Here is a 144,179-nt window from a genome sequence, read left to right as displayed (position 1 = left end):
CTGCCCTGTGTATTATCTGACTCTAGCATCTAATCGTGAGCCCTCTATTTGATTGCTAGCCCTGTGCATTACCTTACTCTAGCATCTAATTGTGAGCCCCGCATTTGATTGTTGGCCCTGCCCTGTTTATTACCTGACTCTAGCATCTAATTGTGAGCCCTCTTTTGCTGCTAGCCATGTGCATTACCTGACTCTAGCATCTAATTGTGCGCCCCACTATTGATTGCCAGCCTTTGTGTAGCACCCGACTCATGCATCTAGCTGTGAACCTTGCATTTGATTGTTAGCACTGTGCATTACCAGACTTATGCATATCACTGTTACACTGGTACACTGACCATCTGCTAGCCTCCCCTCACACAAATTATGTATATGCCAGCTACCGATACGGTCCTACTAAGCACTATCCGCCACCTACTCACTACCATAGACCTCAATATGCCTCTCACTCTGCCCCTCTTAGTGCCTGTGACATCCCCCAACAATACCACTAATCTAAACAACCTGATCACCAGACGTTGCAACCTCTCCCAAATAAACCTCAAACTTCGCGCCAGACTCCCCAAAATCCTTACACCCCCCTCCTAATAAGTCATCTAGATTTCTAAGATGCCCTCAGCCTAATATAAAAACTTAATTGCATAAAACCACTAATACTCAGCACCCACTCCAGCTCAATAGCCAACTTACTCGAGGCCCCACCACCCATGCTAGGCACCATCATAATACTCTGGCACCACTCACTGAGACCACACTGTCTGGCATAAGAGGAGCCCTAATAAATGCCCGGTCCATGGCGGCACATGCCACAGAAATAGCCGACTTAATCGCAACTGAAAAAATTGACTTCATCGCTATCTCCACCCAGCAGGCGACCCAGCAATTATGTTAGCAATTCCGGAGGACTACACCCTCCTAGGAATAGACTGCACTACCTCCTGAGGTGGTGGCTTAGCCATAATTGCTAAAACTAGCTTAGCATTGAGACTCGCTACTCCATCCAATGTAGATTCATGTGAATCCTTGACCGCCAAACATACCATATCTAACACCCAAACAATATCTATCCACCATATCTACAGATCCCCAGGCCACCTAGGCTCCTTTGAAGAGGAACTCACTAGCATCTTATCGGACAACCTAAAAAATGCCTCACCAAGCCTCCTCTTAGGAGACTTTAATCTTGGCCACAAAGACCCTTCAGATCCCAATGCCACACAGATTAACGATTCCATCGAGGAACTAGGATTTACCCAAAAGGTAACAGGCGCCACACATACTAAAGGCAGAACCCTTGACTGGATAGCGGAGCACAACTGCCAAACTTCCGTCACTGCCATAACACCATTGCCCTGGTCCGTTAACCATCTGATCTCCTTCTCCCTAGAAGTCACAGCTCCCCACCATGCCATCAACTTAGCCCCAGCCATTCCCACTAGGAACAAAAAGAACATCACAGCCAATAAACTTATCCCTCTTATCCTCCCTACCTTGAATTCCCTTCCTGCCTCCACAGATCCATCTACCTTGGTTGACGAGTACAACAAAGTAATGTTATCTGCCCTAGACACCATAGCACCACTGAAAATTAGAAAGAGCAAACAGAAAAAAACATGTCAACACATGGTTTTCGCCCCACCTAAAATCCATCAAACTTGAGAAACAGAAATGCGAACAAATTTGGAGACAAGACCCGTCTGATGCTAATAAAAACAACCTCAGAAAACTAGCCTCCATGTACAAAATAGAAATAATCCTTGCTAAACAAGTATCTTACAACCTGCACATTACCCCAGCCAACTCCAATACTAGAGAATTGTTTACAATTCTTAAAGAGATAGAAACACCCATCCAAGCCCCTGACACATGCCTTAAGGACAAAAACTGGTGCACCAGTAGTCAGAGCGCCCTAGTTAATAAAATAATGACCCTGCAGGAATAAATCACCAATAAAAAAGATTCTTTCATCCACACTTCCAATCCCTACAATATCACTGCTCCTCTGCCCCCGAACACCCCACCTCCTGCCCCTTCTGAACTGCCCACACCCCTCTTCAATTTCAAGAAAGTATCTGTTCTAGAAGTCGAAAAAGTCATCCTAGCTCTCAAACCATCTAATTGCCACGGTGACCCCTCCCCAGCTCAAATTATAAAGGATGCGGCACGGGACCTCTCCCCATTCATAACTAAGCTTATAAATGCTTCATTCTCTACTGGCACCATTCCCAACAACCTGAAAGAGTCTTGGGTCCTCCCACTCCTAAAAAAACAAACTCTTGACCCATCAATTCCCACTAACTATCGCCCCATTACCACAGTACCGTTCCTGTTGAAGATCCTAGATAAGGTGGCGTACCTCCAAATCCAGCAATATTTGGAATGCAACCACCTTCTAGGAGTACGTCAGTCAGGTTTTAGACCTCAACACGGAACGGAAACCATGCTGATTGACCTTAAAGCACAAATACACACCCTGAGAGACAATGGCAACACAGCACTTCTACTGCTACTTGACCTCTCAGCAGCGTTTGACCTGGTTGACCAGAAGACTCTCTGCAAACACCTGGACTCTGCTACCCACTTCTCACAAGAAGCCATATGTTGGATCCAATCCTTCTTAGAGAATAGTACCATGTGGGTCGTCACACCCTCAGCAGTTGCAGACCCTATATCTATTACCTGCGGTGTGCCCCAGCCTGTACAACATCTTTACGAAGCCCCTTTTTGATCATCTAGACGCTCTGGGCATCACCTACACTAACTATGCAGATGATACACAGATCCTCATCCCATTGACGGGGGATTATGACAAGGATTTGGCCTTCATGAATAGAGTGTACCTCATCATGCAGGCATGGATGGCATCTCATGGACTATGCCTGAATGATGAGAAACAGAACTCCTTATTGTCGGCAAATCTTAACAAATTGGGCCATCTCTACTCTAATTTCACGATAGACAACAATAAAAATAACAGTAGCCAAAGAAGTTAAATCTCTTGGTTTCTACCTAGACTCTACTCTCACTTTCAAAAAACAAATAAATTCCATGGCCTCGGCTACCGCTTACACTTGTAAGCTAATCAAAGCAGCTAAGCCATTCCTCACGCCTAATAATTGCATTACTCTAGGAAGAGCTCTGGTCTTATCTAAATTGGATTTTTGCAATGCCCTTTACGTAGGGAGCAATAAATAAATTACCAATAAGATCCAGATCCTACAAAATAATGTTCTGAGAGCAGCTCTTAACATTTCGAAGAAAGCCCACATATATCACTTCAGAAGATCCAATAACTGGCTTTCCATAAAAGACAAAATCTTCCTTAAATCAGCCTCCTTGACTCATAAATGCCTACAGAATGCTGTCGCACTGTACCTTACCACTAGATTCTTGAGACAATCCACTAACCGCCCTTCTAGAACAGCTACTGCCAACTTACTTCAAGTGCCTAGATTTAAACATACAAAGACAGGCGGCAGTAGCTTCCCGGTCAAAGCTGCCCAAAATTGGGATTCACTCCCTCCCCCTTTAAGGGAAGACATGCCCTACCTACACTTTAGATCCAACCTTATCCACTGGATCAAGGAACATGATATCTGACTCCTCACTACTCTATGATCATACTGCTGTCCGCTTTTACTGGTTAGTAACTGCTGTCGTAACTGCTGTCTGATGTTTCCCTCCACTACATGTTCTTCTGTATGGTAACCTCAGCACTGCTTTTAATGTATTGTAATGTAACGCACAGCACTGTAACCTAAGCTGAACAATCCTCTTTTGCTTTCTGCGCCCTAATACCATTGGGTCTGGCGCACATTATAAATAAATAATCAAACAAACAAACAAACATGGGTGTGTTATGCTGCGGTGGTTGTGGCCAGGGCCTAGAGTCTTGGGTGCATGGCAGACTCTAGGCCCTGGCCACAACCACCACAGCATAACACAACCATAGAATCAAACATTTTGACTGTGGTAAGTGAGCTGCTTATAGGGGATATTAATTACAATCAATGGTCTACTAACAACCCAAAACCAACATCATACTAAAGTAAAATAGCTAGTAGTGTGCCCAGCATTTAGTATGTCTGCGGACAGTCACGGTGACCTCGGACATCGCAAACACATCAAGGGCACCTGCCACCTAAACAAATACAGCATTTGACCCATCTCTTACTCCCCCACCCTCCCCTAGCACTCCTACACACCAACACACTCCCCGAAATTGTATTTCTCCCCTGTTCGACGCCACGCTGTACACGGATGTCCATGGATCCAAGATGGCGGTTCATCAAAACAATGTGACGCACCTCCCGCTTCATCCCAGCCAATCAGCGAACACGTTGCAAGTCCGCGGACATGACGTGAATCGATTAGCCAATCAGTGTCCTGTCCGCGGAGAGAACAGTGAAATGTGCCCGCGCAGCGGACATAGATATCACTCATTTCTTGAGACCTACTTTTTGGTTGTTTTAAAAAAAAAAACTGGTCGGATTTCCACCAAATGTACAAAAGCATGCTTTTGAGACCAAGCCACTGCTCCTACTGCAAATTTGGTGAAAATCCATCCAGCGGTTTGAGCTGTAGGCGTGAGCAAAGTTTTTTCCCCATTCACTCTATGGGAAAAAAACATTTTGGGACTCCCCCTATAACGTTGCCCCCCTGGACCAAACCTCACTAAACTTTGCAAAACATTTCAGAGTGTACTATATACTTTTGTTGCAACGTTTGGTTGAGGATTCGTCCAGGGAGAGCGAAGTTATAAGCCACCCAAAAAGTGCTCTTCCGATGGGATTGGCAACTTAACCATAACTATATGGCCACTACCGTAGGCCATGTAATATTCAAGGAAAAAAACTTTAGTTGCAGGCACATTAAGGTGAGAACTTAATGCAACAAAACCCCTGAAATTCAGCTAAATCCACCTTAACCTTGCACCCCGTGTGCTCATCCCGTGTGCTCATTGTGGGAGTGCACAGAGAATGTGTGAGAGTGCTGTTTGGCTAAGGACCCATTGCTGCTGAACCTACTGTTGGACCCTCCAAGTCTGCAGTCTTATCTGAATATTGCTTTGCTGACCTGTGGTAGGCTATTTACTGACTATCCCTCATTATTAGAAGATCACGAAGAAGAAATATATCTGAAATAAGCCATTAGCTTATTTCAGCGGAACGCTAAGCCCCACTCCCTCACCGAGAATTACTGAAATACCACTGCACCAGCGCATCACGCATACGCATTGTGGGAGTACACGGAGAGTGCTGTTTGGCTGTTCTGCTGAGCAACAAGCAGCGACATCTGAATTTGTAAAAAAGACTCTTAAAATCAACTCTTAGTAAGTGTCTTGCTAGGGCCATATACTCTGTGCTAAAACACAATGGGCCTCATTACGGGTCGAGCAGTCCGGAATTAACAGTGTCCTGCAGGCGGGAGGTGATCTTCTCGACAGGTCTGACCTGGCGGGTTGAACACCTCCCGTCTGCAGGCAGACGTGGAAACACCAGCACCATCACGAGATGGTGCCGGTGTTTCCACTTCCGCATTCCCATTGAGTCCTATGGGACTCAATGGGAATGGGGATTAACACCATTCCGCCTCCGTGACTCCCAAGACACCGGGGCTGTAATGCCCTGGTAATTCCGGGAGTCACGGAGGCGGAATGGTAATACGAGTCCGGCGGTAACCAGGCAGTGTTACTGCCGCGGTTACCGCCGGACTCATAATGAGGCCCAATGTCCATGTATAACTTAAGAACAGCCATGCCTCAACATGCAGATAATTAACAGAGCCACCCACACTGACAAAACAACGGCCAGACCCAGGGCCAAAAAATAGCAACAGAACCAAAAAATCAGTGTTCCAAATCATTAACAGCTGATATCGGACAGTTTTGGTAGCCTGGTATGCATGGGGCAACTGTTACCGTGCCCACACAGGTAATTAATACTATTAAGTATGGATATTCCTTACAATCTCCTTTGCACAGAGTAGAAATTGGTCCCTTTTCCAGCACAAACGATGCACAGCAATTAACTGATGCTGAGCTCTAGGCATTTCCTACACAAATTAGTTCTTCTAACCAAAATATACACAAGGTCACAACTGAAATTTAATAAAATGATATGGCAACAGCAATACTGGCAATTACAGAGGTGGTAGTACATGCAACTGATAACACGCAACTACCAATTTTGTATTCGCAAATTGTTAAAAATATGGCAAAAGAAATAATACTGCCTCAAATGCGGTCCCTCACAAGCAGGACCTTTTCGTCATGTACCAACCCTACTGAATTGATCATAGGTACTATCTCAAAATGTCCAAATGCAGAGCATACAGTATGTGAAATTCAATTAGAGGAAGCTGCAAATAATCTCTTATTGAACATATTGTACTCATCCATTTTATATCCTGATTCATGTAATTTGACTTTTAATTCTTCTGCTACATCCCCCATGTCTTTGTAAAACCTACCCCGAAACCCTTGTTTGGACTGAAGCAAGCACCCATACCCCTGTATGAGACCACCTTGACTGCAACTAACATTTTTGAAATACTGAAAAAAAAAGGACTTGCAGACCACTCCATTAAATCTTTTATCATCAAAGGTCGACTGGATAGCTTCAGAACTGCAATACGCTCATCAGCTCTTTTTAAAAGATTGCCAAATTCTGACTCTAGATGCTCCTCTGTGTCAGAATACTTGTGTGGTCATTCAGCCCACCTTGGCTATCGGGTAGGTTCCCAGACAATAGGGCAGTCAGAAAGTGTGGATCAGGCTAATACCATTATACAACTTGATCCAACACCCTCCCCAAGTGCTGTAAATATCACTGAAGCACAAAATGTGCAGGAACCATTGTTTGACGTATTTGAAATACTAAAAGAGAAAGAAAAAATCAACCAAACTGGTAACATAAAAAAAAGATAAGAATCAACCCCTAGAAACTAGATTGGTAACAAGTAAATCCCAAAAATGTATAGAGTATTTCACCACTCCTACATGTCCTACAATATCAATTTTATGATCTAAAACCAGTCAAAACCTTGCCAAAGATCAGACCAAACCCAAAAGCCAGACCCAGAGAGAAAACTCTCTCCTTAGATCATCTGAACCTCTAACACCTGATATAATTGTACCTGACAACGCAGAAGACTAGGAGGTAATTCATTTATCAACCTATTCCATTTCCTCCCTACTGCAAGGAATGGCAATGCAAGAATCCTTTCACTCCACGGCTCCTTCAGACATGAATAAAGATATGAATTGGAAAACCAAAGATGAGAGCTCTAATTTCCTTACCATGGAGCAAAAAAGAACTCAAGCTTGCAAGCTTTTGCGCATGCCTGATAATACATCCTCCAAAATGGAATGTTTTAAATACTGTTCCATTACTAATCAAGACACGCAATTTAGTCCTCAAATCAGGGAGCCCTTGTACTCTTCTCAAAAAGAAGGTTACACAACACCCTCATTAGCTGCCAATAGAGACGTCCCTGATACTAAAATGTCTGCACTCAAACAATCAGACATGTTAATCTTAACTATGGAAGATAGGCAACAAGGGTATCCCTTCCCTAATAGGATGACAATAGTAAATGGGTTTAAATCAATATCCAATTTAATATGGATACAATTGCAAGCTATACAATATATCCAATTCACTAACAATACAAAGATGGATTCAGTGAAATTGACCATACCATCACAGATTTAAAAAAACTAATATGGAGCACAAAAGATAAATTAAAACATCATGGGTTTAACTTAGAAGTAAAAATAACAACAAACTCATAAAGATCGAGGGATACAATCAACTCTAGACTTGCCCTGTGGGAGTCTTTGCAATCAAATACATTTGAACCCTTACTTATTAATTGAAAGTGACTAGGGTTTTAAAGTATATGTTAAAGATGCACAACAGAACTCTAAAGAGACAACGTGGCCATGGCTGAAAAAAGACATCAGTAACAGCAATCTTGTAAAAAATGATTAATGCCAGGCAACATTGATGCCGCATAATCTCAGGACGCCTGTATGGAATACAGGAGGCTTCAAACACCTGATGGGAAATAATGAAAATCACTCATTAGCCGTCTATGATATTATTGCCCTTCAAAAAACTTGGTTAACCAGCGACCCCATATGGCGAGCTGTGAAATATGCTGGGTACCTGCCATTAAACATGCAAAAGGGAGACTTTCTGCTGGACTCCTAACAGCAGTAAATTTGGACTTGAGTAGTAGGCTACTACCATGGGCATCTCCCCGCCCATGTATTCAATTGACAAAACTCTCCTTGTCAAATCCTCTGAATCTTCTCAACCCCTGATACAGCCACCCTGAACTTCTATTGGAATTCAATTGCAATTACTTATGATTAAATATTTTACTTGTTGATCAAAATATTGGACCTGATTGTCAATGAATTGGTTATTCAAATGATATTAATTGTTGGAGATGTAAACATTAGATGCATTAGTCCCAATGATGTTTTGCTTTGGATGAATCTAATGATTGAGAGGGGATTCAAGATGCTAAATGGAACAATTGAAGGCGATGTTCCCCCTTGCTCAACGTGGCACATAGATTCTTTGTCTGCCATACTGGACTAGGTGTTAATTTCCACATGCTTCATTAACAATGTCCAATGTTTTGATGTTACCCCAAAAATAGATAGTGACCATAGTATCTTTGGAGCCACCTGAATACAAATAGACCTTATCTAACGTGAGTGTTATTGGCCTTCTAATGAACTCTTAGAATGGGGAAATAGGGTCAAATGGACGACATCTAAACTAGACACACTTGATGCCTTAGATACTGACACAGGTCTACTCTATATGGAAACGTTGCATCTCTTAGTTAAACAGCTGAAATAGGATTTTGTCCAACATTCACACATAAATGACCCCATAGTTCAAACTATGAAGGCCAGGATGAAAAGAGAACTAAAAAACATTAAGTTACATACTCCTACAGAGAGACGAACACAAGCATCTAAAATCTGCACCTCTTATAGAAATGTCCTCAAGCAACACAAAGCACTCAAACTTCAAGTAGCTGGTGAACACATGTTAGCAGCCCTGGCTTCTAAATCTAATGCCCAGATGTGGGACTTAAAGATGGTACCAACACCACCACATTGTCCCTCTTACTCAATGCAATAAATGAACAAGTGTGCATTACTCACTTTTTGACTCTATTTGCCCAGCCAAAACTTCCTACCAACAAGCCCATACTTTGCAGAAATGATCTGTGTCTGTTAGTATTTGATCATATTGACATCCTCATGCACATCAACAGACTAAGCTCATCTAGGTCCCAGGGCCAGATTGATTATCCAATGCCGCTCTAAAAGCCCATCCTGAACAGTGGGCCTCCATTTTGGACATAATATTTCAAATGTGTGTACTTACTGGTTTGATTCCTGTATCATGGAAACACTCCAACATCATTCCAATATACAAATAGGGCAACCAGAAGGAACCTACAAACTATCGTCCGATTGCTCTACTTAATATTCCGGGGAACATTTTTGCACGCCTGGTCCTGAGATAGCTGACCTAACGGCTGAAAGTGACAGCCCAGATGGACATCCACCAATCAGGTTTTCTGGCAGGCTTGGGTACAACTGTCAATCTATGTATTCTATCAGCCATGAAAAAGCAAGTATTACCAACTAACCAACCGATATGTTAGCTTTCATAAACTTTAAACAAGCCTTTGATTCCATCCCAAGAGATTTACTATGGCACAAAGTAATGAAAGCGGGGTGGCCCTCATTCATTCTTAATCTACTTTATCAATTCTATTCCAACACCTCTATTAAAATAAAGTTAAATCAAGAGGGACAATTATCCCAGCCTATCCCCACACATTGAGGCCTGAAACAGGGGTGCATCTTAGCCTCAACACTATTCGACTTCTATATTTGACAAAAAGCACACATCTGGAAACCATTAGATCATTTTTTGCCTAAAGTTGGACAATTACTGGTGTCCTGGCTTCTCTATGTGAATGACCATGTCCTATTAAATCAGACACCTATAGGACTTCAATGAAAGCTAAGTGCACTAGAAAATCATGCATTGGGAAATTCTCTAACGATTGATATAAAAAAAATCAAACATTTCACAATGTACTCTTCAAGTGAACAATTGGTATGCAAACACTGGATATAATTCACAAATTTAAATATCTAGGGCAAAACATTAATGAAAGCACACAAGACACACCATACAAAAGTGAAAATAAATATAAAATGGAAACTATGACTTCTCAAGCCAAGTTAGTACAACGGAAGTATGGTCAATTCTCTTGCGTACCTGTCATAAACTTTTATAAACAAAAAGTCATACCAGTTGTCATATATTGGGCACAAACCAAATTACCAGAGAATCACCCAAAATGGTACTATATATAGGGCCTGTATTGGAAAAAGATCTTATTCTTGCAAAAATGTTTTCCCATTCAAATTATTCGTTATGAAATAAGTATTTCTCAGTACTATTGTTGCCTGACATTCCTTAACTTTGTTCAGAAACTGCATAATGAACAAAACATTCGCATTAAGTCTAGTACCAGCACTTGCATCTGTCTTAGAAGGAAAACATGACAAATCACTAGAAAATTGGAAAGTATTCCGTTTAAAAATCATGAATAAAGCTGACATTGAAGAACAATTACTGATAGGTAATCCTGATCGTGCTAAGAGAAAATTATGGCACTTTGATTACGGAGCAACTTGGGCAAGTGCAATCAGTAAAAAATATTTACTAATGGAAATTTTATAATAAAGCCTCTTCATCAAATTCTGAAATACCTTCGAAAATTTCCAGATCAGAAATGCTGTGCCTATCTGATGAGACTGTGCTTCAACCTATGGCCCACTAAAGCACTCCTAGCTTCTCACTCTAAAAACCTGAAGCAAGTTTAATCTTGTAGATTCTGTGGCATCCTGAACCAAATTGAAACATTAGAACACTTACTTGCAGAATGCACCAGTCTACTACCATTGAGAAGGGAACATTTTTATAAAGTATTTCATGAATTTGTATTACTAACCCCCCCACCAAATGTGGTCCATAATTTTTAATGCAAACCAAATCTTGTTAAACCTAGCCACAATAAACTACCTCTTGCGGTTGAAGATTCAGTTGTAACCTCACCCCATTAGGTAAATTCGAGGATTGTGAGAGTTAGGTCATGGCAATGTCTTAATTAATAATTGCAAATAATGCATGTTTACTTACCTTGCACATCTAAATATGAATTGACATCTACAAACTAGAGTTATTACTGTTTATATAGTGTTATATGATATCGCTGGTGAGAATGCGTATAATGACATGATGCTGTGGGTTTATCCTTGTTTGTCGATTAACTAAATCGTTTAGCAATATGTGTAAAAAAAATCACTACACCAATTCATTTTTTAACTGTGCTATGAAGTTATCTTCTTAAATTATTTTAACCTGTGTTGTTGTAAAATCATATCATATTTTTTGTAACATTTTTAACGAAGGAAGAATTTGAATTTAAATACTGATAAAAAGATTTCACGTTTGATACAAATGTTCACGTTTGGAATGGATTGTAATTAAAAGTGTGTGTTTTTTTCTGTATCTGAAAGGTTGTTATTTACAACCAAAACCCATCAAACAAAAAAAAGAAAAAGGCATGCCTAGTATCCCATCACCGTTTTAAAATATACAGTGGAGAACATTGAAAGCTGTAGTCAGTGGCCATGGCTAAAGGCTGGTGCCCATTATTATGTCAGAATATACAGTCGGCAAGCCAAAGGTTAGTATTGTGTTTAAGACCATGGCTAGTGGCTGGTTAGTGTATATGATATAAAGTGGGCACAAACGAAGACCATAGCTAGTTGCTGGTTAGTGTTGTGCAATACACAGTGGGCATGGATCAAGGCCATCACTTACTGCATTTTATAATTTTAAAATATACAGTGGACATGGCCAAAAGGTGTACAAACCGCTCAAGGTCAAAGGCCATGACTAGTGGCGCATAAATTCGAATATATAGTGGGCACAGAAAAAGATTGTGGCCACTAGCCATTATTGTGCTAAAGTCCATGGCTAGTGCCTGATGTTACGCTCACCTGGTATCCACGGGGATATCACCCAGCCGGGTTGGTCGCTGGTATCCTTCTCAGTGGTTCCTAGATGTGGCCTGCGGGGAACGTTCTGCCTGAAAATACAGGAGGGCTGTGTTCAAGACTGGCCGACCGAGGTAAGTATCCTCCCACCACCCCATATGACTTCAACCCCTCTGGGCCCTCTCCTCACCTTGTTGTAAAATTAGTCATGCTCGCCATCCTGCCTTCTTGGCAGGGGCGAATTGTCTTTTGTGGGCGTGTGCGGTCCAGTTACTTCACTGACGCCGGCCCGTTTGATGTCTTTCAGGTAGGTCTTATTACTGTTTTTTCGTATTGTGTTGTTATTCCTGCATGCCTTTCTTGGTTTAATAATGTCTCTTTTCTCCCTTAGATATGTGGAGCTTCAGCGTGGCGTATTGGCTGAGTTGGGCCTCGCCGGTAAATGATGGCACGTAATGAGCGCTATGATCCGGTTAGTAAGCGATATGCCCAGCGCTGTGATGTCTTGCCTTTACTAACCTGTTTTTCTTCTTTTCTTGTAGGTCGCAGTGTTCAGTGATGCCAGCCGAGAGGCGACCAGCCAGGTAAGCCTTTTGAGCAGTTTGTAGATTTGTAATGTCTCTAATGCCTTCTTTAATGTTGTCGTTTCCTTCTTCTTCCAGGACTTTCGGTCCGGCAGGCGTGCGGATCCAAAGGAAGCTGTTCACAGGAGCTGCGAGCGGATAATTATGGAGATTGCAGGTAAGATGCTGCTGCTAACGATGTTCCTTTTGTCTCCTTGCAGGTTCTGTTTCTCCGAGGCTCGTGGGTATAGCTGGACACGGTGAGCCTCACGTTGCAGACTGCAAAGTAACGTGAAGCGTGTTGTCTAGTTCGGGTGTGGTTTAAATAGCCTCAACAAAGTAGTCCAGGTAAAATAGTCCCTAGCCCACCACACCCAAAACATTATACAGCATAGCTTAGTTCCTAGGAGCCAAGCTATGTGGATGCCTCCATTTTGGCTGAAAGCCTCAAATAAAGTAGTTTCCTGAACACATGTCTTTTACGGTTTATGAGCCTGGTGACATAGGCGCCAGGACTGGCCCAAGAGGGCTTTGGAAGTGGATGCCAGGCCTTATTAGAGACCTGAGTCCTGATCCCACCTGGCCAATGGGCTTGCCAGTGGGGATCTGGGATGAGGGGCGTGACACCTGATCAGTGGATATAATATACAGTGGACATGGTTGAAAACTGTATCCACTGGTAATGGCCAAAATCTATGGTTGGTAGCCTGTTAGTGTTTTAAAATATTCAGTGCAAATGGGCGAGGTTGTGATTACTGTCCATGACTGAAGGCCATGACTAGTGCCCATTCATGTGTTAAAATATATTTGACCATTCACACTGATCATGGCTGAAGGTGATGCTTAATGCCAGTTACTGTTGAAATGTAATTAGTGATGTCATCAGTGATGTGATCTGTGATGTCATCATTGTGGTCATTGGTTGTCTAACAGGGGGGTGAAGTTAAGGTGGCTTTAGCTGAATTTCAGGGGTTATATTGCATTACGTTCTCACCTTAACGTAGCTGCAACTAAAGTGTTTTCTTGAATTTCAAAGTTTTTTTACAATTAATTGCTTACCTAACTTCCATGCAACTCAAGTTTTTTCCTTGAATTTTAAGGGTGTTGTTATTCCATAGATTTTGTTAACTCTTCCAGAGCACTAGCATGGTCTTTGGCCCTGGTCACTGTCCATATTAAAAAGCTACCAGACCACTGGCCATGGCTAGTGGCATGGCCACTCAATATTTTAAAACACTTGCAACCCATCACTCAAAGATGTTCATCAATCAGAAAATCATTTTCACCTGTTTTGACAGTGGTATTGTTATATATAAAATATTGCATACTGCAAGATGGCCGCCGGGATAGGGAGACGCACATAGATCGCTCTCCGCCCGGGCCGCCACTGAATTGACAATAAAGCAGCTCAGAACCGTGGAAAAACCACGAAAACCTACCCGATACGTGCTCGGCAGCACTCGGCACCGGAAACCGACCTCGCATCGGAGGGAATTGCCAGACGCGACACACGGAGGCAGAGCGGAGCGGCCGCCCCTCCCCCTCCGGAGCAGCTCCTGCGGAAGAGGGGTACCACCGGGGAGACACAGGCGGCTGCAGCGCCACCCAGTCCACGGCACAGCACCCGGTCAGAGCACACGAGGGAGAGCGAAGGTGCCCACACCCTCGGAGCCCATACGCCCCCCCCCGCCCCCAAGGAGGAAACGAGCAGTAGCGAGGGCGCAACCCGGCAAAACACCGAGCGGTCCTCCCTGAAGAAGAAAAGGCCCGGCACCGGAACACCACGAAACTCGACTTCGGCCGCCAGGAGGCGCACAAGGTGAGCGCCCCCCCCATAACGCTAATAGACTCGGGGGGCAATTCGCCTAACATCATATAACCCCAACTCCAGAGCGGAGAGGAGAGGGGGAGGGCAGGAGGGGGAAACAAGGACAATCAAGCCTCGGCTACAGACGAAGCCCTATCGAGGGCACCCGCCACACGCAGGAAGACCCTCAACCCCACCGACAACCCCACACAGCAGGGGGTAAGCCAGGGAGGAATACAGCAGGACTCTCCTCCCGGGCCCCCCCCCCCAAAAGCACACCGTCCGCCCCCATACCCACGGGAGAAGAGGATTCCCCAAGGAAGGCATGTCGAAAACAAAGGGGAGGGGGAGTACGGTACTCCCAAATTCGCAGTCCTCTAAACAAGATGCGAACCTAGTCCAAATGTGGTCGGCGGAATCCCAGATCCATACCACGGGGAGACCCCGGGAAGACTCCCCAAAGGACCGCAACCACACCAACGCAACCCCATCGCTTCCATCAAGGGAAGACATGCACTCGTGGTTCTCGGAGATATACAGGAGAGGGTCATGACCACGGGCCAGGACCAGTTCAACTCAATGAGAAATGAAATGTGAAATGAAACAGGTGGTCCAAGAAGTGAAGAGAGACATTGACCAACTGGAAGAGAGAACAGACACGGTGGAGAAAATCATCCAAAACCTAGAAGAGGAGACAACCCAAAACAGTGAGACCCAGGAACACTTAGCACGCCTTACCCACAACCTAGAGATCCAGTGCGAGGACTTAGAAAACCGTTCACACAGATCTAATATCCAGATCAAGAACATCACGGAGGCAGTACTCGACAAGGACCTCAAGAATGCAGTCCAGGAAGTCTTCAGAGACATTCTGGAGGCACAGGAAACAGAAACCATAGGGATAGACAGAATCCATAGAGTGGGCCCAAGAAGAACAGGGGCGCCCGGAGAAAGACCTAGAGATGTCCTAGCAGCCCTATCATCATACCCACAAAAAGAACTTATTCTAAGGAAGGCGCGACAAATGGACCACATTAGGATGAACGGGACGGACATCCAACTGTACCAAGATCTGGCCTCGATCACACTACAAAAAAGAAGAGATATGGCACCGCTAATCAAGGTTCTGGTTTCAAAGGAAATAAGATACAAATTGACATTCCCATTCGGCCTACTGTTCAGCTGGGAAGGCAAACAACGAAGAGTGACAACATGCGATGAAGGCCTGCAAATTATGGACATACAATCAGAGGAACCGGCGGAAGCGCACGACAGAACTAGAGGCGGTCTCCAAAAAAGGCCGAGAGGATGGGAAGAGATACGGAAAAGGAAGAAATAAAATGGGTAATCATACAACCCAACATCAGCCCACGGAAAACACTAATTGGCGGCCCGGAAAGGGCCCCCTTGGGATAGAAACTCAGGAAGGCCTCAGGCCATGCGGGGTTTAGGACCCCCCGCGAACCCGTTACCGAGCACCTCGAGGGCCGGGAGCGATAGGCGCAACGCCCTAGCAACCATAGGTACCCGGGCCCTCCTCGGGAAGTTATACGTTCAAAAGTTGGAAGTTGGGGGGACTGAGAGGGAGGGGGGGAGGGAAAAATACCGGAAGATGCAAAGTTCTCACACCTTTAGGAAATGGGAATCTCCCAACCTGAGAGTACGAAATGGGGAAACTTAGAATCCTAACATACAACATACGAGGCCTGAACTCCCCGATAAAGAGAAAGAAAGTGGAGTCCTTGCTGAGGAGAGAAAAGGCGAACGTCCTCCTGCTTCAAGAAACACACATCAAAGCACAGGACAAGCAGAGAATACGCCTCAGGGGATATCGGATATGGGCACAATCGAATGCCACGGACAAAAAAGCAGGAGTCCTCATAGCAATCAAAGAAGGAGCAAAGGTCACCCTAACGGACAGGCACACGGATAAAGAAGGGAGACTTGCAATGGTCAACGTCCACCTGGACGGGTCCCATCTAACTCTGGCCACAATCTATGCACCAAACACGGGACAAGACGGATTCATTCGAGAGGCTCTGGAGAAGCTAGAGGGCTTCGCAAAGGGAGAGGTGATATTGGGAGGTGACCTAAATCTCGCTTGGCAGCCACAAATAGACAGGAGCTCAGCGGGCCCCTCTATACAGGGCGCTCCCTCCAAACGACTTAAACAAAAAATGGAACAACTCGCACTCTGCGACGTTTGGAGACAGCAAAAGGGCCAGCAGAGAGGATACACATACTTCTCACACGTTTACAACACGATGTCGAGAATAGACTATTTTTGGGTGTCGGTGGGCCTAATGGGGAAAATCCAAGATATAGAAATGGGGTCAATATCCCTGTCTGACCACGCCCCCTCTGGCTAGAGATAACAACCCCAGAAAAAGGAGGAGGGCTGTGGCGCTGGAGGCTCCCACAGGATATCCTCCATGACCCAGTAATGGGAGAATCGATGAGGAACATGATAACGGAATACTTTACACAAACGACACAGGAGAGGTCCCACTAAGCACGGTCTGGGAGGCATTCAAAGCAGTGACCAGAGGTAACTTTATAGCCATGAAAGCCTCTAAAGAAAACCAAAGACACCGCTGGGAAAAAGAACTCGAAAAGAAAATAACGAACATACAGGAAGAAATTATATCCCACCCAACTAGAGCCTTAAAAAAGGCCCTAAAACACACACAGGGGCAATTGGAAATGCTTCGCACAAAAGGAGCCGAAAGATCCCTCCAATTTCTAAAACAACAGCTATATATAAAAGCCAATAAGGCGGACAGACTCTTAGCAAGAGAGCTCCGAGAAAAACAAAAGTCAACAAACATAATGAGTATTGAGTATGCAGGACAAGCAGGGAAAACTACATACACAAACCTTAAACATAGGGAGAATCTTCCAGGACTTTTACCAAAATCTCTACACCACAGAACACCCGAACGAAACAGACCAAGACGCTTACTTGCAAACCCTCCCTTTAAAAAGAATCCCTGAGGAAGACAGAATAGCATTAGAGAACCCGATATCGGAGGAGGAAGTAAAAAAGGCAATTGCGGCGCTCCCGACAGAGAAGGCACCAGGCCCAGACAGCTTTACCGCCCCCTTCTATAAAAAATACGCAGATATAATTATCCCCGTCCTCACGAGACTTCTAAACACCTTTACAGAACGGGGCAATGTAACCCAATCAATGAATGAAGCAAAGGTCCTGGTGTTCCATAAAAAAGGGAAAGACCCATCCCTCCCCAGTTCATACCGTCCCATAGCACTGATTAATATTGATGCAAAAATATACACTAAAATTCTGGCGAACAGACTATCACCACTTCTCCCGTCTCTAATAAACCCAGACCAATCAGGATTTATCCCAGGGAGACTCACGCATGACAACCTGAGAAGAATTATACACCTGGTCGAGAAGACCGAGATCACCCAAACACAAGCAGCCCTGCTCTCATTAGATGCCGAAAAGGCTTTCGATCGAGTGGAGTGGTCAATACTATTTAAAACATTAAAACATATGGGCTTTGGAGACCACTACATAAAAATGGTAAAAGCCAACTACACCTCCCCGTCAATCAGGATAGCCATTAACGGGGCGATCACGGACAAAATAGAAATAACACGTGGCACCAAACAAGGATGCCCCCTGTCCCCTCTCCTATATGCCATTTTCCTGGAACCACTTCTAACTAGAATAAGGGAGACGGAAGCCATAACGGGAATAGAAATGGGAGGCTCCCAACACAAAGTAATAGCATACGCAGATGACATGCTACTAGCCCTTACGAACCCGGGAACAGCACTTCCCCAAGCCATTAGAGAGCTGGAATCCTTCGGGGCGGTATCGGGCCTCAAAATTAACAAGAACAAATCAGAGCTCTTACTTTTAGCCGGAGGGAGGCCGGAAATGGAAAGAATAGCGATCTCGCAAAACCTGAAAATAGCTGATGAAGGAATAAAATATCTAGGGATCACCTTAACACGCAAGATAGCAACATTATATAACGAGAACTACCCCCCTACTGATGCGGGTAAAGAGAGACCTGGAGCGCTGGAACCCCCTAATGGTCTCATGGTGGGGCAGAATTCAAGCAGTAAAAATGGTCATCCTCCCCAGAATGCTATACCACTTTCAGGCTCTCCCAATCAGAGTCCCTAAATCGTTCTTTAGAGCACTGACCAAAGCTATATCGTCCTATATATGGAACAAAAAACCCCCGAGGATTGCCAGAGCGACCCTTTCTGCCCCAACAAAAGAGGGGGGAATGGCCCTACCACATTTTCGCAAATACTACATGGCTGCGCAACTGTGGGTCCTGAGAGAATGGTTGGGGGACAATCAACAAACAATATGGGTGTCACAGGATAGAGCGGTAGCCAGGTCCCCATTGGAGGAAACCCTATGGAAAGCAAAACAACATAGGCACCCAAACCTCCGCATAAGCGAAATCATGAAAACCACCCTTGAGGCCTGGGATGAGCAGACACGGAAGGGCATCATCACTACAGTGGAGGGGCCGTTCACACCCATCTGTCGAAACCCGCAGTTCCCACCGGGAATGGAACAGGGAGCCTTCGAGAAATGGGAGGCAGCAGGCTACACAAAGATAGGCGAAATGTTCCAAGACGAAGAAATAAGGACCTTCAAAGAATGTAGAGACATTTTAAAACTAACGGAAGCAGACAAATACAAATATGGACAGCTAAGGCACTGGCTCACAACCTCAGACATCAAAACAGCAGCCACAAGGGATCTCAAGCCTTTCGAGAAGTTTCTAATCACCAACTCAGGAACTAGGAAATTAGTCTCCTCGCTCTACACATTTATCAACTCCACAGGGGAGGAACTCAAATGGGCGTATATGGTCAAGTGGACGAAAACATTGGGGGAGGAAATCCACAAACGCCAGTGGGAAGACCTATGGAACACCATACCGAAAATGACCCGATCAGTCCAAAAAAGAGAAATGTGGTTAAAAATAGTAACCCAATGGCACTACACTCCGGAAAGACTGCACGCCATGTACCCACAAACATCGAACACGTGTTGGAGAGGCTGCCAGGAGGTGGGCACTTGGAAACACATCTGGTGGGACTGCCGGGAAATCAAAGCCTTCTGGTCGGAACTAAAGGTGGAAATTAGGAAAATATTTCCAGAGGCTGAATTCCTGGGCGAAAAAGTTTGGCTATGCGGTATCAAAGACCAGGCAGCTAAGAAATTCAGGAAATCACAATGGAGGGGTTTCATGGGCCTACTAATACCCGCATGGGCGACAATTGCCCAAAACTGGAAAAAACAAGAGCCCCCACATATGTTCACATGGCTCCAGAAAGTATGGACACAACTGCCCATGGAAAAGCTAACACACAAATTACAAGGAACGAAAGAGACCTTTGCAAAGGAATGGGGAGAGATACTCGAATATCTGCAATCAGATTACATGGAGCAATGGTGCCCCCATAATATAAGAATTTCGGACATATTGAGAACATAGACTTGCACAGAAATGAAGAACTAACGAGAACCTTCCGGGGTGGGAGGAGGGTGGGAGTTAGGGGAAGTTGGGGAACAGTCAGGGGTTTACATTGTTGTAACTGAAAATGTTAAATAAATCTTTAAAAAAAAAAATATTGCATACTTTGAGAACTGACAATGGTTTTAGGCAATACACAGTAAGATACAAAAATAAATCCTGAGGATCTGTCACTTTGGTTAAACATTGTGCTACAAGCCCATTGATGTATGACCATCTCTTTGTGACTCTTGTGCTACACTGTACAACCCCAATTAATCACATTTAAGCAGCACTGAAAAGTAAAACAACGATCAACTGCAAGAACAGCAACCATGAATATACGCACAGATAAGAAAAAAGAGGTAGGAACTGGGAAGGGATAAACACTAGAATTCATACATATAACAAAAGGTAAACAAAATAAACCATCCCAATCTTTTGCAACCTTTAATTTGATTAAGCACCTCGTCCAGTCTCATTACGACAATATAGAGGAACCCAATACAAAGGCTAATTTACATCAAAATGTACAAACCCACCTGCGCACAGGTGTCTGCTGTAGAAAACCACACCTGCATCACTTTCTTCCACTTCTATTGCTTTCTCTGTTCCAGCCACTTCCACCCACCTTCCTCCCATCCTACCTATCTACCCAATCTGCACAACTGCAGTAATCTTTTTGAAATATGACAACTACATTATGGTGTGAATTTGAAGCCTACATAGTTACACAAGACCTATTTTACACCACCAAAACAATTGCTGCCACTACAAATATATATATATATATATATTCAATACATTCAGTGGCAATTTTTGTATGCCCTTATTTTACACAAACAAAAGAAAATCATGAAAAGAGTAGGCACAATAAACCCATACTTATTATTTGTGTACTGAAATTGCATTGCTGAACCCATAGTGTGTCTGCATTGTGGGGCAATCTGCACCAGAAAAAACATTCCTTTTTTACATAATAAAAGTTTGCACAACTAACACCATCCCTATATTCTTTAGGAGTGTATATTTAAAAATAAAACCAATCTAACATATTTTTCATGAAATTTAACACTAGGTTTCACAAAACAACAAACAAATGAAGACAATGTATTTTCTCTTATAGTTAACCACACACTAACACACTCGAGCAAGAAAAATCACACACATTTTCAGTTCAGACCACTCCAAGAAACAAATCCTTTTAAAGCACGCACATTTTCAGATCACCCCAAAAAGCACTTTAATAGACACCCTAACTACTTATCAAAGCATTGAAAATAAAATCACATTTCTAATGCCCTGTGAGCATTCTTTTATTTTGAGGGCAGGAGGTATACTTGTATACTTAATGATTCTATATCATGCAGCTCACTGAAATACATTTACTTTCCTAAGAAACAACTTCCAACAATTGTTCCCACCCATGTTCTACATATACAGCAGGACCATGTCTTTATTAACAAATACATTAAAATACCAAAAAAAATCACAAAGTCCCATTATCAACATATTATCAAATACAACTTTCAACAAACCAATAACAAACAACTGATTAATGCCAGTCATATTTTGTCACAGGTAACATGAACTCCACAGTGTGAGTTCTACAGTGAAAATGAGAAAAGTAGACAAAATGGTGGGTTTCATACTCTCCAAAATCAAAGCAGAAAAAGAGGACTATATTGTAAGAAAATTAATAAAATGTCTGACACATATTCACTGCAACCTATCACAAAGAAGTACACATTTACAACATTAACACTAGCCAATTAGAAACACTGAAATACATGCAAAAGCCTGCCCAGCATATATAGAGCCACAGCTATTCACTGTATGTACAAATCGTTCTTGTAGCCGCGGATGCACGTACGTTTTCTACAAACTGAAAACCAAACTAAGCCAATCTTCAAACGTTAAAATAAGACAATGGAACACCTAAGCACACAAAATAACACACGCAGACACAATTCGGATCTGTATAATCTACATAAAAATATGATTATTGCACAGAAATAGTATGGTCCAATACACATGGCTATAACAGTAACCGCGTCTATCAGAATAACCTATGAAAAGGCAAAAAAGCATTGATGCGCCCACGTACATGTTTGTTATAGCCATGGTTATAGAGAAGCCACGCCAAATCGCCTGTTATTACCTGAAGCTCAGACTCGTCCACCAACACTTGACGTTCCATTTGCTGGTATATAGCCGCGGCTGCACAGGGTACTACTTTTGGACATGGGTAGCAATGCCGTGCAATGGGTGGGTGCTAGGTATCTGTGGGTATTATAGTTAAAAAAATAAATATCTGAATATGGAATATAAATGACAAAAGAGACAGTAGTGATACAATGGTTTGTTAAAGGTCTCAATACAATAAATGACTGCTCATGAATTTATTTAAAGTAGATGATGATTAATATAGTTTCAGCAGTCATGAAGGACCACAACCAATTATGGATTTCAAACAACAACATACAGTTCTACATACCCAATTTCTATAGACATGATTGAGTAAACCTAACCGCTGAAGGAAATGCAGTGTTTCTTCATAACATCAAAACAGTATTCCAAATTTGCTAATATACTACACTCAGTGTACCCCAAAACAATCCTTTTAAGGATTACTTATGATATATAAATACACAAATACAATAAGATAATACCCCAAAACATATTTTAAATATAACCATGGTTAGATTTCATTGACTTTTTTATAACCGCTGTTACGCATTTGGGTTTTATAATACAATAGAAGTTAAAATATCAATAAAGTAAAAGACTACTCATGTAGTCATTTAAGGTAGATGAAGATAAAGAAATCAGAGTATAATACATGACAGAAAACTAAATGGGGATGCATTTAATAGGTACAATTACACAAGATATAATAGAATGGGTGACAATACACAGGCTAAAATACAGTTTATGTGGCATCTAAAAATAGAGTAGGGTGGCTCCTTTTTGTACTGATTTATTAAAACAATTTTCTTCAGTTTTTCAGCACAGTCTTACATTTCAGAAAGTCTAAAAACACACGGCCAAATACATACCATGTCACGCAGTGATTTTTCACACCCGACGTCACTATACCTATAAAAATAATGTTTAAAAAGTAATGCAACATAGGCACACCAAAATATATAGTCGCAGGCACAGATGTGCTCTTACTCACAGCCATCTGCCGTCTGGTCTAGCCTCGGATATAGCTGCGAATATTGGGAAAACGGCAGAAAAAAGTTATGCTTTCCTGCACCCCCTGGCCCTCACCAAGTGACCCCCTCCTCTCTGCCAGCTGCCCCCACTCACCAGATGGCCTCCTCACCTCCCCTGCCCACTATTTTTCCCCAAAATACATACTGTTTCTGTGATGCAGTTTGCTGTGAGATGTTGGCTATTTGAGGCTATAACCGCAGCTACAGAAAGCTTTGTGTTGCAAACTCATTTTCTGGACTCCTATAACTCCCAAATGTCACTTTGTGTCCTGCAGCAACCTCTCCACCCCTACACTAAAGTCATTTGCAATTATTTGACCTGAAAATAGCTTTTTTAATTACTTTTGTTTTCCTGTTATCCTCGGCTATAACCATGGTTATCTCTTGATATAGTTATCTATTTTTGAGAAGGGACACCCCCTTCTCTGTCAAATATTTAAATGCCTACGCCATGGAATAAACCCAAATCACACATGAATCGCGAGTCAACACTTCCTGTCCAAGTTATTTTGGACCTGCTCCAAATCCATCCATCGGTTTGGGCTGAGCGCTTTCACAAGAATTGACCTTGTTTGTCTAAGGGAAAATGAAAGGGATGTAGGCCGCATTTTTGGAGAAAAAAAATGATTATCTTCTCAATAACTTTTTCTATTTTTTAACAAATCTTTATGAAACTTTGCAGTCTGGGGCAGCCCATGAGTCCTTAATTACTTTCAGAACTTCAGTCAAATCCGTTACTCAAAACAAAAGTTATAAACAATAGAATTTTGAGGGATTCCTATGGGAGTCCGACTCACCTAAACTTTAGGGCGGCTATTGCTGCCATATAATATATATATATATTCGCCAGTTATGGTAAGCTAAATAACCATAACTCGTGACACCACCATGCACCGCTAAAACTAACATCCAGGACATCAAAGATGGCATGACAAATGCCATTCATGACATCACTGATGACATGTTAATGTTAATGTTAAAGGATATTTGTTCTGCGCACTATCACCACCAGAGAGGTCCCCTGGTGCTCTGGCGGCTCTGAAATAAAGGGAAAGAGCGGGGCAAGTTAGCGGGAATAAGCTGGACAAGTGCAAGAGAGCAGTGATTTGCTGTTGGCGGCCTCAGCCCGATGGGTCCGTTGGCTGGGCTTGGGTGCTTTCCATTCGGTAGCCGTCGTGTACTGTTGTGCGAGTCTATGTGTGTTTTGTTTTGTTGTTGCACTGTAGTGAAGTGTGTGCGGTTTGTTGTGCTATAGAGTTGTGGTTGTGTTTGTTTAGAGTTTGAAAGGTGTATGCAGAAGGGTGAGATTGTTAGTCAGTTGGTTATTGATTCATGATTGTACGCTTGGTCCAGGCTCAGTAAATCGCATGCCAATCATTGACTCACATTTCTATCTAGATGTTGTGCAGACTAAACTTAAGAATTCCATCTGAGTGTGGCATATGCTAACATTTCCAGTTCTATCTAGATGTGGCACAGGCTAAATTTAAGAATTCCATCTAAGTGTGGTGCAGGCTAAACTTAAGAATTCCATCTAAGTGTGGCACTGACAAATCTAGGCCTGCTGATTTCCTTAACTGACAGTAAGAATTTTAAAATTGAAAAGGTGCTTTATATCTAGACATTAACCTTGTCCTATGTTGTTAATATACTTTCCTTAGGGTTTCGCCTCAGCTCATGGTGCACATACATGGGGAAATAAGCACATTTAATTTGCATACATCATAATAAACTATAATGGTATCCCCATTTTCTAGTGATACTCTTTATCTCCTTCTTAATGGAGTTTCACTGTATGTGCCTCAAATTCCAATGCAGTGTGTCATTTTGTATGTATTCTTTGCACTAACACAAGTGTGTGGTAAGTCTTGTATTGTTATCTATTCATGTCAAGTTTAACAGTAGAAAATAATTTGGATAGCTTTGCAATAATTATTTTACTGACCAATATAACCAGATAAAAAATATTGTCCTTCGGTATTGCATGCTGCATCCATTTCCTATGTGAATGTATTATTAGGTTGTTTTATTAACAAGAACACACCAATATAACATTTTCTTTAAATGATTACATTTTTTAATACATTAAATAGTTCATAAGCGTGTCCACCGAAAATCTGTAATATGTTGTTACGAACACCTTACACACACAACTTTCTACCAACTTTTCATCAAGATTAATTTGATATGTGTTGTCATCAGTGATGTCAACAATTACTTTTGTCATGTCATCTTTGATGTCCTAGGTTTTCGTTTTAGCAGTGCACGGTGGTGGCGCGAGTTATGGTTGCTTAGCTTACCATAACTGGGGAATTTCAATGGTTTTTCAGTTTTACTTCTAACCATATTGTCCCTTTACCAATGTTTTTTCCAGTGCACCTTTAATCTACTACATGTTCCCTATATTGTAATCACCCCAATGTGGCAGCTGTAAAGTCTGCAGACAGTACGAATGTCCGTGGACAGAAGGTAGCATTTACAAAAACCCAGAAGCACAGAGGAGAACAGAAAATGTTCTACCCCTCAACCAACAAACACATATACATAAAGCAACGTTACTTATATTTACTGCACCCAAATACAACTTTTTGTAGAAATGATTACTTGAAAATCTACACATTATTTTGTATTTATAACACACACTATAATGGACTGCATCAAGCATAAACCATAAGTCTACACCTCATATTATCACTTCAATACAACTGTTCATAGAGACTGACATAAACCAAGCGTTTATTCTAAAACAATCACTCTTCAAACAGTAAGTACACTGCATTTATTTCATTATTATTGTATTTATTATGTAAACATGTATTTTAAACAAAAAGCACTATTTTTTCATTTTGACAGAAATGGAAAACAAACTTGAATGGTTAGAGGAGAACTAACCAAAACAAGAAATGAGTGACGATAACATCTCTTATGGTATAAAAACAATGTTTTAATGAAAACAAATAATGTAATTTGTACAGCCATCACTATAATAATGAAAATAAACATACAGTACAAAGTTTTCATGAGGAAACCTTGCTCCAGTTTACTTATACACAATCCCAGGAATCACAAAAAGAAGCCCAATCCCCAACTGTACACCATCAAATCATGAACGTGTCTACAAAATTGGATTAACTAAGTAATGATTTAAAGAACTTTTACAATATGAGAACAATTATGTCATTATAAATGTTCCCTATCACTGTCCTTCTTGCACCTGTCCCACTTGTCCCCAGCAATCATGCTATCAAATTCTGAAAATTTAAATCAAAGACGCTTTAATGAAACCTCACTCCCTTCCCGCCCTGATCAATATTGTACAGAAATTCCTAATTCTCCCATTTATGTTTCCCATTCTGATACCCCATCCCTTTCATAAATAAATGTATGTTTTATACTATAAATATGTTTTAAATCATTGTGTGATATTACACGGTCTGCGGTAGCAGGCGTGTAGTTATGGTTAATTTGCTAAACTCAAAGGAAGAGCACTTTTTTGGTGGCTTATAATTTCCTTCCCCCTGGACCAATTCTCACCAAACTTTGCAAAACAAGTATATGGCCGGCTCTGAATTTTTTCGCCAAGTTGTGTGAGGTGTCGTGCCGGGGGGGTAAAGTTATAGGGGGATCCCAACATTTTTTTCCCCCATAGACTGAATGGGAAAAAAACGCTGTGCACGGCTACAGCCTGAATGGCTGGATGGATTTTTACCAAATTTGCGGCAGGAGTGGGGCTTGGGCTAGAAATGCTTTTGTGTGTTTGGGGGAAAACCGACCAGTACTTTTGTTGCAAATCACTGAAATGTATGTCCCAAAGAATTAGCGATATCTGGGTCCGATGCGCTGACCCATTTACTGTGATACCAGTGAAAATTGGACGCAGCCAGTGGTTGGCTGGAGGGAAGTGTGCTGTGCGTCAAACATTTTCGGGAAACGCTGCCATGATATTGCTGTGGTGTGTGTGGCAAGGCTGTAAGGCATTGTGAGCATGGCTGGGAGTGTTGTAAGTATTGGTGTGCACACTCATAGTAGTCTGATGATGCTCCGCTTCGGGGTCCCATTTACCTGTTCGCTGAGCAGTGAAAAGGTTGAGTGCACTGCAGTGTGCGGTCATGGGATGTGTGTTAAAAGTGTTCAATGATGGCGGCATGTTTTATGGGAGGACAATGCGGCAGCAAAAGGAATGGAGAAACATGATGGACATTATTTGGTGGTTGGAAAAAGGGATGGAAAAGGGGCAGCAGTGAGAAATGGTTCATGTGATATACTCATTTGAAGAAGACGCTGCCTTGCCAGCGGTATTAGTTCATACTCTGCCAATGTGTGGTTACGTGAACAGACAACACTGTTGCATGGTCATTGTAGGCAACATTCGTGATGACATGGCAGCTGCAGAGTAAATGTGTTTCTGTGATGAGTGGTGACAGGCACATTTGCAGAAGGGCAATGCATTGCAGGACACTTGCATATGTAAACATAGTGTGTAGTATGGTGTGCTGTGTGAGGTAAGTCTGTAGCCCTTTCGATGCAGGGCTGCAGCCCTAGCACTGAAAAGGGTGTCCACTGGTTGGCAGTAGGTGCTACATTGTGACTTTGTGTATGTGTGCTTTGGCTGCAGTGCACAATATGTTGGTAGCATGGGTGTGGTGATTGGTAGAGCAGTCTACAGTTGTCGGTGTATGGGTGGCCATGCAGCAGTGACGAGTTGTGTAATGGCTGCAGTAACGGAATGGTGTACATATGCAAGAGGTCACAGTGCACCTGATTCTTATATGTGCTTGCCTAGTGGGTAATGCCGAGATTAGTAAGTGTTGCAGTGCACTACAAATAATTGATTGTAAGTATGTAGTACAGTGTTGGGAGCAGGTGAAAGTAGTGAAAATTGTATTCTTTGGTTGGGATGCGTATAGTGCTTAGTAATAGGAAGTGGATAGTGGTGTCAAACGCAGTGATCTGTGTCTGCATTACAGTAAGTGGAACATGTGTTCCTGCCTCCCTGCTTTATGGTGTGGTGGATGGGTGGAAGTGGTGGTGCGTATGTTGCATTTCTGTTGTCTTCTATATGACTATATGTTCGACTGCATGGCTCTGTTGCATTGTGGTGGGTGTGGCCTGCATGTGAACCACCAGAACATAATGCAGTGATGCAGGTGTTACTCTGCATGTTGGTGGGTATTACACAATGGTTGCGGAGGACATTGTGCAATTGGTAGAACAGCAGAGGTGAGTTGGTATGCGTACATTAGCGTATGGTGTTAATGATGAGCCTTGTTGCACAATAGGGGGAAAATGTGACCATTTGTGTTTCCTTTGGTTAGGCCCCTTTCAAGAATGTTTTTCTTCTCCTGTGTAACTATCCTGTGGAGTCCCTCAGGGGTCAGAATTGTCTCCTCCTCTTTTCAACCTGTACGTCCGACTCTTGGCTGACCTTATTAGGGAATTTGGAGTCTTGTTTTACTCTTATACCGATGATACTCAGTTGTTATTTTTGCTGGACTCCTCCCAAGCAGCGCCCCCTAAGAAACTGTGAGACTGCTTGGAGAAAGTAGGCAGCTCGATGTAGGCCAACTGTTTGAAACTGAACAGAAGCAAAACTGATGTTTTGGTGGTCAGTCCTTACGGAAGGGATCATCGCTGGAATTCACAGTATTGGCATGAGTCACTTGGCCCTTGTCCAGTCCCTTGCAACTCAGTTAAAAGTCTGGGAATTAAACTTCTTTCAAATGGATCATGAGAGGCCCAGATCTCTGCTATTTGTAATACTGGTTTGGAAGTTTGAAGAAGATTCTTCCTTTGCCTCCCCCAGCAAACCGCACAACATTGGTGATATTCTCTCAGACTCGTCAGGCTTGGTGACAATATCAGAACCCCTCTCACTAACCCACTCCTGACGTGAATCATCTGTTAGGAGCTCTTCAGACTCGTCGGATGAAATCTCTTTCCTCCTCTCTCTCCAGGCTTTACTGGTTCCTGTCTTTTCTTTCCTCTTGTCGCATTTGAAAAGATAGGGTTGGGATCCCCCCGGAGGCCACTTTGCCTATTTGGCAGTTTGCCTGGCAGCGGGGGCTCCTGGGAGCCCACCCCAGACCACGGAAAAGGAGATGCAGAAAAACCCTGGAGAAGTTGGTCGAGCGGGAATAGGCTGTGCGCACTCAGCGGTAGAATATCCGAGTCACGTGTGGGGTATCCAGTAGCCAGATGCACTACAAGATCCAGCATGCACCTGGACTTCATGTTTGAATGATTCCAGCAGGGAAAGTCTCCAAGTACAAGATCAAGCAGGTTAAGCAGAGCACGCAGACACTGTGCTAGTATGGAATGACATGAAACAGTAGACGGCTCCGCTGGAGTCGTGAGAAAACAAGAAACAGTGCACGGCTCCGCTGGAGTCGCGAAAGGACAGGAAACAGTGCACAGCTCCGCTGGAGTCGCGGACCTCGGGAAAGCAAGAACTCTGCGCAGAAGCGGAAGGTAGGTAAACCTGAATGCCATGACAAACACGGAGAGGTCAGAAAAGGGAAAGCAACTAAAGAGGAAAGCAATAGGGAAAGCTAACCTGTTCAGCAGCACAGCGTCAGTAACATGTAAGAGGGTTGCAATGTGCTGAACAACGGGTCAGGTGAACCTAAGTAGTCATCAGCGGACATCATGAGGAAAGCTAGACCGCTAAGCTCCGTTCCTCTTGGAAGCGTGATGGAACAGTTAGAAGTGCCTCCATTGGTTCGATACCTTCCATTTGCGAACCAAGCGGGGCATGACACATCCACCATAATGGGCTCCAGGGCTATTGCAATGGTATCTATCTCGATCAGACCAAAGTACCAGATTCAACAGATGCAAGTACTTCAAAATTAAACAGCGGGATTGGCATTTAGTGTCCCTCGTCTGACTCCTTCACTAGCTCTCCTGCACCATGCACTGGTTGCCGGTGGCAGCCCAAATAGAATTTAAGATTCTTTGTATCATCCATCGAGCAGTGCACAATGTTGGTCCCCAATACTTAAAAGCTAAAGTAGAAAGATATTGCCCAGCAAGAAACCTGCGCTCTGAATCTCATTTGCTTCTCAAGATTGGGCTATATAAACCACACCCTGACTGAAGAACACGCTTCTGCAACCCGCAGCGTGACGCTCACCGAGTCTAGCTCCTGGTCTTCAGCATCTTCCTGTAATCCTGCAAGAACAAGAACAAGATTATTCTGTTTTACCTGAGAAAACACCACGCAGCACTCAGCATCTCAACTGGGCTGCAATCTGTGGAAACCGAGAGAAGAAGAAACATCACTCACCAGCGAGTACTAGTTTAAAGACTTCCGGCGAACCGCTACCACAGCTGCTGCTCGAACATTGCAACCTGCAATAACGAGAAAGGGAAACAATATTAGAATGCGTCCTTCCAAAACATCGAATTCCATCAGTCTTAACTAAATTCCATTGAGCTATGCCACGCTCCCATCCAGAGCACTACAGCAACATCTGCAAAGGAAAAGAGACATATTCAGGTTCGCTTTCAATATTAAATAACCGCACAGTGCTGTACTTACCTTGACAGATTCCGGGGGCCTGTTTTTCATCGTGCTCTCCTCCACTCGCAGCACCACAGCGGCCTGTGAGGAGAAGAAGAAGAAAACACAGGTTAGCGTTAGAAGACAATAAAGACGCTGAGCTTCGAGCTTTCTCTTACCTAGAAAATGTGCCTCTCGATCCGGCATGCCAGCATCAAGACCTTCGCACCTGAAAAGAAGGAAATAAAGACATTAACGAATTCCCACTATAAAACAGAACAAAGACTTACAATTAACAAATCTACCTGCCAACCAGCAGATTCGGGGTCACAGCAGGCCTGGGCCCAAGGAAGGTGAACTGCACCAGTGAAGCAACTCGGGCAGCTCACCAACAAACATCAAGCGCCCCTGCACAAGAAACGCAGGATGGATAGCTCACCCTACAAATGACTAAGGTGAGAAAAGAACCCAGTGGGAAGGGAATCGGTCAGAGGGAGATGGGAGACTCACCCATTAGAGACAGTTATCACAAATCCTCCCTTCTGTAATTGCAGATTCATTATTCAGCACTGGGCAACTACGCATCCAGGGTTCCAGATCTCAGAGCCTTCCAGATGCCCCCGGGGATATCAGGTGAGCATAACATAATGTACTTTTTTTCAAAGTTTCATGAGTATTTATCCAGGGGACGAAGGGGGCAAGTTATAAGCTGCCAAAAAGTTATTTTTCTATGGTTTGAGCAATTTAACCATAACTACATGACTGCTACTGTAGGCCGTGTAATGCATTACACGATCTGCTGTAGTGACTCTGAAGTAATGGTTTAGTTGCTCTTCCTAAAAGAAGAGCATTTATTGGGCATCTTATAACTTTGGCACTGTTCGATGAATCCTCGCAATCATTTGCAAAAAAGTATGCAGTCAACTGTGAAAAATTTTGTGAAGTTTTGTGCAGTTTTGTCAAGGTGGGCAAAGTTATAGGGAGGTCCCAGAATCTTTGAAATCTGAATAGACATGGATGGAAACACACTTTTCTCATGGATACAGCCCAAACCACCGGACAGATTTGCACCAAACTTACAAAAGGAGCAGCGGCCTGGTCTCAAAAGTGTGCTTTTGCAAATTTGGTGTTTTTCCATCAAGTACATTTTTTTTTAAAATGTCCAAAAAGTAGGTCTACAATAATTAATGATATCTCCATCGGGACCACAGATTCACTTACCGGGATGGTGACTGGGGTCGCCGCTAGACCAATCAGGGAGCTCTGTAACATTCATGGACATCATTCGTGGACACTGAGCTGTCAATTAAAAACACAAGGTGCATCAAAACGTTTGAAACTGATGCAATGTTGGATTGACAAACTGCACCCATTGTCCACAAGCATTGCCTTAAAAATATATTAAAAAACACAACATCACACTTGTCAAACAAATTAAACCATCTCTGGGGACGTGGGGGGTGATGAGGATAAGATGGTTTATGTCAAAATAAAGCTAAAAATCAGATGTTTGGGGACATTGCTGTGATGTTCACAGACGTTGCAAATGTTTGAGGATATTCATGCATCTGTGGGCATTACAGGGCTGGTGAAGAGCAATTTTTTGATGGCTTATAACTTTGGCGCCAATCAACGAAAGTAAACACATTTTGCAATAAATGCATAGACCCAACCTTGAATGTTGTTCCAAAGTTTGGTGTTGTTTCATATGGAGGGGCCACAATTAGAGAGAGGTCCCTGCATTTTGGATGACTTATAACTTTGGTGCCATTTGATGAATACACACAAATGTTTGAAAAAAAGATTATTGACTCTACCTTGAAAGTTAGAAGTGGCAAAATTGTCACAACATTTTCAAAATCAGGATAGACTTGAATGGGAAGAGAAAATCTGCTTGCGGGTACAGCCCAACGTGCTGTCCTGTGTTTTATCTTATTTTTTTATGTGAAAATCTAGTTTTCATAAATAGTGATTTAACTTTGGTGCCTGGGTAGTGGTCCTGGCCCCCCCACAAGGACACATGCCTACTCTGATTTGCTTATTGGGGCTTGGGACCCATACCCCGTTGATTGTGAATACTGGCAATGGATGAAAGCCGTGAACACTGGTTATTTGTCACATTTTGGGGGTATAGTGGACACCGGACCAGGATGCAGGCTAGGTGCAAAATATAACAAATGTAGATTGGTTTGACCAGGATCATCGCTGAGCCTCATGCCCTTTGCCATTCAGCCATGACCTGCAGCCCCAACATGCCCTGCTGGAAATGATGCACATCAGTATGCGCTGCAAAAAGTATGCTTCTTAAAGGAGATTTAAAATCCTTTCATAAATGTTAATTATTAGTAACTAATATACAGTGTTGAACCATCACTGGTTAAGTTGCACTTATAAAACCTATGAAATTCATTGATAAAATCTTTGTTAATTGATGTTATGGTTGCAAGGTAAAATAAAAAAATAAAAAGAAATGTGGCACTTATGGTAAGCTATGCATCATAGCTCGTGCTGCCGCCATGCATTGCTAAGACTAACAACCAGGACATAACAGATGACATCACAAATGGCAGCATCAATGACATCACTGATGGCATCACATATGTGATCACTCATCAGTAAAAATCCTGACAGAAAGTCCCTGCAAGGGGTTCTCATTAAGAGTGTCGCAAACAGCATATAAAGGGTGATCAGGAGGTCTCTCATTAAATACTCCATGTATCATAAAACATATTGAAACAGAAATGTCCCACTGAAGTTTCGTTGTTAATACAGCAATGTTATAATACATACACATAGGCAATGTTTGCAGAATGGGCCACAGAAATAGAGCATTCTTGATCTGATATGTTTGGCCAGTAGTATCATAAATCCAAGTGGCACCATATCAGGAGATGGCATCGTTGAAAATAAATCATTCCTCAAAGGAAGCCACATATACATTTGCTATACTCGTACCTTTCACCTGTTTGTAAAGAACCCCCTTAAAATTGGAAACATTCTCTGGGCATCTGTAGTAATTGTATGTATGAATGGACTACGGCTATCTGTAGTTTTATAACCGCGAATATCGGAAGAAAGGCCACCATAAATGCTATCTTGGCCCCCCAGGCTCTCACCAAGTGCCCTCCTCATATGTGCCAGCTCCACCACTACCCAGATGGCCTCCTCACCTACCCTGCCCTCTTCCATTACCCCCACAACACACGCTGTTTCTGTGATGTTCTTTGCTTTGAGATATCGTCTATTCGCTGATATAGCCGAGGTTACACAAAAGTGTAGTGTTGCAAACTCAGTTGCTAGACCCCTCCAACTCCCAAAGGCACTTGTTGCCATCTATCCACCCCCTTACCTCTAGTCTGATTGCAGTTGCATGTTTGTTTACCTTTTTTTCTGTTTTTCATTTTCAGATATCCTCAGCTATAGCCGTGGCTTTCTCTTGCATTGAGAGAAAAACAAGAAAGTCACTGTTTCATTTGTAAAAACACCCAGTTTTGGCCATTTAGCCACGATATACCTATTTATTTTGGAGAAGGGGAACCCCCTTCTCTATCAAATATTTAAAAAACGACTGCACAGAAGAACCCCAAAACACAAAAAGGCTTCCAGTAAAAGCTTTGTGCCCATGTAGTTTCAGATCTGGTCCAAATACGTAGAGTGGTTTGGGCTGAGCGGTCCGTCATAAAATTTACTTTTTGTCTATGAGAATATGAATGGGAAGCAGGCCACAACCTTGTTTGTTTTCCTTTGTTTTCATAATAACGTTTTACATTTTTAACAAATCTATAACCAAACTTTGCAGTCTGGGGTGGGGGGTTTGTGCGGTGCATCCCTTACTGACTTCAACATTTCAGCCAAATCCCTCTCCACTGCCCAAATCAAAATATATTAGCGATAGATGTTTTCGAGGTACCTTTTGGAGTCCGACTCACCTTAACTATAGGGCAGCGACTGCCACTGTATAATATATACATGCATATATATTGTACAGGCTCTGCAGTAATTACCCTCTTGTTATGGTTAAGTTGCTCTTCCCATAGGAAGAGAAGTTTTGGGGTGGCTTATATTTTTGGTGCTGTTTGATGAATCCTCATGAACCTTTGCAAAAAAAGAAAAGTGTACAGTCAGCTCTGAATTACTTTGCGAAGTTTGGTGCTGTTACATCAAGGGTGGGAAAGATATAGGGGGACCATATCTTTTGATATCTGCATCGACATTAATGCACATTTTATTTCTTGTGGCTAAAGCCCAAACCGCTGGACGTATTTACACCAAACTTCCACTAAGAGCAGTTGCCTGGCCCTGAAAGTGTTCTTTTTCAAATTTGATGTTAATCCGTTGAGTAGATTTGTTTTTAATAGCCAAGATGTAGTTAAAAACAATTTGACATATTGCTGTCCGGTCTGCTGACTCACTTCCTGATTCCATGTCAGCATATGCCTCTGGACCAATCAGAGAGCTGTGTAACATTTGCAGACATGATACGCATCCGATGATTGATCTATTGAACAATGTAAGGAACATCAACACCTTAGAAAGGGATGCCATGTTGGATTTGCGAACTGCGTCCGTATTCTGCACACATCGCAGTATGAAAAATCTCTGGAAAATATATGCGTGGTTATTTTAAGGATGAAAAAATGCCTGGAGAGGGTGGGGCGAAAAGAAAGGGGACAATGTATGTGAATTTGTGTGCACACATGCCTGTGGGGTTGTCATCGAGTTTGCAGTCATTTTTCCTGTCCCCGACCAATATGGACATCACAATGTTTTCCCAGACATCCATTGAGAATGGTTATGTTATGTTATGTGTTACAACAATGCTTACTTTGGGTTTCTATACTTATGTAATGAAACTAGTCAGCGTGAGTCATAGCATGTATATTTCTGGTAAATTTGAGTTTGTGGAGGGTGAGGGAAAGAAGAAAAGGAAAGCCATGGCCACAACATTTTTTTTTTACTTTGTGTTGAATATGTGCAATAATGTGGCTATTGGCCATAGTCAGTTGTCACTGAGTATGGATATATTATTAGTAGTAATAACAATACATATTTTCGTGGTCATGGTCAGTGGCCAGACTCTGTGGGCCTGCCAAAGGCTATGCCCTGAACAATCTGGCCAGTGGCCATAGCCACAACAATATGTTTCTTTGGGTTACATGTGTGAAACATTGTGGCTACTGACCATGGTCGCAGTAGTATATTTACTTGGTTTGAATGCTTGCAACAATGGGTTCAATGCCCGGAAGAATGAAGCTACTGGTTATGGGCATAATAGTATGTTTACTTTGGCTTAAATGCTTGTAACAATGTGGCTACGGGCTATGAGCAGAATAGTATGTTTACTTTGGGTTAAATGCCTGCAACAATGTGGGTAGTGGTGTTGGGTAGGCCGCTTAGTTGGACATGGTAAAAAGGTCATTTTGTTCTGGGCATGGGTGCATGGGGTGTATATTTATAATAGTAATAACAATACACATTTCTGTGGCCATGGAGAGTGGCTAGATTGTTTGGGCCATGGTATAAACAATGTGGCCATAGGCTATGACCAAAATAGTATGTTTACGTGGGTTGAATAGGTGAAACAGTGTAGCTACTGGCTATGGCTGAAATAGTGTGCTCAGTTGGACATGGTAGCAAGGGGACATCAGTGTTTTTCTTTCTGTAAAGAAAAGAAAATATAGTTAGTTGTAGAACATGGTATGGAAGATATACATACTTAAGGTAGTATACATAGATTTAAATTTTTGACCCTCATATGTACCATGTTTTTTTACAACATTTGTGTGTTTTTGTATTAACATATTGGGCCTGATTCACAGAGTGTTAGTAATCATTGGGTCAATGAAAAAGAATCCAAGGTGGATTGAAAACCCCCATTTGTACATTTACTTTTAATATCATGTACATTGTGTTGACATTTTCTCAATTTTATTAGACTGTAATGTATTTGCATTTATAAAGTGCACCACAGCCCTTGGGCATCGCAGCGCTCTTACAGAAGGCTTACTTGGTTACATAAGTGCTTGCAAAAACATACATGTTGCCTAACCCCATGTTGCAGGTCGGCCTACTTAGTTACAAAGAGATTTCAAAAACAAATAGGTTGCCTAACCCCATGTTGCAGTGCAGGCAGCAGCATACAAATGCAGGAAGTCAGTTTAGGTGGCACAAACATGTTGCCCAACCCCATGTTGCGGGGCAGCAGCAGCATACAAATGCACAGTCAGTTTAGTTGGCACAAACATTTTGCCTCACCCCATGTTTCAGGGTGGCAGCAGCATACAAATGCAGAAAGTCACTTTAGGTGGCACAAACATGTTGACTCACCCCCTGTTGTAGGGCGCAGCAGCATACCAATGCAGAAAGTCAATTTAGGTGGGTGTGGCTTGGAGGAGAGGGGAGGGGTAGGGCAACGAGAGGGAGGGGATGGGGGCACACACGACAACATCGGCGACCATGGGGGGAATGGCGGGGCACTCACAACAACACAGTGCACCATGGGGGGGTGGGGGCATTCACATCAACACAGGTGACCATGGGGGGTGGAAAGCACGCACAACAACACTGGTGACCATGGGGGCATGGGGGGCACTCTCATCGACACAGGCAACCATGGGGGGTTGGAGGGCACACACAACTACACAGGCAACCATGGGGTGCTCGGGGGCACTCACAACAACACAGACTACCATGGGGGTGGGGGGCACTCACAACAACACAGGCGACCATGGGGGATAGTAGGCACTCACATCAACTCAGGCGGCCATGGGGTATCTGTCATTGGCAGGGGCCTTAGGATGGGCCTTGGAGGGAGGGCCGGCCAAGACTGCCGGCTATCCCATAGGCCAGTAAGAACATAGCCCCAGCCAATCAGGCCCAAAACATAGACACAAAGGCCCAATCACTCAGCAGCCCTCTTGGAATGGCAAAAGGAATCAACATTGGGCATTGCAGCAACACAAGAAGCCCAGAAAAAAGTCAAGACAAGCATCCTTCCCAAAAGGCAACGGACTCTGTTGCTTCAACACATAATTAAGTCATTAAATTTAGAATTTCTGTGATTTTCTCATGAAAGTCACGCACAATCGTAATATTTCATTTCTGTAAGCCCCATGGCTTGCCTTGCTTCCAATGTTGTGGGAAGTCAGGAATCCCGATGGAAGTGGGATAGAGGCAGGGGGCATCTGCTCTTTGCTGCTTCAGATGGAAGTGGAAGCACAGCACCTCGAGGGTAGAGGTAGGGGCCAGGAGAGACACATTTTATATGTGTAGAAAGTAGTAGAGTGGTAGTATGGGTTTGGAACAAGTTACTTACCTGTAACTGTTGTTCTCCAGCATGGGTCTGGCATGGATTCACATGCTCATGAATATTCCCCGTCGTCAGGCTGGGAATCCTCGGTAAAGAAAAAACCAGTATCAGTTTCGTTTCTGATCTGTCTTTCGTAGTAGTAACCAATCACTGGTCTCTTCGTCATACTGACCACAGCCAATGACTGCCCTCTACCTAAGCCCCGCCTCTGGCAGCCATCTTCAGATTTGGAAGCACGTGAAGTGGCAGTATGACCAAGTGAAGAGCCGCAGAGGGGTAGGCGGGAGGGTTCGCATGTGAATCCATGCCAGACCCATGCTGGAGAACAACAGTTACAGGTAAGTAACTTGTTCCTTCTCCAGCATGGGGTCTGGCATGGATTCACATGCTCATGAATAAAGAATACATAGCAGTACACACATGCACAACCACAGGAGGTGGCAAAGGCTCAACATTAAGCATTACATCAAACTCAACATTAAGCAATCTTACCTCCTCACCAGGCTCACCTCAGGCGAACAGGTTGCGCAGCACTGCTTGGCCGACCCTGGACTCCTCCCTGGAATCCCGATCGACGCAGTAGAATTTCGTGAAGGTGTGCGTCGACCTCCACGTAGCAGCCCTGCATATGTCCAGCAGGGGCACACCAGATAGGAACGCCATGGTAGCTGCGATCGCTCTGGTGGAATGGGCTCTCGGACGGCCAGGCAGCGGTCGGTTTGCCAACCGGTGACAGTACATGATACAGCCGGAGAGCCATCTGGAAATGGAAGCCTTCGAGAGAGCCTTCCCCTGATTGACAGGTCCAAAGTTCACAAAGAGTTGTGACGTCTTCCGAAAACACTTCGTGCGGTCCACGTAGAACTTCAGCGCTCTAGCCACATCAAGCGAGTGCAAAGACCTCTCAGCCGGCGACGAAGGCGACGGGAAAAACACAGGCAACACCAACGGTTCGTTGAGGTGGAAGTCCGACGGCACCTTGGGCATGAAGGAGGGGTGCGTCCTGAGCACCACCCTCGTGTCGTGAAAAGTCAAGTATGGTGGCTTGCAGGATAGGGCCTGGATCTCTCCCACTCGTCGTGCGGAGGTGATGGCCACAAGAAACGCTGTTTTCCACGACAGGAACTTCAACGGGGCCGAGTGCAGAGGCTCGAACGGAGGTCCCATGAGCTTGGTCAGCACCACATTGAGCTCCCACGCCGGGGCCGGAGCCTTCACCGGCGGGAACGATCTGAACAGTCCTTTCATGAACTCTTTCACCAGACGATGAGACCACAAGGACGTCCGCCCCGTGGTTCTGGTGTATCGGGAGATCGCAGCAAGATGAATCTTGATGGACGCGTGTGCCAGTCCAGCCTTGGCCAGCGTCAATAGGTACGGCAGTACTTGGGGAGCCGTAATCCTTAGAGGGTTAATCTTCTGTGCGTGGCACCAGACAGAGGACCTCTTCCATTTGTGTCCGTAGCATTTAAGAGTCGAGGACGCCCTGGCCTTTGCAAGAACCTCTCTGCAGTCGACCGGTATGTCGTATCCTCCAAACTCTAGCGCTGCAGGAGCCAGGCCTGCAAGTTCAGCGACTTCGGGTCGTGGTGGAGGATGGCGCCTCCTTCCCTGGAGAGCAGATCCGCGTCCACTGCAGCTTGATTGACGGGGACGCTGACAAGTCCAGAAGGTCCGGGAACCATATCTGCCTCGGCCACACAGGTGCGACGAGGATCATCCTGCACCGTGACCTCTTGAGCTGGTTGATGAGCCGGATCAGCAGTGGCAGTGGAGGGAACGCGTATAGGAACAGGCCTTCCCAGGGGAACGAGAAAGCATCGCCCATGCTCCTCGGCTGGGGAAACCTGCTGGCGAACCTCCGGCACTTGGAGTTCGTCGCCGTCACGAACAGGTCGATCTGGGGTGTGCCCCACCGTCGGAAGAGGCGATCCACTAGATCCTGCCGTAGTTCCCACTCGTGGCACGAGCGCAGCTCCCTGCTGAGTGAGTCGGCGATGGTGTTTTTTATCCCTGCCAGATGAAACGGCACCAGAAACATCCTTTGGGCGACGGCCCAATGCCACAGGTCCTGCTCCTCCTTGGACAGTGCTGGGGACCTGGTTCCGCCCTGTTTCCTGATGTAAAACATGGTGGTGGTGTTGTCGGTGAAGATCCTCACCACCTTGCCCTTGAGGGACGGAAGGAAGGACCTGAGGGCCCAAAACACTGCACGGAGCTCCAGGACGTTGATATGGAGGGACTTCTCTGTCGGGAGCCAAAGGCCTCTCGCATGCAGATTTTCGGTGTGCGCTCCCCACCCTTCCAGGGAGGCTTCTGTGGTCACTGTCTCCTGGTGGCCTGGGGTCTGGAAGTCCATGCCCGTCGTCAGATGCGCGCGGGTGCCCCACCACCGGATCGCTCGTCGGAAACTCTCGTCGAGTGTGATCCTCTCCTCAAAGCTGCCCGTCGTTTGGATCCAGCGCGCGTCCAGGAACTCCTGCAACGGGCGCATCCGGAGCCTGCACATGGGAATGAGGTAGATGCAAGAAGACATCATTCCGAGGAGGGACTTGATGGATCTCACCTTGGCCGCATCGGCAACCAACATCTGCTGTACCTTGCCCAGGATGTCCCTGGTCCTTTCCTCGACGGGGAGGCCAGAAGGGACACTGTGTCGAGCTTCACTCCCAGAAACAGTGCGTCTTGCGCGGGTACCAGGTGGGACTTGGCGTAGTTCACGGATAATCCCAGGTCCGTGAGAAGTTGGACGGTCCTTGCCGTGTGCTCCACGGCGAGCTCCCTCGTCTTGGCTCGGATGAGCCAGTCGTCCAGGTAGGGGTAGACGTGGATCCCCTCTCGGCGCAGCTGCACCGCCACTCGTGTAAGGCACTTGGTGAATACCCTGGGTGCCGACCGTAGACCGAAGGGAAGGGCTCTGAACTGATAGTGACGCCCTTGGACCACGAACCTGAGAAATTTTCGGTGCCCCTTTAGGATGGGAATATGGAAGTAGGCATCCTCCAAATCCAACGACGACAGGAAGTCGCCCTCCTCCAGCTGACCCAGGACGTGCTGGAGGGTGACCATCCGGAACTTCTGTGCCTTGATGAACTTGTTCAGCCGTCGTAGGTCTAGGATGGGGCGCCATCCTCCCGACTTCTTCTTCACGAGGAAGTATCTTGAGTAAACTCCGGAGCCCCGAAGCCTCTTTGGGACGAGTTCGATGGCGCCCTTCCTGAGCATCGCCTTTACCTCCCAGAGAAGCTGAGGGATGTGAAGCTCTTTCCTGGCCACAGGGGGGACGCGCGGGCACCTTCTTTGAAACTCGAGCGCGTGGCCCTGGGCTAGGGCGTCCAGCACCCAAGGGTCGGTGGAGATGGACTCCCACACGCTGACGAAGCTCGCCAGCCGGCCTCCCACCGGGGTGCTTCGGTGGGGGCCCGACCCCACGGCCGGTTCAATCCTGCTTAGACGAGGCTTTGCCGCCTTGACCTCCTTGGCGACGACGGCGGGGTCCGCCTGTCTTGCCTCGTCCCCTGTAAGCTTCCTGAGACGACGAACGGGTCGCTTGACGGTAGGTGGAAAATCCGCCGCCGGAACCTTTGGAGGCGCCCTTGCCTCCGCCGCTCCGAAAGGGCGGCCACCGTTGCTGGAGAACCCCGAGAGCCGGGGCCGTCTCCGTGTCCACTTTAATGGCTTGAAGGGAATTGTCCACTTTTTTCCCAAACAGGTTGTTCCCATCGAACGGCATGTCCAGGACTCTGGTCTGTACGACTTGACGGAAGTCAGTAGCCTTGAGCCATCCACGCCGCCTAAGGCACACGCCGTTGCCCAGCTGGCGAAATCCAGTGTCGGCGATGTCCGTCGCAATCGTGATGGCGTGGTCCGACGCCACCTCACCTTCCTGCAAGATCTCCAGGGCATCCGCAGTCCAGCAGGGGAGCCAGTTTGTACCACAGCTCCCTGTCGTAGCGTGCTACGATAGCCAAGGCGTTGGCCGCCTTAATCGTCGTCGCTGCAGACGAGATGACCCTGCGCCCCATCGTGTCCAATTTCTTTCCCTCGCCATCCGGCGGGGAAGTCGACGTGGAGGCCGCACCCCCCCCCGCTTTCTTCCTGGCTGCCGCGGAGACGACAGAGTCCGGGGTAGGCTGTGCCGGAGGCACAAGGGGGCTGCGTCCGGGACCCGGTACTTCTTCTCGTTCTTGGGTTTTTGAGGAGGGCGAGGCCCTCATCCCAAATATCGTCCAGTAGAGGTACCGCGGGGACCGTCATCCTCATGGCCTCGCGCCGCTGATAAAGGAAACCTTCCTTCTTCTTCTCCTCTGGGCAGAGCTGGAAGAGCTCGGATGCTCTGGCGATCATGGAGTGAAAAGATCCAATCTCGTCGGGCGGGGAAGCCCGGGTGGGAGGAGACGACGGCAGATCCTCGTCGTGCACCTCGTCGTCCGTACCCGTTGCGGCCGTGTCAGTCCCCGTATCATCCCCTCGAGTCGTGGACGGGGAGGAGGGCTGAACGGGGCGCGATGGCTGAAAAGGAGGTGGAGGGTGAATCCTTCTTTTCTTAGGAGGGGGGCTGCCCGAAGGGCCTGGTTCCGGGTCCCCCGACGGGAGTGGTTCCTCCACTGGTAACGGCAGTCTCGTCCTTATCTCTGAGCATAAGGACTGTATAGCCAACAAAATGGCCGCCGAGTTGTCTTGCGGCACTGGCAGAGGGGAATCCGACGGGCGGTCAGGGGCCCCGTCGGTACCCTTGACGATGTCGTCGTCTCCTGCGTCGGGATCCCTCCCGACGGGCTGGTCTTCTTCCACGCCAACGCCGTGGCTTAAGACCTCGATCAGTTCTTCCTCAGAGGTATAGGCCGAATCCACGACGACCTCCTGCCCCCCCCTTTTTCTTCTCCGTTGGAGGTTTCACGGGGGTCCTGTCGATGGGCATAAAAGAGGACTCCCTCCGCGGTGGCAGGGAGACTCTGAGTCCCGAGGTCGCCACCACTGGTGCAGCCTCCACAGGCTGAGCCAGGGCCGCCGCGACTGTCTCAATAGAGGCCTTGGCCGGATGGATTAAGGCTTTCACCACCCTAGGTGCGCTCACCGCCTTCTCCTTGAGGGGGGGGACACTGCCTTGCTCCCCCTCCGCCTTCGAGCTCGACCGGGGCCTCTCCAGGAGCTTCGCCGGGTGCTCGGCCTTCCTCTTACCCGACCCAGAGCGTTGGCTCGTGGTTGATGGTGCCAGGGAGGGTGCGCCCTGCCTGGCGCCCGTAGAGCCCGACCGTTCGGCGCTCCCGGTGCCAGCTGACTCGCGGTGCTTGGCCTTATGTTGGGCCCCCGTCGCCGGGGCGTCCTCAAAGGTCTTAGAAGACCGCTCGGATTTCTTCATCTTCTTCTCACCGGACGGGCTCTTCCCTTCCAGCCAGTTGGCGAGACGTTGATGGCGGTCCTTCATGGTCCGCTCCGACATGTTGCCGCAAAACGCACAGTCCTTCTCCACGTGCGTCTTGTCCTCATGTAGGCAGTAAAGACAAAAGGAGTGTTTGTCTTCCTTAAAGACATTCTGCAGCTGGCATCCAGGGCAGACACTGAACAGCTTTCCGGGCGTCGAGCTTCCCTTCTCCTGGGCCATGACCGAGATGGGCCTGAGAAACTTCTGGAGTCCTCCAAAAGTGTAGCTCGACGAATCTTCACCCTTGAGGGGTGTAGACGAATCCGACATGGGTCCCCGTTGATCGGATGGAGAGTCGGTGGAGCTTGAGGCTCTTTTGACCGTAAAAAACAAGTTTTTGAGAAAAAACGTGAAAAATAGCACTAACGCTCGAGAGCAATAGCACGAGGATCCCAACACATGAACGTGCGGTAAAAATCTTAAGATGGCTGCCAGAGGCGGGGCTTAGGTAGAGGGCAGTCATTGGCTGTGGTCAGTATGACGCAGGGACCAGTGATTGGTTACTACTACGAAAGACAGATCAGAAACGAAACTGATACTGGTTTTTTCTTTACAGAGGATTCCCAGCCTGACGACGGGGAATATTCATGAGCATGTGAATCCATGCCAGACCCCATGCTGGAGAAATTAAGTAATTACAAAGGTGAAGGTGTGTTTTAAGTGTATTGTAATTAAGGAATATTTGTTTTGTGTGTTTGGTTATGTTTGAAGTACTTAGATACCCATTGGTGTATTCTAACACTATAGTATTGTAAAAGTGAAGTTGAAGCGAAATGTAATGACTACATTTGGTTTCAAGGAATATTAAATAGGCATTTGTTAGATTTTCCGTTAACCTATGTTTTTGAGTAATGGAAGTGTTGTTACATTCCAACCAACCACTTCTTTTTTGACATATGCAGTATAGTGGCCTGAACATGTTGTGGCACCAGTGTGGTATATTATGTCTACTGTTGCAAATATTTTCTTGCTAAAATATACTTGGTCGTGTGTCAAGTTAGTGAGTTTACAGTTATTTCGAGTGTCATTTACATTGTATCTTAATAGAATAAATATTACATATTGTACATATGAATCCATTTTTATGTTTGAAAGATTGTCTGAAATGGCATTGACTTACAATTCAAAAACAAAGAGGTGATGTCTGGAAGGTTTAGAATGAACCTTAGCCTCTGACATTGCTCGTGGCATCCCTCCAGACCATTGTTCTTCGCCTGCCAAGCCACTACAGAATGGGTAACACCATATGCAAATCATGGTTGGTCCCACCACAAAAGTGGCAGCTCATCCCGAACTGCGAGGTCACATCCCTTTTGGGTGAGACCACAAGCATCCCTAGCCATGTTTCGCCCTTTTTTGGCCTCATCAGTGAGGAGTAGCTTGGGCTTCTAGGCCCAGCAGGCACAGGACCCACGTCTGGGCATACCTATCCCACTCGGGGTGACAAAGCAAAAACGATTACAATTTAGTATAGATAGATGCACATATAGTTCATTAGGGCCATGCTCTTTTGAAACATGATCGCAGAGACTGCATGTATGTTTCCAAGTTTATGACATATATAAGATTTAATTTATATGGACGTGCTATGTCTCTAGTGCATCTAGTAAGTACATAAGGAAATATTATGAACCCTCCTCTGTGTGCATGGTGAATTTAACAATTCCTGCACAATAGCCCAATTCCTGCATTATCCCTGAGACACTCAAGTGTCAGGGATTTTATTGCCATTTCTGTGTAGTATGAGCATTTGCAAACACAGCTGTTCTGGACTATTTAAGTACATATGGTCCACCATTGGTGGCAACTGGAATATAATATTGCTTGCTACATTTGCACAGCAATTTATTTATTTGTGTTGCTGAATTTAGAAGGACCAGAGAATTTTGACTCTCTTTGGTTTGAAGATTGTCTTTTTACAGGGATTATGGGGAGCTGTTCTAATGTTTCTGTTTCACTAGATCTTTTTTGAGGTACAAGGTACATATCCAGATGTGGTGTGTACAGTGCACACAGGTTGTTGTATTCTAGGACGCAAGGAATGTCAATGTTGACTTTGTTTGCAATAGACCAGTGAGTGCACGAAGACGTGAAAGTGCTGCGTAACTCATAACATCTTTGAAGAATGTGCTGTCAAGTGCATAGCTGGGGGTTGGATCTGGTGACTTGTGAATGGTAACAGCATATGCAAGAGACAGAGAGAAATGTACACAGAGAATTGTTCTCTGTGTACATTCATAGTTTTAACAAGAAGGAAAGGTGCTGTGGTGCATGGGACTTTTTTTGTTTTTTCAAGTTTGTCAAAACTGATGATGGCAAAATGGATATTGTTTTCATTTGAATATGCTTTACAGCCAAACACTTTTCCAATTGGTCCAATTACTAAACCTTGTTCTAAGTCAAGGTTGAATTTTAGTATCACTAGTTTTTCCAATCCAGCTTTGATATAGATTTTTCTAGATGATTTAGTCATACTGTTGCTTTTTAATAAGTTTCTTGTTAAAACTATGAATGTACACAGAGAACAATTCTCTGTGTACATTTCTCTCTGTCTCTTGCATATGCTGTTACCATTCACAAGTCACCAGATCCAACCCCCAGCTATGCACTTGACAGCACATTCTTCAAAGATGTCATGCTATTATATTTTGGGGCCAATTCATAGAATCTGGTGCAGATATAGTGCACGCGGCTGGCGCAGAGAGGGAGCGTGCGCCAGCCGCGTGCGCCAAGCAGCATTCAGGTGCACCGCGTATTCACGGATTTCCCAAGCCATTTGCAGCCGTGGCGCAGCGAACATGCAGCAGTGCCAGTTACACCCCCAAGAACGCCCCTTGAGCCAGAAAAAGACATAAAAATCCCAAATACGGCGCAAAGGGCTGCACTAACCCTGGACCAGCTTACAGGCCCCCCTACACTGTAATAGCGTGAAAAACTATGCATACCCCACTCGTGGCAGCCAAACCACGTGAAACGATCCCTGCGCACCCCCTTGAATACGCGTAACCCGCTTGCTGCAGCCAAAACGTGTGAAAATCTCCCCGTGCACCGTCTTCAATATGCGTACCCGGCTCGCGGCAGCCAAAATGCGTGATAATCTACTCGCGCACCCCCTTGAATATGCGTACCCCGCTTGTGCCTTCAAAGTCGCATGAAAAAGGCCTACCGTAACCCTGCGAATACACTAACCATGCATGGGCGTCCAAATCGCATTAAAATCTCCTCGCGCACCCCTGTAATATGCGTACCCCGTCTGCGCCAGGCAAATCGCGTGCAAAAAGTCCCCCCTGTGGTGTGGGCTGCCTGCGGGGCATGGTCACGGGTGATGGGCTGCCTGCGGGGCATGGGCAGGGGTGTTGTGTGGTCACCTGTGGTGTGGGCTGTCTGCGGGGCATGGTCATGAGTGTAGGGGGTCCCCTGTGGTGTGGGCTGCCTGCAGGGCAAGGTCAGGGGTGATGGGCTGCCTACGGGGCATGGTCAGGGGTGATGGGTTGTCTATGGGAAATGGTCAGGGGTGATGGGGTGTCCCCTGTGGTGTGGGCTGCCTGTGGGGCATGGTCAGGGGTGATGGGTTGCCTATGAAGAAAGGTCAGGGGTGATGGGGTGTCCCCTGTGGTGTGGGCTGCCTGTGGGGCATGGTCAGGGGTGATGGGCTGCCTGTGGGGCATGGTCAGGGGTGGTGGGTGCTCCCCTGTGGTGTGTGCTGCCTGCGGGGCATGGTCAGGGGTGTTGGGTGGTCCCCTGTGATGTGGGCTGCCTGCAGGGACTGGTCAGGTGTTTTGGGTGGTCCCCTGTGGTGTGGGATGACTGCGGGGCATGACCACCCCTGACCACCCCTGACCATGCCCCGCAGGCAGCCCTCATGGCACCATGTACCTGCGAGCCCCAACTCATGTCTCTCACCAGTGATGGGCACCTGCCAGCAGGCCCCAACTCATGTCCCCCCACCAGTGACGGGCACCTGCCAGCAGGCCCCCGACTCATGTACCCCCACCAGTGACGGGCACCTTCCAGCAGGCCCCGACTCATGTCCACCCAACCAACATTGTCACAACATACATGCATGTAGCAAATGTCCACCCAAATCCCACCCCACGCTGCCCCCCACAGTGTAATTCCACACTCATACAGTGCCCCCACTTCCCAGTACAGGCACCATGGCATGTCATTAACAGAAGCAAACAGGCATGCACCCAAAGACATGCCCAACATGGCCACACACCAGCGACACATGACCGAGGCAATGACGACTGATAAATGCACCAATCTAATGAGAGCAGACAACACAAATATGTGAACTGATGAAAATGTATTAAACAATTAAATCAACCAAACGAAAAGCAACCATGCCAAGGAAGAGTAAATGAATGTGAACATAACTGAAATGCAAAATCCATAAAAAGTGAGATCCCAAAAAAAGCTAATACTCAAAGTGGTCCATGTCCAGAAACAGAAATTCTGAATGCAACGGGTAAATAAAAGAAAACCATTCCATCATGGGTATGAAAAGCATAAAAGAAAAAAATCCACAGTTCTAGTACTATTGATAATGAATGCGTGGTCCCTCCAGGGAGCATGCACATCATCACGAATTGTGCGTGTGCGCAACGCGATACCGATTAGAACGGACTCAACCCTGTCATGGATCGCCATGTCTGAAGGTAGAGGAGTGTCAGTTGATGTGGACCTCCACCCTACCTGCATATGGGCCTGGGGCGGGAAATCACTGCTAGTGCATGGTGATGCAGTCTCAGTATCAGGGACATGATTAGGCACAGGCCCCTCCCCAGCTACCTGTGCTGCCTCCTGCCTCTGCCCCTGGACTGCACCACTTGCACCAGTGGAATGACCCCCACCAGGCCCCATGTGTGGTTCTAATACGGCCTCCTCCTCCTCCTCACCCACCACCACTGTGGATGGCTCCACACCTTCTTGTGCTCTGGACAGCTCCTGGTGGAGGCATCCCCGCCGCTCTGCTCCACAGTGCCATCTCTGCCCTCTTCCTCAGTCCCTGTTGTAGATAGGGAGAGATTGAACACAAGCATCACGTACTTAACAATAGTCTGCTAGACAGAAAGCACTTGCACATGAGTGGCACTGTCAAACATCACTTCCATCATCACCCTCCACAACACACGGGTCAGTGCAAGCAACACACATGCAGAAACAGGCATGGCACGTGCAACAGACATTTGCATCCATGTCCAAGGCACCATTGGAACATCTGATGGGGTGCTGAACGTGACATGCATCATGGGACATGATAATCACATGCACAAACACCACCGGACGGTCATGCATCTCGCCATGTATACCTCCCATCACAGTGGATTCATGGAGTACTCGGCAGCATTAGTGAATTCACGCATCGTGATGATCATGTGTCATGCATCCATGGTGTTTCCCAGTCTCACACACACACACTACTCAGACACACGCAGGTGTACACCATGCATGACCATGACGGTGACATCAGCATCCCTGTCTCACACCCAAAACATGGCCAAGTCCAGAGACAGACATGCAAACATGTCTGCATCGTCACATGCTGGTGCACATCATGCATTGCAGCACAGACGCCCTTGACGTGGAATAGGATTCAGTTGACTCACATGCAGCACTGTCATGGCCCTGCACATAGACATACAAACATGGGGCATGGTAGACATGAGGCCAAGGTGCACACTCCTGCCACACCTCAACATGCAGTACACTGGACAAGTACACATGGACACTTACCACTCAACTCCAGATGGGTCTGCAACTTGAGGACCTGGTAGTGAAGCGCTGGGTGTGAGCGCTCCAGGACCCGCATCTGGATGTTGGTCAACTGGTCTCGGCACCCCACTTCTCCATGAGCTGCAACGAGGCACCGGGCCTTGCTGTGGGTCCTGGACCTGAAGTCCTCCCAGTGTTTCAGGACGTGCTTGTAGTCGCAGGATGCCACCCCATCAGCGTTGATGGCATCCACTATGTCCAACCAGATCCTCCTCCGGTCTTCTTTGCCGAGGTGCGATGTTGTTGAGAAGAGGGCATCATAATGACGCAGGACTTGCTCCACCAGGATGGCAACTTAATTTGCAGTGAAGCTGACAGCCCTCTGCCTGTTTGCCGGGGGGTTGCCACTGACCTCGGATGGTGCTTGGTCCGTCATGGCAAACCCTGAAGCAGGTGTGGGTGGGCAACTGGGCCCTGGGGCTGGATTGTGGAGCAATGGTAGACCAGTCAGGAGTCTTCTGGGTCAGCAGAGGTGGTCTCAGGAACAGGATCCCTGGCAATGGCTTCTGTGCAGGCACCAAAGAGCAGGGCATGTTGGCAGCAGGCAGGCTGACAGCAGCAGATGGCTTATAGGATGCTGATCAGGGCTCTGGGGGGCAGGTAAATGGCCTTCTGGGCAGGAGTATGGTCTTACATGAAAATACAGCACGTGGACCGTGTAAACCGAGGAAAGGCCCTTAGCGCGTAATCGCATAAGTGACGTGACGCGTGCAGGTGTTGCCTTCGCCAGAGGTTAAAGGTCTGCACGGGTAAGCAGTTCGCTGTATGTGCTTTTCATGGAGACGGACCGCGTGTGTTTCTTATTCTTGTGGGTTCACACGTGATTACCTCACAGCGCTTAATGTTCGTACTTCTTGTTTTGGTGGGGGAGTGCGCGCGTGTTTTTCTTTTCCACGCAAGGCAGACAGTGAGTTGCGCATGCTTATTTTTTCCACTGTGGTTGCCCCTATGTGTCACGCACCCATTTTCGAGGTCAGAGTAGCCTGTGTGTTCCACGCGTACGTGTTTTTTGTGTCCCTGGGTGCCACAGCATACAGCGGGAGGTTTATCCCACGCTCGTGAACTACCGGGTGTTGCTTGCACATTTATTATCATTTTTTGGGGCGCTTGAGCATTGCGTGACCTGTCTTTTATCACCAGGGGTCACAGACAGCCTTTCAGGAGCACAAGGGTGTGTCTAACATCAAATACCCTGCCCCTTTCACCCCAATTGCCCAGGACAATTGTTGTGTGCACCTCCCATTGGCAACGTACGTTCTGTGCCATGGTTGGGAGGACACCAAAAGGGAAGGGCGGCTAAGCTGTGCGACCTCCCCAAGGCTGGGCATGGTGGGGCATGTGGCCTGGGTGGCCAGGGAGTCCAGGGAGGCCAAGGTGGATGCGGAGGGCACCATGGCCAGGGTGTACCACCGGGGCAAGATGTCCACCAACTTGCTGGGACAGCCATGCCACCACCCCAGCATCTCAGGGAGATGCTGCTGCTGCAGTCATCCCCAGCGCACATCTGACCCCACAGGCATTGTCATCTGCTGGAACGGGACACCAGGTGATGGAAGCTGCAGATATAACTGTGGCAACCAACACCCAGGCTCAGGGTTAGCCAGCGCAGGCTGCCTTGCCACAGGACTCCCAGACGTGTGTCCAAGGTTGCTGTGACCAAGGCACATGTTCCTGGGGCAGTTTTGACATCTGCTGCCCCAAGCAGCCAGGTGGTTGGAGCTGCATGGACACTACTCCAGGCCTTCTGTCCTCATGCCAATTCCAACTCCCATTGGCCAGTCCGCCATCGCCACTGCCCCAAGTTGCCAGAGCAACATTTGCATCTCAGGGTCTGCACAACCGGCTAAGAGGAGGAAGTGTGCTTCTGCCCATGAGGCTGGAACCCCAGACACGGCATCTGCGTCCAGCACAGCAAGGAAGAGGCCTTTCAATAAAGAGGAGCTGGACTTCCTTGTGGACTACATGTCGGCACACGACCGCGATATGCTGGGGGGCGCAGGGTGCCATACTATGCCTGTCTAGCATCAGGTCCACTGGCAGTTCATTGGGGATGGTGTGAATGCATTGGGATATGAGAGGCGCACAGCTCAGGATTGCCACAAGCGTTGGACTGACCTCCGTCTCATGGTATTTGCTCATCCATGTCATGCTCACTCAGGGTCACTTCATCAATATGCACCATGTTTATGGTGCCCTTGTCTGTGTCAGGCACGGGCCTCCCTCTGTTACAGCCACCCTGCTTCCAGATGACTGGTGTTGTGGCTTCTGCGTTCATAGATGTACTTGTGATGGTTCCTCATGTGTCCTGCTTTCTGTCCCCCTCTCATCTGCTGTAGTCTCAGTTGTCTCAGATGATGCAATTGACACCTGCATACACTGTCTGCAACTTCACAGTACTGTGGTCAGCCATTCAGAGCCATGCACTGGCTCTCTGCCATTCCCCATGATGTCAGCACTTGCCCTTACAGTGCTGTCATGTCATCAAGATTGACATCACTACATTTCTGGTTCTGTTGATAATTGAGGACGGACACATGTGCTGCACTGCACCCACGCACTTCTGAGCCATGTTTCACCCTTCAACATGCATATTCACTTGTGTGTTGTCATAGTGACCCGCTTGTATGTATCCATTTGCCTCCCTTCACTGTATTTCAAGGCACTTGCGTTGTTGCATCCTGTGACATGTGTGCTTTTATTGATATTAATGTTGCATGTGTCATGGACACTTCTATTTGACTTAGTGCTGTGGCTATTTGGAAATTGTGCCATGGCTATGCTACCTGCCATCTCTTAGTTGACATCTGTAAATGTTGGCAAAGGTATATGCCTACCAGAAGGTTGTGTGTGATGCAGTTGATATGCAACATGCAGTACATTTGTGGGTTTTGAATTTGATACGCGCCCATGTCTGGTTTCAGGGTCCCCTTCCATTTCATTGCCACTGCATGCATGCCAGAGTTTGTGTTGTGTGTGGCATGGCTGCCTCACCTGTTGTCCCTCAATATAGTGTTGTATATGTTTGTGGTATGTGCTGCTGACATGTGTACTAATGTTTATTTACATTTTTTTCAGGTGATGATGCACCAGAAGCAGTGGAGGAGATGGCAGGCAGGGTGGATGGTTCAGGTCACCAACCCATCACCAGTGGTGGTCGTGGGGTGGTAGGCCACGAACATCCCTTGGTGCTCCAGGCCACCCTGTCCAGGCCTGCCTCTGGGTATGGCTCTGGGAGCTCTCTGACTCTGATGTTGAATCGGATGCTCATGAATCCATGCCATCGACGATGGGTGATTCTGCTATGGATTCTGTTCTGTCCGCCACACCTGCAGTGGGGGTAGACCCCTCAAGGGGCCAGTCAGTGTTGGTATGTTGTGCTGTGGTGGTTACGGGTGCAGAGTCACACTCCACGCCAGTTGGTACTCCTCATGGGGCAGCAGATCGATGGAGGAATGCTGTCCTGCAGCCGCAGGCTCTGCCGGCACAGCAAGGTCCATGTCTCCTTGGGCCCCGCAGGTGTGGTGCCCAGCAACGCGTTGGCTGTGCGCCACCTGGGAACACTGGGTGGGAGCAATCCATGTATGCTATTGCACCGCAACAGGGGGGAGCAATTGAGATGTTGGCTGAAGGCATGGAACGTGTCGACAGTATCACACAAAACATGGACAGGTATATAGTCATTATTATTCATATTTTATCAAGAACTATTATTGTGTTCCCTAAATCTCACCCTAACCAGACAGACACCCTGGCCCGCCATGATGTTCCCACCCTTGGTTGCGATGGTGTGCCGCCTATCTAAAAGGATTGGAAAGGAGTTTCACTGACCCTAACACTACAATGAGGAAGTTACTCTCAATAAAAACAGCTCACTCTGGGAACCCGTACCAAGAGAGAGTAGAGTGGGGGAATATTCAGAAAGCTGCTACCTTGCTAGAGAGTTTATTCACCCTCCGCGAAGTGTGATAAACCTACCCGTAAAAGACAGATTCTTAAATAAAAAATGCGTTCAAAACACCAATTATCTTTCGTGTTTTTCATGTGCGTCTATTGCTTTTTCTTTAGCACATCCGCGTCCACGGTATGAATTATTGCATGATTTCACAAGGGAATTTCAAAAGACACAGTACATGTAGTAAAACCCAATCATGTGTCACATGGACACTTGGCATTCATGATTTGTTCACTTTTGCATGTATCTCGTATACATTAGCGATATCTGCATGTTCTTGGGTGAACCAGTTTCGATGATATATCTATCGGGATCATCTTCTTCAGGACCGATTTCTTTGTGTGAAGCATCAATCATCCACCCATCAAATGTAACAGGTCACTTAGCCCAACCTAGGGGATAGAATCAACATATCACCTTTTCATTGGTTGGGATGCCTGGTGTCTCCACAGAGGGTGGGCTGTAAGCAAAGAAAGAGCATTTTCTCTCAATTCTCACCCATCTGTTCACATTTTAGAGGCAACATTCAAGGGCTATATTAGGCCTACAATTATTGCTCCATGTATGCCTATAGCACATGGGCTTCTTATTTAGGTGTTGTATTGAATTACTGATGGTATCCTGCACAATCAGGATTCGTTTATCCCATATTTTTAATACTTGATTATTTATGCATGAGATTGGTGCCATTTTAGTGGAGCTGCTGCCCCATCATAATGCATGGTACTGATTTCAAACAAGCGCTGTTTCAATGTTCGATTCTCGACATATTTTGTGGACGGTAACATTATCTTGTGAGTGTACTCGCCTCACACGATAGACATTTCTTCATTGCATGAGTCATTGTAGTTATTTTAAACGCATTCCTGGGTCCTATCGACTTTCGTGTAAACGCAACGAAAGCTTACCTTTGGCCGCATCTGCGCCTGGGCTTTCTGTGCTGCAGTGCTGCATGAGGAATCTCGCGTGGAAGGCCTATTGGGGGGTTCCCATGGTGATCGGTGTTAGGCAGAATCCTGTGCAGGGGCCTTAGGGACCACTACACACAATTAAGACTACATGTGGGGATACAAGTTTTACCTTTGGTACAAGCCTGTACTACTGTGCCATAGTGGTAGCAGTGGCAGAGCAGCCAGGCCTATCTCAAGAGTATATGAACAGTAGCAAAGGGACCACAATTACTGTGACTCAAGCAAACACTGACTCAAGGTTTCAGGTAGAAAAATATAAGTACATTTATTTTTAAACCATTCGTTATAAACACAACACTTCTATTAAACTTCAATTAAAACCACACGTTAAATATACTATAACTAACCAATTCACTTTGTACAGTAAGTCTCAAGGTAAGTACCCTGTGTTGGCATGAACCGGTGCTAGGCACAAAAACACGTTACCGCGGATACGATTGCAATCACTTTTTGACAGTTCGGTCTAATAAACAAACGCGTATCCGTGACATGAAATGCTACCGGGGCAAAAACACATTTAGCACCTGAGATACCCAGAGGGAGTTGGAGGCAAAAATCACAGGCATATTTTGGTTACGCAGGCAGAATCAAGAAACACTCAGAGACAGGAGTTCAAAAGTCAAAGGGCCGGAGCCAGGGTCGAAAGACACCGGGGCCAGTTGCCGAAGATCACACGGTCTGGCAGTTCACGATTCAACAGAGCCAAAAGTACTTCGATATTGTCAATGTTCGGAAGCAAAAGTTATAAGAAGGAGGGAAGACAAGGTCAAGCCTTGGATATGAAGAAAAAGGGATTCACCCAGTTTCCTCAACAGAACACTGTACCTTGTTCCAATGGTGCAGCTGGTGCCCTGGCAGTTGTTCCTGTTGATTTCCCGCAGACCCATGATTCCTGGAGCTTCGTCGAGAAGGAAGGACGTCTGAAGGGGGTCTGCACCACACAAGGATGAGGCCGGCAGCAGCGACACGGAATAAAAGGTGTGCTCCTTAAAAACAGGAGGGGCTCTTCAGGTGGCTATCCGGACCACTACAGCAGTGTGCAGAGATTTTGACCACGGAAGAGGATCCTCTGGCTGTAGAAGATGAGCTGGTTATCCCCACCAAGATCCAGGGAAGAAGACTCCGGACTGGATCTTCTCTGAGTCGTTGAAGGGCAGATAGCTCAGGACTGCAGCAGGGCTTCACCGGGACGGGGTAGTTGCAGCAGCCATTGTTCTCTCCGCTTCTCTTCAGTTCCTTGTAGTTCCAGTGGCGAAGCTCTGACTTCTAGCCCAAGAGACCTGCCTTTTATGCGAAAAAAAACCCATTCACGCAGCCTGGCTGTCAATCACCCAGCAGGGGGTTGTCCAGCCCGGACAACAAGCCTGGCCAATCATGACAAAGTGCAACTTGGGTTTCCTAGGATACCCTGTGCAGGGGGTGACTACACCTCTCCCTCACATTCAGCTCACCTAGACACCCAGGCGCCTTGAGGAGGGCTTCTGGGCAGAATCCCGCCAAAAGACAGTGAACAAAGAAGGCAAAACTAGTTTGCCGCGCAAAGTAAAATGCAAGAAGGACTTTAACAAAAAGAAATTGCGAATAAACCCAACCGGAGCCAAAAGAAAGATGATTTGGTCAAGCGGGTTAATGTTCGAGGCTAATATAATAGCCAAAAACAGTACCATGTTTATCTAATATAATTGTGGTAGAAAAGTTAGGGTAGATACCACTGGCACCAGCCACGTCTAAATGTTAAAAGAGAGAAACAATGCTCTAGGAGGTACAAATAAAAAGGGATACGAGTTAACCCTTCCCAGTACTCCATGGAAGATGGGGTGTACTGGATCTGTGGTAGATTGACTAGTTAATGGTAACTTTACCCTTTTCTGGGGGACAGTAGTCGCCTCAGAAATGGATTTGAGGGAAGTCTCAAAGACAACCCTGTGCCACGGCACTGAAGGTGCTGTGTGACACACACTAAGAAGGGGGCTACTGAAGTGGTGTACTTCAGAGTCCACAATCACAAAAACAGATGGAAACACATAGCAAAACACAGGTAAGAGTGGGGGAAAAACTCTCACTCTTACCAGGTGGAAAACAATAAACTCCAGAAGTCCAGCAAAGCTGCTTGGGGACTCACTAGGGGAGGGAAATTAGCCATAAATGAGAATTCTCCCTAGCACTTGTCCCCCCCAGACTAAGGGACAGGAGGATTTAATCCACTCCTGGATGGACCCCATACCTCTAGTTGGTTAAAACATCCTAGAGAGACCATCAGCATTTTGGTGGTGACTTCCTGCTCTGTGCTCAATGGAAAAATCAAATCCTTGCAGGCAGATTGACCATCTGAGTAACTTTGGGTTTTCCCCTTTCATTTGCATCAGCCATTCCAAGGGTTGGTGGTCAGTCTGAATAGTGAAGGTAGATCCATACAAGTATGGTCTAAACCTTTTCAGTGCTCACACAATAGCAAAGCATTCTCTTTCTATTGTTGCCCACCTTGTCTCAGGATCCTTTAACTTCCTGTTGATGAAACAACTGGGGTGTTCCCTACCTTTCTCATCCAGTTGACTAAGGACTGCACCTATACCTACATTAGAAGCATCAGTTTGTACAATGAAGGGTTGGTGATAGTCAGGAGCTCTTAGGACTGGAGCTTGACCAAGGGCTTTCTTTAGGCCTTCAAAGGCTTGATTGCACTCCTCATTCCACCTGACCTTTTTAGGAAATTTGGGAGAGGAGATGACATTCAAGGGAGAAGCTATGGTCCCATAGTTCGCTATGAAGTTCCTATAATACCCAGTGAGACCTAGGAAGCCTCTCACTTGGGTTTGAGTAGTAGGGGTGGCCCAGTTTTGTACAGCTTGTACTTTGCTAGGCAGTGGCCTTATTAAACCTCCTCCGACCTCATGTCCAAGGTAGACCACTGAACTCTGACCAATTTCACATTTGCTTGCCTTTATGGTCAGATGGACCTGTTCAAGAGCCTGCAATACATAACCTAGGTGTTCAACTGGTCTTTCCATGTAGGGCTGAACACTGCAATGTCATCCGAGTATGCCATGCAGAAGACCTCCATCCCATTCAGAACTTGATTGACCATCCTCTGAAATATAGCAGGTGTATTCTTTAATCCAAAAGGCATTACCTTGAATTGGTAGAGGCCAGCTGGGGTGGAGAATGCAGTTTTCTCCTTGGCATGGTCTGTCAGGGCTATTTTTCTATAGCCTGAAGTTAGGTTAAATGTGCTGAGGTACTTGGCTGCACCAAGTTTGTCCACCAGCTCATCTGTCCTAGGCAAAGGATGGGCATCAGTCGTGGTGACTGCATTTAGAGCTCTATAGTCCACACAGAATCTCAACTCCTTGGATCCTGCCTTTGGTACAAGCACAACTGGGCTAGACCATGGGCTAGTAGAGGGTTCTATTACCCCGAGTTCAAGCATCTTGTTGACCTCATTCCTTATGTGGGATCTGACATTGTCTGACATTCTGTACCCCCTGCTTTTGACAGGCAAACAGTCACCAGTGTGTATGTCATGCTGGCCCCAAGGGGTCAAGCCGGGTGAAAGTGAGAACAGGGAGGCAAACTGATTTAACAGTAACTTGCACTCAACCTGCTGGTCAGATGTGAGACTGGAAGAGAGATTAACTCCTTCCACTTGCTCATCTAAAGGTAAGCCTCTGAGGAGGTCAGGTAGAGGTTCACTCTCCTCCTCCCGCTGAGCTGAAGCTAGAAGCAAAGCTCCTATGTCAGGTCTGGAGACATAAGCCTTTAAACAGTTGGTGTGAAAGACTCTGGGAGCCTCCTTAGGATTGCCAAAGTCCTCCAGATAGTTCACCTCTCGAAGTTTACCCACAACGTTGAAGGGTCCTATCCATTTGTCCTGCAAGGCCCTCTGCCTTGTGGGGACCATAAAAAGAATGAGCTGGTCTTGAGTAAACTCAACCATGTTAGCCTTCTGGTCATGCCAATATTTGACCAGCGCTTGACCAGCCTTCAAGTTATCATTTGCCTCTGCCATCATGTGTGACATTCTCCTCCGAGACCTATCACATAGTCAGTCACTCTGTCTGGCTTGGGGGAAGGAGCACTCTCCAACCCCTCCTTAATCAGGGCCAATGGACTTCTGACTGGGTAGCCATAAAGACGTTCGAAGGGACTAAATCCTACTCCCTCCTGAGGGACTTCTATATATGCAAAGAGAAGGCATTGCAGTAGAAGGTCCCACTTTCTTCTAAGGGGTTCTTCTAAAGCACCTGTCATGCTCTTCATAGTTCTGTTAAACCTCTCTACCATCCCATTGCTTTTGGGGTGGTAGGCAGTTGAGAACTTGTAGGTAACTCCACACAGGTTTTCCACATGGTTTGCATGTAGTGGGACATAAAATCTGATCCCCTGTCAGATATCACCTCCTTAGGAAAACCTACTCTGGTAAAAATACCAAGTAGGGCCTTAGCTACAGCCGGAGCCATAACAGCCTCATAGGTATAGCTTCAGGAAATCTAGTTGCATAGTCCACTACATCCAGGATAAACCTGTTGCCTGAAGTTGTGGGAGGGTCAAGAGGACCAACAATGTCAATCCCAACCTTCTCAAAAGGAATTCCCACCACTGTGAGAGGCACTAAGGGTGCCACATTCTTGGATCCACTCTTGCCAGAGGTTTGGCAAGTGTGGCAGCTTCTGCATAACGTGTCTACTTCTGTACCCATCCTAGGCCTGCAGAAGTGCAGGGATAGCCTTTCTTTGGTCTTCTTAAAACTTAAGTGACCAGCCAAAGGTACCTCATGGGCTAACTGCAGAAACTTGAGTCGGTTCACTGGAGGTACTACTAGTCTTCTGCAGTCTCCAGGGGTTGACTCAGTTGGTTCACTGTAGAAGAGGCCATCTTCCCAGTGCAACCTATACTTCCCAGGCTCAGTTCCATTGTGCTGAGAAGTTGCCTATTGGCGAAGACCTTCCAAGGTAGGACACTCTCTTTGTCCCTTACTGAAATCTTCTCTGTTGGGTCCACCTTCTGCCATTAAAGACTGCAGCTCAGGATGGTCAACAGGGTCAAGATCTCCTACCAAGGTAAGATCCTCTTCCAGATTTGATTCCTCAGTATCTAGTTTGACCATACAGGGTTGAACCTCACACTCAGCCTCAGCTGGTGTGGGAGTCACAGGTGTGACTTTGGACAGTCTCGGAGATGTCCTTCTGGGCACAGGAGTGCTTGCTGGTTTCTTGCTGGCAGACTTAGGTTTCCCCTTTGTCTTTTCTTGTCCTGCAATGGCAGTAAGTAAGTCCTGTGGACTTGGGGTGATAGCTTCCTCTATCACGTCCCCAGGAGAGCTTCTTAAGGTTCTCTCCCTTTCAGACCTTGTGAGCTCCTGCTTCCTTCTGCTGGTGGGTCTGTGGGTGCTAGACACAACTCCAAGATTTTTAAGGTCATTACCCAACAGGACCCTCCCTGGTACGTTATTTTGCACACTTACAGGTATTCAGACAGTCATGTCATTACACTGGATGAGAGCTGGCAACTGGGGAACCATTTGCACAGGGCCTCCAGCTAACTTGGTTGAGCGTTTGGCTGCCTTAGCAACATCCTCCACTTTGAAAAAACATTCATCAACCACAGTTATGCTGGCTCCAGTGTCTCTGATGGCAGGGGTCTCCTGGCCATTCACAAGAACACTATCTTTCTAATACTCTTTAGTATTATCTGGGATTGAGTTATAGACATCTAAGTTCTGTTGTTCCCAAAGACCCAAGGACACTGAAGAAACACTAGCTGAGACTATCATGGGCTCATCAGCTAGTAGCTGAAAGTTTCCACTAGGTACTTCATCCACCTGGAAGAAGGCTAAGGAGACATTGTTGATCCCTGAAGGTTTACCCTTACACTTGGGATCTCCTTTCACATAGCCAGGCAACCCACAAACAAAGCATTTTCCAAATGTTCTCTGGAATGGGGGTTTGCCCTGCCCTACATCTGGTGTGGAACTACGTGGTACACTAGCCTGATTCGGTTTATCTTGTGGCTTACCCTGGTTATGTTTGGGGCCCTCTTTTGGATTGGAATTATTGGAATTCTCTGTGTCGTCTTTCTTTGGCTGCTTCCCCTCATCCTTCTTCTGAGTAACCCCAGAATCCTTGTGAGTAGACCTGTTGGCAACCCACAAGTCAGCAGCCTTAGCTAGTTTCTTAGGATCTATCTCCTTTGAATCAGCCAAGTGCTGTCTAAGCTCAGGAGAGCAGACATCAAAAATAGACTCCAACATTACAAGATTCCTCAAACCTTCATAAGTGTTCACTTTGTAACCCTTAACCCAACCATCTATGTTTTTCAAACATTCACACACCCAGGTAGCCCAAGGGGTACCATCATGCTTTTTGAGGGTTCCAAACCTCTTAAGATACTGGGAAGGTGTCTTCCCAACCCTAGCTATTAATGCTAGTTTCACACGCTCATAATCCTGCTTATCCTCCTCCCCCAACTCCATTATAGCATCACTTGCAACAGGGGGTAGCCTAGAGAAAAGCCAAGGAATCAACTGATTCCCTGAGATACCTTGAATCCCATGATTGTACTCAAACATTGCTAACCAATCCAAAATATCAAGTTTAGTCTCATACATGCCAATAATTTCCTTTGGCATACGAGGTCTCTTAGGGCTTGAAGACCTAGAGGACTCTGGGAGAGAAGCATTTTCTAGAGACAGTTTCTTCATTTCTAGTTCATGGTTCAGCTCTATTTCTCTGAGCCTTAACTCTTGATGTTTCATGGCAGTTTATGCATCAATACATTTCACTTCTTATTCAAGTCTCATTTTCTCAAGTGCAATAAATTCAGGAGTAAGTGTAGGACATGTGGGGTCCCTGTGGACAGAGGTTGTGCATTCTGAGCAGGCAAGGGGGTTGCAGGGTTTCCTAGCAAGGACTCATCTACTTCTTCACAAATAACACTCTCAGAATCAGAAACATCAAAATCCACATTTGCTGGAGTGGTAGGTCTTTCTGACCCACTCTCCAGATTTTTTCCCATTAACTTTGCAACCAGTTCAGATTTCTTTCCTTTACAAGAGAAATTCTTATCCATACACATGGTTCTCAGAACCTCAGCAGTATAGTGTAAAAGACGCCCTTCAGTGTAGTTTTCCATATTTGACATGATTTCTTAGTTAAATAAAATTAGTGGTGTTAGCCTTGTGATTAGTTGAACCCAAGCAATAGCAGCACTCTAAGTGTAATCACTCTAATTCCAAATCCTCACCGCTGTACACTAGTGTTAGGCAGAATCCTGTGCAGTGCCCTTGGGGACCACTACACACAATTAAGACTACATTGGTGATACAAGTTTTACCTTTGGTACAAGCCTGTACTACTATGTCATAGTGGTAGCAGTGGCAGAGCAGCCAGGCCTATCTCAAGAGTATATGAGCAGTAGCATAGATTACACAAAGGGACCACAATTACTGTGACTCAAGCAAACACTGGCTCAAGGTTTCAGGTAGAAAAATATAAGTACATTTATTTTTAAACCATTCGTTATAAACACAAAACTTCTATTAAACTTCAATAAAAACCACACGTTAAATATACTACAACTAACCAATTCACTTTGTACAGTAAGTCTAAAGGTAAGTACCCTGTGCTGGCATGAACCGGTGTTAGGCACAAAAACACGTTACCCCGGATACGATTGCGATCACTTTTTGACAGTTCGATCTACTAAACAAACACGTATCCGTGACATGAAATGCTGCTGGGGTAAAAACACACTTAGCACCTGAGCTACCCAGAGGGAGTTGGAGGCAAAAATCACAGGCAATATTTTGGTTAGGCAGGCAGAATCAAGAAACACTCAGAGACAGGAGTTCAAAAGTCAAAGGGCCGGAGCCAGGGTCGAAAGACACCGGGGTCAGTTGCAAAAGATCACACGGTCTAGCAGGTCACGATTCAACGGAGCCAAAAGTACATCGATATTGTCAATGTTCGGATGCAAAAGTTATAAGAAGGATGGAAGACAAGGTGAAGCCTTGGAAATGAAGAAAAAGGGATTCACCCAGTTTCCTCAACAGAACATAGTACCTTGTTCCAATGGTGCAGCTGGTGCCCTGGCAGTTGTTCCTGTTGGTTTCCCACAGACCCACGATTCCTGGAGATTCATCGAGAAGGGAGGACGTCTAATGGGGGTCTGCACCACACAGGGATGAGGCCAGCAGCAGCGACACGGAATAAAAGGTGTGCTCCTTAAAAACAGGAGAGGCTCTTCAGGTGGCTATCCGGACCTCTACAGCAGTATGCAGCGATTTCAACCACGGAAGTGGATCCTCTGGCTGTAGAAGATGAGCTGGTTATCCCCACCAACCTCAAGGGAAGAAGACTCTGGACTGGATCTTCTCTGAGTAATTGAAGGGCAGATAGCTCAGGACTGCAGCAGGGCTTCACTGGGACGGGATAGTTGCAGCAGCCATCGTTCTCTCCGCTTCTCTTCGGTTCCTTGTAGTTCCAGTGGTGACACTCTGACTTCTAGACCAAGAGACCGGCTTTTATGCGAAAAACCCCCATTCACGCAGCACGGCTGTTAATCACCCAGCAGGGGGGTTGTCCAGCACGGACAACTACCCTGGCCAATCATGACAAAGTGCGACTTGGATTTCCTAGGATACCCTGTGCAGGGGATGACTAAACCCCTCACTCACATTCAGCCCACCTAGACACCCAGGCACCTTGAGGAGGGCTTCTGGGCAGAAGCCCGCCAAAAGACAGTGAACAAAGAAGACAAACCTAGTTTGCCATGCAAAGTAAAACACAAGAAGGACTTTAACAAAAAGAAATGGCGAATAAACCCAACCGGAGCCAAAAGAAAGATGATTTGGTCAAGCGGGTTTATGTTCGAGGCTAGTATAATAGCCAAGAACAGTACCACGTTTATCTAATGTAATCGCGGTAGAAAAGTTAGGGTAGATACCACTGCCACCAGCCAAGTCTAAATGTTAAAAGAGCAAAACAATGCTCTAGGAGGTACAGATAAAAAGGGATACGAGTTAACCCTTCCCAGTACTCCATGGAAGATGGCGTGTACTGGATCTGTGGTAGATTGACTAAGTAAAGTTAATGGTAACTTTACCCTTCTCTGGAGGACAGTAGTCGCCTCAGAAATGAAGTCGAGGGAAGTCTCAAAGACAACCCTGTGCCACAGCACTGAAGGTGCTGTGTGACACACACTAAGAAGGGGGCTACTGAAGTGGTGTACTTCAGAGTCCACAATCACAAAAACAGATGGAAACAAATAGCAAAACACAGTTAACAGGGGGGGAAAAGCTTTCTTATCAGGTGGAAAAAAATAAACTCGAGAAGTCCAGCAAAGCTGCTGGGGGACTCACTAGGTGAGGGAAATTAGCCATAAATGAGAATTCTCCCTAACAAATGGCACTCCCCATTTATACACGTACTTTCAATGAAAAGAAAGAAAGGACTTCTTCTTTTTGAGGGCTCTACTGCGGCCATCTTTCATGTTTTAATCGTGGATCTTAAAGAGCCGTACTCATTTGGTTGTGACCACGGGCGTATTCCGATGTGTTCCTTCAGAAAGATTATTTTGATGTTATGTTATGTTATGTTACTTTGCATTTATATAGCGACTTATGTATCATTGGTATGATCTCATGGCGCTGGTAGGTTTAACACCCTCTGGACCGTATTTCAAGTCAGTAGAGAGAGAGAGAGAGAGAGAGAGAGTGATAAGGTGCGTGGGTGACCGGATATGTATGCAGCTGGAGTGGCACTTGCATGATGGCTGCTTTTTAGCGGTAGGTGTTGTGGTTGGGAGATCAGGAATATGTGTTCATTCTGGTGGGTTGATACCCAGGCTGCGTTAGGCCTGAGGAGACGCATAGGCTAGAGGGTGTGCTGAGCCAGCTGTGTTTAATTAGGATGATGAGGAGTATGTGACGGGTGTTAGTATGAGAACAGCTCTACCGAATGTGTCATAGTATCGCTGTGTTCTAGTTGAGTGGTGGTGTATAAGAGAGAGTAAGTGTGGTAATGAGATATGGTGGTTTTCAGTAAGGAGCTTGAGATCGGGCGCACATCTGATCTGTTTATTCTATCCGTTTTATTCATTATGTCCGTTCAATCTGCTTCGTCTGTTCATGCATTTCGTCTTGTTCTTCATTTGGTTTACTAGTCTTTCCATTCATTCCATCATTCGATCGTTCATCTACATAAACTGCTCACTCCAATCTATTGATCTGTTTCGTCCTTCGAATTTGTTCAGTGTGTTCCGTCTGTTCTATCCTTTTTATTAATTCCATCTGATCCATGTGTTTTACTTGGAATCACATGGAACGGTCCGTTCCATCCACTCCGTCCGTTCCATCCACTCCGTCCGTTCCATGCACTCTATCCATTCCATCTACTTTGTCCATTCAATGCATTCTATCTATTCCATTCACTCTATCCGTTCCAACTACTCTATCCGTTTGATCCGGTCCATGCTTTCCATTTGATCCATCCATTCCGTCCGATCCAACCACTTCATCCCATCGGTCCACTCCTTTTGATCCATCCACTTCATCCAATCCATCAAGTTCATCTGTTCCAACCATTTCATCCATCCCACGCACTCCCTCCGTCCCATGCACTCCATCCATCCCATGCACTCCATCCATCCCACGCACTTCATCAGTCCTACGCACTCCATCAGTCCCATGTACTCCTTCCATTCTATACACTCCATCCGTTATATTTGTTCCATGCATTTCCTCTGATCCATGCACTTTGTCTGTTTCATCCACTCCAACCATTCTGTGGACTGTATCCATCCCATCCACTCCATCCGTTCCATCCACTCGGTCCGTTCAATCCACTCCGTCCGTTCCATCCACTCCGTCCTTTCCATCCTTTCCATCCATTTCATCCGTTCCATCCACTCCATCCGTTCCATCTACTCTATCCATTCCATCCACTCTATATGTTCCATCTACTCTATACATTCCATCTACTCTATCCGTTTGATCCTCTCCATGCGTTCCATCCGCTCCATGCGTTCCTTTTTGTCCATCCACTCAGTCCGATCCAACCACTGCATCCGTTCCACCAACTTCATCTGTCCCACCCACTTCATCCATCCCACGCACTCTATCCGTCCCACGCACTCCATCCGTCCCATGGACTCTATCCGTTCCATCCATTCCATGCATTTGATCATTCCATGCACTCCATCCATTCAATGCACTCTATCCATTCCATACGCTCCCTATGTTCTATGCACTCCATCTGTTCCATCCTCATTGTCCGTTCCATCCACTCTGTCCGTTCCGTCCACTCTGTCCGTTCCATATACTCTATCCATTCCATGTACTCTATCCGTTCGATCCGCTCCATGCGTTCTATCAGCTCCGTGCATTCTGACCGCTCCATGCATTCTATTTGAACCATCCACTCTGTCCGATCTAACCACTCCATGCAATCCGTCCACTCCATTTGATCCATCCACTTCACCTGACCCATCTGCTTCATTCGTTCCACCCGCTTCATCTGTTCCACCCACTTCATCCGTTCTAACCACTTCATCCGTTCCACACACTTCATCTGTCCCACCCACTTCATCCGTCCCACGCGCTTCATCCGTCCCATGCACTTTATCCATCCCACGTGCTCCATCCATCCCACGTGCACCATCCATCCCATGCGCTCCATCCATCCCAGGCACTCCACCTGTCCCACACGCTCCATCCGTCCCACGCACTCCATTCATCCCACATGCTCCACTCGTCCCATGTACTCTATCCGTGCCGTGCACTCTATCCGTCCCGAGTACTCTATCATTCCATGCATTGTATCCGTTTCATGCACTCCATTCCTTCCAACCACTCCATCCATTCAGCCCACTCTATCCGTTCCACCCACTCTTTCCATCCCGCCCACTTTATCCATTCGGTCCACTCTATCCGTTCCATCCACTCTATCCGTTCCATCCACCCCATGTGTTCTATCCGCTCCTTGCATTCCATTTGATCCACCCACTCCGTCCAATCTAGTCATTCCATCTGATCCATCCACTTCATCCATTCCATCCACTTCATCCGTTCCGTCCACTTCATTTGTTTAGTCCACTTCATCCGTTCCGTCCACTTCATCTGTTCTGTCCACTTTATCCGTTCCATCTGCTTCATTTCTTCCATCCACTTCATCCGTTACACCTACTGCATCTGATTCATCTGCTTCATCCATTTCACCCACTGCATCTACTTCATTCCTCTCATCCACTTCATTTGTTTCATCCACTTCATTCCTTTCATCCACTTGTAGGGTGTCCTGACCCACGTTTAAGCTACCCTGCTACAACATTTGGTGCTGTGGGCTTAGGAAATTCAAGATGGCGGAAAACCCACATGTGCGCCGAAATCCAGGAAAGCTGCGCAGTTGTGCGCACACCAAAATGGTTACCTAACTTGCCACCCACCAGTGTAAAGAAAGGTCTTTGTTAACAAAATCCACTGTTACTGATGTCAAAAAGTTGCTGAAATCGTGACTCATTGGACCACTTTAAAGATTCAACCCTTTTTGTGGGGTTCCACATAACCATCTTACTGTAAGGAGCCCCATCAAAACAATGTTAAGCAAGGATTTACTACCATGTAAGAACCATTCCTGTTTAGAATGCATTAATCCAAGAAAATCCCAAAAATGGGTGCAGTACCAGTACTCACCACTATCCAAAAGCCGGCGTTTTAAAACCCACTGTGTGTTTTTCTGAAGGCAAGCAAAATGCCTATTTCAAACCTTGCAACATGTGCAAAATATTCACTGAACACCAGCAGACATTTGGCAGAATGGAGTTTTGTGTGCCTACAAAATCTGGGAAATGAAGAGCCCAAAAACAATGCTTATAACAAAAATGCTATGGAGTCAGCAGCTTAAGCCTAACTGCAACTGGATTTAAAACCACCAAAATCGAAAATGTTAAATTAAATGAGTGACCTATGTTTGGTGTCACATGCCTTTGTAACTGTTGAAATGTCATAGTTTTGCACTTAGAATCAGCATTCTAGCTGCATGTGTAAAATTACAAGTTATTTTAAAAGCAACAAAAAGTTAGCTGAAGGTCTGGCTTAAGGAACTTGATTTTGCCTAGCAACGGATCCCATCAGGAGTGAAACTTGAGTCACAACTATGTTCCCAGGCCAATGTTCCTTTTGCTGCCCACATTAAGGATATGCCATCTATCTGATAATTGAATTTCCTGTGCTCTGCCAGAGAGTGAACAAAGCCCTCTCCACTCAGGCAAAGGTTTTTATTACAGACGTCGTAAAAAGTGGCTTCCTCCTGGAGAAGCTGGGAGGGACACTGCCTGTGAGAAGCAAGCTGGCTTGGCAGAAACTGGAAAGACTGGTTTCTGTACCATGTGACCTGAAAAGACACACCCCTGCAGCAAAGATATGGTTTTATAAAAAGGGGGATAATTCATAGTGCGGACATGTGAAAATTTTATAAATGATACCATAATTCTTGTGATTTTTCTGCCCACAGTTTAAGACGTGGTAGGAACCGGTGGTATGTTCAGGGGGGTTTTAGCGGAAAAGTGGATATTACTCTAAATGTGTGCATGTTAAAAATCTGAAACTTCATCAGTTAATGTCCCTACCCCCTTCACACATGTATGTAAAGTTGGGTCCATGTCGGAAATTGAAAAAGCAGTTAAAAAGTCAATTATGTACACTCTTTGAATGCAAGCTCCGAGAATGAGCAGATTTGGACATAGACATGGCTAAATTCAGCCACACCATGTATATGTAATTTCAAACAACTGTGTAACTCTGAAGTATGGATTTTGATCATATATATATTTGGGTGCACAGATCATAAGGGAGGATGTTTCAAGAGATCATAAAATGACATCAATCTGACTCACAGTTCAGTTTGCCAATCAAGCGGAGGAATGGAAGCCTGACCAATGACGAATGAGAGGGGCAAGTCTAGTGATGCAACACACACACCCATTCTCAAGAAACATATAAAAGCAGAGAGTCAGGACACATAGGGACATTCAATTTCATCTGCAGCGGGACGCTCTGCCGGAAAAATCCATACTTTACCTCCATCAAACCTCCAGAAAGCCAAACTAGAGACTTCAATCTATCCAGAGCAGAGACCAGACCAGAGAGAAAGCAGTGCTGTGCCTAGCAGAGACCAGACCAGAGAGAAAGCAGTGCTGTGCCTAGCCGAGACCAGACCAGGCGCTGTGAGCAGAATCCGGAAAGACCTGACCAGACTGAAGATCGTGACCAAGTCGCTTTCCTGTTCAAAATCTCTTGTGAGTACTTAGCAAAACTCAGAACACATCTCTTAGTTTAAATTCATCTAATTCAATCTATTTAACCTAAGTAGAACTGCCTCCTATCTGTCACCTGTCATTTCTAGTAAAATTTGTCATTTTGAAAAAGTGTGCGTTTAAAATTTACAAAACCAAAAACGACCTTTACTAAATTACTCATATCTCCGCAACCGTTTGGGCTAGAGACTTGCAATAACTTCCATTTGGAAGCTGAGATCCCAGGCTTTCCTAGGACCCCAAAACGGTAGAGATAGTCCTTGCGGTTCCTTTGTAATAGCGCTCGGCGCATCCGCAAATTTTGCCGCGATTTGCAATTTCTTCACATGTAAAAAAACTGCTGCTGCCTGATTTCATTTGCCAGAAATTCGTTTAACCTGCTAACTATCCCTGCATCATTGCTAGTGTGAGCCTGGACTAATATTAACTAGATACCACTCATCCTGAACCTCTAAAAGGGAATTAAGAGCGTTTCCAGCATATTTCTCATTCATTGCTAGCACCTATCAAAGCATTTGCCTGTGTTTTCAAACTTCTGTTTAAGCTTGCTGGATTGAACTGAATTACAGTTGATTGCATTTCTGAGAACTGTGTGTTTCCCTTCCATTTCCTTGCCTTGCATCAAGGGGGGGAGGGGAGTAGCCAGAGAAAAGTGATTACATTGTTTGGTTGAAATCATATTGCGTATTTTCTGTACTGCATTCATTGAATATTGCATCCACCTGAGCCTACATAAAGCATCCTCTACCACATTATACTTTTGTTCCTATTTACCAGTGTGCTACCTTATCCATTTCATGTCAACTCATTAGTGATTAAAGAAGTGTGCTAGTGCCAGATTCTCCGTTGTTAATATTTACCATATCCGATTAAGTGTGATATTCTATTATTAATTTATTAAAAAGTGTGATATATATTTTAATTTATCAAATAAACCTTTTAAACTTGCAAAACAGAATTACTTCTTGGCTCAGTGGGGTCAGGGGGATTCCAAGAGAGGGGTGTTATACAAGGGTAGTCATCCAGAACGCATGAACTGGACCTAAAGATATATCAATAAGGGTTTTCATTCAGTATTCTAGACTAGGCGTTAACTTGGCTGTAGTGCTGAATTGAATCCTCTTACACACTTCATTCCTTCTATTCAGTTTATCCGTTTTAATTTACATTAGCAGTTTTAGTTTTTGATTTTTCTCGCTCGCGTCTCGATGCTGGATTGTTATTTTTGATATAGCAACCTTGGGCTACTGTCTTTGTTGCTGTTATGCTGTTTGAGTTAAGAGTCGATTTTAGGGGAAGAGCCATGTTTTCAGTAATTTGCGGAAAGACATGAGGTCCTCGGTGAGTCGCATGTGGGGTGGAAGTGAGTTCCACAGAGTGGGGGCAAGGCCGGAGAATGATGATCCACCTAACCTGACTGAGTTGGTTTTTGGTAACACTAGGAAGCCGGCAGAGCTTGATCTTAGAGTGCATGGTGGATGGTAGGGTTTTAGTTTTTCCTGAAGATATTGAGATCTGGTTTTATGCATTGTTCGGTTTTGAAGGTCACCCTTCAGGTAACCGGAAGCCAGTGCAGGGATTTGAGAGCTGGGGGGATGTGCTCTCTTGGGCCAAGTGCTAGTAGCAGTTTCGCCGTGGCATTTTGTGCTCTTTGTAGTTTAGTCAGGTGGTACGCATGGACTCCAAGGTAGAGGGGTTAGCATAGTCCAGTCTTGCCATAACAATTGATTGGACCGCGGAGAGTCTGTTGGGAAAGGTGAGTTATGGAAAAATGCCCTAAGAGTTTTGAGGTGGAAGTGGCATGTATTAGACACGTTGTTGACTTGGAGCGAGAGGGTTAGGTCAGAGTCTAGGGTGCATCCAAGGTTTTTTACTGAGTTTGAGGGTGTCAGGAATTGTCCATGGCTGATGGCCAGGGAAGGGGGTGCGGAAGAAGTTTGGTGTTGCCACATATCATGATTTCGGTTTTGGAGGTGTTTAGCTAGAGGTGGTTTGTGGTCATCCAATGATCTATGTCAAGGAGGCAGGCAGCGAGGTTGGGTTGGCAGTTGGGTTTTGAATTAAGGAGTTTTAGGATTAGTTGTGTGTCATCAGCATAGTTGTAGCACAGAATATTGTGCAAGTGGATTATTCGTGGGAGGGTGGACATATAGAGGTTGAACAGGAGGGCTGATAGGCATGCTCATTGTGGAACTCCGGTATTGATTGGTCGGGCATGGGAAGTGTAGGCAGTGAGTAGGGTTATTTGATTCCTGTTGTTGAGAAAGGATACTATCCATTTGAGAGCCTTTCCACAGATTCCCAGGGAGTGGAGGCGGTCGAGGAGGATTGAGTGGTTGATTGTGTCCAAGGCGGCGAATAGGTCAAGAAGGATTAATGTGGCGCATCCTGCAGAATCTGCAGTGTTTTTAAGGTCATCCCAGATTGAGGTTAGGGTGGTTTCGGTTCCATGTCGGGGTCTGAAACCTGATTGAGCAGGGTCTACTATATTGTTGGCTTCAACAAAGGCATTTAGTTGGGAGTAGGCGGTACGGTCGATGAGTTTAGCAAGGAACCTGGTGTTTGAGATGGGGGTGGTAGTTTTTTTGCTCGAGAGGGTCGAGGGAAGGTTTTTTTTTAGAAGAGGCTTGACATGAGCAGTTTTGAATGCATCGGGAAAAATTCCTGAGGAGAGGGAGTCGTTTATGATGGTATTTCTTTGAGGTTTGTGGTTGGGCAGGGGTCCAGTGGGGAGCCGGATGGTTTGCGGGGAGAAAGAAGTTTGAGAAATTTGTCAGTTGGCTAGCGGTTGCAGGTGGTGGGATGTTAGGTAGGGTGGGTGGATTGCGTGGTGGGTGTAAGAGGGCTATTTTGTTGGCTAGAGAGTTTATTCTTTTGAGAACAGTGGTGAAGAAGTGGAGAGAGAGTGAGTCACAGAGTGATTGTGAGGGGGTCGGTTGGGTGGTGGTACATGATGGTTTGGTGAATTCGGAGATGATTTTGTGGAGTTCTTTCCTGGGGTGTTTACAGTTTAGGATTCTGGAATTGTAATGGGCTTTTTTAGCTTTCCGGATTTTGGCTTTGAAGTTGCAATGGTGCCGGGCCAAGGTGTATCTGCTCAGTGTGGGTTTGTCTTTCCGCCATTTACGTTCTAGGGATTTGTATAGTTGTTTTGTGGTCTTCAATTCTGGTGTGAACCATTTAGGAAAAGGGCCATGGCGGGCTGATGGTTTGCAAGAGGGGGTGAGCGGGATTAATGAGGTATTGAGCCATGAGTCAAAGGCGTCAGAGGTTTGGTGTTCATTGGGCATGTTGAGCCATATATTGAAATCTCCTAGAAGGGTGAGGGTGGGATGGTTTAGTTGGAGGGTGGCTATCGAGTCGCAGAGGTTGTTTGAGAATTGTCTGTCGTAGCCAGGGGGTCTGTAGATGATTAGGTTGGCTGGTTGTCGATGATTGAGGCAGAGAAGTGTGACTTGAAGGCGCTTGCTGCTCCTCCTCCTCTAGAGGGTTGGTTCAGTGGGATGAGGGAGTAGTCTGGGGGGAAAGCTTCATTGACGATCGCGGCAAAGTTGCCAGAGAACCAGGTTTATGTGATAAAGACCAGGTCCGGTTTGTCAGAGGCGAGGAGGTCGAAGATGCTGTGTCTGTTTTTTGCTACAGATCGGGCATTAAAAAGGATGCATCTTACTTCGGTACAGGAGGATGATGAGGGAGTAGCAGAGTTGGGGGGCGGGAGGGGGGTTAGGGGAAGAGTAGGCGGGCAGTTGAGGTGGTGGGTTTGGGGGGAAAGGTTGGACTGGTGTGTAGGGTTGGTTGGATTTGGGTGAGGGGATTTGAAGGTGGGGTGTGGGGGTTAGGACTTTCAGTTGTGGTTGGTGAGAATTTGAGGGAGAGGGGTTTCAGGCAGGGTGAGGCGGGGGGGAGGGTGGTGTTGATCGAGATTGGTAGATTGAGGTGGGGGGTTGAGACAGGAGTGGCGAGGAGTATTGGCAGATTGAGGGAAACCAGGTACATTTCCTCTTCAGTGTTTTTGTTGCGGTTGGTGTGTGAGAGAGGGTAGGGGGGTTGGAGGGTGAAAGGGATGTGACTACTGTTCTTGCCAGGGCGAGGCGTGTAGTGTTTAGGGAGGGGAAGGAGTGGGGTCAGAGGGGGATGTTGGTGGGAGTTGATGAGGGGAACGGGGGTGGGTGGTTGCGGGGCTGGGTGTGCTTGGGAGGCTAGGCCGGCTGTTAGTTGGGGGAGCGGGGGTGCGGGTATGATGATAGTGGGTGGGTGGGTGGAGGGGATGGGAGGAGCAGGGGTCTTAGAATGCTTGACTCGCCATAGTGCTCCTCTGGTTTGGTGTTTGGATAGGTGATGGGGTGGGGCGAGGTGGAGGGTGGGGTGGATTAGGTTGGGATGGTTCTTCTGGCTTGGGAGATGGATAGGGGATGGGCAGAGGATGTGGTGGGGGTCAGGATGGTTTGTGGAAAGGGGGGATGGGAGGCAGGGCGGGAGGGAAGGGAGGCGGCGTGAGTGGTTCATTTTCAGCAGACCTTTAGTTGTTCGGTGGACTCATGGTTTGGATAAGTTTGAACTGTGTTATAATTGGCGTTGGATGATTACGTTCACACCTTCCAACTTCAACTATACCATCGGATGTTAGTTGTTCACACTTTCTATGTTTAACTGTACTACAGCTAGGGATAGTTTCTAGGTTCAACATGAGCCACAGGAAGATGTTATTTTCTCTTTCTAGGTTTGCCTATACCACAGTTATGGACAGTTTCTAAGTTCAACTGGGCCACTGGAAGGTAATATCCACACTCTCTAAGTTTATCTAAACCACAGTTAGGGATGGTTTCTGAACCACAGGAGGGCATTATTCACACTTTCAGAGTTTAACTATACCGCAGTTAGACACACTTTCTAGTTTGGCAGTGGAATTGGTTGTTATTTTCTAGAATTTCTAATTTCAATTGTATCACAGGAAAATATTATTCATACTTTGAAGGACAACTATACCACAGGATGGTATTATTCACACTTGCTGAGTTCAACTATGCCATAGTTACATTCTTAGGCAGACTTTTGAAATTGAACTATGCCACAGTTACGCTATTGGGTATATTGAACAACATTGGAACACTTTCTAACTTCAACTATGGCACAGTGTGGTGTCTAGGTACACTTTCTAAATTGAACTGGATCGCAGTTAGTTGTTAGGGATGATTCTACATTCAACTTTGGCACAGTGTGGTGTCATGGTACACTCTCTAATTGAGTTAGAACGCAGTTGGTTGTTAAGGATGATTCTACATTCAACTTTGGCACAATGGGTTTATCAGACACACTTTCTAAGTTGAACTAGTCCACAGTCACGCTATTAGGTACACTCTTAATTGAGCTAGACCACTGTTACGCTATTCGGCATACTTCTCAAACCAACTTTGGCACAATGTGGCTATTCGATACTTTAAAAAATGAACTAGGCCACAGTTACGCTATTAGGTACACTTTTTTAAAAATTGAACTAGACCATAGTTGCGCTACTAGGCACACTTTCTAAGTTCAAGCTTTGACACAGTGCGGTTATTTAGACAAACTCTCTAAAGTGAATTGGATCAACAGTTACGGTAATAGGCACAGTTCTAAATCCAACTTTGTAGTAATGTGGTTATTAGGCACACTTTCTAAAGTGAGCTAGACCACAGTTACGCTAATAGGCACACTTTTAAGTTCAAGTTTTGGCACAGTGAGGTTATCAGAAACACTCTCAGATTTGAACTAGACTAATATTTACACTATTTGGTACACTCTACAGATTCAACTAGACCACAGCTGTGCTACAGGCACACTCTCTAAATTCAGACTTTGACACAGTGAGGTTATTAGATGCATTTTCTAAATTAAACTACACCACAGTTATGCTATTAGGCATACTTCTATATTCAGCTTTGCCACAGTGAGGTTATTAGACACACTTACTAAATTGAACTAGATCACAACAATGCTATTAGGTACACTCGCAAATAGTACTGCACCACAGTTACGCTAAATTCAGACTTTGATACAGTGAGGTTATGAGATGCGTTTTCTAAATAGAACCAGTTATGCTATTAGGTATACTCTCTAAATTGAACTATATTATGCTATTAGGTATATCCTCTAAATTGAACAAGACCACAGTTATGCTCTAGGCACAGTTTCTAAATTCAAGCTTTGACATAGTGCGGATATTTAGACAAACTCTCTAGAGTGAACTTGATCAACAATTACACTACTGGGCACAGTTCTAAATTCAACTTTGTCACACTCTCTAGGTTTATTTCTACCATAGTTAGGCAGAGTTTCGAAGTTCAGTTGAACCACAGGAAAATATTATTCACACTTTCTGGGTTTGCATATACTGCAGTTAGGTCCACATTCTAATTCGGCAGTGGTACAGGAAGATATTATTCACACTTTGAAAGTCAGCTATACTACAGGATGATATTATTCACTCTTTCTAGGGTCAACTATACCATAGGGTGGGGTTGTTCGGTTGGCATACTTCTAAATTTAACTTTGATACAATGAGGTCACTAGAGACACTTTCTAAATTGAACTTGATCACAGTTATGCTATTCGATACTCTCTCAAATTGAAATAGACCACAGATTACGCTATAGGCATACTTTCTAGATTCAATTTAAACACAGTTGGTTATTAGACACACTTTCTAGATTCAACTTAGACACAATGAGGATATTGGAGACACTTTCCAAGTTGAACTAGACCACAGTTGCGCTATTATTCAGTTTCTAAGTTTGGTTATACCAAAGTTAGGGACACATTTTAAGTTCAGCTATACTACAGGAATGATTATTCACACTTTCTAATTTCTATTATATCACCGGTTGAGATTATTCACAGTTTCTAAGTTCAACTATACCACAGGGTGATATTATTCACAGTTTCTAAGTTCAATTATATCACTGGGGGATATTATTCACAGTTTCTAAGTTCCACTATACCATTGGATGATATTATACACACTTTCAAAGTTCAATTATATCACTGGGTGATATAATTCACAGTTTCTAAGTTTAGCTATACCACAGGGTGATATTATTCACAGTTTCTAAAAGCCACTATACCATTGGATGATATTTAACACACTTTCTAAATTCAATTATATCACTGGGTGATATCATTCCCAGTTTCTAAGTTCAACTATACCACAGGGTGATATTATTGACAGTTTCTACATGCCACTATACCATTGGATGATATTATTGACAGTTTCTACATGCCACTATACCATTGGATGATATTATGCACAGTTTCAAAGTTCAATTATATCACTGGGTGATATAATTCACAGTTTCTAAGTTTAGCTATACCACAGGGTGATATTATTCACAGTTTCTAAAAGCCACTATACCATTGGATGATATTATACACACTTTCTAAATTCAATTATATCACTGGGTGATATCATTCCCAGTTTCTAAGTTCAACTATACCACAGGGTGATATTATTGACAGTTTCTACATGCCACTATACCACAGGGTGATATTATTGACAGTTTCTACATGCCACTATACCATTGGGTGATATTATGCACACTTTCTAAGTTCAACTAACCACTGGGTGATATTATTCACAGTTTCTAAGTTCAACTATACCACAGGGTGATATTATTCACAGTTTCTAAGTTCGACTATACCACAGGGCAATATTATTCACACTTTCTAAATTCAACTATACCACAGGGTGAGATTATTCACAGTTTCTAAGTTCAACTATGCCACAGGGTGATATTATTCACAGTCTCTAAGTTCCACTATACCACAGGGAGAGATTATTCAAAGTTTATAGGTTCAACTATACCACTGGGTGATATTATTCACAGTTTCTTAGTTCCAAGATACCACAGGGTGAGATTATTCACAGTTTCTAAGTACAACTATACCACTGGGTGATATTATTCACCGTTTCTAAATTCAACAATACAGCGGCTTAGCGCTCACCTGCTTGGCACAATGAAAAGTGTGGGCAGGGAGCGGGCGCAGGCGTTGGGCCTACAGGCAGGGGAGGAACAATGGACCAATCAGGGGGAGTGGGAGGGCTAGAGAGGCGGGAACTAGGAAGTCTGTGTTGCGGAAAGGGGACCGGAGCACACGGGCCTGGGGCGGCACAGGGAAGCAAAATAAACACCAAATAAACACAAGAGGCCCAGAGGGTCTTCAGGAGCACACAGGCCTTTGGGGGCACAGGGAAGCAAAATCAATACCAAATAAAGACAAGAGGGCCAGAGGGTCTTCAGCGGCCTAGCGCTCACCTGCTTGGAAAAATGAGAAGTGCGGACAGGGAGCGGGCGCAGGCGTTAGGCCTACAGGCAGGGGAGGAACAATGAACCAATCAGGGGGAGTGGGAGGGCTAGGGAGGCAGGATCTAGGAAATCTGGGTTGGGGAAGGGGACCGGAGAACACGGGCCTGGGGGGGGGCACAGGGAAGCAAAATAAACACCAAATAAACACAAGTGGCCCAAAGGGTCTTCAGCGGCTTAGCGCTCACCTGCTTGGCACAATGAGAAGTGCGGGCAGGGAGCGGGCGCAGTGTTAGACATACAGGCAGGGGAAGAACAATGGACCAATCAGGGGGAGTGGGAGAGCTAGGGAGGCGGGAACTAGGAAGTCTGGGTTGGGGAAGGGGACCGGAGCACACAGTCCTGGGGTGGCACAGGGAAGCAAAATAAACACCAAATGAACACAAGAGGCCCAGAGGGTCTTAAGCGGTTTAGCACTCACCTGCTTGGTATGTTAAGAAGTGCGGGCAGGGAGCGGGCGCAGGCATTAGGCCTACAGGCAGGGGAGGAAGAATGGACCAATCAGGGGGAGTGGGAGGGCTAGGGAGGCGGGAATTAGGAAGTCTGGGTTGGGGAAGGGGACCGGAGCACAGAGGTCTGGGGGGGCACAGGGAGGCAAAATAAACACCAAATAAACACAAGAGGCCCAGAGGGTCTTCAGAGGCTTAGTGCTCACCTTCTTGGCACCATGAGAAGTGCGGGCAGGGAGTGGGCGCAGGCGTTAGGTCTACAGGCAGGGGAGGACCACTGGACCAATCAGGGGGAGTGGGAGGGCTAGGGAGGCGGGAACTAGGAAGTCCAGGTTGGGGAAGGGAACCAGAGTACAAGGGCCTGGGGGGGCACATGGAAGCAAAACAAACATCAAATAAACACAAGAGGGCCAGAGGGTCTTCAGCGGTTTAGCGCTCACCTGCTTGGCACAATGAAAAGTGTGGGCAGGGAGCGGGCGCAGGCGTTAGGCCTACAGGCAGGCGAGGAACAATGGACCAATCAGGGGGAGTGAGAGTGCTAGGGAGGCGGGAACTAGGAAGTCTGGGTTGGGGAAGGGACCGGGGCACACAGGCCTGGGGGGGCACAGGGAAGCAAAATAAACACCAAACAAACACAAGAGGCCCAGAGGGTCTTCAGCAGCTTAGTCCTAACCTGCTTGGCACGATGAGAAGTACGGGCATGTAGAGGGTGAAGGCGATAGGCCTACAGGCAAGGGAGGAACAATGGACCAATCAGGGGGAGTGGGAGGGCTAGGGATGTGGGAACTAGGAAGTCTGGGTTGGGGAAGGGGACCGGAGCACACAGTCCTGGGGGGGCACAGGGAAGCAAAATAAACACCAAATAAACACAAGAGGCCGAGAGGGTCTTCAGCGGCTTAGCGCTCACCTGCTTGTTACGTTAAGAAGTGCGGGCAGAGAGCGGGCGCAGGCATTAGGCCTACAGGCAGGGGAGGAAGAATGGACCAATCAGGGGGAGTGGGAGGGCTAGGGAAGCAGGAACTAGGAAGTCTGGTTTGGGGAAGGGGACCGGAGCACAGGAGTCTGGGGGGGCACAGGGAAGCAAAATAAATACCAAATAAACACAAGAGGCCCAGAGGGTCTTCAGTCGCTTAATGCTCACCTTCTTGGCACCATGAGAAGTGCGGGCAGGGAGTGGGCGCACGCGTTAGGACTACAGGCAGGGGGGGACCAATGGATCAATCAGGGGGAGTGGGAGGACTAGGGAGGCGGGAACCAGGAAGTCTGGGTTGGGGAAGGGAACCGGAGCACAAGGGCCTGGGGGGGACAGGGAAACAAAATGAACACCAAATAAACACAAGAGGCCCAGAGGGTCTTCAGGAGCACACGGGCCTTTGGGGGGCTCAGGGAAGCAAAACAAATATCAAATAAACACAAGAGGGCCAGAGGGTCTTCAGCGGCTTAGCGCTCACCTGCTTGGCACGATGAAAAGTGCGGGCAGGGAGCGGGCGCAGGCATTAGGCCTATAGGCAGGGGAGGAACAATGGACCAATCAGGGGAGTGAGAGGGCTAGGGAGGCGCGAACTAGGAAGTCTGGGCTGTGGAAGGGGACCGGAGCACACAGGCCTGGGGGGGACAGGGAAACAAAATAAACAACAAACAAACACAAGAGGCCCAGAGGGTCGTCAGCAGCTTAGCGCTCACCTGCTTGGCACGATGATAAGTGCAGGCAGGTAGAAGGCGAAGGCGATAGGCCTACAGGTAAGCGAGGAACAATGGACCAATCAGGGGGAGTGGAAGGGCTAGGGAGGTGGGAACAAGGAAGTCTGGATTGGGGAAAAGGACTGGAGCGCACAGGCCTAGGGGGGGGACAGGGAAGCAAAATAAACACCAAATAAAGACAAGAGGCCCAGAGGGTCTTCAGGAGCACACAAGCCTTTGGGGGGCACAGGGAAGCAAAACAAACATCAAATAAACACAAGAGGGCCAGAGGGTCTTCAGCGGCTTAGCGCTCACCTGCTTGGCATGATAAAAAGTGTGGGCAGGGAGCAGGAGCAGGTGTTAGGCCTACATGCAGGGGAGAACCAAATGGACCAATCAGGGGCAGTGGGAGGGCTAGGGAGGCGGTAACTAAGAAGTCTGGGTTGGGGAAGGGGACCGGAGCACATTGGCCTGGGAGGGCACAGGGAAGCAAAATAAACACCAAATAAACACAAGAGGCCCAGAGGGTCTTCAGCAGCTTAGCGCTCACCTGCTTGGTACGATGAAATGTGTGGGCAGGGAGCATTCGCAGGCGATAGGCCTACAGGCAGGGGAGGAACAATGGACCAATCAGGGGGAGTGTGAGGGCTAGGGAGGCGGGAACTAGGAAGTCTGGGTTGGGGAAGGGGACTGGAGCACATGGGCTTTGGGGGGCACAGGGAAGCAAAATAAACACCAAACAAACACAAGAGGCCCAGAGGGTCTTCAGCAGCTTAGCGCTCACCTGCTTGGCACGATGAGAAGTACGGGCAGGTAGAGGGCGAAGGCGATAGGCCTACAGGCAAGGGAGGAACAATGGACCAATCAGGGGGAGTGGGAGGGCTAGGGAGGCGGGAACTAGGAAGTCTGGGTTGGGGAAGGGGACTGGAGCGCACAGGCCTGGGGGGGCACAGGGAAGCAAAATCAACACCAAATAAACACAAGAGGGCCAGAGGTTCTTCAGGAGCACACAGGCCTTTGGGGGGCACAGGGAAGCAAAATCAACACCAAATAAACACAAGAGGGCCAGAGGGTCTTCAGCGATTTAGCGCTCACCTGCTTGGCATGATGAGAAGTGCGGGCAAGGAGCGGACGCAGTGTTAGGCATACAGGCAGGAGAAGAACAATGGACCAATCAGGGGGATGTTAGGCCCGGAGGGGCCCGCGTAATAAGGACAGGCACACCGAGGGTTCTGGAACACGTCTTCTTTATTTTAACATCAACCTCTAATTGCCCGTAGGCACTCCCTCCCCCCAGCGTCACGCGTCACGTGTTCGCCCCACGTGACACAGTCCATGTCTCTTAAAGAGACAACCCAGTGTAACATCACCCCCGGACAAATGTCCTTGCGACATCAACATCAACATTCTTCAACTAGGCGAGACGGTTTCTTCACGACCCGATGGGGTCGACCGTTGGCGGTTTCTCCCGGATTATCTTCTGGCTCTTGCGCTCTCTTCATTCCTGGCCGAGGTAAAAATCTCGGTGGCGACCACAGTGAGTCTCTCGGGTCCATAGGCATTGGTTCTGGATCCGGGGGATCTCGTTCCTGCTGGTCCTGGACGGTGGTGAGCTTGAACTGGGAGCAATTCCGGGTTATTTCCCGCTCTTCATTTTCAGCTGTCACCATGGTTCCTTTTGTGGCCGTCACGAGAAGCGGCTGGGGGGAGAACCTTGGGTCAGTCTTTTTGACCATCTTCTGTTGGACCCCAGTACTTCGTCTCCAACCTGGATCTCTTTCGGGCGAGCACCTCTTTTCTCATCTGTTTGGATGCGGGCCCGTTCCTTCCGTTCCGCATCTGTCGCTAGGACTTCCGGATCTGCTTCCGGTTTGTTGTTGGGGTGTCTTATGATACGAGTGCGAACTTGGTATTTTACCATCATCTCAGCCGGTGTCCTGTTTGTGGCCTCATGTGGCGTGTTTCGATAGTCCCGAAGCATCCTGCACAGGGCCTGGTGAGAGTCAACATTTTCTAGTCTGGCTCTTTGTAGGCTCTTCTTGATAGATGACATGAATCTCTCGGCCATCCCGTTGGCTAGTGGCCATCTTGGTGTTATTTTCTGGTGTCTGAATCCCAGATGCTTGGCGAAGGTTGTGAAGTCGTGGCCACAAAACGGCGGGCCGTTATCCGACTTGATGACTTCTGGTATGCCCCACTCACTCACAACCTCGTCAAATACAGCTGCTATGTGGGCGAAGGCTGTTGACGGCGACTTCTTCACGATTGGGAAGCGAGAGTGCTCGTCAATGAACAAGAGTAGGTACTCCCCGGACTCGAGGGGCCCGTAAAAATCTATTGCCACTCTTTCCCACGGGTGATCAGGGATCTGAAGGGACTGTAGCGGTGCGGGGGCTTCAGCCCTGGCTGTGCATTGACATGCCATGCAGTTTCGAACCCAACGGTCTACTAGCGCATCAAGGAATGGGAACCATACGTGGCACCGAAGTTGCCGTTTGGTGTTGTCCGCCCCGCGATGGCCTTCATGGGCCGGTTTTATAATGTCCGACCGCAGGGCTGCTGGGATTATTATTCTGCAGCCTCAGAGGAGTATGGACTTGTCCTTGACGGCTAGCTCGGTATGAACTTTTGCCAACCTTTCCAGTTCATCTCGATTTGCGTCTGGATGTTCCGTCAGAAACTTCCTGTATGACTTCCATCTGTTGTGTTCTGTGAGGTTGATAGCCAGTGCTATGGACGGATCTGCAGCTGACGCCTCTGCGACCGTCTCCAGTGATATTGCCGGAGGGAGTGCGTTTGTGGTGACATAACTGATGTATTCTACGTCTCCCCTTCGCTGCGTGGCTTCTCCTGTGGGGTGTCTCGACAGGTAGTCCGCTGGGTTGTTTTCCCCCCCCGGACAATGTATTATCTGATAGTCATATTCTTGCAGGCGGATGCCCCACCGTTCAATTCGTGGCGGCATCTTGGTTCGTGGGTTGCCGAACAGTGAGAGCAGGGCTTGATGGTCCGTTATTAGGGTACATTTTTTTCCTATGACAAAGTTGTGGAAGTGCTCGCATGCCCAGACTGCTGCTAAGCTTTCTTTTTCCACCTGCGAGTACGCGGACTCAGGTTTCGAGAGAGCTCTGCTGGCATAAGCCACCACATGTCTCAGGTGGGTGTCTGTTCCATTTGTTTGGGCGAGGATGGCACCCAACCCGACTGGACTTACGTCGACCACGATTTCAGTGTGCCAGCTGGGGTCAAAGTAGGCAAGTTTTCTGGCTTCCGCTAGGTATTGCTTGATTGAGTCGAACGCGTCTGGGCATTCTGCCGTCCAGGCAAAAAGCATGTCTTTTTGAAGGAGTTTCCTGAGCGGTTCCGTGATTGTGGCATAATGTGGTATGTATCTTGCGCAGTATCCTGCCATCCCCAGAAACGATCGCACGTCCGCTATTTGCCTTGGTTTTTGCAGGCTGAAGATTGTCGCCACTTTGTCGGGATCTGGTGTCATTCCGTCCGCGGAGAATATGTGGCCAAAGAACTTCAACTTAGTCTTGCTGAATCGACACTTGTCGACATTGAGGGTGAGCCCAGCGTCTTGAATGGCTTTGCAGGTGGCGCGGAGAGCTACATCGTGTTCCTCCTTCGACTTCCCGAATACTAGGATGTCGTCGCTGTAGTTTAGTGCCCCTCTGATTGGGCGAATGATTTGTCTGATGGTTTCATGAAAAATCTCTGCGGCCGACGAAATGCCAAAGTTGAGGCGCTTATAACGGAATAGGCCATCATGCGTGGCAAACGTGGTTATGCCTCTGGAATCTGGATGAAGTACCAACTGGTGGTAACCCTGATTAAGGTCCAGTTTTGAGAAGAGGGTGGACTTGTTTATTTGGACGATCATGTCCTCGATTCAGGGGCCAGGGTGTCGTTCCCGCTGGATCGCGGTGTTGGCGACACGCATGTCGACGCAGAGTCTGAGCTGTCCCCCCTCTTTTGGCACGATGACTAGTGGGGAGACCCACGGGGTCGGACCCACCGCAGGTTCAATTATGTCATTTTCCAGGAGTTGTCTGAGTTCAGCTGACACTGCAGCTTGGAGGTGGAACCCAACTCTCCTCGGGTGCTGGGGGACCGGGCGAACTGTGGGGTCAATATGTAGTTTGACTGAGGGTCCTTTCAATTTTCCTAGGCCCTTGCAGATGAATGAGGGGGTATTCTTCCACGATGGCGTCTTTTGATATCAAGTCCATCTCCCTGGGTTCCGCTTGGACGTTTGACACACTCTCTTTCGCTACTTGGGTTGGTTCTGATGAATAGATCTTGTCACCATCTCGGACGTGTATGTCTATGAGTCCCAGGGAGGAGGCCGTCCAGTAGCTGAGGAGGCACCTTCCTTTCGTTGGACTGCGAATGACGTGTATGCTTCTCGTTATGGCACGGTTGCCGTGGATGAGGTGACGGGCGAAGAAGCCAATTGATTGTAGTGGAGTGTCGGCGCCCCATTGATATATTTTGGACTCAGACGGCACTAAGGCCGGTTTCTTGGGAATTTGGTGGAACTCCTTTTCGCCCATTATGTTGACCGTAGCTCCTGAGTCAACCAGGAAACAAAATTGGTGGCCTCCTATTTCCATTGGTATCTTGGGTGCTTCACGCGCTTGTCCTTCGTCCATGATGAGGTTGACGTACTCATCTTGCCGATAGTGATTATATTGATAACCTTCCTCTTCGAGGTGCTGCTGGTCTGCCTCGTAGTGAAAGATGGACTCTGGGGGCCCGTCGTACTCGTCTCTAATGCGTGATATTTGTTCATACTCTCCATCGCCTTGGGGTTCTACCGAAGGGTAGACGTCTTCAACTACTCTGACGTACCTTCTCGGGTTTTGTTGAAAAGGGCGCGATGGGTAGCTTTGGCCTTGTGGATTCCTGTAGGGTATATTGAACTGCGGGGCGACTGGTGGTCTTTGGGTCGGGAATGGTTTGCCCTCTCTGCAGACCGATTGGAAATGTCCCTCTCTTCCGCAGTTGCCGCATTTCTGGGACAATGCGGGGCATGTCCCTGAATGGGGATACGGCATTCCACAGCAGTAACACTGGCGTTGCGTTCTTGGAATCGTCGAGTAGTTGAGGTCCTCTCTCTGTTGTCCTGGCTTTATTGGCCTGCATTGCTGCGATCATCTCGTTCTTATCATGCTTGGAGGAGGCGGTGCCAGTTATCTGCGTCACTTGTTTTTCGACTCTCTCCAGAATCCTTGCCATCTGGCTGACCTCATCAATCGTGATGGGTTTTTTTAACAGTTGCTTCTTTAGTGTTTGGGAAACACACCCTTCAATCACTCTCAACCTAATGGCTTCATCTAGGGAGAATGCGTGGAACTGGCAGTTCGCGCCTTTTATTCGTAAGCGGGTGATGAACTCGTCAACCGTTTCATCTGCCCTCTGTGTGCACTGATTGAAAATGTATGTTTCGTAGTCCCTGTTGGGTTCAATCACCAGCCGTCTATTCAGGGCTGCAATAAGGGCTGGGAAGTCTGCTTGTTCTGCCGAAGGAATGGTTTTCAATAGTATTTTAATGTCGTTCCCCGCGAGGTTCAGAAACATGCTGCGTAGTCTTGGGGATTTCTCTTCACCCGCAGCGTCAATAAAGGTGTTGAAATCTTCCAACCACTCGACCCACCTTGGGGCTTTGTCTGCCTGCGGCATCATGGAGAAGGGGGGGGCATGCGCCATGCCGTGGTTGCTGTGTTCCCTGCTGGGGCAGGGGGGACCGGGGCCTGCTGATCTTGGGGTGCGCTCATTGTGACGGTGAGCGGTGCAGTTCACCTGCGTGCGTCTGTCTCTGGGGGACCGTTGCCTTGGTGGCGGGTGGTGTGGGCTGGCAGGCAGCGCAGGGTGTCACCCACCTTTCACCGGGGTCCCGCTGGCGGTCTCCAGAGCCTGGATGGTGTGGCAGGCGGATGGTCGTACCCCCCGAAGTCGGTGTCTTGCTGTCAGTGGCCGGGCCCAGGTCAGGCGTGCTGGGGGTGTCTGGGTCTACTGCTGCTGAATTGGGCCTGGAATCAGGCTTGCCGCTGGAGCGCACGTGGAGCTGGGCCTGGGATCAGGCTTGCTGCTGGAGCACACGTGGATATTTCGTTAGCTCTGGTTTGTTTGTTTTTTTTTTTTTTTCCTTTTCTTCTTCGTATGGGAGGAATCCTCAGGATTATACACGCGTCCTTCCTGCGTGTTGCGGGAGCCGCGGGGGAGCGTGTTGCTGGCGGGCCGGGGTCAGCGTGTCGCGGGAGCCGCGGAGGAGCGTGTTGCTGGCGGGCTGGGATCGGCGTGCGGCAGCTGGTGTGGAGGAGGAGGCGAGCGCTCGAACAGTGCCCGACGTGCTCTACGCAGCTGGACCGGTGCCGTGGGCGAGAAGGAGGAGGAGGAGGACTCGGCGGCCCTGGGAGACACCTTCGTCACAAGTTGTTAGGCCCAGAGGGGCCCGCGTAATAAGGACAGGCACACCAAGGGTTCTGGAACACGTCTTCTTTATTTTAACATCAACCTCTAATTGCCCGTAGGCACTCCCTCCCCCCAGCGTCACGCATCACGTGTTCGCCCCACGTGACACAGTCCAGATCTCTTAAAGAGACAACCCAGTGTAACAGGGGAGTGGGAGGGATAGGGAGGCGGGAACTAGGAAGTCTGGGTTGGGGAAGGGGACCGGAGCACACAGTCCTGGGGGGGACACAGGAAAGCAAAATAAACACCAAATAAACACAAGAAGCCCAGAGGGTCTTCAGCGGCTAAGCGCTCACCTGCTTGGTATGTTAAGAAGTACGGGCAGGGAGCGGGCGCAGGCATTAGGCCTACAGGCAAGGGAGGAACAATGGACCAATCAAGGGGAGTGGGAGAGCTAGGGAAGTGGGATCTAGGAAGTCTGGGTTGGGGAAGGGGACCGGAGCACACAGGCCTGGGGGGGGCACAGGGAAGCAAAATAAACACCAAATAAACACAAGAGGCCCAGAGGGTCTTCAGTGGCTTAGTGCTCACCTTCTTGGCACCATGAGAAGTGCGGGCAGGGAGTGGGCGCAGGCATTAGGACTACAGGAAGGGGAGGACCAATGGATCAATTAGGGGGAGTGGGAGGGCTAGGGAGGCGGGAACTAGGAAGTCTAAGTTGGGGAAGGGAACCGGAGCACAAGGGCCTGGGGGGGCACAGGTAAGCAAGATGAACACCAAATAAACACAAGAGGCCCAGAGGGTCTTCAGGAGCACACGGGCCTTTGGGGGGCTCAGGGAAGCAAAACAAACATCAAAGAAACACAAGAGGGCCACAGGATCTTCAGCGGCTTAGTGCTCACCTGCTTGGCACGATGAAAAGTGCGGGCAGGTAGAGGGCGAAGGCGATAGGCCTACAGGCAAGGGAGGAACAATGGACCAATCAGGTGGAGTGGGAGGGCTAGGGAGGCGGGAACTAAGGAGTCTGGGTTGGGGAAGGGGACCAGAGCACACAGGCCTGGGAGGGCACAGGGAAGCAAAATAAACAACAAATAAAGACAAGAGGCCCAGAGGGTCTTCAGCGGTTTAGCGCTCACCTACTTGGCATGATAAAAAGTGCGAGCAGGGAGCAGGAGCAGGTGTTAGGCCTACATGCAGGGGAGAACCAAATGGACCAATCAGGGGGAGTGGGAGGGCTAGGGAGGCGGGAACTAGGAAGTCTGGGTTGGGGAAGGGTACCGGAGCACATGGGCCTGGGGGGGCACAGGGAAGCAAAATAAACACCAAATAAACACAAGAGGCCCAGAGGGTCTTCAGCAGCTTAGCGCTCACCTGCTTGGTAAGATGAAAAGTGCGGGCAGGGAGCAGGCGCAGGCATTAGGCCTACAGGCGGGGGAGGAAGAATAGACCAATCAGGGGGAGTGGAAGGGCTAGGGAGTCGGGAACAAGGAAGTCTGGGTTGGGGAAGGGGACCTTAGCACATGGGACTGGGGGGGCACAGGGAAGCAAAATAAACAAAAATTAAACACAAGAGCTAGAGCGTCCTCAGCGGTTTAGCGCTCACCTGCTTGGCACGATGAAATGTGTGGGCAGGGAGCGATCGCAGGCGATAGGCCTACACGCAGGGGAGGAACAATGGACCAATCAGGGGGAGTGTGAGGGCTAGGGAGGCGGGAACTAGGAAGTCTGGGTTGGGGAAGGAGACTGGAGCACATGGGCCTTGGGGGCACAGGGAAGCAAAATAAACACCAAATACAGACAAGAGGCCCAGAGGGTCTTCAGCGGCTTAGCGCTCACCTGCTTGGGACGATGAAAAGTGCAGGCAGGTAGCGGGCGTAGGCATTAGGCCTACAGGCAACGGAGGAACGATGGACCAATCAGGGGGAGTGGGAGGGCTTGGGAGGCGGGAACTAGGAAGTCTAGGGGGAGAAGGGGACCGGAGATACAGGCCTGGGGGGGGCACAGGGAAGCAAGATAAACACCAAACTAACACAAGAGGCCGAGAAGGTCTTCAACGGCTTAGCGCTCACCTGCTTGGCACGATAAAAAGTGTGGGCAGGGAGAGGATGCAGGCGTTAAGCCTAAAGGCAGTGGAGGAACAATGGACCAAACAGGGGGAGTGGAAGGGCTAGGGAGGCGGGAATTAGGAAGTCTGGGTTCGGAAGGGGACAAGAGCACAAGGGCCTGGGGGGGCACAGGGAAGCAAAATAAACACCAAATAAACACAAGATGCCAGTCTTCAGCGGCTTAGCGCTCACCTGCTTGGGACGATAAAATGTGCGGGCAGGGAGAGTGCGCAGGCGTTAGGCCATCATGCAGGGAAGGAACAGTGGACCAATCAGGGGGAGTGGGAGGGCTAGGGAGGCGGCAAATAGGAAGTCTGGTTTGGGGAAGGGTACCGGAGCACATGGGCCTGGGGAGGCACATGGAAGCAAAATAAACACCAAATAAACACAAGAGGCCCAGAGAGTCTTCAGCAGATTAGCGCTCACCTGCTTGGCACGATGAGAAGTGCGGGCAGGGAGCGGGCGCAGTCGTTATGCCTACAGGCAGGGGAGGAACAATGGACCAATCAGGGGGAGTGGGAGAGTTAGGGAGGCGGGAACTAGGAAGTATGGGTTGGGGAAGAGGACCGGAGCACACAGGCCTGGGGGGTGCAGGGAAGCAAAATAAACTCCAAATAAGCACAAGAGGCCCAGAGGGTCTTCAGTGGCTTAGCGCTCACCTGCTTGGCACTATAAAAATTGCGGGCAGGGAGTGGGAACAGGCGTTAGGCCTACAGGCAGGGGAGGAACAATGGACCAATCAGGGGGAGTGGGAGGGCTAGGGAGGCAGGAACTAGGAAGTCTGGATTGGGGAAGGGGACCGAAGCACACGGGCCTGGGGGGGCACAGGGAAGCAAAATAAACACCAAATAAACACAAGAGGCCCAGAGGGTCTTCAGCGGCTTAGCGCTCACCTGCTTGGCACAATGAGAAGTGAGGGCAGGGAGCGGGCGAAGGCGTTAGGCCTACAGGCAGGGGAGGAAGAATGGACCAATCAGGGGGAGTGGGAGGTCTAGGGAGGTGGGAACTAGGAAGTCTGGGTTGGGGAAGGGGACGGAAGCACATGGGCCTGGGGGGGCACATGGAAGCAAAATAAACACCAAATAAACACAAGAGGCCCAGAGATTCTTCAGCGGCTTAGCACTCACCTGCTTGGCATGATAAAAAGTGCGGGCAGGGAGCAGGCGTTAAGCCTACAGACAATGGACCAATCAGGGGGAGTGGGAGGGCTAGGGAGGCTGGAACTAGGAAGTCTGGGTTGGGGAAGGGGACCGCAGCACACAGGCCTGCGGGGGCACAGGGAAGCAAAATAAACACCAAATAAACACAAGAGGCCCAGAGGGTCTTCAGCAGTTTAGCGCTCACCTGCTTGGTACAATGAGAAGTGCGTTCAGGTAGAGGGTAAAGGCGATAGGCCTACAGGCAAGGGAGGAACAATGGACCAATCAGGCGGAGTGGGAGGGCTAGGGCAGCGGGAACTAGGAAGTCTGGGTTGGGGAAGGGGACCGGAGCACACAGGCCTCGGGGGGCACAGGGAAGCAAAATTAACACCAAATAAAGACAAGAGGCCCAGAGGGTCTTCAGTGGCTTAGCGCTAACCTGCTTGGCATGATAAAAAGTGCAGGCAGGGAGCAGGCGTTAGGCCTACATGCAGGGCAGAACCAAATGGACCAATCAGGGGGAGTGGAACGGCTAGGGAGGTGGGAACTAGGAAGTCTGGGTTTGGGAAGAGGACCGGAGCACAGGGGTTCTGGGGGGGGCACAGGGAAGCAAAATAAACAACAAATAAACACAAGAGGCCCAGAGGGTCTTCAGCGGCTTACTTCTATCCTTCAAAGCACCATGAGATGTGCGGGCAGGGAGTGGGCGCAGGCGTTAGGCCTACAGGCAGGGGGGGACCAATGCACCAATCAGGGGGAGTGTGAGGGCTAGGGAGGCGGGAACTAGGAAGTCTGGGTTGGGAAGGGAACCGGAGCACAGGGGTATGGGGGTGCACAGGGTAGCAAAATAAACTGCAAATAAACACAAGAGGCCCAGAGGGTCTTCAGGAGCACACAGGCCTTTGGGGGGCACAGGGAAGCAAAACAAACACCAAATAAACACAAGAGTCCAAGAGGGTCTTCAGCAGCTTAGCGCTCACCTGCTTGGCACGATAAGAAGTGTGGGCAGGGAGCGGGCGCAAGCCTTAGGCCTACAGGCAAGGGAGGAACAATGGACCAATCAGGGGGAGTGGGAGGGCTAGGGAGGCGGGAACTAGGAAGTCTGGGTTGGGGAAGGGGACCGGAGCACATGGGCCATGGGGGTACAGGGAAGCAAAATAAACAGCAAATAAACACAAGAGGCCTAGAGGGTCTTCAGCGGCTTAGCGCTCACCTTCCTGGCATGATTAGAAGTGCGGGCAGGTAGCGGGCGCAGGCTATATGCCTACAGGCAGGGGAGGAACAATGGACCAATCAGGGGGAGTGTGAGGGCTAGGGAGGCGGGAACTAGGAAGTCTGGGGTGGGGAAGGGGACTGGAGCACATGGGCCTTGGGGGGCACAGGGAAGCAAGATAAACACCAAATAAACACAAGAGGCCCTGAGGGTCTTCAGCGGCATAGCGCTCACCTGGTTGGCATGATAAAAAGTGTGGGCAGGGAGCGGGCGCTGGCGTTAGGCCTACAGGCAGGGGAGGAACTATGGACCAATCAGGGGGAGTGGGAGGGCTAGGAACGTGGGAACTAGGAAGTCTAGGGTGGGGAAGGGAACCGGAGCACACAGGCCTGGGGGGCACAGTGAAGCAAGATAAACACCAAAGAAACACAAGACCCCCAGAGGGTCTTCAGCGGCTTAGCGCTCACCTGCTTGGCACAATAAAAAGTGTGGGCATGGAGCAGGCGCAGGGGTTAAGCCTACAGGCGCTGGAGGAACAATGGACCAATCTGGGGGAGTGGGAGGGCTAGGGAGGCTGGAACTCAGAAGTCTGGGTTGGGGAAGGGGACCGGAGCACACGGGTCTGGGGGGGGCACAGGGAAGCAAAATAAACACCAAATAAACACAAGAGGCCCAGAGGGTCTTCAGCGGCTTAGCGCTCACCTGCTTGGCACGATAAAAAGTATGGGCAGGGAGCGTGCGCAGGCGTTAGGCCTACATGCAGAGGAGGAACAGTGGACCAATCAGGGGAAGTGGTAGGGCTAGGGAGGCGGGAACTAGGAAGTCTGATTTGGGGAAGGGGACCGGAGCACATGGGCCTGGGTGGGCACATGAAAGCAAAATAAACACCAAATAAACAAAAGAGGCCCAGAGAGTCTTCAGCAGCTTAGTGTCACCTGCTTGGCACGATGAGAAGTGCGGGCAGGGAGCGGGCGCAGGCGTTAGGCCTAAAGGCAGGGGAGGAACAATGGACCAATCAGGGGGAGTTGGAGGGTTAGGGAGGCAGGAACTAGGAAGTCTGGGTTGGGGAAAGCACACAGGCCTGGGGGGGTACATTGAAGCAAAATAAACACCAAATAAAAACAAGAGGCCCAGAAGGTCTTCAGCGGCTTAGCGCTCACCTTCCTGGCATGATTAGAAGTGCGGGCAGGTAGCGGTGCAGGCGATAGGCCTACAGGCAAGGGAGGAACAATGGACCAATCAGGGGGAGTGGGAGGGCTAGGGAGGCCGGAACTAGGAAGTCTGGGTTGGGGAAGGGGACCAGAGCACATGGGCCTGGGGGGCACAGGGAAGCAAAATAAACACCAAATAAAGACAAGAAGCCCAGAGGGGCTTCAGCGGCTTAGCGCCAACCTGCTTGGCACAATGAAAAGTGCAGGCAGGGAGCGGGCGCAGGGGTTAAGCCTACAGGCGCTGGAGGAACAATGGGCCAATCGGGGGGAGTGGTAGGGATAGGGAGGCTGGAACTAGGAAGTCTGGGTTGGGGAAGGCGACCGGAGCACACGGGCCTGGGGGGGGGCACAGGGAAGCAAAATAAACACCAAATAAACACAAGAGGGCCAGAGGGTCTTCAGCGGCTTAGCGCTCACCTGCTTGGCACGATGAAAAGTACTGGCAGGGAGCGTGCGCAGGCGTTAGGCCTACATGCAGTGGAGGAACAGTGGACCAACAAGGGGGAGTGGTAGGGCTAGGGAGGCGGGAACTAGGAAGTCTGGTTTGCGGAAGGGGACCAGAGCACATGGGCCTGGGGGGGCACATGGAAGCAAAATAAACACAAAATAAACACAAGAGGCCCAGTGAGTCTTTAGCAGCTTAGCGGTCACCTGCTTGGCACGATGAGAAGTGCGGGCAGGGAGCGGGCGCAGGCGTTAGGCCGACAGGCAGGGGAGGAAAAATGGACCAATCAGGGGGAGTGGGAGGGCTAGGGAGGTGGGAACTAGGAAGTCTAGGGTGGGGAACGGGACCGGAGCTCACAGGCCTGAGGGGGCACAGGGAAGCAAGATAAACACCAAATAAACACAAGAGGCCCAGAAGGTCTTCAGCGGCTTAGCACTCACCTGCTTGGCACTATAAAAATAGCAGGCAGGGAGTGGGCGCAGGCGTTAGGCCTCCAGGCAGGGGCGGAACAATGGACCAATCATGGGGAGAGGGAGGGCTAGGGAGGTGGGAACTAGGAAGTCTGGTTTGGGGACGGGGACTGAAGCACACAGGCCTGCGGGGGCACAGGGAAGCAAAATAAACATCAAATAAACATAAGTGGCCCAGAGGGTCTTCAGCGGTTTATCGCTCACCTGCTTGGCACAATGAGAAGTGCGGGCAGGAAGCGGGCAAAGGCATTAGGCCTACAGGTGGGGGAGGAAGAATGGACCAATCAGGGGGTGTGGGAGGGCTAGGGAGGCGGGAACTAGGAAGTCTGGGTTGGGGAAGGGGACCGGAGCACAGGGGTCTGGGGTGGCACAGGGAAGTAAAATATACACCAAATAAACACAAGAGGCCTAGAGGGTCTTCAGCGGCTTAGCGCTCACCTGCTTGGCACGATGAAATGTGTGGGCAGGGAGCGGACGCAGGCGATAGGCCTACAGGCAGGGGAGGAACAATGGACCAATCAAGTGGAGTGGGAGGGCTAGGGAGGCGGGAACTAGGAAGTCTGGTTTGGGGAAGGGGACTGAAGCACATGGGCCTTGGGGGGCACAGGGAAGCAAAATAAACAACAAATAAAGACAAGAGGCCCAGAGGGTCTTCAGCGATTTAGCGCTCACCTGCTTGGGACGATGAAAAGTGCGGGCAGGTAGCAGGCGCAGGCATTAGGCCTACAGGCAGAGGAGGAACAATGGACCAATCAGGGGGGAGTGGGAGGGCTAGGGAGGAGGGAACTAGGAAGTCTAGGGTGGGGAAGGGGACCGGAGCACACAGGCCTGGGGGGCACAGGGAAGCAAGATAAACACTAAATAAACACAAGAGGCCCAGAGGGTCTTCAGCGGCTTAGCGGTCACCTGCTTGGCATGATAAAAAGTGCGGGCAGGTAGCAGGCGCAGGCATTAGGCCTACAGGCAGAGGAGGAACGATAGACCAATCAGGGGGAGTGGGAGGTCTAGGCAGGCGGGAACTAGGAAGTATGGTTTGGGGAAGGGGACCGTAGCACATGGCTCTGGGGGGGCACATGGAAGCAAAATAAACACCAAATAAACACAAGAGCCCAGAGGGTCTTCAGCGGCTTAGCGCTCACCTGCGTGGCACAATGAGAAATGCGGGCAGGGAGCGGGCGAAGGCGTTAGGCCTACAGGCAGGGGAGGAAGAATGGACCAATCAGGGGGAGTGGGAGGGCTAGGGAGGCGGGAACTAGGAAGTCTGGGTTGGGGAAGGGGACCAGAGCACATGGGCCTGGGGTGGCACAGGGAAGCAAAATAAACACCAAATAAACATAAGTGGCCCAGAGGTTCTTCAGCGGCTTAGCGCTCACCTGCTTGGCACGATAAAAAGTACGGGCAGGGAGCGTGCGCAGCCGTTAGGCCTACATGCAGGGGAGGAACAGTGGACCAATCAGGGGGAGTGGTAGGGCTAGGGAGGCGGGAACTAGGAAGTCTGGTTTGGGGAAGGGGACCGGAGCACATGGGCCTGGGGGGGCACATGGAAGCAAAATAAACACCAAATAAACACAAGAGGCCCAGAGAGTCTTCAGCAGATTAGCGGTCACCTGCTTGGCACGATGAGAAGTGCGGGCAGGGAGCGGGCGCAAGCGTTAGGCCGACAAGCAGGGGAGGAACAATGGACCAATCAGGGGGAGTTGGAGGGTTAGGGAGGCGTGAACTAGGAAGTCTGGTTTGGGGAAGGGGACCGGAGCACATGGGCCTGGGGGGGCACATGGAAGCAAAATAAACACCAAATAAACACAAGAGGCCCAGAGAGTCTTCAGCAGATTAGCGGTCACCTGCTTGGCACGATGAGAAGTGCGGGCAGGGAGCGGGCGCAAGCGTTAGGCCGACAAGCAGGGGAGGAACAATGGACCAATCAGGGGGAGTTGGAGGGTTAGGGAGGCGTGAACTAGGAAGTCTGGTTTGGGGAATGGGACCGGAGCACACAGGCCTGGCGGGGTACAGGGAAGCAAAATAAACACCAAATAAACATAAGTGGCCCAGAGGTTCTTCAGCGGCTTAGCGCTCACCTGCTTGGCACGATAAAAAGTACGGGCAGGGAGCGTGCGCAGGCGTTAGGCCTACATGCAGGGGAGGAACAGTGGACCAATCAGGGGGAGTGGTAGGGCTAGGGAGGCGGGAACTAGGAAGTCTGGTTTGGGGAAGGGGACCGGAGCACATGGGCCTGGGGGGGCACATGGAAGCAAAATAAACACCAAATAAACACAAGAGGCCCAGAGAGTCTTCAGCAGATTAGCGGTCACCTGCTTGGCACGATGAGAAGTGCGGGCAGGGAGCGGGCGCAAGCGTTAGGCCGACAAGCAGGGGAGGAACAATGGACCAATCAGGGGGAGTTGGAGGGTTAGGGAGGCGTGAACTAGGAAGTCTGGTTTTGGGAAGGGGACCGGAGCACATGGGCCTGGGGGGGCACATGGAAGCAAAATAAACACCAAATAAACACAAGAGGCCCAGAGAGTCTTCAGCAGATTAGCGGTCACCTGCTTGGCACGATGAGAAGTGCGGGCAGGGAGCGGGCGCAAGCGTTAGGCCGACAAGCAGGGGAGGAACAATGGACCAATCAGGGGGAGTTGGAGGGTTAGGGAGGCGTGAACTAGGAAGTCTGGTTTGGGGAATGGGACCGGAGCACACAGGCCTGGCGGGGTACAGGGAAGCAAAATAAACACCAAATAAACATAAGTGGCCCAGAGGTTCTTCAGCGGCTTAGCGCTCACCTGCTTGGCACGATAAAAAGTACGGGCAGGGAGCGTGCGCAGGCGTTAGGCCTACATGCAGGGGAGGAACAGTGGACCAATCAGGGGGAGTGGTAGGGCTAGGGAGGCGGGAACTAGGAAGTCTGGTTTGGGGAAGGGGACCGGAGCACATGGGCCTGGGGGGGCACATGGAAGCAAAATAAACACCAAATAAACACAAGAGGCCCAGAGAGTCTTCAGCGGCTTAGCGCTCACCTTCCTGGCATGATTAGAAGTGCGGGCAGGTAGCGGGCGCAGGCATTAGGCCTACAGGCAGGGGAGGAACGATGGACCAATCAGGGGGAGTGGGAGGGCTAGGGACGCGGGAACTAGGAAGTCTAGGGTGGGGAAGGGGACCGGAGCACACAGGCCTGGGGGGCACAGTGAAGCAAGATAAACACCAAAGAAACACAAGACCCCCAGAGGGTCTTCAGCGGCTTAGCGCTCACCTGCTTGGCACAATAAAAAGTGTGGGCAGGGAGCAGGCGCAGGGGTTAAGCCTACAGGCGCTGGAGGAACAATGGACCAATCTGGGGGAGTGGGAGGGCTAGGGAGGCTGGAACTAGGAAGTCTGGGTTGGGGAAGGGGACCGGAGCACACGGGGCTGGGGGGGGGGGCACAGGGAAGCAAAATAAACACCAAATAAACCCAAGAGGCCCAGAGGGTCTTCAGCGGCTTAGCGCTCACCTGCTTGGAACGATAAAAAGTATGGGCAGGGAGCGTGCGCAGGCGTTAGGCCTACATGCAGGGCAGGAACAGTGGACCAATCAGGGGGAGTGGTAGGGCTAGGGAGGCGGGAACTAGGAAGTCTGATTTGGGGAAGGGGACCGGAGCACATGGGCCTGGGGGGGCACATGGAAGCAAAATAAACACCAAATAAACAAAAGAGGCCCAGAGAGTCTTCAGCAGCTTAGTGTCACCTGCTTGGCACGATGAGAAGTGCGGGCAGGAAGCGGGCGCAGGCGTTTGGCCTAAAGGCAGGGGAGGAACAATGGACCAATCAGGGGGAGTTGGAGGGTTAGGGAGTCAGGAACTAGGAAGTCTGGGTTGGGGAAGGGGACCGGAGCACATGGCCCTGGGGGGCACAGGGAAGCAAAATAAACACCAAATAAAGACAAGAAGCCCAGAGGGGCTTCAGCGGCTTTGTACTCTCCTTCTTGGCACCATGAGAAGTGCGGGCAGGGAGTGGGCGCAGGCGTTAGGCCTCCAGGCAGGGGAGGAACAATGGACCAATCATGAGGAGAGGGAGGGCCAGGGAGGCGGGAACTAGGAAGCCTGGATTGGGGAAGGGGACCAGAGCACACAGGCCTGCGGGGGCACAGGGAAGTAAAATAAACACCAAATAAACACAAGAGGCCTAGAGGGTCTTCAGCGGCTTAGCGCTCACCTGCTTGGCACGATGAAATGTGTGGGCAGGGAGCGGACGCAGGCAATAGGCCTACAGGCAGGGGAGGAACAATGGACCAATCAAGTGGAGTGGGAGGGCTAGGGAGGCGGGAACTAGGAAGTCTGGTTTGGGGAAGGGGACTGAAGCACATGGTCCTTGGGGGGCACAGGGAAGCAAAATAAACAACAATTAAAGACAAGAGGCCCAGAGGGTCTTCAGCGGTTTAGCGCTCACTTGCTTGGCACGATGAAAAGTGCGGGCAGGGAGCGGGCGCAGGGGTTAAGCCTACAGGCGCTGGAGGAACAATGGACCAATCTGGGGGAGTGGGAGGGCTAGGGAGGCGGGAACTAGGAAGTCTGGTTTGGGGAAGGGGACTGAAGCACATGGGACTGGGGGGGCATAGGGAAGCAAAATAAACACCAAATAAAGACAAGAAGCCCAGGGGGGCTTCAGCGGCTTAGCGCTCACTTGCTTGGCACGATGAAAAGTGCGGGCAGGGAGCGGGCGCAGGCAATAGGAGTACAGGCAGGGGAGGAACAATGGACCAATCAAGTGGAGTGGGAGGGCTAGGGAGGCGGGAACTAGGAAGTCTGGTTTGGGGAAGGGGACTGAAGCACATGGGCCTGGGGGGGCACAGGGAAGCAAAATAAACACCAAATAAAGACAAGAAGCCCAGAGGGGCTTCAGCGGCTTAGCGCCCACTTGCTTGGCACGATGAAAAGTGCGGGCAGGGAGCGGGCGCAGGGGTTAAGCCTAGAGGCGCTGGAGGTACAATGGAACAATCTGGGGGAGTGGAAGGGCTAGGGAGGCTGGAATCAGGAAGTCTGGGTTGGGGAAGGGGACCGGAGCACACGGGCCTGGGGGGCACAGGGAAGCAAAATAAACACCAAATAAACACAAGAGGCCTAGAGGGTCTTCAGCGGCTTAGCGCTCACCTGCTTGGCACAATAAAAAGTACGGGCAGGGAGCGTGCGCAGGCGTTAGGCCTACATGCAGGGGAGGAACAGTGGACCAATCAGGGGGAGTGGTAGGGCTAGGGAGGCGGGAACTAGGAAGTCTGGTTTGGGGAAGGGGACCGGAGCACATGGGCCTGGGGGGGCACATGGAAGCAAAATAAACACCAAATAAACACAAGAGGCCCAGAGAGTCTTCAGCGGCTTAGCGCTCACCTTCCTGGCATGATTAGAAGTGCGGGCAGGTAGCGGGCGCAGGCATTAGGCCTACAGGCAGGGGAGGAACGATGGACCAATCAGGGGGAGTGGGAGGGCTAGGGACGCGGGAACTAGGAAGTCTAGGGTGGGGAAGGGGACCGGAGCACACAGGCCTGGGGTGCACAGTGAAGCAAGATAAACACCAAAGAAACACAAGACCCCCAGAGGGTCTTCAGCGGCTTAGCGCTCACCTGCTTGGCACAATAAAAAGTGTGGGCAGGGAGCAGGCGCAGGGGTTAAGCCTACAGGCGCTGGAGGAACAATGGACCAATCTGGGGGAGTGGGAGGGCTAGGGAGGCTGGAACTAGGAAGTCTGGGTTGGGGAAGGGGACCGGAGCACACGGGCCTGGGGGGGCACAGGGAAGCAAAATAAACACCAAATAAACACAAGAGGCCCAGAGGGTCTTCAGCGGCTTAGCGCTCACCTGCTTGGCACGATAAAAAGTATGGGCAGGGAGCGTGCGCAGGCGTTCGGCCTACATGCAGGGGAGGAACAGTGGACCAATCAGGGGGAGTAGTAGGGCTAGGGAGGCGGGAACTAGGAAGTCTGATTTGGGGAAGGGGACCGGAGCACATGGGCCTGGGGGGGCACATGGAAGCAAAATAAACACCAAATAAACACAAGAGGCCCAGAGAGTCTTCAGCAGATTAGCGGTCACCTGCTTGGCACGATGAGAAGTGCGGGCAGGGAGCGGGCGCAAGCGTTAGGCCGACAAGCAGGGGAGGAACAATGGACCAATCAGGGGGAGTTGGAGGGTTAGGGAGTCAGGAACTAGGAAGTCTGGGTTGGGGAAGGGGACCGGAGCACATGGCCCTGGGGGGCACAGGGAAGCAAAATAAACACCAAATAAAGACAAGAAGCCCAGAGGGGCTTCAGCGGCTTTGTACTCTCCTTCTTGGCACCATGAGAAGTGCGGGCAGGGAGTGGGCGCAGGCGTTAGGCCTCCAGGCAGGGGAGGAACAATGGACCAATCATGAGGAGAGGGAGGGCCAGGGAGGCGGGAACTAGGAAGTCTGGATTGGGGAAGGGGACCAGAGCACACAGGCCTGCTGGGGCACAGGGAAGCAAAATAAACACCAAATAAACATAAGTGGCCCAGAGGGTCTTCAGCGGTTTAGCGCTCACCTGCTTGGCACAATGAGAAGTGCGGGCAGGAAGCGGGCGAAGGCGTTAGGCCTACAGGCAGGGGAGAAAGAATGGACCAATCTGGGGGAGTGGGAGGGCTAGGGAGGCGGGAACTAGGAAGTCTGGGTTGGGGAAGGGGACCGGAGCACAGGGGTCTGGGGTGGCACAGGGAAGTAAAATAAACACCAAATAAACACAAGAGGCCTAGAGGGTCTTCAGCGGCTTAGCGCTCACCTGCTTGGCACGATGAAATGTGTGGGCAGGGAGCGGACGCAGGCAATAGGCCTACAGGCAGGGGAGGAACAATGGACCAATCAAGTGGAGTGGGAGGGCTAGGGAGGCGGGAACTAGGAAGTCTGGTTTGGGGAAGGGGACTGAAGCACATGGTCCTTGGGGGGCACAGGGAAGCAAAATAAACAACAATTAAAGACAAGAGGCCCAGAGGGTCTTCAGCGGTATAGCGCTCACTTGCTTGGCACGATGAAAAGTGCGGGCAGGGAGCGGGCGCAGGGGTTAAGCCTACAGGCGCTGGAGGAACAATGGACCAATCTGGGGGAGTGGGAGGGCTAGGGAGGCGGGAACTAGGAAGTCTGGTTTGGGGAAGGGGACTGAAGCACATGGGCCTGGGGGGGCACAGGGAAGCAAAATAAACACCAAATAAAGACAAGAAGCCCAGAGGGGCTTCAGCGGCTTGGCGCTCACTTGCTTGGCACGATGAAAAGTGCGGGCAGGGAGCGGGCGCAGGCAATAGGAGTACAGGCAGGGGAGGAACAATGGACCAATCAAGTGGAGTGGGAGGGCTAGGGAGGCGGGAACTAGGAAGTCTGGTTTGGGGAAGGGGACTGAAGCACATGGGCCTGGGGGGGCACAGGGAAGCAAAATAAACACCAAATAAAGACAAGAAGCCCAGAGGGGCTTCAGCGGCTTAGCGCCCACTTGCTTGGCACGATGAAAAGTGCGGGCAGGGAGCGGGCGCAGGGGTTAAGCCTACAGGCGCTGGAGGAACAATGGAACAATCTGGGGGAGTGGGAGGGCTAGGGAGGCTGAAACTAGGAAGTCTGGGTTGGGGAAGGGGACCGGAGCACACGGGCCTGGGGGGGCACAGGGAAGCAAAATAAACACCAAATAAACACAAGAGGCCTAGAGGGTCTTCAGCGGCTTAGCGCTCACCTGCTTGGCAAGATAAAAAGTATGGGCAGGGAGCGTGCGCAGGCGTTCGGCCTACATGCAGGGGAGGAACAGTGGACCAATCAGGGGGAGTAGTAGGGCTAGGGAGGCGGGAACTAGGAAGTCTGATTTGGGGAAGGGGACCGGAGCACATGGGCCTGGGGGTGCACATGGAAGCAAAATAAACACCAAATAAACAAAAGAGGCCCAGAGAGTCTTCAGCAGCTTAGTGTCACCTGCTTGGCACGATGAGAAGTGCGGGCAGGAAGCGGGCGCAGGCGTTAGGCCTAAAGGCAGGGGAGGAACAATGGACCAATCAGGGGGAGTTGGAGGGTTAGGGAGTCAGGAACTAGGAAGTCTGGGTTGGGGAAGGGGACCGGAGCACATGGCCCTGGGGGGCACAGGGAAGCAAAATAAACACCAAATAAAGACAAGAAGCCCAGAGGGGCTTCAGCGGCTTTGTACTCTCCTTCTTGGCACCATGAGAAGTGCGGGCAGGGAGTGGGCGCAGGCGTTAGGCCTCCAGGCAGGGGAGGAACAATGGACCAATCATGAGGAGAGGGAGGGCCAGGGAGGCGGGAACTAGGAAGTCTGGATTGGGGAAGGGGACCAGAGCACACAGGCCTGCTGGGGCACAGGGAAGCAAAATAAACACCAAATAAACATAAGTGGCCCAGAGGGTCTTCAGCGGTTTAGCGCTCACCTGCTTGGCACAATGAGAAGTGCGGGCAGGAAGCGGGCGAAGGCGTTAGGCCTACAGGCAGGGGAGAAAGAATGGACCAATCTGGGGGAGTGGGAGGGCTAGGGAGGCGGGAACTAGGAAGTCTGGGTTGGGGAAGGGGACCGGAGCACAGGGGTCTGGGGTGGCACAGGGAAGTAAAATAAACACCAAATAAACACAAGAGGCCTAGAGGGTCTTCAGCGGCTTAGCGCTCACCTGCTTGGCACGATGAAATGTGTGGGCAGGGAGCGGACGCAGGCAATAGGCCTACAGGCAGGGGAGGAACAATGGACCAATCAAGTGGAGTGGGAGGGCTAGGGAGGCAGGAACTAGGAAGTCTGGTTTGGGGAAGGGGACTGAAGCACATGGTCCTTGGTGGGCACAGGGAAGCAAAATAAACAACAATTAAAGACAAGAGGCCCAGAGGGTCTTCAGCGGTATAGCGCTCACTTGCTTGGCACGATGAAAAGTGCGGGCAGGGAGCGGGCGCAGGGGTTAAGCCTACAGGCGCTGGAGGAACAATGGACCAATCTGGGGGAGTGGGAGGGCTAGGGAGGCGGGAACTAGGAAGTCTGGTTTGGGGAAGGGGACTGAAGCACATGGGCCTGGGGGGGCACAGGGAAGCAAAATAAACACCAAATAAAGACAAGAAGCCCAGAGGGGCTTCAGCGGCTTAGCGCTCACTTGCTTGGCACGATGAAAAGTGCGGGCAGGGAGCGGGCGCAGGCAATAGGAGTACAGGCAGGGGAGGAACAATGGACCAATCAAGTGGAGTGGGAGGGCTAGGGAGGCGGGAACTAGGAAGTCTGGTTTGGGGAAGGGGACTGAAGCACATGGGCCTGGGGGGGCACAGGGAAGCAAAATAAACACCAAATAAAGACAAGAAGCCCAGAGGGGCTTCAGCGGCTTAGCGCCCACTTGCTTGGCACGATGAAAAGTGCGGGCAGGGAGCGGGCGCAGGGGTTAAGCCTACAGGCGCTGGAGGAACAATGGAACAATCTGGGGGAGTGGGAGGGCTAGGGAGGCTGAAACTAGGAAGTCTGGGTTGGGGAAGGGGACCGGAGCACACGGGCCTGGGGGGGCACAGGGAAGCAAAATAAACACCAAATAAACACAAGAGGCCTAGAGGGTCTTCAGCGGCTTAGCGCTCACCTGCTTGGCACGATAAAAAGTACGGGCAGGGAGCGTGCGCAGGCGTTAGGCCTACATGCAGGGGAGGAACAGTGGACCAATCAGGGGGAGTGGTAGGGCTAGGGAGGCGGGAACTAGGAAGTCTGGTTTGGGGAAGGGGACCGGAGCACATGGGCCTGGGGGGGCACATGGAAGCAAAATAAACACCAAATAAACACAAGAGGCCCAGAGAGTCTTCAGCGGCTTAGCGCTCACCTTCCTGGCATGATTAGAAGTGCGGGCAGGTAGCGGGCGCAGGCATTAGGCCTACAGGCAGGGGAGTAACGATGGACCAATCAGGGGGAGTGGGAGGGCTAGGGACGCGGGAACTAGGAAGTCTAGGGTGGGAAAGGGGACCGGAGCACACAGGCCTGGGGGGCACAGTGAAGCAAGATAAACACCAAAGAAACACAAGACCCCCAGAGGGTCTTCAGCAGCTTAGCGCTCACCTGCTTGGCACAATAAAAAGTGTGGGCAGGGAGCAGGCGCAGGGGTTAAGCCTACAGGCGCTGGAGGAACAATGGACCAATCTGGGGGAGTGGGAGGGCTAGGGAGGCTGGAACTAGGAAGTCTGGGTTGGGGAAGGGGACCGGAGCACACGGGCCTGGGGGGGGCACAGGGAAGCAAAATAAACACCAACTAAACACAAGAGGCCCAGAGGGTCTTCAGCGGCTTAGCGCTCACCTGCTTGGCACGATAAAAAGTATGGGCAGGGAGCGTGCGCAGGCGTTAGGCCTACATGCAGGGGAGGAACAGTGGACCAATCAGGGGGAGTGGTAGGGCTAGGGAGGCGGGAACTAGGAAGTCTGATTTGGGGAAGGGGACCGGAGCACATGGGCCTGGGGGGGCACATGGAAGCAAAATAAACACCAAATAAACAAAAGAGGCCCAGAGAGTCTTCAGCAGCTTAGTGTCACCTGCTTGGCACGATGAGAAGTGCGGGCAGGAAGCGGGCGCAGGCGTTAGGCCTAAAGGCAGGGGAGGAACAATGGACCAATCAGGGGGAGTTAGAGGGTTAGGGAGTCAGGAACTAGGAAGTCTGGGTTGGGGATGGGGACCGGAGCACATGGCCCTGGGGGGCACAGGGAAGCAAAATAAACACCAAATAAAGACAAGAAGCCCAGAGGGGCTTCAGTGGCTTTGTACTCTCCTTCTTGGCACCATGAGAAGTGCGGGCAGGGAGTGGGCGCAGGCGTTAGGCCTCCAGGCAGGGGAGGAACAATGGACCAATCATGAGGAGAGGGAGGGCCAGGGAGGCGGGAACTAGGAAGTCTGGATTGGGGAAGGGGACCAGAGCACACAGGCCTGCGGGGGCACAGGGAAGCAAAATAAACACCAAATAAACATAAGTGGCCCAGAGGGTCTTCAGCGGTTTAGCGCTCATCTGCTTGGCACAATGAGAAGTGCGGGCAGGAAGCGGGCGAAGGCGTTAGGCCTACAGGCAGGGGAGAAAGAATGGACCAATCTGGGGGAGTGGGAGGGCTAGGGAGGCGGGAACTAGGAAGTCTGGGTTGGGGAAGGGGACCGGAGCACAGGGGTCTGGGGTGGCACAGGGAAGTAAAATAAACACCAAATAAACACAAGAGGCCTAGAGGGTCTTCAGCGGCTTAGCGCTCACCTGCTTGGCACGATGAAATGTGTGGGCAGGGAGCGGATGCAGGCAATAGGCCTACAGGCAGAGGAGGAACAATGGACCAATCAAGTGGAGTGGGAGGGCTAGGGAGGCGAGAACTAGGCGGGAACTAGGAAGTCTGGGTTGGGGAATGGGACCGGAGCACACAGGCCTGGCGGGGTACAGGGAAGCAAAATAAACACCAAATAAACATAAGTGGCCCAGAGGTTCTTCAGCGGTTTAGCGCTCACCTGCTTGGCACGATAAAAAGTACGGGCAGGGAGCGTGCGCAGGCGTTAGGCCTACATGCAGGGGAGGAACAGTGGACCAATCAGGGGGAGTGGTAGGGCTAGGGAGGCGGGAACTAGGAAGTCTGGTTTGGGGAAGGGGACCGGAGCACATGGGCCTGGGGGGGCACATGGAAGCAAAATAAACACCAAATAAACACAAGAGGCCCAGAGAGTCTTCAGCGGCTTAGCGCTCACCTTCCTGGCATGATTAGAAGTGCGGGCAGGTAGCGGGCGCAGGCATTAGGCCTACAGGCAGGGGAGGAACGATGGACCAATCAGGGGGAGTGGGAGGGCTAGGGACGCGGGAACTAGGAAGTCTAGGGTGGGGAAGGGGACCGGAGCACACAGGCCTGGGGGGCACAGTGAAGCAAGATAAACACCAAAGAAACACAAGACCCCCAGAGGGTCTTCAGCAGCTTAGCGCTCACCTGCTTGGCACAATAAAAAGTGTGGGCAGGGAGCAGGCGCAGGGGTTAAGCCTACAGGCGCTGGAGGAACAATGGACCAATCTGGGGGAGTGGGAGGGCTAGGGAGGCTGGAACTAGGAAGTCTGGGTTGGGGAAGGGGACCGGAGCACACGGGCCTGGGGGGGGCACAGGGAAGCAAAATAAACACCAACTAAACACAAGAGGCCCAGAGGGTCTTCAGCGGCTTAGCGCTCACCTGCTTGGCACGATAAAAAGTATGGGCAGGGAGCGTGCGCAGGCGTTAGGCCTACATGCAGGGGAGGAACAGTGGACCAATCAGGGGGAGTGGTAGGGCTAGGGAGGCGGGAACTAGGAAGTCTGATTTGGGGAAGGGGACCGGAGCACATGGGCCTGGGGGGGCACATGGAAGCAAAATAAACACCAAATAAACAAAAGAGGCCCAGAGAGTCTTCAGCAGCTTAGTGTCACCTGCTTGGCACGATGAGAAGTGCGGGCAGGAAGCGGGCGCAGGCGTTAGGCCTAAAGGCAGGGGAGGAACAATGGACCAATCAGGGGGAGTTAGAGGGTTAGGGAGTCAGGAACTAGGAAGTCTGGGTTGGGGATGGGGACCGGAGCACATGGCCCTGGGGGGCACAGGGAAGCAAAATAAACACCAAATAAAGACAAGAAGCCCAGAGGGGCTTCAGTGGCTTTGTACTCTCCTTCTTGGCACCATGAGAAGTGCGGGCAGGAAGCGGGCGAAGGCGTTAGGCCTACAGGCAGGGGAGAAAGAATGGACCAATCTGGGGGAGTGGGAGGGCTAGGGAGGCGGGAACTAGGAAGTCTGGGTTGGGGAAGGGGACCGGAGCACAGGGGTCTGGGGTGGCACAGGGAAGTAAAATAAACACCAAATAAACACAAGAGGCCTAGAGGGTCTTCAGCGGCTTAGCGCTCACCTGCTTGGCACGATGAAATGTGTGGGCAGGGAGCGGATGCAGGCAATAGGCCTACAGGCAGAGGAGGAACAATGGACCAATCAAGTGGAGTGGGAGGGCTAGGGAGGCGGGAACTAGGAAGTCTGGTTTGGGGAAGGGGACTGAAGCACATGGTCCTTGGGGGGCACAGGGAAGCAAAATAAACAACAATTAAAGACAAGAGGCCCAGAGGGTCTTCAGCGGTTTAGCGCTCACTTGCTTGGCACGATGAAAAGTGCGGGCAGGGAGCAGGCGCAGGGGTTAAGCCTACAGGCGCTGGAGGAACAATGGACCAATCTGGGGGAGTGGGAGGGCTAGGGAGGCGGGAACTAGGAAGTCTGGTTTGGGGAAGGGGACTGAAGCACATGGGCCTGGGGGGGCACAGGGAAGCAAAATAAACACCAAATAAAGACAAGAAGCCCAGATGGGGCTTCAGCGGCTTAGCGCTCACTTGCTTGGCACGATGAAAAGTGCGGGCAGGGAGCGGGCGCAGGCAATAGGAGTACAGGCAGGGGAGGAACAATGGACCAATCAAGTGGAGTGGGAGGGCTAGGGAGGCGGGAACTAGGAAGTCTGGTTTGGGGAAGGGGACTGAAGCACATGGGCAGGGGGGGGCACAGGGAAGCAAAATAAACACCAAATAAAGACAAGAAGCCCAGAGGGGCTTCAGCGGCTTAGCGCCCACTTGCTTGGCACGATGAAAAGTGCGGGCAGGGAGCGGGCGCAGGGGTTAAGCCTACAGGCGCTGGAGGAACAATGGAACAATCTGGGGGAGTGGGAGGGCTAGGGAGGCTGGAATCAGGAAGTCTGGGTTGGGGAAGGGGACCGGAGCACACGGGCCTGGGGGAGCACAGGGAAGCAAAATAAACACCAAATAAACACAAGAGGCCTAGAGGGTCTTCAGCGGCTTAGGGCTCACCTGCTTGGCACAATAAAAAGTACGGGCAGGGAGCGTGCGCAGGCGTTAGGCCTACATGCAGGGGAGGAACAGTGGACCAATCAGGGGGAGTGGTAGGGCTAGGGAGGCGGGAACTAGGAAGTCTGGTTTGGGGAAGGGGACCGGAGCACATGGGCCTGGGGGGGCACATGGAAGCAAAATAAACACCAAATAAACACAAGAGGCCCAGAGAGTCTTCAGCGGCTTAGCGCTCACCTTCCTGGCATGATTAGAAGTGCGGGCAGGTAGCGGGCGCAGGCATTAGGCCTACAGGCAGGGGAGGAACGATGGACCAATCAGGGGGAGTGGGAGGGCTAGGGACGCGGGAACTAGGAAGTCTAGGGTGGGGAAGGGGACCGGAGCACACAGGCCTGGGGGGCACAGTGAAGCAAGATAAACACCAAAGAAACACAAGACCCCCAGAGGGTCTTCAGCGGCTTAGCGCTCACCTGCTTGGCACAATAAAAAGTACGGGCAGGGAGCGTGCGCAGGCGTTAGGCCTACATGCAGGGGAGGAACAGTGGACCAATCAGGGGGAGTGGTAGGGCTAGGGAGGCGGGAACTAGGAAGTCTGATTTGGGGAAGGGGACTGGAGCACATGGGCCTGGGGGGGCACATGGAAGCAAAATAAACACCAAATAAACAAAAGAGGCCCAGAGAGTCTTCAGCAGCTTAGTGTCACCTGCTTGGCACGATGAGAAGTGCGGGCAGGAAGCGGGCGCAGGCGTTAGGCCTAAAGGCAGGGGAGGAACAATGGACCAATCAGGGGGAGTTGGAGGGTTAGGGAGCCAGGAACTAGGAAGTTTGGGTTGGGGAAGGGGACCGGAGCACATGGCCCTGGGGGGCACAGGGAAGCAAAATAAACACCAAATAAAGACAAGAAGCCCAGAGGGGCTTCAGCGGCTTTGTACTCTCCTTCTTGGCACCATGAGAAGTGCGGGCAGGGAGTGGGCGCAGGCGTTAGGCCTCCAGGCAGGGGAGGAACAATGGACCAATCATGAGGAGAGGGAGGGCCAGGGAGGCGGGAACTAGGAAGTCTGGATTGGGGACGGGGACCAGAGCACACAGGCCTGCGGGGGCACAGGGAAGCAAAATAAACACCAAATAAACATAAGTGGCCCAGAGGGTCCTCAGCGGTTTAGCGCTCACCTGCTTGGCACAATGAGAAGTGCGGGCAGGAAGCGGGCGAAGGCGTTAGGCCTACAGGCAGGGGAGAAAGAATGGACCAATCTGGGGGAGTGGGAGGGCTAGGGAGGCGGGAACTAGGAAGTCTGGGTTGGGGAAGGGGACCGGAGCACAGGGGTCTGGGGTGGCACAGGGAAGTAAAATAAACACCAAATAAACACAAGAGGCCTAGAGGGTCTTCAGCGGCTTAGCGCTCACCTGCTTGGCACGATGAAATGTGTGGGCAGGGAGCGGACGCAGGCAATAGGCCTACAGGCAGGGGAGGAACAATGGACCAATCAAGTGGAGTGGGAGGGCTAGGGAGGCGGGAACTAGGAAGTCTGGTTTGGGGAAGGGGACTGAAGCACATGGTCCTTGGGGGGCACAGGGAAGCAAAATAAACAACAATTAAAGACAAGAGGCCCAGAGGGTCTTCAGCGGTTTAGCGCTCACTTGCTTGGCACGATGAAAAGTGCGGGCAAGGAGCGGGTGCAGGGGTTAAGCCTACAGGCGCTGGAGGAACAATGGACCAATCTGGGGGAGTGGGAGGGCTAGGGAGGCGGGAACTAGGAAGTCTGGTTTGGGGAAGGGGACTGAAGCACATGGGCCTGGGGGGGCACAGGGAAGCAAAATAAACACCAAATAAAGACAAGAAGCCCAGAGGGGCTTCAGCGGCTTAGCGCTCACTTGCTTGGCACTATGAAAAGTGCGGGCACGGAGCGGGCGCAGGCAATAGGAGTACAGGCAGGGGAGGAACAATGGACCAATCAAGTGGAGTGGGAGGGCTAGGGAGGCGGGAACTAGGAAGTCTGGTTTGGGGAAGGGGACTGAAGCACATGGGCCTGGGGGGGCACAGGGAAGCAAAATAAACACCAAATAAAGACAAGAAGCCCAGAGGGGCTTCAGCGGCTTAGCGCCCACTTGCTTGGCACGATGAAAAGTGCGGGCAGGGAGCGGGCGCAGGGGTTAAGCCTACAGGCGCTGGAGGAACAATGGAACAATCTGGGGGAGTGGGAGGGCTAGGGAGGCTGGATCTAGGAAGTCTGGGTTGGGGAAGGGGACCGGAGCACACGGGCCTGGGGGGGCACACGGAAGCAAAATAAACACCAAATAAACACAAGAGGCCTAGAGGGTCTTCAGCGGCTTAGCGCTCACCTGCTTGGCACAATAAAAAGTACGGGCAGGGAGCGTGCGCAGGCGTTAGGCCTACATGCAGGGGAGGAACAGTGGACCAATCAGGGGGAGTGGTAGGGCTAGGGAGGCGAGAACTAGGAAGTCTGGTTTGGGGAAGGGGACCGGAGCACATGGGCCTGGGGTGCACATGGAAGCAAAATAAACACCAAATGAACACAAGAGGCCCAGAGGGTCTTCAGCAGCTTAGCGGTCACCTGCTTGGCACGATGAGAAGTGCGGGCAGGGAGCGGGCGCAGTCGTTAGGCCGACAGGCAGGGGAGGAACAATGGACCAATCAAGGGGAGTTGGAGGGTTAGGGAGGCGGTAACTAGGAAATCTGGGTTGGGGAAGGGGACCGGAGCACACAGGCCTGGGGGGGGTACAGGGAAGCAAAATAAACACCAAATAAAAACAAGAGGCCCAGAGGGTCTTCAGCGGCTTAGCGCTCACCTTCCTGGCATGATTAGAAGTGCGGGCAGGTAGCGGGCGCAGGCATTAGGCCTACAGGCAGAGGAGGAACAATGGACCACTCAGGGGGAGTGGGAGGGCTAGGGAGGTGGGAACTAGGAAGTCTAGGGTGGGGAACGGGACCGGAGCTCACAGGCCTGAGGGGGCACAGGGAAGCAAGATAAACACCAAATAAACACAAGAGGCCCAGAGGGTCTTCAGCGGATTAGCACTCACCTGCTTGGCACTATAAAAATTGCGGCAGGGAGTGGGCAAAGGCAATAGGCCTAGAGGCAGGGGAGGAACAATGGACCAATCAAGAGGAGTGGGAGGGCTAGGGAGGCGGGATCTAGGAAGTCTGGTTTGGGGAAGGGGACTGAAGCACATGGGCCTGGGGGGGCACAGGGAAGAAAATAAACACCAAATAAAGACAAGAAGCCCAGAGGGTCTTCAGCGGTTTAGCGCTCACCTGCTTGGGACGATGAAAAGTGCGGGCAGGTAGCAGGCGCAGGCATTAGGCCTACAGGCAGAGGAGGAACAATGGACCAATCAGGGGGGAGTGGGAGGGCTAGGGAGGAGGGAACTAGGAAGTCTAGGGTGGGGAAGGGGACTGGAGCACACAGTCCTGGGGGGCACAGGGAAGCAAGATAAACACTAAATAAACACAAGAGGCCCATAGGGTCTTCAGCGGCTTAGCGGTCACCTGCTTGGCATGATAAAATGTGCGGGCAGGGAGCGGGTGCAGGCATTAGGCCTAAAGGCAGAGGAGGAACGATAGACCAATCAGGGGGAGTGGGAGGTCTAGGCAGGCGGGAACTAGGAAGTATGGTTTGGGGAAGGGGACCGTAGCACATGGCTCTGGGGGGGCACATGGAAGCAAAATAAACACCAAATAAACACAAGAGCCCAGAGGGTCTTCAGCGGCTTAGCGCTCACCTGCGTGGCACAATGAGAAGTGCGGGCAGGGAGCGGGCGAAGGCGTTAGGCCTACAGGCAGGTGAGGAAGAATGGACCAATCAGGGGGAGTGGGAGGGCTAGGGAGGCGGGAACTAGGAAGTCTGGGTTGGGGATGGGGACCAGAGCACATGGGCCTGGGGGGGCACAGGGAAGCAAAATAAACACCAAATAAAGACAAGAAGCCCAGAGGGGCTTCAGCGGCTTAGCGCTCATTTGCTTGGCACGATGAAAAGTGCGGGCAGGGAGTGGGCGCAGGGGTTAAGCCTACAAGCGCTGGAGGAACAATGGACCAATCTGGGGGAGTGGGAGGGCTAGGGAGGCTGGAACTAGGAAGTCTGGGTTGGGGAAGGGGACCGGAGCACACGGGCCTCGGGGGGGCACAGGGAAGCAAAATAAACACCAAATAAACACAAGAGGCCCAGAGAGTCTTCAGCGGCATAGCGCTCACCTGCTTGGCACGATAAAAAGTACGGGCAGGGAGCGTGCACAGGCGTTAGGCCGACAGGCAGGGGAGGAACAATGGACCAATCAGGGGGAGTTGGAGGGTTAGGGAGGCGGGAACTAGGAAGTCTGGGTTGGGGAAGGGGACCGGAGCACACAGGCCTGGGGGGGTACAGGGAAGTAAAATAAACACTGAATAAAAACAAGAGGCCCAGAGGGTCTTCAGCGGCTTAGCGCTCACCTTCCTGGCATGATTAGAAGTGCGAGCAGGTAGCGGGCGCAGGCATTAGGCCTACAGGCAGGGGAGGAACGATGGACCAATCAGGGGGAGTGGGAGGGCTAGGGACGCGGGAACTAGGAAGTCTAGGGTGGGGAAGGGGACCGGAGCACACAGGCCTGGGGGGGACAGTGAAGCAAGATAAACACCAAAGAAACACAAGACCCCCAGAGGGTCTTCAGCGGCTTAGCGCTCACCTGCTTGGCACAATAAAAAGTGTGGGCAGGGAGCAGGCGCAGGTGTTAAGCCTACAGGCGCTGGAGGAACAATGGACCAATCTGGGGGAGTGGGAGGGCTAGGGAGGCTGGAACTAGGAAGTCTGGGTTGGGGAAGGGGACCGGAGCACATGGGCCTGGGGGGGCCACAGGGAAGCAAAATAAACACCAAATAAACACAAGAGGCCCAGAGGGTCTTCAGCGGCTTAGCGCTCACCTGCTTGGCACGATAAAAAGTATGGGCAGGGAGCGTGCGCAGGCGTTAGGCCTGAATGCAGGGGAGGAACAGTGGACCAATCAGGGGGAGTGGTAGGGCTAGGGAGGCGGGAACTAGGAAGTCTGATTTGGGGAAGGGGACTGGAGCACATGGGCCTGGGGGGGCACATGGAAGCAAAATAAACACCAAATAAACAAAAGAGGCCCAGAGAGTCTTCAGCAGCTTAGTGTCACCTGCTTGGCACAATGAGAAGTGCGGGCAGGAAGCGGGCGCAGGCGTTAGGCCTACAGGCAGGGGATAAAGAATGGACCAATCAGGGGGAGTGGGAGGGTTAGGGAGGCAGGAACTAGATAGTCTGGGTTGGGGAAGGGGACCGGAGCACATGTGCCTGGGGGGCACAGGGAAGCAAAATAAACACCAAATAAAGACAAGAAGCCCAGAGGGGCTTCAGCGGCTTTGTACTCTCCTTCTTGGCACCATGAGAAGTACGGGCAGGGAGTGGGCGCAGGCGTTAGCCCTCCAGGCAGGGGAGGAACAATGGACCAATCATGGGGAGAGGGAGGGCTAGGGAGGCGGGAACTAGGAAGTCTGAGTTGGGGAAGGGGACCAGAGCCTACAGGCCTGCGGGGGCACAGGGAAGCAAAATAAACACCAAATAAACATAAGTGGCCCAGAGGGTCTTCAGCGGTTTAGCGCTCACCTGCTTGGCACAATGAGAAGTGCGGGCAGGAAGCGGGCGAAGGCGTTAGGCCTACAGGCAGGGGAGAAAGAATGGACCAATCAGGGGGAGTGGGAGGGCTAGGGAGGCGGGAACTAGGAAGTCTGGTTTGGGGAAGGGGACCGTAGCACATGGCTCTGGGGGGGCACATGGAAGCAAAATAAACACCAAATAAACACAAGAGCCCAGACGGTCTTCAGCGGCTTAGCGCTCACCTGCGTGGCACAATGAGAAGTGCGGGCAGGGAGCGGGCGAAGGCGTTAGGCCTACAGGCAGGGGAGGAAGAATGGACCAATCAGGGGGAGTGGGAGGGCTAGGGAGGCGGGAACTAGGAAGTCTGGGTTGGGGATGGGGACCAGAGCACATGGGCCTGGGGGGGCACAGGGAAGCAAAATAAACACCAAATAAAGACAAGAAGCCCAGAGGGGCTTCAGCGGCTTAGCGCTCACTTGCTTGGCACGATGAAAAGTGCGGGCAGGGAGTGGGCGCAGGGGTTAAGCCTACAAGCGCTGGAGGAACAATGGACCAATCTGGGGGAGTGGGAGGGCTAGGGAGGCTGGAACTAGGAAGTCTGGGTTGGGGAAGGGGACCGGAGCACACGGGCCTCGGGGGGGCACAGGGAAGCAAAATAAACACCAAATAAACACAAGAGGCCCAGAGGGTCTTCAGCGGCTTAGCGCTCACCTGCTTGGCACGATAAAAAGTATGGGCAGGGAGCGTGCGCAGGCGTTAGGCCTGAATGCAGGGGAGGAACAGTGGACCAATCAGGGGGAGTGGTAGGGCTAGGGAGGCGGGAACTAGGAAGTCTGATTTGGGGAAGGGGACTGGAGCACATGGGCCTGGGGGGGCACATGGAAGCAAAATAAACACCAAATAAACAAAAGAGGCCCAGAGAGTCTTCAGCAGCTTAGTGTCACCTGCTTGGCACAATGAGAAGTGCGGGCAGGAAGCGGGCGCAGGCGTTAGGCCTACAGGCAGGGGAGAAAGAATGGACCAATCAGGGGGAGTGGGAGGGTTAGGGAGGCAGGAACTAGATAGTCTGGGTTGGGGAAGGGGACCGGAGCACATGGGCCTGGGGGGCACAGGGAAGCAAAATAAACACCAAATAAAGACAAGAAGCCCAGAGGGGCTTCAGCGGCTTTGTACTCTCCTTCTTGGCACCATGAGAAGTACGGGCAGGGAGTGGGCGCAGGCGTTAGCCCTCCAGGCAGGGGAGGAACAATGGACCAATCATGGGGAGAGGGAGGGCTAGGGAGGCGGGAACTAGGAAGTCTGAGTTGGGGAAGGGGACCAGAGCCTACAGGCCTGCGGGGGCACAGGGAAGCAAAATAAACACCAAATAAACATAAGTGGCCCAGAGGGTCTTCAGTGGTTTAGCGCTCACCTGCTTGGCACAATGAGAAGTGCGGGCAGGAAGCGGGCGAAGGCGTTAGGCCTACAGGCAGGGGAGAAAGAATGGACCAATCAGGGGGAGTGGGAGGGCTAGGGAGGCTGGAACTAGGAAGTCTTGTTTGGGGAAGGGGACTGAAGCACATGGGCCTTGGGGGGCACAGGAAAGCAAAATAAACAACAAATAAAGACAAGAGGCCCAGAGGGTCTTCAGCGGTTTAGCGCTCACTTGCTTGGCACGATGAAAAGTGCGGGCAGGGAGCGGGCGCAGGGGTTAAGCCTACAGGCGCTGGAGGAACAATGAACCAATCTGGGGGAGTGGGAGGGCTAGGGAGGCGGGAACTAGGAAGTCTGGTTTGGGGAAGGGGACTGAAGCACATGGGCCTGGGGGGGGCACAGAGAAGCAAAATAAACACCAAATAAAGACAAGAAGCCCAGAGGGGCTTCAGCGGCTTAGCGCTCACTTGCTTGGCACGATGAAAAGTGCGGGCAGGGAGCGGGCGCAGGCAATAGGAGTAAAGGCAGGGGAGGAAAAATGGACCAATCAAGTGGAGTGGGAGGGCTAGGGAGGCGGGAACTAGGAAGTCTGGTTTGGGGAAGGGGACCGGAGCACATGGGCCTGGGGGGGCACATGGAAGCAAAATAAACACCAAATAAACACAAGAGGCCCAGAGGGTCTTCAGCAGCTTAGCGGTCACCTGCTTGGCACGATGAGACGTGCGGACAGGGAGCGGGCGCAGGCGTTAGGCCGACAGGCAGGGGAGGAACAATGGACCAATCAGGGGGAGTTGGAGGGTTAGGGAGGCGGGAACTAGGAAGTCTGGGTTGGGGAAGGGGACCGGAGCACGCAGGCCTGGGGGGGGGTACAGGGAAGCAAAATAAACACCAAATAAAAACAAGAGGCCCAGAGGGTCTTCAGCGGCTTAGCGCTCACCTTCCTGGCATGATTAGAAGTGCGGGCACGTAGCGGGCGCAGGCATTAGGCCTACAGGCAGAGGAGGAACAATGGACCACTCAGGGGGAGTGGGAGGGCTAGGGAGGTGGGAACTAGGAAGTCTAGGGTGGGGAACGGGACCGGAGCTCACAGGCCTGAGGGGGCACAGGGAAGCAAGATAAACACCAAATAAACACAAGAGGCCCAGAGGGTCTTCAGCGGTTTAGCACTCACCTGCTTGGCACTATAAAAATTGCGGGCAGGGAGTGGGCGCAGGCAATAGGCCTACAGGCAGGGGAGGAACAATGGACCAATCAAGTGGAGTGGGAGGGCTAGGGAGGCGGTAACTAGGAAGTCTGGTTTGGGGAAGGGGACTGAAGCACATGGGCCTGGGTGGGCACAGGGAAGCAAAATAAACACCAAATAAAGACAAGAAGCCCAGAGGGGCTTCAGCGGCTTAGCGCTCACTTGCTTGGCACGATGAAAAGTGGAGGAAGGGAGCGGGCGCAGGGGTTAAGCCTACAGGCGCTGGAGGAACAATGGACCAATCTGGGGGATTGGGAGGGCTAGGGAGGCTGGAAGTAGGAAGTCTGGGTTGGGGAAGGGGACCGGAGCACATGGGCCTGGGGGGGGGCACAGGGAAGCAAAATAAACACCAAATAAACACAAGAGGCCCAGAGGGTCTTCAGCGGCTTAGCGCTCACCTGCTTGGCACAATAAAAAGTACGGGCAGGGAGCGTGCGCAGGCGTTAGGCCTACATGCAGGGGAGGAACAGTGGACCAATACCTAATCCCCCACACTAGCGTGGGATGGGGGTTTAGATTCTATAAAAGACAAGGAGGCGAGTATTATGCATTACAATCTTTACTGAGATCCACAGCAGCAAAGAAAAAAACTTTGTAAAACGAAATTTTCGAAAAAACAATGTTATAACAATGCAATGGGAACATCCCAGTCCAACATGGTGGGCAGGTCATGCCCTGTAGGTAGCCAATAGGGAGCGAGTCCATCCCATATAGGTCCATTCCTTTAACAACTCCCCCTCTTTCTGAAGCTGATCCTCCGTATACGACCACCAAACCACTTCTCCACGTACAATGAAGACCAAACTCCTCTGGAGACGCTGGGCTGAACCGTCATCAACTTGGCACGGAAACTCATTCCTTTTCCTGCGTCGAAGCCATCAATCGAAAGCTGAAACAACAACCAACACAAGAGTCGGTGGGTGGGTGCTATAATACTCGCCTCCTTGTCTTTTATAGAATCTAAACCCCCATCCCACGCTAGTGTGGGGGATTAGGTATTCTATGGCAAGACAGGAGGCTCATATTATGCAAGTTCAAAGCCCTTGCATTACATTCACCGCCACATGAGCAATACGTTTATGGTAAAATGTTTTAAAAGTTGACTCCCTTGACCAGTCAGCTGCTTTTAAAATCTGTTCCAGGCTACCCCCCAGAAAGGCTGCTTTAGAGGCCATAGCGCCACGGACTGAGTGGGGACCAAAGGAGGAAGTGTCCACCCCTGCCTCTCGCATGACCCATTTGATCCATCTGGCTAAAGTAGAAGGGGAGACCGGCTTATGGGGTTTCCAAAAGGAATTCAGCAGCTGAGAGGTATTGGGAGGTCTAAAACCTTCAGTTTTTAGCTCAAAACATTTCAAACAATTAACCACACATAATTTACAATCTTCAGGAAAAGCAGGATAGGATATCGGCGCAGGTCCGGGGTTGGAGATTTCAGTGTCTTCTAGGGTCACGCGCAGGCCTCTGGTAACCCCCTGGATAGACCCTCTCCTCACCGTAATTTTGACCTGGATGGTGAGGTGTCTGCAAGTAGGAGAACAAGGGATTAATGAATGTCTGGTTGGCCAATCTGACCTTCCTCTTTTCTGTACTCCCCACGTTACTCGTGGGCTGAATGTGCTCACCTTATATAGGTGAAAGCGGAGCTCTCCATCCTGCGTCTGTGCAGGGGTGCTGATGCCAGTTGCTTCACTGGTTAAGTGCCCAGCCTCTTGATTGCAGAGGATGAAGTCAGGGAGCAAGGTGATTGCTTGAATATGAAGTTTTATTTATATGACCCCTTAAATGTCTCTCGCCATTGCAGGTCCGGTATGTAGATAAGGTAAGCGAGAAGAATGCCGGAGTTTGTGAAGGCACGTAAGTAAAAGAATGTTATTCGAAGTTAAAATGCACTTCTTAATGTCTCTTTTCCCTTTCGAAGTTAAATGCACTTCTTAATATCTCTTTTCCCTTTTTTCAGGTAGCCGTAGCTGTCGGCGTGGAGGTGGACGCCGAGGTACGTGCCGGAGAATGGGCAAGCCGATGACAGCTAGAAGGCACGTGAGTAGTGATAGCGTACAGTGCCCCTAATGATGTCCTTCTTGTTTTCGCAGGTGCGGAAAAACAGCGCCTGACGAAGATCGAGGCGTACGTGGCACCGGTAAGCAGAATAATCACGGAGGTTCACTAACCAATGTCCTTTGTTTCCGCAGGATTGCCGGAGTATGAAGAGTGCGGCATGCGGCCTCGGAATGCTCCGATGGACGAGGTAATTGCTGCGCTGGTTTTGTATTGTCCTAACCTGGTGTTCTTGTTCTCTTTCAGATGCTGCTGAAGACTGAAGACTGATCTGCCGGGAGGTAAGACTGAAGATTTATTCTCTGGAGCTGACACGGTGAGCGTCCTGCTGCTAGTGCAGAATAACGTGAAGCACGTTGCACTGATCGGGCGTGGTTTAAATAGGCCACTGGAGTGCTTAGGTGTCTCCTTCCACAGCCTCGCCCAGACAAGAAAGAAGTTCCAGCTTCCAGCACAGTTCCTGTATCCAGTCCCAGGGAGTGGTGCTGGCCACACCCAGAAGGTAAAGTAGTTCCAGCCAGGAATGGATGAGGATATCATCCTACAGGTAAGTGAGCAGCATGGTCTGCCGCAGGTAGGTCCACCCAAGCACCATTCCTCTCAATATGAGCCCGGCGCTTCCTGTGCCGGGACTGGGTTCCCTTATGAGCCTGGCGCCACTGGCGCCAGGACAAGGTCCAAAAGGCCCCTGTGGGGACCGGCTGGTGCCTGGAATGGAAGTTGTGACCCTGCTTCCAAGGATGTTGGGCTGGGTCTGACTCCTTGGAGGCAGCGGTCATGACAGCACCCCCCTTCAAGGCCCCTCCCAAGCTTGTCTTCTCCGGAGGCTTTGGCTTGTTGGGAAAAGTCCGATGAAACTTCCTAACTAGACAAGGTGCATGGACATATTCTGAAGGCTCCCAAGATCTCTCCTGGGGGCCAAATCCCTTCCAATCAATCAGGTAGTACAGTTTCGATTTGGAAATTTTGGAATCCAAGATGTTTCGAATTTCAAATTCGAGTTCTCCATCCACCTGGATTGGCTCTGGAGGATTAGTCAAACGGGTTCCGGGTTGCATAGGTTTAAGGAGCGAAACATGGAAAACGGGATGTATCTTCATCCGAGTAGGTAGCTCCAATTTCACAGCCACCGGATTTATCACAGCCGTGATCGTGTAGGGTCCTAAATACCTTGGGTTGAAGGTGCGTGGTCCTTTTAGGGATAAATGCTTCGTGGACAGCCAGACTTGATCTCCTACTTGGTATTGAGGAGCCTTTTTCGATGTTGATCCGCTCCTTTCTTATACCTTTCCTTGGCTCGTTGAAGGTGAGCTGTGGCTTCCTTGAATGCTTGAGTTATTGTCCCATGCAGATGGTCTACAGCGGGCGTTCCGAGAGCTTGAGGTGGATCCAAATTAGAGGTTCGAGGATGACTTCCATACAGCAGAAAGAAAGGGGTTTTTCCAGTTCCTGAATGGATTGAATTGTTGTAGGCGTATTCAGCAATCCAAAGGACATCCTTCCAAGTGCCCTCCGATTGTTGCAACATACAGCGTAGATATTGTTCCAGAGTTTGGTTAGTCCTCTCAGTCTGCCCGTCAGTTTGGGGGTGATGGCTGGTGGAAAGTCGTACATCAATTTGCGCTAAACGACAACAACTTCGCCAAAAATGGGAAATAAATTGGCTCCCTCGATCGGAGATTAACACTGAAGGGAAACCGTGCAACCGGACGATGTTTTCAAGGAATTCTCGGGCCAAAATGGGAGCTGTGGGTAAACCTTTCAGTGGAATAAAATGAGCCATTTTTGAAAAAAGGTCCACGATTACTAGAATTGTGTTGTATCCGGAGCAGGAGGGTAAATCATTGATAAACATCCATTGAGAGAGTATGCCAAGGGCATGGTGGAATGTCTATTGGATGTAGCAGACCTGCTGGTCTTTCCTTTTGACTCTTGTTTTGTGCGCAGATGCCACAAGAAGCCACAAAATCTTTAATGTCTTTTCTCCAAGTCGGCCACCAAAAATGTCTTTTGATTTTCTCTAGGGTTTGGCCCACCCCAGGATGTCCTTCTATTAGAGAATCATGGTAGCAGGTGATGACCTGCTTCTGTAGGTCAACACATGGCAAATATAGTCTTCCTTGGAAATACAATAGATTCTGATCTATCGTAAAATCTTTCCCTTTTTGTTGCCAATTCAATGAATCTTCAGGAGTTATTAGTTGACTGACTTTTGCTTCGATATCTTCAAGGGATAGCGTGTTGATCACTCCCAGTATCTTTTGTTCGGGGATTATTGGTACCGGCTCTGAATTAGCAGTGTGCTCGTCTACCCCTATTCGGGAAAGGGCATCTGCTTTTCCGTTCTTATTGCCTGGCCGATACGTGATCACAAAATCAAATTCCGCGAAGAATAATGCCCAGCGGAGTTGTCTCGAAGATTGGGCCTTGGCTGACTTCAGATACTGGAGGTTGCGATGATCAGTGATTACAGTGACAGTGTGCCGGGCTCCCAGGAGATAATGCCGCCAGGCCTTAAAGGCGGACTTAATTGCCAGAAGTTCTTTGTCCGTAATTGTATAGTTGATTTCGGGGGCCGAAAATTTGCGGGACCAAAATGCCACAGGGTGTAATTGGTGTGTTTCGGGATCTCGTTGTGATAGCACAGCCCCCATTGCGAGGCTGGATGCGTCTGTCTCGACGATATACGGATGTTCTGGACGAGGATGCTTTAAGACTGGAGCGGAGACAAATTTAGCTTTCAATTCTTGGAAGGCTTGTTCGGCCTCTGGAGTCCACTCGAATTTTTTATTCTTTTTCAGAAGGGCCGTGATGGGTTGAACTACTCGAGAAAATTCTGGAATGAATCTCCGGTAAAAATTAGCGAAGCCCAACATGCTCTGTACTCCTTTCACGGAAGTTGGGGACGGCCATTTGGTGATAGCGTCCACCTTTCTTGAGTCCATGTGAACTCCATTGGGTGACAAGATGAACCCCAAGAATTCGACTTGCTTTACATGAAAAGTACACTTCTCCAATTTAGCAAACAAACGGTGTTGGCGAAGTCTCTGTAGAACCGCTGTGACATGTCTTCGGTGCTCAGCTTCTGAGGATGAGTATACCAGGATATCATCGATATAAACAATTACGCATACATCAATAAGTTCTCGGAAAACGTCATTCATAAAGAACTGAAAGGCGGCCGGTGCGTTACATAGTCCAAAGGGCATTACTTGATACTCAAACAATCCGTATTTAGTGCGAAAGGCCGTCTTCCATTCGTCACCCTCCTTAATGCGTACCAAGTGGTAAGCTCCTCTGAGATCTAGCTTTGTGTATATGCAGGCTCCTTTAACTTGGTCCAATAATTCGGGAATCAGAGGCAAAGGATATCTATTTTTGACTGTAATTTGGTTCAGGGCGCGATAATCGATACATGTTCTCAGGTCACCTTCTTTTTTCGGAACGAAGAACAAAGCTGAAGAAACTGGAGATTTCGAGGGACGAATGAATCCGTTAGCCAGGTACTGGTCCAGGTATTGCCTGAGATGGAGATTTTCTGGCTCAGTGAGAGCATATATTCTACTGCACGGAGGGGTAGATCCGGGTATTAGGTCTATCTGGCAGTCGTATGAGCGATGCGGGGGCAAGGTATTGCCCTGATCTCTCTGGAAGACGTCGCAGAACTCTTGGTATTCTGGAGGCAATTGGGGGCTCTCGGAAGCGATGGCTGCCAGCCTGATATCGGGTCGAGGGTAGCAAGTTGGGGCGCATTCTGGAAACTGGATTACCTTGGCTCGCCAGTCTATTTGAGGATTGTGCTTTTCCAACCAAGGAATTCCCAGGATTACTTGAAACTGCGGGGCCTTGATTACATCAAACACAATCTTCTCCCGATGTCCATCTTGGCATAGCAACATCACTTCCATGGTGGTGTGAGAAACCGGTCCGGAAGCTATTTCTGTACCATCCACTGTAGTGATTATGTCTTTCACCATCTTCGAACATAGAGGAAGATTCATCCTGGTTGCCATATCCTGATCTACATAGTTACCGATCGCTCCGCTATCAATGTATGCTTTAATTGCATGCATGCGATCTGGTCGATCTGGACTTATGAGGACCAAAGGCATTACCAAATGCGAGGTCAAGGAACTGGTTTTAACGCTCGGCAAGCGGACCTCTACACTTGTCGGGCGAGGTCGTTTCCCGATTCTGGTTTTTCAGCATTCTTATCGGAAGCTCCTACAGCCTTCTTGACTGGTTTCACTGAACAATCACGAAGGAAATGTCCTGAATTCCCACAGTAGAGGCACAGCTGTAATTGTCTTCTCCTTTCCCGTTCCTTTTGGGTTAATGGTCCTTTAACTACCCCTATCTGCATGGGCTCCACGGAATCAGTTCCTTTAGCGGAGCTCTGAGGTCTTGAAAATGTTTGGGTTTCAAATCTGGAACGATCGGTCTTCCTGTTCTGTAACCGGTGATCTAATTGGACTACTAGGTCGATATAATCGGAACAATCTTGCGGGGGATTCACCACCTGTGCTAAGACATCTTTAAGTTCTCCACGCAGCCCTCTGTAGAAAAGCGTGATTCTCTTATCCTCAGGCCACCTAGTCTCAACCACCAGTCTGTTAAAAGATGCTATGTATGCTAGGAGATCCTGATTCCCTTGTCTTAGTGATAGGAGTTCATTGTCCAAGGCCTGCCCCTGTGAGTGTCTTGCGAACAACTTTTCCATACTGGTCTGGAAATCTTGAAAGTTATGGAGGATCGGATCATCTTGCGTCACAAGAGGAACGGACCAATCTGCAGCACTACCGCTAAGATAGGAAAGTACGAACGCTACTTTGGTTTGGTCAGTTGGGAATGCGGCGGGTCTACACAGAAAGTGCAAGCGGCATTGATTGATGAATACTGCAAACCGTTTTGGATCACCTGAAAAACGTTCGGGCGGGGCCAAAGGCACATTCCCTGGCAGATTAATTTGCACCGGCTTATTTGAGGTTGTAGGAGTGTAGCTCCCTCCCGAGGCAGGCAGAGGCGTCTGTCCCGCTTGTGTGTGTAACAACTGTCTGGCCAAATCATCCGTTCGTTCTTTTGAAATGATCAACTCCCTTCGTAAAGCATTTGTCTCTTGGCGGGATGCCTGTACTTCAGCTCTCAGTGCCCCAAGCAATTGGGCCAACTGATCTGTGTCCGAGGTTTCCATTGCGCCTGGGTGGGAATTTTGCGGTAGGCTTCGCGTTCTGTAACGCTCACCTGAATCCCTCGGAGGCGCAGGTCCGGGGTTGGAGATTTCAGTGTCTTCTAGGGTCACGCGCAGGCCTCTGGTAACCCCCTGGATAGACCCTCTCCTCACCGTAATTTTGACCTGGAGGGTGAGGTGTCTGCAAGTAGGAGAACAAGGGATTAATGAATGTCTGGTTGGCCAATCTGGCCTTCCCCTTTTCTGGACTCCCCACGTTACTCGTGGGCTGAATGTGCTCACCTTATATAGGTGAAAGCGGAGCTCTCCATCCTGCGTCTGTGCAGGGGTGCTGATGCCAGTTGCTTCACTGGTTAAGTGCCCAGCCTCTTGATTGCAGAGGATGAAGTCAGGGAGCAAGGCCGTCGTTAGCTGCACGAACGGTGATTGCTTGAATATGGAGTTTTATTTATATGACCCCTTAAATGTCTCTCGCCATTGCAGGTCCGGTATGTAGATAAGGTAAGCGAGAAGAATGCCGGAGTTCGTGAAGGCACGTAAGTAAAAGAATGTTATTCGAAGTTAAATGCACTTCTTAATGTCTCTTTTCCCTTTCGAAGTTAAATGCACTTCTTAATGTCTCTTTTCCCTTTTTTCAGGTAGCCGTAGCTGTCGGCGTGGAGGTGGACGCCGAGGTACGTGCCGGAGAATGGGCAAGCCGATGACAGCTAGAAGGCACGTGAGTAGTGATAGCGTACAGTGCCCCTAATGATGTCCTTCTTGTTTTCGCAGGTGCGGAAAAACAGCGCCTGACGAAGATCGAGGCGTACGTGGCACCGGTAAGCAGAATAATCACGGAGGTTCACTAACCAATGTCCTTTGTTTCCGCAGGATTGCCGGAGTATGAAGAGTGCGGCACGCGGCCTCGGAATGCTCCGATGGACGAGGTAATTGCTGCGCTGGTTTTGTATTGTCCTAACCTGGTGTTCTTGTTCTCTTTCAGACGCTGCTGAAGACTGAAGACTGATCTGCCGGGAGGTAAGACTGAAGATTTCTTGTTCACAGATGCAGAAGCTGAAGATTCTCTGGAGCTGACACGGTGAGCGTCCTGCTGCTAGTGCAGAATAACGTGAAGCACGTTGCACTGATTGGGCGTGGTTTAAATAGGCCACTGGAGTGCTTAGGTGTCTCCTTCCACAGCCTCGCCCAGACAAGAAAGAAGTTCCAGCTTCTAGCACAGTTCCTGTATCCAGTCCCAGGGAGTGGTGCTGGCCACACCCAGAAGGTAAAGTAGTTCCAGCCAGGAATGGATGAGGATATCATCCTACAGGTAAGTGAGCAGCATGGTCTGCCGCAGGTAGGTCCACCCAAGCACCATTCCTCTCAATATGAGCCCGGCGCTTCCTGTGCCGGGACTGGGTTCCCTTATGAGCCTGGCGCCACTGGCGCCAGGACAAGGTCCAAAAGGCCCCTCTGGGGACCGGCTGGTGCCTGGAATGGAAGTTGTGACCCTGCTTCCAAGGATGTTGGGCTGGGTCTGACTCCTTGGAGGCAGCGGTCATGACAGGCGGGAACTAGGAAGTCTGGTTTGGGGAAGGGGACTGAAGCACATGGGCCTGGGTGGGCACAGGGAAGCAAAATAAACACCAAATAAAGACAAGAAGCCCAGAGGGGCTTCAGCGGCTTAGCGCTCACTTGCTTGGCACGATGAAAAGTGCAGCAGGGAGCGGGCGCAGGGGTTAAGCCTACAGGCGCTGGAGGAACAATGGACCAATCTGGGGGATTGGGAGGGTTAGGGAGGCTGGAAGTAGGAAGTCTGGGTTGGGGAAGGGGACCGGAGCACACGGGCCTGGGGGGGGCACAGGGAAGCAAAATAAACACCAAATAAACACAAGAGGCCCAGAGGGTCTTCAGCGGCTTAGCGCTCACCTGCTTGGCACAATAAAAAGTACGGGCAGGGAGCGTGCGCAGGCGTTAGGCCTACATGCAGGGGAGGAACAGTGGACCAATACCTAATCCCCCACACTAGCGTGGGATGGGGGTTTAGATTCTATAAAAGACAAGGAGGCGAGTATTATGCATTACAATCTTTACTGAGATCCACAGCAGCAAAGAAAAAAACTTTGTAAAACGAAATTTTCGAAAAACAATGTTATAACAATGCAATGGGAACATCCCAGTCCAACATGGTGGGCAGGTCATGCCCTGTAGGTAGCCAATAGGGAGCGAGTCCATCCCATATAGGTCCATTCCTTTAACAACTCCCCCTCTTTCTGAAGCTGATCCTCCGTATACGACCACCGAACCACTTCTCCACGTACAATGAAGACCAAACTCCTCTGGAGACGCTGGGCTGAACCGTCATCAACTTGGCACGGAAACTCATTCCTTTTCCTGCGTCGAAGCCATCAATCGAAAGCTGAAACAACAACCAACACCAGTAAGGGTGGGTGGGTGGGATAATACTCGCCTCCTTGTCTTTTATAGAATCTAAACCCCCATCCCACGCTAGTGTGGGGGATTAGGTATTCTATGGCAAGACAGGAGGCTCATATTATGCAAGTTCAAAGCCCTTGCATTACATTCACCGCCACATGAGCAATACGTTTATGGTAAAATGTCTTAAAAGTTGACTCCCTTGACCAGTCAGCTGCTTTTAAAATCTGTTCCAAGCTACCCCTCAGAAAGGCTGCTTTAGAGGCCATAGCGCCACGGACTGAGTGGGGACCAAAGGAGGAAGTGTCTACCCCTGCCTCTCGCATGACCCATTTGATCCATCTGGCTAAAGTAGAAGGGGAGACCGGCTTATGGGGTTTCCGAAAGGAAATCAGCAGCTGAGAGGTATTGGGAGGTCTAAAACCTTCAGTTTTTAGCTCAAAACATTTCAAACAATTAACCGCATATAATTTACAATCTTCAGGAAAAGCAGGATAGGATATCGAGGAAGTCATGCATTTAGTCCTTCGTGAGATAAAGAAAGTAACCCCCTGAGGGGTGAACATCTTATTATCCACATCCAAAGCTCTGATATCAGAGACCCTTTTAATAGATACTAGACAAAGTAACATAGCAAGTTTGGCAAATAATTGCTGCAGGGACAGATCTTCATTAGGAGGCCAGGACCTAAAGAGCTGTAAAACCATATTAACATCCCAAAGAACCGAATATTTCGGTTGTGGTGGAACCTTAATACGGATAGATTTGAGGGCTCTTCGCACCAAAAAATGTCTACCCACCGGCTCCCCTTTCACCAAAAGGTGTCCTGCTGAAATAGCTGAACGAAAACCATTAACAGTCCTGTAGGCTTTTCCTTCCTTATACAACTCCACTAAAAAATTAACCACCTCTACAGGAGGGGCTGAAACGGGATTGAGGTGCCTAGCCACACACCAGCTAACCCATTTGTTCCATGCTGAGGAATACCCCATTTTTGTAGAGGGTGCCCAGGAGTCCCTGATGACCGCCATAGAGTCTTGCGAAAGTCCTCTGAAGCACCAGGAAGAGCTGAAATCTTCCAAGCCATAAGGGCAAGGTGTCCCCGCAGGACCAACTCGTGAGGGTGACCCTCCGGATCCACCAGCAATAGGGGATCGAAAGGGAGGAGACGGGGAATATCTACTGCTAACTCCAGCAGGGCCGGAAACCAAACCTGAGAGGGCCAAAAGGGGGTGACTAGAATCAGAGACGCCGCTTGAGTGCGTGCTTGGACCAGAACCCGTGCTATCATGGCAAAGGGAGGAAAGGCATACCCCAACTGACCCGACCAATCCTGGAGGAAAGCGTCGGTGCCCAGAGCTAACGGATCTGGTCTCCAACTGTAAAACTTGGGAACTTGACAATTCAGTCTCGAGGCAAACAAGTCTATGGTCAGGGGACCCCAGAGGGACGCTAAGCGGGTGAAAAGAGATCTGTTCAACATCCAATCGCTCCTGTCTTGCAGGTGCCTGGAGTTCCAATCTGCCACTACGTTGTTCACTCCCGGGAGGTATTCCGCTTTCAATGTAATATCCCTGTCGAGGCAAAAATGCTAAAACTCTCTTGCCAAATCCGCCAAGACTTTGGACCTGGTGCCCCCCAGATGATTGATGTATCTCACCGCAGAGATGTTGTCCATGCGGAGGAGAACACAACAATTCCCCCGATCCTTGAGGAGGCTCCGAACCGCAAAGGACCCCGCTAACAACTGTAAGAGGATTCAATTCAACACTACAGCTAAGTCAACGCCTAGTCTATAATACTGAATGAAAACCCTTATTGATATATCTTTATGTCCAGTTCATGCGTTCTGGATGACTACCCCGATATAACACCCCTCTCTTTGAATAACCCTGACCCCACTGAGCCAAGAAGTAGTTCTGTTTTGCAAGTTAAAAGGTTTAATTGATAATTTAAACAATATATATATATCACGCTTTATAATAAATTAATAATTAAATAGCACACTTAATCTGGTATGATAAAGATTAACAACGGAGAATCTGGCACTAGCACACTTCTTTATAATCAATGATGAGTGGTTATAGGATGGATAAGATAGCAACAATACTTTTATGGTTTCAAATTGATGCAATGTGGAATGAAATGCAATAAAGAAAATAACTTGATAGGATTTCAGCAAAGACAATGTAATCACTTTCTTGGACAATTCACCCCCCCCCTTTTATGCAATGCAAGGAAATGGAAGGAAGGCACACAGTTCTCAGAAATGCAATTAAATGTGATTCAGTTCACCCAGCAACTTAGACTACAGACGTTGAAAACACAGGCAAAATGCTTTGATAGGTGCTGGCAATGGAGTGAAAATATGTTAAAATGCTTTTAATTCCCTCTAGAGGTTCAGGGTGAGTGGTATTTAGTTAATATTAGTCCAGGCTCACACTAGCAATGATGCAGGGATGGTTTTTATGAGGCAAACGAATTTCTTTCAGAGGAAAGCAAAAGCAGCTATCTGTCGAAAAGTCCCTATCTGTCCTGTCTCTCTGCTTTTATGTGTTTTGAAAATGGGTGTGTGTGAGCAGCATCACTAGCCAGCCCCTCTCCACTTATCATTGGCCAAGCTTTCATTTCTCCCCTGATTGGGGGAGCTAAGTTGTGTCAGAGTGATGTCATTTTACAGCCTGCAGAAAGTCCACTCCTCCTGTCAACTTACACACAAATCTAGATTTGAACCAAATACATATTTGCAGAGGTACATATTGTTTTAAAATCATATGCACCCCTCACATATCACAGGAGGTATACCCTGTCCAAATCTGCTCTTCCTGAGGGCTTGCATTCAGAAATGGCAATATTTTGCACTTTTAACTGATTTTGCAATTTCTGACATTAACCCAAATTTATACACATGTGCGCAAGGAGTATGGACATTAGTTGATGAAGTGTCAGATTTTTCACATGCACACATTTTGAGTAATATCCTCTTTTCCGCTAAAACCCCCCTGAACATACCACCGGGTCCTAGCACGTCTTAAAATGTGGGCAGAAAAATCACAAGAATTATGGTGTCATTTAAATAATTTTCACAAGTCCGTACTATGAGTTATTCATCTTTTTCTAAAACCATATTCTGGCTATAGAGGTGTGTCTTTTCATGTCACATGGTACAGAAACCAGTCTTTCCAGTTTCTGCCAAGCTCAGAGACCCTGCCACTCCCAGCTTCTGCCAAGAGGAAGCTCCATTTACGACTCCCGCCAATAAAACATTTGCCTGAGTCAGGACAGGGCTTTGTTCAGAGCTCCTGTATTCTGTGGGGGTTCCCCTTAATTCAATTATCAGAGAGATGGCATATCCTTAGTGTGGCCAGCAAAAGGCAGATAGGCCTGGGAACACAGCTGTGACTCAAGTTTCACTCCTGATGGGGGTAGTTGCCAGGCAGAATTCAGTTCCTTAAGCCAGGTTACAGATAAAATGTCACTTTGACATTTAAACAATTGCAACCTATGTGACACTCAAAGTAGGTCACTCAATCAATTTAAACATTTAGATTTTTTTAGTGTCTTTCAGTCCACATTTACTTAAACTGCTGAAATCCACAGCTCAGCCAGTCTTGTTATAAACCTTCAAGTCACTTCAGAATATAACTTTACATCGGACCCACCTCTCAGTAAGTCTTTCTTTGGCATGTTTTGGGTTCATTTATTCAGTTTTCTACAAAATCTGGTGGTTTTAAAACGCCGGCTTTTGGATAGTGGTGAGTACTGGTACTGCACCCCTTTTTGGGATTTAAGAAAATGAATTCCCAACAGTTATGGGTTTGCTTTTGGCAATCAGCATTGCCATTCCCAATGGTTTCAGACTACTGTGTGGGTAGTCCAATGGTGGTTTTAGGCAGTGTCCTTCTGTGCCCATAACATCGGCAAAAATGAGTGGCAGCCTATTCTTCATGCATTTCCCTGTGCATTTTCTGGGAAGCTCTGGCCATCATGATGTTTTCCATGTCAGTACTGCACAGTTTTGAGGTAGGGCTCGGATGCATGGGTAAATACATCCCACAAGCCCCCCTCTTGCGATGGCCATTCTATTTCACGAATGGGACTCGCAAGACCTGGGATGTTTCCTCATCTTCTTCCAATAGATGGCACAGTTCAGCATCTTTTCCTCCATCCGGTACTGATCGATCGGTTCTCCTCGCCGGTCCTGATGGGAAGATTGGGCGGTACCCCGGGCCCGTTGCGTCTCTGCTCGCGGTCTCCGGATCGTCCTCCTTGGTCATTCTCCATGGTTTCATCTCTCCTAGGATGATAAAGCAAAAGCAGCAATACCTACTCATAGACGTTTTTCCACCACTGTTGAGATAGTGGGGCAGCATATGCATTTCATCATAACGAAACATTACATTCTTATTTTGAAAAAAAAACAGTATAACTAAGATACAGTTTCATGCAAATCACAATATTTTAGAGACTAGATGTGGTATGTTTTATGGTTGGAACTGAATTAGTCTGAGACAGTACCCGCTAGGATTCCAGAGGATTCCTCCAGTTGTTGCAGAGCGTGCCTGGGATGGCAACATTTCAACTGGTTTATGTGGACCCACTTGTCTTCCCCCGCTGCCAAAGGACCTTTGGGGATGTGTATTTTGTAGGCCGCAGGGGAGATCTTGTCGATGATCTCAAAGGGTCCCTTCCACGTAGGTAAAAATTTCCGCTGTTCTGCCTGGTTTCTTTGGAAGTTGTATAGATAGACCCGGTCCCCCACCTGATATTCCTTCCTGGAAGTCTTCAGGTCATAGTGGGTCTTCATGCTATCAGCAGATCTTTCTAGATTCCGCTGAGCGTAAGCAAAAGCATGTTGGAGGTGTTTCCTTAAATTCTCCACATACTCATGAGTTGTGGAGGCATTTATTAGTGTCTGCTCTTGGGTCCTGTAGAGCAAATGCTGAGGAAGCACCATCTCGCGCCCAGTCATCAATTCAAATGGTGACATTTTGGTTGCAGATGAAGGGGTAGATCTGATGGCCATTAGGACCAGAGGTAATCGGATATCCCAACTTGGCCCAGAATCTGCCACAAACTTTTTTAAGATGCTCACAATTGTCCGGTTATATCTCTCTACTGCCCCAGAAGAAGCTGGCCGGTAAGCAATATGCAACTTCCTTTTGACCCCCAGTATCTCCCACATCTTTGTCATTACTTCACTGGTGAAGTGGCTACCTCTGTCTGACTCAATCCTTTGAGGTAGACCAAAACGGGAAAAGATGTGGTTAATCATCAAGGCAGCTGCCGTTTCTGCCTTGCAATTTGGGGCTGGGAGACATTCCACCCACTTGGTAAACAAGCATGTCACAGTCAACATGTACTTATTCCCCCTAGCAGAGCGAATCACGGGGCCTACAAAGTCGATTTGTAAATCTGACCATGGCAGTGTCATCCCCCGCTTTTGGAGAGGCGCGCGGTGCGTGAGGGATGATGGCTGAAATTGTGCACACACAAGACACCCCTTCAAGTATTGGTCGAGGTCCTGCCCCATGTGTGGCCAGTATGCAACCTCTCTTAAGATTTCCAATGTTGTGTGAAACCCCCTATGACCGGCGGTGGCCGCATCATGGGCGTGACTTAACATCAGGCTTCGGAATGAGGTAGGAACCACCCACTGATCGTGGCCAGCTTTGGATTTCCTTACCAGCAAACCGTCTTGGATTCGGAACATTTTTGGACATTTCATCAACACTCTTAGGTCCTCTTTCCCAATGTAATCGGTATCCGTCAGGGGAAAGTTCTCAGGGTCCTCAAGGTGCTGGTAAAATTTACCAATAATTGGATCCCCCTTCTGAGCGGTAATCAAATCAGCATCAGGGGTCTCCTTACTCCATTGTGCAATTGAAAGGTCGTTGTGAGCATTTGTCTGGGACCTAGTGATAGCAGTGACCTGGATTTCCCCCAACAGGGACTCAATCTCAATTAGATCCCCTTGGATGGCCCCGGTTTTGGCCAGCTGATCAGCTAAGTCATTTCCAGTTTTGTCTGGTCCCTCTACTTTGGAATGACCCTTGATCTTTTTCCAATAGATGGTCATCTCATTCGAGGTGACCAGATCATCAATGTTTTGGATCAACTTCCCATGTTTCAAGGGTTTGTTGTTAGCACATAACATGCCTCTGGTTTTCCAATTAACCAGGTACTCCACGAACCCGTTCCGTACATAATCCGAATCTGTGATTATGACCAGTTCGCGGAGTTGATGCTGGACAGCAGTGAGGATGGCCTGATGCACAGCCATCAATTCTGCCACCTGACTACTTCGGGGACCAATTTTGTATCCAGCGGAGGGTTCTGGGGACTCATTCACCCATGCATTCCCTACGCCGGCCACCAGTTCTTTCTCCCCGTTGTTGTCAACATGGTAAGAGCATCCATCCACATAGACAGTGGGCATTCCCTCCCACTTGTCCTCTTCAAAGACTTTGTGTGGGGAATTAAGGTATGCCTCCATGTTGTCCTTGATTTTTAGACTTTCGTCCTCGAGACAGTTTTCTCTGGCACAATCATGCAAGTCAGCCAGACCTTGCGCGAGGGGACTCTTCTTGTTTTGGCCATATCTGACCTCCACAGGAAAGCCTTGCATTGACAGAATCCAGGAAGTAATTCGGGAATTACTCACATTTCCGGCCCGGATTCTGTCACTTTGGAGATATTGCAGAGGCTGGTGTGGAGTCTCCACTATGATGTGTTCCCCCTGGATAAACGGGCGGTAATTCTTCAATGCCCACACCGTTGCCAGGAGTGCCTTCTCACAATCGTTGAATTTTTCCTCCACAGAGGATAAAGTTTTGCTCGCATAGGAGATTACTTTATTGACCTTGTCATGCTTTTGGTATAATACTGCCGTCAAGCACGTATTAGAGAACCCCGTCTCCAGGAAGAACTCCTTGTTTCTGACAGGGTAAGCTAGGCAAGGCGCTTGTGAGAGGCTTCTTTTGAGTTGTTTTACTGCCTAGGATTGTTCTGGACCCCATTCCCACTTGACCCCCCCCTTCAGGAGATGAATCAGGGGTCTGGTAATCTCTGCGTAGCCCTCAATGAACTTTCTGCTGTAATTAATCAGTCCAAGGAGGCTCCTTAGTTCTCGCAGAGTTGTGGGTTCTTTCAGTTTCTGAAGTGCTTCCACTTTCTTTTCCTGGGGACAGAGACCCTGAGGAGTAATCTCATGCCCCAAGAAATTAACACGGGTTCTACACCACTGTGCTTTCTGAAAGGAAAGTTTTGCTCCGGCGGCCCTCAACTGCGTCAGAACATAACGGATCTCCGCTATGTGTTCCTCCACAGATGAACGTTTGATGAGGACATCATCTACATAAGCCAGGTTACCCCTCGCACCCAGGTCAGGCATGGCCTTATGTAGGAAAATGTTGAATTCATTGCCGGAGTTGAGGTATCCGAAGGGAGTCCGGGTCCATGTGTACTGCTGGCCCCCAAAGGTGAAAGCCAGTTTGTATTGGTCCTCCCTACTGACAGGCACGGTCCAGTACCCATTGGTCAGGTCTATTGCAGTGAATACCTGTGACCCCTGGATCTGGGCCAGCCCTTGGTCAATGTAGGGCAGTGGCCATCGGGAAGTATGGACCCGTTTGTTGAGCTCCCTAAGGTCAGCACAGAGTCTCCACTGGCCGTTTGGCTTCAATATTCCCAGGACCGGATTATTGAAGGTGCTGTGGACTGGACGGATTATTCCCCGGGACTCAAGGTTCTTAATTATTTCAGTAAGGGACTCCATTGATGCGAGAGGCAAACGATATTGCTTCACAAATACAGGAGTCATGCCAGGGTCCGTGGGGATTGTTGTTGTATGGATGTCAGTGCGACCACAGTCATATGAGTCTACCGCAAAGAAATCTTGGAAATCCAAAAAAACTTGTTTCAACTTTTGCTTTTGTTCCAGAGTCACACAGGCGTCAGCTAGGTTGACTCTCTCTTCCACCATCTGCCTGAAGCCTGGAAAGACTTCTGGTTTGGCTATTTCAGCGGCCTCCTCCAGCTGGGTGGAGAAGTCCCTGGTCAGAGTACTGATTTGGACTGGAGGCTTCAGGTGGGAAAGGCAGCCCTCATGGACTTGGAAAATCACCTCATCCCTTCTGAAGTCACAAGTCACATCTTCCTTACCATAAGGGCAAGAAGTGTACACCAGGAAGTTCCCCCCATGCCGGGTAAAAATCCTGTCTGGTGTTGTATTGTCATCACTGTCACTGTCAAAGCAGTCCTTGGGGATTGGCCCTAACAGTTCATTTCCAAGATCAATGGAGAAATGTCGGTCATCAACCGCCATTCCAATAATGGTGCCTGCGGCTAGAGTAATACTCTTTAAGTCGCTGTTATCCACCTCTATTAGAATGGTGTCATGTTCTATGTTGACTACTGGAGTTGGGTTTACCCCTAACCCTTGCAGTTGGAGAGAAGCATTTAGATGTATGTAAGCATCAGGGTTTTGCAAATATTGTCCTCTTTTAACTTTCACTTCCAGGGAGAATTGTTGGGTCCTTTCTGGGATGGTGACTTCCTCTTTAACCTGAATTTCAACTGCATAAGGTAGCAATTGAGCTGACCTAAATGCTTTTTCTGGATCATCAAAGCCCATGGGATTATCCGCTAATCGGGACCAAGCTTTGAAGTTTATTAGGTCCAAACTAATGGCAAAGCGATTGAGAATGTCACTGCCTAAGTAAAAGGCGGCAGTGACGTCTCGCACGACCCAACAGTTATGGACTATGCTCTTGTTGCCAATGGAGATTTTGAGCATACACCTGCTTGGCAGGAGATGTTTGGAATTGGGTGCTTCCAGGTCCATTTCCCATTTGTCTATCAGTTTGAATGTGGGAATGGCTGGATCTTTTGGGAGTTGGCGGAACATGGCTTCGCTGATGAAGCTCTTACCGTTGTTCACACACACTCGAGCGAGAACAGAGTCCTTCCCATCATTTAACTGAACAGGGATGAACAACTGCTCTCTAATTTGCTGAATATCAGCCAGGCTCTGAGCTGATTTCACATCTTTCTGGACTATTGGAGTGGGAGTTTCTGATTGTGGATTAGTAAAGAATTTCAGGGTGTTTCCTTCCAGCGTGGAGTACCACTTTAGACTGGAAGGAAGGTTGATTTTCAGAAATAGAGAGGACCCTCCATCACCAGTCTGTTGTCCTACTGCTATTACTGTCACGTCTGGAATTTGGCTATTCTGGAAGTGAAATTCTACTTGGTCAGGTTTCTGTTCAACCATGTGGCAGGTGCCGTTTAAACTAACATGGTTGACACTCTGTTTTAATTTTATTGGTCAGCTAGTCTGGGTCCAGAGGACCTTGTTTACACAATCTATTAGGGGTGACAACCTTCTCAGGAGTTCATTCCCTAGTAAACAAGGGGTGCCCTCTGGGGTCACAACTATGACCGGGTGTTTCAACTTGTGTCGCCCAATTTTAATGTCCAAGTCTGCCGTCCCCTCGACGGGAATTTCCTTCCCGTCAAAGTTCTGGAGTTGTCCAGGAAGAGAGGTGAGAGGAATTTGGTAATTCTCTCCCCTTCCTGCATTCAGTTCGTCAAAGGCCCTTCTGGACAGAAGGGTAGCTTGAGATCCATTGTCCACCAGTGCCAAGATCGTACCCTGCCCCTGTACTTGTACCGGGGCATAGTATCTTCCCTCCTTCTCCTCAAGGGGGCACAGATAATGCACATTTTTGGACAACTGGTGGGCTAACTTTCTGGTTTTAGACATTGCAAGAGAAGAAATTTGGGCAGAATTCTGTGGAGAGCCTTGGGAATCTGAAAGAGAAAGTTGGCAACTGGAGATCAGAGCCATTTTGGGTTCCCCTGGCTCCGGTTCTGGGCCGCCCCCCCCTTTTTGGAGGCAGTCACCAGGATGGGTTTGAACCAGGGGATTTTCTTGCTGTTGGTTCTGGGATGAGATAGTGGGCGGCGGTAGCTCAGTCTCCACATCTCCCCAGTCTGGATTTGCATCCCTAGGGACCCATTTTTCTTTGGGCGGAGTTCCCCCCTCTCTGAAGGAGAAGATCCTTTTCCCAGGATCCTCTGAGGATCCCTCTCCCTCAAATTGGAATATCTGTACCTCCTCCTCAAACTGAGTCTGTTTGGGTCTTTTGTTTCTCCTACCACCCCTCTGCTCCTTAGGAGGCAGACTTTCAGGGGCAAGAGATTTTGTTTCCGGTTCCTGGGTTTCCAGGGGCTGTTTACAAGTGAGGAAGGAAGCTTCCTCCAAGGCTTTACACCCCCCTTCCCCTTGTGCCTCCTCCCTGGGAACCGGTGAGTTATCGGGGTGCTGCCCCCGTCATTGTTCTGGGGCACCAGGTCCAGAGTTGGGTGCGTTCTGCACCGGCATGCCGATCTGAGGGTTCTGCTGAGCCCTCAGTATGTGACCCAGATCCCGCGCCATGTTTTGAACCTGGCGCTCTAACTGGGAAACCCGCTCAGGCTGATACGGGGCCCTGTTTTCTCCCCTGGGCTGATCCCGGGAAGGGTAGCTGTCCCTCCTCTGGTAATACCCCGGGTTGGGAAGATTTGGGTACCCCTCCACCCTTGGCCTCCCCTCTCCCGGATTAGGTTGTCTGGGCTCAGGGAATTGGGGAAAGAAGGATGGATGATTTTGGGGTTGGAAATTGGGTGGATACCTGGGGAAAAAGTTCTGCCCAGGATTTGGAGAATTTCTGCCCTCCTGTGGGAAGTTGGGAGGGAAGTTCCCTGGGTTAGGTGCTTGGCTGGATCCCCCCCTTGGGCTGGAGGAGTCCACACATAACCCAGGATGGGTCGATTTCCCTTGTAACGGGGACTTACATAATAAGGAGAGCGAGGGACCCCATTTGTGGGGCTGCCTCCCTGGCTCCCTGTCTGTGACTGGCCCGAGGACCTTCTGGGCCTAGCATTATTAGGTGCAGGTAGGTTTTTAGGCCCCCCCATCTCCAACTCTAAAACGGGGGTGACCTTTACCTCTGCCACCTTGGCAGCAGCAGGGGTGCTGTTGGCTTTGGGGTTTTTCTGAGCATTATTTTTGCCATCTATCGGTTTCTGCACCTCATAGATCCGGGTAGCCTGTTCAACGACCCAGTCTAAAGATCTTTTCTCGTGAAAATCCCTCACGAGCTGGGTCATTATGTATTTGGGCAAGGCATGAAAAAATGTATTAATGAATTCTCTACTGTCTGTGCGCACCCTTCTGGTGGTCTGCGCAAAAGCACGTTTTAGTTCTTGCACAAATTCTTGTGGGGCCTGATCCTCCCCACATTGCAAATTGTAGGCTGCCTTGCGAGCCTCTTGAGGATTTCTATGAATGGAAAAATGTTTCAAGATGGCCGCCTTATAGGTGGACCATCTTAAATGATTTTGGTCCTCCAGCCCCGCAAAGAAACTGGAGTATTCCGGGGAGAAGGTCCACTTTACATATTGAATACAGCTTTGGCTGTCCTTCAAATGGAAAGTCTCCATCATTTGCTCAAACAACTCTAAGTGCTCCCAAACAGAATACTTAGCGTTCTTATGGTAAGGCGTGATGACGCTCCTGATCGCCTTAATCTGCTTTAAGGGTTCCTTAAGCAAGGCCCTTTTTGCCTTACTGGCCCTTTTGGTTCGGGTAACCCTGGTCCATTCATCCTCTGACTCAGAGGCACTGCTCCCAGAGGTTCCCGTCAGATCTTCCAGGTTTTCCCGGATTCTGCGAGCCTGGGAATGGCTGGCAGAATGTGGGGACCTGGTCTCCTGTTTCCTGTGGTGCTCAGAGGAGTCCTCAGATCCCTCCTTGCTGCCAGGATTTGCTGGGTACCCCCCCCACTGACCTAACTGGGCAGACGTTTTCAGGATGCCCTTAAGTGGCCTACTCCCCTGGGGTTCCCCACTGAACTGTACTGTACTTGGGTGCCCATACCCGGATGCCCACCCCTCCATTCCTGAGTGGTACTGGCCTATGAGCCCCATACTTTTAGCTGGATAGTAATCTGCCATCCCTGTGGCCCTGTGCTCATGTGCGCCAGGGGACATGGGGGTGGTAGAGTCCAGGGACTGGGAGAGATGAAGGCCCCTGGTGTTAGGGCTCCTGAGGTTATGGTCAGGAGTCTCTCTTTCCCAGCGGACCTCATCTCTATCCGCCCCTGCTCCCTGTTGCAATGCCAGAGCCTGCATTTGTGCTTTCAGTTCCTCAGTCAAGGCCTTACTAGACTCTATCAGTCTCTCCTGCATCGCTACCTGTTGTTGGAGCCTATCATTGTGTTGACAGAGGGCCTCATTTTCCCTCTGTGCTTCTTGGTTGGTCCTGGAGAACTGGGCCAGTCTTTGCTGCAAGAGGTTTACCTCCTGAGTCCCATCCCTACTGGCCTGCTCCTTTCTTGCCAGAGCATCTTCCACCCTTCTGGTGTGCTCTACCAAGTTCTGGTTTTCTTTTTGGAGGTCACCCAGCCCCTGGAGGGCCAGGTGATTTTCTTCAATTTCCTTTTTTAAGTGGCAGACTTCCTGGCCTAAAGTGTCTCTTTCCTGACTGAGAGCCTGCATCTGTGCTGCCAGGTCGTCCCTCTGTCGTTGAAAGGCACCAGCTTTTTGGCGCTCCTCATCCAACTCTGCCTGGGTATCCAGGTCTTTCAGAATCAGTTTATTGCTCTCCTCTTTCTCTCTATCTAGCTGGCTTTGCAGGGTGACTACCTGCTCCGCGCATGCCCTGTTGAAATTGATCTGTTGCTCCAACTTTTTCTGGTTCTGCAGTAAGGAGTCCAAACTGTCTTGGTGCTCCTTCTGCAGGGCCAGAAATCTGGTATCCTGGTCTGTCTTTTCCTGTTGTAGGATGCCCATATCCTCTTTTATTTTAATGATATATTGCCTACTATCATTTTCTGACTCCTGGCTCCTGAGCAGCCTCTGCTCAGAAGAGTCCAGCTCAGATTGGGCCTTCCGTAATGCCAGCAGTTGCCTACTCGCCAGATCTTGGCCTTCAGCACATTTGTCCTGCATGGCTCCCATATGTAAATATAAATATGCCGCTACCCTGGCAATCTTATTGTGTTCATCTTTGGCTTTAGGAGCCATATATAGTTCACTCAGGGCCACATGTAATGGACCCTGATCTCTCCATAGGTCTGACCCTGTTTCAGTGACCTGTCGCGTGATGGCCTGCAACCAGGCATCCTGGCCCTGTTCAGTCCATTCACCTCTCACAAATAGTTTATGTAAGAGGTGCTCTCTGGCTATTTTCATGTCTACTAAGGTCGTCATTCTAGAGATTGGTCTCTGTCCTGACTTACAGAAGTTTGTATTTTATTTTTGCAAAACAGACCTTTTCCTAAGAGCGTTACTTTGAGGAGTGCTTTACAGCGTAACACAGCATGGTGATCCGACCGGATATGTGTATCTGGTCAGCTGGCACGCTGTATTAATCTGCACAAATGGTAGATCTAACCCAAACGTCCGGCACAAGCCCCCAATTTGTAAGAGGATTCAATTCAACACTACAGCTAAGCCAACGCCTAGTCTATAATACTGAATGAAAACCCTTATTGATATATCTTTATGTCCAGTTCATGCGTTCTGGATGACTACCCCTATATAACACCCCTCTCTTTGAATAACCCTGACCCCACTGAGCCAAGAAGTAGTTCTGTTTTGCAAGTTAAAAGGTTTAATTGATAATTTAAACAATATATATATATCACGCTTTATAATAAATTAATAATTGAATAGCACACTTAATCTGGTATGATAAAGATTAACAACGGAGAATCTGGCACTAGCACACTTCTTTATAATCAATGATGAGTGGTTATAGGATGGATAAGATAGCAACAATACTTTTATGGTTTCAAATTGATGCAATGTGGAATGAAATGCAATAAAGAAAATAACTTGATAGGATTTCAGCAAAGACAATGTAATCACTTTCTTGGACAATTCACCCCCCCCCTTTTATGCAATGCAAGGAAATGGAAGGAAGGCACACAGTTCTCAGAAATGCAATTAAATGTGATTCAGTTCACCCAGCAACTTAGACTACAGACGTTGAAAACACAGGCAAAACGCTTTGATAGGTGCTGGCAATGGAGTGAAAATATGTTAAAATGCTTTTAATTCCCTCTAGAGGTTCAGGGTGAGTGGTATTTAGTTAATATTAGTCCAGGCTCACACTAGCAATGATGCAGGGATGGTTTTTATGAGGCAAACGAATTTCTTTCAGAGGAAAGCAAAAGCAGCTATCTTTTTGCAAGTGGAGAAATTTGCAAATCGCGGTAAAATGTCAAATCGCAGCTAAATTTGCGAATGCGCCGAGCGCGATTACAGAGGAACTACACTATCACTATCGTTTTGGGGTCCTATGAAAGCCTAGGATCTCAGCTTCCAGATGAAAGTTACTGCAAGTCTCTAGCACAAACGGTCACGGAGATATGAGCGATTAAATAAAGGTCGTTTTTCAGATTTGAAATTTTAAAGTTCAAAAAGACAAGTGCAGCTTGCAACTAGAAAATGACAGGTGACAGCTTTGCAAATGACAGGTGACAGTTAGGAGACAGTTCTACTTAGATTAAACTAGATTGAATTATATTATTTTAACTAGGAGATTGGTCCTGCACAGTTTTCTAGGTACTCACACTATATTCTTGAGTGAAATGGGCCTCGCCATGGATCTGGTCAGGTTTTAGACGGGACTCTGGTCTCTGCACTTCACAGTGATCTGGGTCTGCTCTCTCTCTGGATTCTGAAGATTGAGGGATTTAAAGTCTGGATCTTTCTGCACAGCTTTCTCTGGAGATTGATGCAGGTAAAGTATGGATTTTCCCGGCAGAGCTTCCAGCTGCAAATGGATTTGAAAAGTCCCTATCTGTCCTGTCTCTCTGCTTTTATGTGTTTTGAAAATGGGTGTGTGTGAGCAGCATCACTAGCCAGCCCCTCTCCACTTATCATTGGCCAAGCTTTCATTTCTCCCCTGATTGGGGGAGCTAAGTTGTGTCAGAGTGATGTCATTTTACAGCCTGCAGAAAGTCCACTCCTCCTGTCAACTTACACACAAATCTAGATTTGAACCAAATACATATTTGCAGAGGTACATATTGTTTTAAAATCATATGCACCCCTCACATATCACAGGAGGTATACCCTGTCCAAATCTGCTCTTCCTGAGGGCTTGCATTCAGAAATGGCAATATTTTGCACTTTTAACTGATTTTGCAATTTCTGACATTAACCCAAATTTATACACATGTGCGCAAGGAGTATGGACATTAGTTGATGAAGTGTCAGATTTTTCACATGCACACATTTTGAGTAATATCCTCTTTTCCGCTAAAACCCCCCTGAACATACCACCGGGTCCTAGCACGTCTTAAAATGTGGGTAGAAAAATCACAAGAATTATGGTGTCATTTAAATAATTTTCACAAGTCCGTACTATGAGTTATTCATCTTTTTCTAAAACCATATTCTGGCTATAGAGGTGTGTCTTTTCATGTCACATGGTACAGAAACCAGTCTTTCCAGTTTCTGCCAAGCTCAGAGACCCTGCCACTCCCAGCTTCTGCCAAGAGGAAGCTCCATTTACGACTCCCGCCAATAAAACATTTGCCTGAGTCAGGACAGGGCTTTGTTCAGAGCTCCTGTATTCTGTGGGGGTTCCCCTTAATTCAATTATCAGAGAGATGGCATATCCTTAGTGTGGCCAGCAAAAGGCAGATAGGCCTGGGAACACAGCTGTGACTCAAGTTTCACTCCTGATGGGGGTAGTTGCCAGGCAGAATTCAGTTCCTTAAGCCAGGTTACAGATAAAATGTCACTTTTTGTTCCCCAGTTTAAGTCAAGACATTTTTTTACATATGCAGCTAGGATGCTGATTCTAAGTTTAAAACTATGACATTTAAACAATTGCAACCTATGTGACACTCAAAGTAGGTCACTCAATCAATTTAAACATTTAGATTTGTTTAGTGTCTTTCAGTCCACATTTACTTAAACTGCTGAAATCCACAGCTCAGCCAGTCTTGTTATAAACCTTCAAGTCACTTCAGAATATAACTTTACATCGGATCCACCTCTCAGTAAGTCTTTCTTTGGCATGTTTTGGGTTCATTTATTCAGTTTTCTACAAAATCTGGTGGTTTTAAAACGCCGGCTTTTGGATAGTGGTGAGTACTGGTACTGCACCCCTTTTTGGGATTTAAGAAAATGAATTCCCAACAGTTATGGGTTTGCTTTTGGCAATCAGCATTGCCATTCCCAATGGTTTCAGACTACTGTGTGGGTAGTCCAATGGTGGTTTTAGGCAGTGTCCTTCTGTGCCCATAACATCGGCAAAAATGAGTGGCAGCCTATTCTTCATGCATTTCCCTGTGCATTTTCTGGGAAGCTCTGGCCATCATGATGTTTTCCATGTCAGTACTGCACAGTTTTGAGGTAGGGCTCGGATGCATGGGTAAATACATCCCACACAACTCTAGGCAGTTGATATGAAGATGTTTCTCTGACTCCGACCATTTCCCACCTGTGGAGACCTGACCTAATCTGGCTCCCCAACCTGATCTGCTCGCATCTGACTCCAGTGCGACATCCGGGGATGGGCCAAAAATTGCCTTGCCATTCCAGGCCTCCATGTGCCTGAGCCACCACAGGAGTTCCAACCTGGCTTCCGGCGTCAATACCACCATTTGGGAGTAAGAGAGACACTTGCTCAAATGCTTGGTTTTTAAGCGCTGCAGAGCTCTGTAATGTAGGGGAGCAGGGAAGATAGCCTGAATGGATGCTGACAGCATTCCCACCACTCTGGCTAACTGCCTGAGGGAGGTCCTCCCTCTCTTGAGGAGCTGCCGAATTTCCTTCTTTATCTTGGATAGTGTGGTGTCTGGGAGAAGAAGGATGCAAAGCTTTGAATCTATATTGAAGCCCAGAAATTGGATACATTGCGTAGGCTTCAATATGGATTTTTTTACATTTATCACAAAACCTAGATCCTGCAAGACGGTCACCGTGAACTTCAGCTGAGAACACAGAGTTTGATAATTCTGGGCTAGAAGCAACATGTCGTCTAAATAAATTATGATCCGAATCCCCCTGGATCTGAGAAGGGCCATCACCGGCCTCATGAGCTTGGTGAAGCACCATGGGGCCGAGGACAGGCCAAACGGAAGGGATGCAAACTGCCACACCCGCCCCCCCCCATTGAAACTGGAGAAACTCCTGATGCGGGGGAAAGACGGGAACAACCAGGTAAGCGTCTTTGAGGTCCAATTTGACCATCCAATCCGCAGGGAGAAGGGTATCCCTGAGTAAATGAATTCCCTCCATTTTGAAGTGGTGATACACCACAAAAGAGTTGAGGGCTTTCAGGTTGATTACTGGGCGAAACCCCTGGTCTGGTTTCGGAACCAGAAAAATGGAGCTTAGAAACTGAGAAGCCTTGAAAGAAGCCGGGACTACCGCCCCCTTGGAGATGAGATCCCTTACCTCCAAATCTATGAGGGATTGTTTGACTTCGTCGTCGGAAGGGGAAAAGACAACTGACAAAGTGGGGCATAGAATTCTATTTGATAACCCTGAACCGTTTGTAACACCCAAGGATCTCAAGTGAGGGCTTCCCACTGCGGGAGGAACCTGGCCAGTCTGCCCCCTAAACTTGTGAGGGAAAAAACATTTAGCACCCGAGAAAGTACCTGCATGCCCTCTTGCTCTTCCGGCTCCTCTGCCGGCACGTCCTCTGCCATTCGAGTTCTGTTGAGGGTAGAAGTGGGTATGTGCTCCCCGAGCAGAGGAGGTATGATGTGCGCCCCGGGGCGTGAACTGGCGGGGACGGGAGGAGCCCTGGGAAAATCGGCCGGAGGAGCGGGCCCTACCTCGACCAGCCTTGTTAAAAACCTTTGGGGCAAAAACCTTTTTAATATTAACCTGCGCCTTGTCCAACGCTGTAAAGGTGTGAACATAGGCCGACAAGTCTTTCAGGAAAGAATCACCAAATAAATTACCCTGAGCTGAAGGGCCCCCTTCTCTTTCGGCCATGTCTGCCAACTTGGAATCCAACCTCATCAACAATGATTTTCTCCTCTCCCTACATATGGAGGCATTGGCGTTGCCGAGCAGGCATACCGTACGTTGGATCCAACCCCTTAATGCGTCAACATCAACCGGGGTATTAGAGGCCGCCGCCTCTTCTGCCATTTCAAAAATCTGCGTGACTGGACCCAGGATGTCCAACAGTCTGTCTTGGCAACTACGCCACGCTTTATCGATGTAACGCTCACCTGATTCTCGCAGATGCGCCGGTCTTGACTGGGCGACTACCGTATCTTCAAAGGTGATGTGTAGCACCCGGTTGGCTCTTTGGGCTGGACCTCTGTGCACTGTATGCCTGACGTGTAGAGTAAGATGTCTGCAGATAGAAAATATGGGGTTAATGAACTGGGGTTATTGGGGTGTCCCTATCTCTTTCCTCTTCTCCTCTCCTGTAGACCCCCAAAGGTTAACGCTCTCACCTTAGGTAAGTGAATGCCGAGCTCTCCATCTGCCTCGGGGCAGGGTGCTGTAACCAGTTTCTTCACTGGATAGGTAGCGCAGGCCTCTTGACTTCAGAGGACTGCTGTCCGTCGTTTACTGCACGAACGGTAAGTTTCGAGTCATTCAAATGTCTTTAAAGTCTTTAGTAATGATGTCTCTTGTTTTGCAGGGTTCCGGCGATGGCGGATGACGGGCTGAAGTGAGTTGAAGATGGAGCCCTGTGATGAATAGAAGCGCCTGGAAGCACGTAAGTAAGCGCTTGTTGCCTGCTTCACTATGCGCTCTAACTGTCTTTTTATTTTGCAGGTACGAGTTCGGAGCGGCTGCAGGGTGCCGGAATACCCACTGGATTAGATGTGGAAAGGAGTCATGGCACGTGAGTATTAAAGTTCCCCAATGTCTTTAAACGCACCTTGTTTTGTCTTTCAGATGCGGGATGCAGCGCCGAAGAGTAGGTAAGCCTTTGCCTTTCAGATGCCGGAATGCTAAACTGTTCTTTCTTGTCTTTATAGGTGTTGCTGAAGACTGGATTCAGGATGGTAAGCCTTTGCCTTTCAGATGCCGGAATGCTAACCTGTTCTTTCTTGTCTTTATAGGTGTTGCTGAAGACTGGATTCAGGATGGTAAGCCTTTTTCCTTAGGCCCAGGACCGGATGCAGAAGACACGATGAGCGTTCTGCTGCAGAGGTTGCAGAATAACGCAAAGCAAGATTCATCCACCGGGTGTGGTTTAAATAGCCTCCTGTAGTGCTTAGGTGTCTCCTTCCACAGCCACGCCTAAGTAAGAAAAGAGTTCCTGGTAAGAAAAGAGTTCCTGCCTTCCAGAAGAGTTCCAGTGTTCTGAATCTAGGGAGTGGCTCCAGCCCCACCCAACAGGAAAAGTAGTTCCAAACAGAAGAGGATCAGAGGCTCAACTGGCAGGCAAGTAAGCAGCATGGTCTGCTGAAGGTAAGTCCACCCAAGCATTATGAGCCCGGCGCTTCCAGCGCTGGGACTGGGCATATTTATGAGCCTGGTGCCACTGGCGCCAGGACTGGGTCCAAAAGGTCCCAATTGGGACTGGTTGGCACTCGGAACCTGGGTTATGGATCTGCTTCCAAGGGAGTTGGGAAAACCCTGACCTTTTGGAAGCAGAGATCATGACAGTACCCCCCCTCAAGGCCCCTCCCAAACCGGGCTTCTCCGGGGGTTTTGGCTTGTCAGGAAATGTTCGGTGAAATCTTTTGATTAGGCGAGGAGCGTGGACATATTCAGCAGGTTCCCAGGATCTCTCTTGGGGGCCGTAGCCTTTCCAGTCAATTAGGTAGAATAGTTTAGATTTGGAGATCTTGGAGTCCAGAATGCTTTTGACTTCAAACTCGAGTTCTCCATCCACTAGGATAGGTTTTGGAGATTTGGTTAGTCGGGTTTGAGGTTGCACGGGTTTTAATAGAGAGACGTGGAAGACCGGATGTATCTTCATGTGCGGGGGCAAGTCCAACTTGACCGCTACTGGGTTTACTATGGTAGTGATGGAATAGGGACCAAGGTATCTTGGGTTGAATGTGCGTGGCCCTTTTAGAGGTAGATATTTGGTGGATAACCAGACTTGATCCCCTACTTGATAGTGAGGGGCTTCCTTCCGATGTTGATCTGCTCCTTTCTTGTATTGTTCTTTAGCCCTTTGAAGGTGAGAAACAGCTTCCTTAAAGGCTTGGGTGATTGTAGAATGCAGGTAGTCTACTGCTGGTGTTTCAAGATCTTGGAGGGGATCCAACTCCGAGGTTCGAGGGTGACTGCCGTACAAAAGAAAAAACGGGGTTTTCCCAGTTCCCGAATGGACAGAGTTATTGTAGGCATACTCGGCTATCCAAAGGATATCTTTCCAAGTTTTTTCAGTTTGTTGCAGCATGCAGCGTAAATACTGTTCCAGAGTTTGATTGGTCCTCTCGGTTTGTCCGTCGGTCTGAGGGTGGTGACTGGTCGATAGTCTCACATCAATTTGAGCCGACCGACAGCAACTTCGCCAAAAATGAGAAATAAATTGACTACCTCGATCCG

The sequence above is a fragment of the Ambystoma mexicanum genome, chromosome 1q (genome assembly GCF_040938575.1).
Source record: "Ambystoma mexicanum isolate Mex_15411 chromosome 1q, UKY_AmexF1_1, whole genome shotgun sequence".
NCBI classification, from domain to species: Eukaryota; Metazoa; Chordata; class Amphibia; order Caudata; family Ambystomatidae; genus Ambystoma; species Ambystoma mexicanum.
The sequence above is the reverse complement of the archived record's forward strand: the minus strand, read 5'-3'. Positions refer to the sequence as shown.